This window comes from Hordeum vulgare, chromosome 1H (assembly GCF_904849725.1).
Source record: "Hordeum vulgare subsp. vulgare chromosome 1H, MorexV3_pseudomolecules_assembly, whole genome shotgun sequence".
NCBI lineage: Eukaryota > Viridiplantae > Streptophyta > Magnoliopsida > Poales > Poaceae > Hordeum > Hordeum vulgare.
In genome coordinates, this window is record NC_058518.1 from 416133619 (window position 1) to 416277797 (window position 144179).

The window sequence follows — 144179 nt, forward strand, 5'->3', positions numbered from 1 at the left end:
TGAGAAGCTTATTACCTTTGGTACTTAGTACCCTAGATATTGTTCTTCGTGGATGCTTTGGCATCCTAGAAGCTTGGTCGTGTCTCGGAGCTCAATCATTGTGGTGTAAAGCTCCGGGCAAGCGTCGGGGTCTCCAATTAGGTTGTGGAGATTGCCCCGAGCAATTTGTACGGGTATCGGTGACCGCCCCCAAGGTTTTCCATTTGTACAGGTTCGGTGACCGCCCTCAAGGGTCCCTTAGTGGAATCACGGCATCTTGCATTGTGCGAGAGCGTGAGGAGATTACGATGGCCTTAGTGGCATCTTGGGGAGCATTGTGCCTCCACAACGCTCCAACGGAGATTAGCATCCGCAAGGGTGTGAACTTCGGGATACATCATCGTCTCTGCGTGCCTCGGTTATCTCTTACTCGAACCCATTATTTATGCACTTTACTTTGTGATAGCCATATTGTTTATTGTCATATATCTTGCTATCACTTAGCTGCTTATCTTGCGTAGCATAATTTGTTGGTGCACATAGGTGAGCCTAGTTGTTGTAGGTTTTGTGCTTGACAAATTAAATGTTAGTTTTATTCCACATTTGTTCAAGCCTAAACCGTAATTATTTTAAAGTGCCTATTCACCCCCCTCTAGGCGACATCCACGTCCTTTCACCTGGCAACCCTTGAGATTTGTTCATCTCCAATAGCCTTGGAACGTCTTCAACATTGGGAGATCTCAAATACTCCAGGCCAAACACTTGCACAATTCCTACTGTGAAGCGCTTGACACACATGATGGCCTGACTCGCATCCATGGCCAAGTGGTCATCAACTAGATCAGCCACGATACAGTACGCCAACATATGATGTGATCCAGTTATCAAGTGACAACACTTGCATATATCCAGATAACCTTGACTATCATTGATCAACTGGCTAGCCAACTAGAGGCTGGCTAGGGACATTGTTTGGTCTATGTATCCACACATGTATCTATGTGTTCATTCAATACAATTATAGCATGGATAATAAACGATTATCTTTAAACATGAAATATAATAATAACTATTTATCATTGCCTCTAGGGCATATTTCCAGCATTTTCTTCTACGCTCATAGTTGTTTTGTTTCAATAACATGTCTATCTGTTCTGAGATATTTTCTTTTTTAGAACTATGTATGTTTAGTTTATTTTCCACCATTGTGTATTGAGAGATTTCAAGTTTTCGAAAGACATATTAAAGTGGCGACGATGTCCGGAGCGGAGAGGTAGTCGGGGAGGAGCTTTGTGATGGTAGTGGTTGTGTCGACAAGTCAAGGCGACATCGGAGCTAGGGTGGTGGGGGAGCTAGTGGAGGCGTGTGCACGCGAGGGAGAAGAGAGGAGATGAAAATGGCTTGTCAAGCAAGGTCGGAGTGGGTCTTACCTGTGAGATCTGACATGTAGAACGTTGTTAGGGCATAGTTTATGCCTAAGTAATTTTGGTGATTGATGACAGTATCGCAAAGGACTAATCGTTTGTGTTAAGATTTCAGATAACACATGTCAACGTCACAAGACGACTCGCCCCCTCTTTCCATGGAACAGAAGCACGGTGTACTCTACGATTCTCCTTCTTTGAGTCATAGGAACGCCGTACTATTAAGAGGGGACCCGTAGTGGAAAGGTTTGGGTGGAATCAATTTTGCACGCACGCACTTTATCTCCTTTCCCCTTACCAGCAACTTTGGAGTGGCTCCCGCCTTTGTTTTTATCTCATCTAAGCAAATGGTCCCTCAGCGGTAGTACCGATGTGCCTAGCGGTAGTACCGCTAGTGCTGGCGGTAGTATCACTAGTGGTCAGCGGTAGTACCGCTGTGCTGGCGGTAAAACCGCCCCTGGTCAGCGGTAGTACGGCTCCAGGAGCTTAGTACCGCCTTCCTAGCGGCTGTACTTCGACGGACCTTTTTGCGAAGACTTTCTTGGCGGTGGTTGGCCCGGTAGTGCTTATGCACTACCACGGGCCCACCGGTAGTACCGCTGCTGTCAGCGGTAGTACCGCTCGAGCGCCAGCGGTAGTACCGCTACAGCCAGCGGTAGTACCGCTCGAGCGCGAGCGGTAGTACCGCTACAGCCAACGGTAGTACCGCTAGGCTCGGGCTGTGAGTGGGAAAACGGTTGGATTTTCCCCCCACTATATAAGGGGTTCTTCTAGCTATGGAACCCTACCTTTGACCCTCCCAAGCTCCATTGATGCTCCCTAAGCTCAAAAGTGCCCGATCTCTCTCCCTAGCCAATCAAACTTGTTGATTCTTTAGGGATTGGTTGAGAAGGCCTAGATCTACACTTCCACCAAGAGAAAAGTTGATTCCCCCACCAATCCCTTGCGGATCTTATTACTCTTGGGTGTTTGAGCATCCTAGACGGTTGAGGTCACGTCGGAGCCACATTGCATTGTGGTGAAGCTTCGTGGTCTTGTTGGGAGCCTCCAAGCTTTGTGTGGAGTTTGCCCCAACCTTGTTTGTAAAGGTTCGGTCGCCGCCTTCAAGGGCAACTATAGTGGAATCACGGTACCTTGCATCGTGTGAGGGCTTGAGGAGAATACGGTGGCCCTAGTGGCTTATTGGGGAGCATTCTGCCTCCACACCGCTCCAACTGAGACGTACTTCCTCTCAAAGGGAAGGAACTTCGGTAACACATCCTCGTCTTCATTGGTTCTACTTGTGGTTATCTCTAACCTTTACTTCGTGTATGCTTATGTTGTTGTCTATCTCTTACTTGTCTTAGTAGTTCTTGTTGTTAGCTTCATGTAGGTTCACCCCGTTGTTGCTATTTTTGTGAACCCGTTTGTTGCTTACCCTAACTTGCTCAGATTAATTAAAAAAGTGGTCGTTGCCTATTCACCCCCCCCTCTAGTCAACCATATCGATCCTTTCAATTGGTATCAGAGCCACGTCTCTTTATTAAGGGTTTAACCACCCGAAGAGTATGGAAGATGATGAGGGAGTTCCCCATGCACAAACTGAGGGCATGGACTTGACTTTGTTCACAAGGGACGACTTGAATACGGCTATGGCCGCACTCAAGACGTCCATGACGAACGAGGTCAAGACCATGCTTAAAGAGTTAATTGAGGGAATTAAAAACTCTCCCGAACCGGCATTGGTGGTTAAACCCACCACCACGGATTCGGAGGCCAATTACATCAGGGAAACGACTAAAGGTATGCAACCTTCCCGTCCTCTCGAAAATGATGGGAATGGGACGTATGCATCTGTTCCACCACCCTTAGTCTATGGAGGACCGGTTCCCACACCGTTTCTTAATCCTGTTGGTCCTCCTCCTAAGCTTGTAAAAGGTGATTTTGCTAACTGGGTATTTTCTATTAAGTCTCATTTGAATCACAGCTCAACAAATTTGTGGAGAATCATCGAGCAAGGATATTATCCCCATGATCCAAGCAACCTCACTCTAAGAGAAGATGCGGACAATCAATATAATCACTCTGCTTTGTTCATTCTCCAGTCGGCAGTGCCACCTGAAGATCTTCCTCACTTGCGTCCCTTCACTTTGGCCAAGGACTGTTGGGAGCATATTATGGTGTTGTACAAGGGAAGCTCAAGCATTCAACGGTCCAACTATGAAGTGATACTTGATAAGGCCAATGAGTTTGTGATGAAGGAATACGAGGACCCTCGTGGTCTCTATCGGAGGGTGACTGCTATTGCTGTGGCACTCAAGGACCATGGGAGCAAGGATGTGGATGATACATGGGTCAAGCGCAAGTTTCTCAAAGCCATCATGCCTTTCAATAAAGCCATGTCATCTGTCATTCGTCAACGACCAGACTTTCACTCCTTGTCTTCCAGTGAGGTGTTGGATGGATTCATTGCAATGTCAATCATGAACGAAACAGCTGATAATGCACTTGCTCGTGTTCGCTCAAAGACAGCTTCACCCAACCTTGCGTTAAAGGCAAAAGCAACTTTTGAAGAAGAAGAAGAGGATGAGGAAGAGGAGAGCTGCCCTGAAGACACGAAGTATGCCTATCATGAGCACATGGCTCTTGCGTCAAGGCAATTCTGGGGCAACAAGAGGAACTCAAGACCCACCTTCACCAAGAACAACTCGAGTGGGTTCAAACCCACACTACTGGAATCAGAGATTTTGTCGTCTGCCTATTCTTTGCCGTCTGCTAGCTGACGGCAAAGACACTCTTTGCCATCAGCTTCAGCAAAACTGACGGCAAAGAACTGGCTGATGGCAAAGAAGGTCTTTGCCAGCAGTCAACTCTTTGCCGTCTGCCGCAGACGGCAAAGAAGGCGCCAGCAGACGGCAAAGAAGCTCATCTGGCCGGGGGAACCTTAGGTCAACCTACTCCCTTCTTTGCCGTCTGCTGGCGGACGACAAAGATGCCAGAGGCAGACGGCAAAGAGTATAGACCCCTTTGCCGTCCGCCAGTAGACGGCAAAGGTCCTGAATCTACTAACGGTTGTCCCGCCCCCACCGCGGCCCTCTCTCTCCCTCTCAAACGGCACCTCCCTCTCTCTCTCCTCCACCGACGCCCAACGCCGCCACCACTGTCGCCCGGCCACCCCCGGCGCCGCCCCGGTGCCCCTGGTGCCGCCCCCGAAGCCCCACAACCCCCCCGGCGCCCCCTGGTGCCGCCCCTGAAGCCCCACCGCCGGCGCCCCGTGGTGCCCCTGGTGCGCCCCCGCTGCCCCACCCCCGGCGCCCCTGGTGCCGCCCCCGCAGCCCCACCGCCGGCGCCGCCGGCCCAGCCACTGCCCCGCAGGCCTCGGCGCCGCCCCCGCAGCCCCACTGCCGGTAAGCCCATCCATCCCCGCCCCCTTGTTCTTTATTTTTTGATTTTTTATTGTTTGGTATTTAGTTTTTTCGAATTAGATTATAACTACCGGCATGATTTTTTATTGTTGTTGTAGTAGTTGTTCTTGTTATTGTAGTAGTTGTTGTTATTGTAGTTGTTGTGGCATATATAGTTTAGTTGGTAGGTTAGTTAATTAGTAGTTTTAGTGGTAGTTTAGTTAGTTGGTAGATTTAGTTAGTTAATTAGTAGATTTAGTAGGTAGTTTAGTGGTAGATTTTATTTTGTTATTTAGTGGTAGCTAGATTATTTTTTAGTTACTTAGTGGTAGATTCTGTTTTTGTTAATTTTTTTGCTGTTCAGTGCTATCTAGGTTTAGCGATAGGTTTAGTTAGCTTCGTTAGTTAGGTTAGTTAGTTAGTTAGCTTAATAGAAAGAATAGGAAGAAGAAGAAGAGGAGGCGGAGGAGAAGAGGAGAAGAGGAGGAGGAGAAGAAGAAGAAGAAGAAGAAGAGGAGGAGGAGGAGAAGACAAAAATAAGAAGCAGAAGAAGAAAAGAAGAAGAGATGAAGAAGAGAAGAAGAGAAGAAGAATACCTTCTCCTCCTTCTCCTTCTTCTCCTCATTCTTCTCCTCCTCCTCCTTCTCCTTCTTCTTGATTTCTTCTCCTTCTTCTCCTCCTCCTCTTTCTTCTCCTCTATCTTATTCTCCTTACCTTATTTTCCCCAACAATGAGATAATTAGCCCATTTAGCTAAAAAATGGCCATTCTTCTCCTCTTTCATATTATCCTTGCTTTAATTAACCCAACAATTACATAATTAGCCCATTTAGCTCCAAAATACCATAATAAGCTCAAAATGGCATAAGAACCTTGGTTAGCTCATTAATATTATATACTTAGCTTGTTTTCCTCTAAAATGGGATAATTAGCCCATTTAGCTCAAAAAAGACATAATTAGGTAATTTAGCTCCAACAAGAGGAGAAGAGGAGAAGAAATAGGCAAAATGAAAAGAAAGAAGAAGAAGAAGAAGAAGAAGAAGGAGAAGGAGGAGGAGGAGGAGGAGGAGGAGGAGGAGGAGAAGGCCAAGGACCTTCTATCCTTCTCCTCCTCCGATCCTTCTCCTCCTCCTCCTCCTTCTTCTTGATTTCTTTTTCTTCTCCTCCTCCTCCTATTTCTTCTCCTCTTTCATATTATCCTTTCTTTAATTAACCCAACAATGACATAATTAGCCCATTTAGCTCCAAAATACCATAATAAGCTCAAAATGGCATAAGAACCTTGGTTAGCTCATTAATATTATATACTTAGCTTGTTTTCCTCTAAAATGGGACAATTAGCCCATTTAGCTCAAAAAAGACATAATTAGGTAATTTAGCTCCAACAAGAGGAGAAGAGGAGAAGAAATAGGCAAAATGAAAAGAAAGAAAGAAGAATAAGAAGAAGAAGAAGAAGAAGAAGAAGAGAAGAAGGAGAAGGAGGAGGAGGAGGAGGAGGAGGAGGAGAAGGCCAAGGACCTTCTAGTCCTTCTCCTCCTCCTCCTTCTCCTCCTTCTCCTCCTTCTTCTTGATTTCTTCTTCTTCTCCTCCTCCTCCTCTTTCTTCTCCTCTTTCATATTATACTTGCTTTAATTTCCGCGACAATGACATAATTAGCCCATTTAGCTCCAAAATGCCATAATAACCTCAAAATGGCATAAGAACCTTGGTTAGCTCATGAATATTATATACTTAGCTTGTTTTCCTCTAAAATGACATAATTGGAATATTTGTGTTGATCGGGTGGATTTACATGTGATAGTTGTCTCGTCGCTGTGAGGTCTGCTGTGCGAAGACCTGCCCGTGCGTTGTACGAGCTCCGCCCCTGCATTCGTGGGTCAGTACAAATTTCATCTCCTCCCTGCCCCTTCATTTACTGTGGCTCGGTTTCCGGATGAAACTTTCTAGATTTGGGTAATTCAATTTATTTATCAGTATGCGTGACGAGTATGCGTCTCCCGTTCGAAAGGGCGACATCTATAAATATGCATGTCTGTGCATATTTATAACCGCCATCCTTTCGAATTGTCTAACATTATCCATGGACAACCCGAGTATGTGTAGATTGGGTTCGTTTTCCCGTATGCTGTGCTCTCGATCTGATGCGGAATTTCGTCAGTGCCTCCCTGTTGTTCTCCGGATGCACATGCTCTCTGTTTATTGCGGAGACGTGTATCAGGAGAACAGCGGGGAGGTGCTGCCGAAATTTTGCGTTGGATCAGGAGCAGAGCATGGGAAAACGAACCCAATCTACACATACTCGGGTGGGATTAGGACCTATCTTTACCTATTAGCGTGTAGGTTGCCTGGACGTAATAAAAATGGCGAACCTGATTAACCGATGAATGTAAATGCTAAATTATATATAAATATATTTCTTCTGTCTTTAGTAGCTACGCAAGATGAGTGATCGTGCGTGGATGTATACCGGTCACCCTAGTCAGAAAGAGATGACGAAAGAATGGTTTTTAAAAACAAAGGAATTTGTGAAAGCCGCATTCGCAAATGGCCAGGAAAGAAACTATTGCCCCTGTCCTGGATGCGACAACTATAAAAAGACGACAGAGGCTGTAATGATTAAACACCTGCAGAGGAGGGGTTTTAAGCCTAATTATACGGCGTGGACATTTCATGGTGAGTCTATACAACGCACAAGAGCTGAGGTGGTCCGTCGTCGCACGGACGAGCATGGTACCGGGATCGAAGACATGGTGCAAGACTTTGATGATGCTCGGGATTCGGAAGATGAGATGGAGGAATCTGCAAAGGCCTTTTATGAAATGTTGGAGTCTTCAAAACGTCCTCTCCATGAGCACACTGAGCTCTGTCAGCTGGATGCAATTGCACAAGTAATGGCTCTGAAGGCTCAGTTCAACTTGGGAAGAGAATGCTACGACGCGATGATCACACTATTTGGACGTTTCCTACCCAAAGGCCATGTCATGCCTGCAAACCTGTACCAGTCGGACAAAATACTTCGTGTACTTAAGATGCCCTATGAGAAGATAGATGCATGTGAGAAAGGATGTGTCTTATTTTGGAAGGAGTATGCACACTTGGACTATTGTCCCAATTGCGAGTCTTGCAGGTATCTTGTGGTAGACAACGGTATGGGTGAGAAGAGGCAGACCAAAATCGCAGTTAGTGTTCTTCGGTATATGCCAATCGTACCAAAACTTCAACGTCTTTTCATGGTCGAAGAGACAGCCAGACAGATGACATGGCACAAATTGGGCAAAAGAACCGAACTAGATGCGGATGGGAATAAGATGATGGTACACACATCAGATGGGGAAGCGTGGAAACATTTCGATGGATTGCATCAGGATAAAGCGGCAGATCCAAGGAATCCTCGAGTCTATGCCGCCACGGATGGTTTTAATCCCTTCGGCATGACGGCAACCCAATACAGTTGTTGGCCTGTATTTGTCATTCCACTCAATCTCCCCCCCCCCGGGCAAATTATGCAAAGAAAGAACATATTTCTGTCGTTGATAATTCCAGGGCCCAATTATCTGGGGAAGAATATGAATGTGTACCTGCAACCGCTTAAGGATGAATTGGAAGAAGCTTGGGAAAATGGGGTCAAGACATACGATGCCGCTAGAAAAGAAAACTTCAAAATGCATGTGTGGTACATGTACTCTATGCATGACTTGCCAGCGTATGTGCTATTCTCTGGATGGTGTGTGCATGGAAGCTTCCCGTGCCCCCAATGCAAGGCAGCTCTTCAGCTTCATTGGTTGCAGGAGGGTCGTAAGTATTCTTGCTTTGACTTGCATAGACAGTTCCTGGATCCTGACCATCAGTTCAGAAAAGACAAGAAGAACTTTACCAAAGGTAAAGTTGTCAAAAACTTGGCACCACCTGCGTTCATAGGCCAACAGATCCTGGATCAGTTAAACGCCCTCGAGCCTGATCCAGAGCGTCCAGGGTATTTCAAGGGGTATAATTCAAAACACGCCTGGACTCACAAGCCATGCTTCCGGGATCTGCCTTACTTCAAGGACCTCCTTCTTCCACACAATATCAACATGATGCACACTGAAAAGAATATCGGAGAGGCTATTTTTGGTACATTGTTCGACATAGATGGGAAGACAAAGGATAATATTAAGGCTAGAGTCGATCAAGAGACACTATGTCATAGATCGTTACAAAACATGCGAGAAGGCAAAGGAAAGCAGAAGTGGTCGAAGCCAAAGGCATGGTTCAATCTTGGAAGGCCAGCTATGAGGGAAATTATCTTGTGGGTCAAAATGCACTTGATGTTCCCCGATGGGTATGCATCGAATCTAAAGAGGGGAGCGAGTCTTGAAAAATTAAAAATCTTTGGTCTCAAGAGTCATGATTGGCACATATGGCTAGAGCGGGTAATGCCGGTGATGTTACGTGGCTTTATTCCTGAGGATGAATGGCTAGTACTGGCGGAGCTGAGCTATTTCTTCCGTGTTCTTTGTGCGAAAGAATTGTCGCCTGGCGTGGTAGAAGACATGGAGGAGTTTGCACCGGAGTTGTTGTGCAAGTTAGAGAAGATCTTTCCACCGGGCTCCTTTAATCCAATGCAGCATTTGATTTTACATCTACCGACCGAGGCAAGATTGGGTGGGCCCGTTCAAGATCGTTGGTGCTATGCAACTGAGAGGATGCAGAAGACCCTTCGAGCTAAATGTAAAAATAAGCGTAGAATTGAAGCATCGATGGCTGAGGCATTCATTACTGAGGAGGTGGCAAACTTTGTGACAGCACACTACGAAGCCAAAAATCATCATTTGCATAATCCGAAGCCTCGGCACAATGATGGAGACCCTAAAAAAGGTGGGTCCAACCTCAGCCTATTCAAAGGAAAGCTCGCACCAGCCGGTGCTTCGAAACCAATAACGTTGGATATCAAAGAATGGTGGAACATTTCGTTGTATATCTTCAACAACCTAACAGAAGTGCGGCCGTACATCGAGTGAGTTATCGGCACATTTTCCCGTAACTTCTAATTCATTTGAACTGCTCTTATTCCCGGATATTTCAAACAGCCGTTACGTCGTCAAATTCTCGGATGGAGCGGTGATCGAAAATGATTCCGTCGAAGAGTATGAGCTTCTGTCAAAGACAGGAGGCGGCTATCCTGGTTTCATCTCTTGGTTCAAACAAACGGTAATCATCAATAATGGACCATTTCATTCTTGGTCTAACTTGCAGCTAATGCAACAACCGTTTCATATTAAACTTGTAGGCTAATTCAGAGTCTATCGACACCGAATTGAGACAAGTCGCTAATGGTTTTGACTATAAGGTCCGTTCATTTGAGAAATACAACATCAACGGGTATCTCTTTCATACCTTTGGCAAAGAGCTATCTATGCCCGACCGGAAATCTACAAATTGTGGTGTCTCTGCTATCGGCGAAGGTGTTATCGAGTATTATGGAAGAGTTTAAGCAATTTATGAACTTCAATTCTATGGTGAAGACCCACCGAACGTCGTAGTCTTCAAATGTTATTGGTTCCAGCCGAAAAAGACTAGAAGGACTCATGAACATATAGGACTAGTCGAAATCAATCCAAACACCCATTTAGATGTTCCCGATGTCTATATTACAGCTCAACAGGCGACCCAAGTTTTCTATCTACCGTGGGCATGCCAAATGGATAAGAATCTGGAAGGTTGGTATGTTGTTTATGAAGTGCCGCCACATGTCAGACCACCTCTCCCAAATGAACAGGATTATGAACCTCACATTGACCCAGACACATATGATGGAGAATTCTTCCAAGAAACACGTCTTTCCAAGAAACGTTTCAAGAACCGCCATGCTTCATCCAAGAACATGGAAGTAGACAGCGATAATGAATCCGACTCCAGCCCTGAGCCAGAACCAGAAGACCTGGAACTCATAGAGGTTACTGATGCAGATGACCTGTCAATGCTTCAACGATTAAAGGAAGGCCTTTCACAACTTCACGCCGTTGAACCCGATGAGCACTTCATTCATGAAGACATGCGTGATAGTGATGATGATGATGCATTTATTGATGATGATTATTAGTTTGTAAGATTCACAACTTAAATTATATATATTTTAATCTTTATTATTCATGTACATATTATTATTCATGTCAGTCATTCAATTTTTTTATGTTGTACTAATTTCTTTTAATCTTTATCATGGCAGGTGTTGAAAGATGGTGGGCGCGGGTCCAGAGCGCTCGACGGGTTCTTCCCAGGCGCTCTGCACGAGGGGTGGTACTTCCCTTCCACCCCTATCTCTCCATAGAGCCTTGGCAGACAGTCTTTCGACACCAGCCGGGGGTTCTTCTTCGTCGGCGGCATTGCCCACTGGGAGAGGTGCTGGTCGGGTAGGGAGGAAGGGGAAGGGTACAGGGAGAGGTGGTGGCCGCGGAAGATCCAGGAGGACTGTTGAGCCGTCCTTGCCACCACCACCAGCTCATTCACCCGAGCATAGGACTAGTATGGTCGACCCGTTTGCGGAGGAGGCTACGGGGACTCCGGTCCAGGAGCCTGGTGTTCACGGGCATTCGTCCCATGAGACTCCGGTCGAGGAGCAGCCTCGGGTCGAGGTGCATTCGGCCCAGGAGCAGCCGGAGGAGACTACGGTTCCGGAGGCTTCACCCGACGTGGAGAGGCCCGGATGGGAGCCTTGGCCGGATCGTACCGAGTTGCCGGATTGGACCGAGGGTCCGGGTGGCTCAGGGGGCGGGGATGAGCTTACGGATAGTGAGGGCGATGTGCAGGTGGACGGGGCCACCGTGTACAAGCGTGGTAGTACACGTCTCCCGGTCGCCCCGGCTACCCGCGAGCAGAGGCCGATGATTAAACCTGAAGGAGATAGGTAAGTACATTTACCCTTTTTTTAGATTTTGCCTTCAAGTTTGTTCAAATATCTAATGCGCTGACCTTATCATACTGCAGGGGGTGGGTACACCCTCTTGGAGTCCGCAGGCCGAACTCCGTCCTTAGTGTGCTTTGCTGGACAAATTTCCCGGGGTTTGTCACGTTGCCTGGTGAGGGTCAGGTTCCTACACTAGGATTTACCTGGGAGCACTACCAGGCTGCGCAGGCCCCGCCGGAGGAGATTATAGATGGTGTCTTGTGCCACACGAGGGACAAGATGGTGATCAACCGCTTTTGGGTAAATTATCCTTTTACAGAATCTAAAATTAACAATATACCTAATTATTGTACTAATCGGTGTTTTCACGTTTGATTGCAGACCTTCTATAGGTGTGAGGATGGATATGAGGAGGAGGCGGCCAGGGTTCTCGAGGTCGAGTGTAGGCGGTTACTACAGAACTTGCGCCACGAGGCTCGGCCGCAGGCTATTCGAAATTACTATGCCATGCGTGGTATTAAGAAGGAGAAGAAGGATTACCGCGGAAAGTTTCTAAAGAAGGAGCAATACATGAAGGTAATTACCTATTCTTAAGTCCTTCTACGTAGTTTTCTTGATTTCATTCATAGGCGTAGCGCTGAAAATTCTTTCTAATAACTTACAGGTGCCCCCGAGATGGTGTGCGGATAAGATGGATTGTTGGGAGGCGTTGGTTGATGAGTGGTGCACAGGCAGCTGGCGAGCCGTCCACGATAATGCGAAGGATCGGCGTAGCCAAATGGTTGGTGTGCCACACCATCAAGGCAGCGCCAACTTACTTCAGTTTGGACGAAACTGGGTATGTGATTTGCTTCATGATTCATGCAATTCATTCTTGATGCTAATATTTTGTTCCTCTCTTTTAGGCGCATCACAATAAGACTGAGATGCCACACTTGTATGACCTTTATGGCATGGCCCATACTGCCTCGTACAAGAAGGCGAAGGCATTCTCTGAGTCTGACCTGGATGATCCCAATAACTTCACCAACATATCATCCCACCAGAAGCTCGTGGCATACAGGGACGCGGGGAAGGCTACGAAAGGGGATGACTTTAACCCTAGCCAGGAACCTTTGGATCCAGAGCTGGTGATGATATCTGGTGGCGGGAGGCCCCATGGCTCAATAGCCATTGGAGATGGGATAATACGTTGTCCACTCACTCTTCCGGAGATCAAGGCGCGCCAGTCGAGCAGATGTCCTGAGATAACGTCTCGTCCACGGCCAGTCGAACTTGCCATCGAGGTTAGTTGTACGGACTAAGAACACTTTCATCCATTTCATTATGTGTGTCACCATAGATCATTACTGTGGTAACGAGGAATGGTGTTTCAGGCTGCTCTTCAGAAAGAGAGAGCGGCAAACCAAGTTGCTCTTGAGAAAGAGAGATTGGCAAGCCAGGCTGCTCTTCAGGCTGCTCTTGATGAGAGGGACCAGACCACGGCACGATTGCTTGAGGAGGAGAGGGCCCAGAATGAGGCGGGTCAACGGGCCCTTTACGAGCTTTTTGTGGTATGTTTTTTTTCACATTAGCCAAATCATGTGTGTAATGTCTGTTTCAATACTAACTAATACGACCCACTCTTCAGGGTCTGTGCGAGAAGAGCGGTCAAGTCCCTCCGCCGATGCCCGTCTTCTCTTTGATTGGCACGGTGAGTTTCATTATAAACTAGTATTAATAATTGAGTCTCATCATGCTAACTGAGACATTGCAAAATATCTTTTCTGTAGAATAACTCCCGAGCGGCATCGCATGACCCTTCTCCAGGGCAACCGTCTCCAAACAAAGCCGGCACGAGCAACCGTGGTGTTTCTCCTCCTTGATGACCACCATGGTAAGTTTCTCCTCCAAACTTAGCTTGTTTTCCTCTAAAATGAGATAATTAGCCCATTTAGCTCCAAGAAGACATAATTAGGTAATTTAGCTCCAACAAGAGGAGAAGAAATAGGAAAAATGAAAAGAAAGAAGAAGAAGAAGAAGAAGAAGAAGAGAAGAAGGAGAAGGAGGAGAAGGAGGAGGAGGAGGAGGAGGAGTAGGAGGAAAAGGCCAAGGACCTTCTAGTCCTTCTCCTCCTCCTCCTTCTCCTTGATTTCTTCTTCTTCTCCTCCTCCTCCTCTTTCTTCTCCTCTTTCATATTATCCTTGCTTTAATTTCCCCAACAATGACATCATTAATATTATATACTTAGTTAGTTTTGCTCTAAAATGGGATAATTAGCCCATTTAGCTCAAAAAAGACATAATTAGGTAATTTAGCTCCAACAAGAGGAGAAGAGGAGAAGAAATAGGCAAAATGAAAAGAAAAAAAAAGAAGAAGAAGAAGAAGAGAAGAAGGAGGAGGAGGAGGAGAAGGCCAAGGACCTTCTATCCTTCTCCTCCTCCTCCTTCTCCTCCTCCTCCTCCTTCTTCTTGATTTCTTCTTCTTCTCGTCCTCCTCCTCTTCCTTCTACTCTTTCATATTATCCTTGCTCTAATTTCCGCAACAATAACATAATTAGCCCATTTAGCTCCAAAATGCCATAATAAGCTCAAAATGGCATAAGAACCTTGGTTAGCTCAGTAATATTATATACTTAGCTAGTTTTCCTCTAAAATGGGATAATTAGCCCATTTAGCTCAAAAAAGACATAATTAGGTAATTTAGCTCCAACAAGAGGAGAAGAGGAGAAGAAATAGGCAAAATGAAAAGAAAGAAGAAGAAGAAGAAGAAGAAGAAGAAGAAGAGAAGAAGGAGAAGGAGGAGGAGGAGGAGGAGAAGGCCAAGGACCTTCTATCCTTCTCCTCCTCCTCCTTCTCCTCCTCCTCCTCCTTCTTCTTGATTTATTCTTCTCCTCCTCCTCCTCCTCTTTCTTCTCCTCTTTTATATTATCCTTGCTTTAATTAACCCAAAAATGACATAATTAGCCCATTTAGCTCCAAAATACCATAATAAGCTCAAAATGGCATAAGAACCTTGGTTAGCTCATTAATATTATATACTTAGCTTGTTTTCCTCTAAATTGGGATAATTAGCCCATTTAGCTCAAAAAAGACATAATTAGGTAATTTAGCGCCAACAAGAGGAGAAGAGGAGAAGAAATAGGCAAAATGAAAAGAAAGAAGAAGAAGAAGAAGAAGAAGAGAAGACGGACAACGAGGAGGAGGAGGAGGAGGCCAAGGACCTTCTATCCTTCTCCTCCTCCTCCTCCTCCTTCTTCTTGATTTCTTCTTCTTCTCCTCCTCCTCCTCTTTCTTATCCTCTTTCATATTATCCTTGCTTTAATTAACGCAACAATGACATAATTAGCCCATTTAGCTCCAAAATACCATAATAAGCTCAAAATGGCATAAGAACCTTGGTTAGCTCATTAATATTATATACTTAGCTTGTTTTCCTCTAAAATGGGATAATTAGCCCATTTATCTCAAAAAAGACATAATTAGGTAATTTAGCTCCAACAAGAGGAGAAGAGGAGAAGAAATAGGCAAAATGAAAAGAAAGAAGAAGAAGAAGAAGAAGAGAAGAAGGAGAAGGAGGAGGAGGAGGAGGAGAAGGCCAAGGACCTTCTATCCTTCCCCTCCTCCTCCTTCTCCTCCTCCTCCTCCTTCTTCTTGATTTCTTCTTCTTCTCCTCCTCCTCCTCTTTCTTCTCCTCTTTCATATTATCCTTGCTTTAATTAACCCAACAATGACATAATTAACCCATTTAGCTCCAAAATACCATAATAAGCTCAAAATGGCATAAGAACCTTGGTTAGCTCATTAATATTATATACTTAGCTTGTTTTCCTCTAAAATGGGATAATTAGCCCATTTAGCTCAAAAAAGACATAATTAGGTAATTTAGCTCCAACAAGAGGAGAAGAGGAGAGGAAATAGGCAAAATGAAAAGAAAGAAGAAGAAGAAGAAGAAGAAGAAGAAGAAGAAGAGAAGAAGGAGGAGGAGGAGGAGGAGAAGGCCAAGGACCTTCTATCCTTCTCCTCCTCTTCCTTCTCCTCCTCCTCCTCCTCCTTCTTCTTGATTTCTTCTTCTTCTCCTCCTGCTCCTCTTTCTTCTCCTCTTTCATATTATCCTTGCTTTAATTAACCCAACAATGACATAATTAGCCCATTTAGCTCGAAAATGCCATAATAAGCTCAAAATGGCATAAAAACATTGGTTAGCTCAGTAATATTATATACTTAGCTAGTTTTCCTCTAAAATGGAATAATTAGCCCATTTAGCTCAAAAAACACATAATTAGGTAATTTAGCTCCAACAAGAGGAGAAGAGGAGATGAAATAGGCAAAATGAAAAGAAAGAAGAAGAAGAAGAAGAAGAAGAAGAGAAGAAGGAGAAGGAGGAGGAGGAGGAGAAGGCCAAGGACCTTCTATCCTTCTCCTCCTCCTCCTCCTCCTCCTCCTTCTTCTTGATTTCTTCTTCTTCTCCTCCTCCTCCTCTTTCTTCTCCTCTTTAATATTATCCTTGCTTTAATTAACCCAAAAATGTCATAATTAGCCCATTTAGCTCCAAAATACCATAATAAGCTCAAAATGGCATAAGAACCTTCGTTAGCTCATTAATATTATATACTTAGCTTGTTTTCCTCTAAAATGGGATAATTAGCCCATTTAGCTCAAAAAAGACATAATTAGGTAATTTAGCTCCAACAAGAGGAGAAGAAATAGGCAAAATGAAAAGAAATAATAATAAGAAGAAGAAGAGAAGAAGGAGAAGGAGGAGGAGGAGGAGGAGAAGGCCAAGGACCTTCTATCCTTCTCCTCCTCCTCCTTCTCCTCCTCCTCCTCCTTCTTCTTGATTTCTTCTTCTTCTTCTCCTCCTCCTCTTTCTTCTCCTCTTTCATATTATCCTTGCGTTAATTAACCCAACAACGACATAATTAACCCATTTAGATCCAAAATACCATAATAAGCTCAAAATGGCATAAGAACCTTGGTTAGCTCATTAATATTATATACTTAGCTTGTTTTCCTCTAAAATGGGATAATTAGCCCATTTAGCTCAAAAAGACATAATTAGGTAATTTAGCTCCAACAAGAGGAGAAGAGGAGAAGAAATAGGCAAAATGAAAATAAAGAAGAAGAAGAAGAAGAAGAAGAAGAAGAGAAGAAGGAGAAGGAGGAGGAGGAGGAGGAGAAGGCCAAGGACCTTCTATCCTTCTCCTCCTCCTCCTTCTCCTCCTCCTCCTCCTTCTTCTTGATTTCTTCTTCTTCTCCTCCTCCTCCTCTTTCTTCTCCTCTTTCATATTATCCTTGCTTTAATTAACCCAACAATGACATAATTAGCCCATTTAGCTCGAAAATGCCATAATAAGCTCAAAATGGCATAAAAACCTTGGTTAGCTCAGTAATATTATATACTTAGCTAGTTTTCCTCTAAAATGGGATAATTAGCCCATTTAGCTCAAAAAAGACATAATTAGGTAATTTAGCTCCAACAAGAGGAGAAGAGGAGAAGAAAGAGGCAAAATGAAAAGAAAGAAGAAGAAGAAGAAGAAGAGAAGAAGGAGAAGGAGGAGGAGAAGGAGGAGGGGGAGGAGGAGAAGGCCAAGGACCTTCTATCCTTTTCCTCCTCCTCCTCCTTCTTCTTGATTTCTTCTTCTTCTCCTCCTCCTCCTCTTCTCCTCTTTAATATTATCCTTGCTTTAATTAACCCAACAATGACATAATTAGCCCATTTAGCTCCAAAATACCATAATATGCTCAAAATGGCATAAGAACCTTGGTTAGCTCATTAATATTATATACTTAGCTTGTTTTCCTCTAAAATGGGATAATTAGCCCATTTAGCTCAAAAAATACATAATTAGGTAATTTAGCTCCAACAAGAGGAGAAGAGGATAAGAAATAGGCAAAATGAAAAGAAAGAAGAAGAAGAAGAAGAAGAGAAGAAGGAGAAGGAGGAGGAGGAGGAGGAGGAGAAGGCCAAGGACCTTCTATCCTTCTCCTCCTCCTCCTCCTTTTTGATTTCTTCTTCTTCTCCTCCTCCTCCTCTTCCTTCTCCTCTTTCATATTATCCTTGCTTTAATTATCCCAACAATGACATAATTAGCCCATTTACCTCCAAAATGCCATAATAAGCTCAAAATGGCATAAGAACCTTGGTTAGCTCGGTAATATTATATACTTAGCTAGTTTTCCTCTAAATGGGATAATTAGCCCATTTAGCTCAAAAAAGACATAATTAGGTAATTTAGCTCCAACAAGAGGAGAAGAGGAGAAGAAATAGGCAAAATGAAAAGAAAGAAGAAGAAGAAGAAGAAGAGAAGAAGGAGAAGGAGGAGGAGAAGGAGGAGGAGGAGGAGGAGAAGGCCAAGGACCTTCTATCCTTCTCCTCCTCCTCCTCCTCCTCCTTCTTCTTGATTTCTTCTTCTTCTCCTCCTCCTCCTCTTTCTTATCCTCTTTCATATTATCCTTTCTTTAATTAACCCAACAATGACATAATTAGCCCATTTAGCTCCAAAATGCCATAATAAGCTCAAAATGGCATAAGAACCTTGGTTAGCTCATGAATATTATATACTTAGCTTGTTTTCCTCTAAAATGACATAATTAGCCCATTTAGCTCAAAAAGACATAATTAGGTAATTTAGCTCCAACAAATGATATATAGTTCACCACACATATACTTAGCTTGTTTTCCGCTAAAAATGACATAATTAGCTGAAAAACATCATATTTTGTTCTTCTTCTAACTTTCTTATTCACATTTTTGCAGATTGGATATACTACATGCATGGAAGCCGGCATTCATGGAGTTGAACAATGTCGATGGATGAACTTTATATGTATATCATCTAGTTTTCATTTGAGTTGATGAATAATGTCGAACTATATGTATATGTATATATGGATAAACAGTGCAATACTTGGTATGTTGGTTGTTTGGATATATGGGGATGTACATTGGTGAATCATATATGTGTGGTGAATTATATATATATATGTGTTGGCAAGTATATGTGTGGTGAACTATATATCATATATGTGTGGTGAATTATATAAATGTGCTGTCAAATATATATATATATATATATGTGCTGTGAAATAATATAAAACAAAAAAAACAGGAACTATATAGTCTCTTTGCCGTCTGCCAGCTGATGGCAAAGACCTGTGCCATCAGCGGGCAGACGGCAAAGGTGCCACATGGCACCCAGCTGTGCATTCTGGGGTGTCTATGTAGTCTCTTTGCCGTCAGCCTCCAGGGTGGGCAGACGGCAAAGAAGAGGGAACAGGGGAGGGGGAGGAAGAGGCAGACGGCAAAGAGTGGAGAGAGGGGGGAGGGGAGGAGCTGGCAGACGACAAAGATGGACGGGGAGGCAGACGGCAAAGATGGAGGGGGAGGGGAGGGGAAGAGAAGGCAGACGGCAAAGATGGACGGGGAGGCAAACGGCAAAGATGGACGGGGAGGCAGACGGCAAAGCCTCCGTTAACCCCTAACAGAGGCGACGCCTGTCGGCTGCCGTCTCGAGCACTTTGCCGACTGCTCCTAAGGAAAGCTGACGGCAAAGAGCTTTGCCGTCCGCTTTGGGGGGGCAGACGGCAAAGAAGGTCCTATGCCGTGTAGGCTGACGCAAAAATTTTGCCGGCCGTGAGAATCTTTGTCGTCTGTGATATTTTCTTTACCGTCCGGGATATTGTCTTTGCCGTCTCTGATGGCAGACGGCAAAGAAGCTGATTCCTATAGTGCCAAGCAACGAGTGAGGACATGCTATAACTGTGGTAACGTGAGTAACTTCGTGGCCGAATGTCCCTATGAGAAAAGGGAAGACAACGGGGGCAAGCTCATTCGCAAATACAAAACCAAGTCATTCCCAATCAAGAACAACTTTGTGAAGAAACCTCACCCAAAGGGCATGGTGGCCCTTGAAGAGTACCCTTCCGATGATGATGATGATGATGATACAGTGGCAACGACAACTGTTGCTATTGCCACTCCCTCTCCCAAGAAGGTGTCTCTCTTCAACGCCCCCAACAAGAACCACATCACCAAGTGCCTCATGGCAAAAGGTATCAATCAGGTAACCCCCATCATTAAGACCAACATCGCTACTGCTCCTTCATTGTTAAATTGTGTTGATGATAGTGATGTTGGGGAACTTAATGAGCATGATCTTGACAAGTTTCTGTGCACTATTAAGGGAGAATCCAAGAAGCACTTTGTTGCTCTCTTGGAACAACTGGGTGAGGCCAATGACCTCATCGAGTCTAATGAGGAGACCATCTCCGAGCTTCAGGGACACAGTCGTGACTATGCCGATGAAATTACTGAATTATCTATTGCTCTAGAAAAGGAGCGCACTCTTCGTTTGGATCTTGAGGAGTCATACAACGATGAATGCGCTAAAATTCAAAAGAAACTAGATCATGATACTGTTCTTACTCGTATGCTTAAGTCTGAGAAGTATGCTCTTGGGGTTGGCCATGACAGACTCAAAGAGGAGTTTGACACACTTGACAAGGCTCACAAGGTCTTGAAAGGTGTTCATTTCTCTCTGAAAGAGTCTCATGATCAACTCCAAGCAAAGTTTACCAAGGATATATCTACTTGTCCTCCCTTTGTGTTAATTGATAATGCTTGTACAACTAATCCTTGTTGTGAGCATGCACATCTTGTGGAGGAAAATGCCAAGTTAAAGGAGAAACTTGAGAAGGGCCTTGTGGCATGCATACAAGGTGAGAAGAGCCTGAACGACCTCTTGAGCAATCAAAAGGGTGTTGTAGGAAAGGAGGGACTTGGACTTACCTCCAAGTCAAAAGGAAAAAGGAGGAACAGGAACAAACGATCCCCTACCCTCATGGACATCTTTGTCAAAGAGGGCGAAGGGACTCAGGAGGTGAATAGGAACAAGGTGGACGATGGTAACGTCAACAAGGGCAAAACCATTCCTACTAACACAGACAGCAAACTCAATTCTTCCTATGTCTTATGTCGTGCTAGTGATGGGCATGTTTATGCCAGATTTGTTAGTTCTTACTATGAGTCCATTCAATGGGCTATCTGGGTTCCTAAGACCCTTGTCTCTAACATTAAAGGACCCATTAAAAATGGGTACCTAAAACCAAGCCTTAATCTATTGCAGGAGTTTGCTTCCGGGTGGGGTGTCATGGTTGCTCGATAGTGGAGCAACAAATCATATGACCGGAAGCAAGGACTTAGTGGTGGATGTGCATCCTTCTCCATCTGTGCCCACCCATGTCCAATTCGCTGATGCATCCTCGTCAAAGGTATTTGGATTTGGTAAGGTGGTCATCTCTCAAGAGTTATCTATTGAGAAGGTCATGCTTGTTGAGTCTCTTGCCTACAATTTACTTTCGGTTCGTCAACTTGCAATTATGGGTTTTTCCACATTCTTTAATCTTGATACTGTGGTCCTCCTGTGGAGCAAGACTCTTAAAGTAGCCTATGTTGGATATGTCGAAAATGGTCTTTATGTGGTGAACTTCTCAAAGCGACCCACTAAGACTGCGACGTGTTTAATGGCTAAAGTTGATGTGGGTTGGCTTTGGCATCGCCGACTAGCTCATGTCAATATGAGATCTTTGCAAAGTATTCTAAAAGGGGATCATATTCGTGGACTAACAAATGTGAGTTTTGCTAGAGATCGTGCTTGCAGTGCCTGCATTGAAGGAAAGATTCATGAAACTGCTCATCGTCCAACGACTCTCATTTACACTAAGAGGCCATTGGAGCTCCACCATATGGATCTTTTCGGCCCTCCATCATTTGATAGTCTTGGAGGCAGAAAGTACTTCTTGGTGATTGTTCATGACTACTCAAGATACACCTGGGTATATTTCTTCAAAAGGAAGAGTGAGACTCAACAAACTGTCATCAACTTTGCTAATGAAGCTCAACGTCAACATGAAGCAAAGATCTTGATGATTAGAAGCGACAACGGCACCGAGTTCAAGAACTACACCTTGGATGAGTTTCTAGGTGATGAGGGAATAAAACATCAATATTTAGCACCATATACCCCTCAACAAAATGGCGTGGCAGAAAGGAAGAACCGGACCTTGATGGATGCTGCAAGAACAATGATGGCGGAAGTCAAATCTCCATATAACTTTTGGGCAGAGGCCATCAATACAACATGTCATGCGTCCAATCGGCTCTATATCCGCAAAGGCTTGAACAAGACTCCATATGAGATTCTCACTGGAAACAAACCCAATCTCAAGTACTTCCGGGCATTCGGTTGTAAGTGTTTCATTCTCAAGAAAGGTGCACGTTTAGCTAAATTTGATTCTAGAGAACATGAGGGCATCTTTGTTGGTTATGCTACAAACTCTCATGCTTACCGTGTCCTCAACAAGTCCACCGGACTCATTGAGGAGACGTGTAACGTGGAGTTTGATGAAAATAATGGCTCCCAAGTGGAGCAAAGTGGTCTTTGTGATGTAGGTGATGAAATTCCTCCCCAAGCCATAAGAAGAATGGGGATTGGTCAAATACTCCCCATTGAGGAACCCCTTGTGGTGGAAGGAGAAGGACAATGCTCTACTCAAGTGGAGCCATCACCCCCACAAGCCCCACACGCTTCCGATGAACAAAGAGAAGACTCTCAACAAGATGAACAAGCTCAAGGTCAAGATCAATTGCCCAACAATGATGATGTGTCCCATGATATTCAAGCACTTACCCAAGGTTCAGAACCTGCTCATGATCAAGATCAAGTGCAACCACAAGATCTAGACCAAGTAGAAGCACAAGATCAAGATCAAGAGTAACCACAAGTACAAGGACAAACAAGTGAACCTCGGTGTGGAGAGGAAGTCAACTTCTGGAGGAGGCCAATTCCTTGGTCGCTCACTTGTAAGTTGGTCTTCAAAGAAGCAGAATTGTGTCTCACTATCATCCACCGAAGCTGAGTATGTGGCAGCTGCAAGTTGTTGTGCACAATTGCTATGGATGAGGCAAACTTTAAAGGATTACGGTTTCACTTGTGACAAAGTGCCTCTTCTATGTGACAATCAAAGTGCTATCAAGATTTCCCTCAACCCAGTGCAACATAGCAAGACCAAACATATTGATATTCGCCATCACTTCATTCGTGAACATATCAAGCTTGGTGATATTGAGGTTCAATTCATCCACACTGAAGAGCAACTTGCAGATATTTTCACTAAGCCCCTAGATGAAGCAAGGTTCCGAGAATTAAGGCATGAGCTAAATATCATTGATTCAAGTAATGTGGATTGAAGCTAGGCACTGTGCACCTCACTATGCATTCGATCTTGTTCTAGATGTAGGCATGGACATAGGGGGAGTGTTGTTCTCTCAATGAACTCTTCCTCCCCCCATTATGCATAAATTGATCTAGTCTTACACTTTAGTCATTACCAAATGGCACTTGTGCTTCAAAGACGAGCGTTGGTCATGAACCCAAGGATAACTCTTCGCGGTGTCATACCTTTGTCTCAAACATAGGTGGCCTCGGCCACCGCCCCCACCTTTCTCTCATATGGAAGAAAGGATACAAAATGACGAGTCAGTATATCTTGCTGGTGCTATCTTCTTATTACACTGACTTGTCGTTTGCCCACGTCTTTCTCATCTCCTATGTCTCGTTGTGCCATTTTCAGCGGTACTACCGCCAGGACCCCAGCGGTACTACCGCCAGGGGTAGCGGTACTACCTCCAGGACCCCAGCGGTACTACCGCTCGGGATAGCGGTACTACCGCTAGGACCCCAATCTACCACGACCTGACTAGGACTTTTTAGGGCTGTCTCAAGGGGGAGCGGTACTGCCGCCAGGGGGAGCGGTACTACCGCCAGGACCCCAACGGTACTACCGCTGCAGGCAGCGGTACTACCGCCAGGACCGCAGCGGTACTACCGCTGGCCCGTACCCCTTGGACTATATAAAGGAGGGGGAGCCCGTTTTTCCTGCCCTCTTTCTTCTTCCTCGTGGCTCTTCCCTCCCCAACACCGAACTCCCCCCTATTTGGATCTCTATCTGTGGAGCCCCTTCTCTCCGTTGAGTTGGAGGGTTTGCTCCACTCCTCCTTCCTCCACCAAGTGCCATGGACTCCGGTAAAGCTCCTCCCTTTATTCTCTTGGTTTGTGTTTTCTTGTTCTAGGGTTAGGAGCATTGGTGATTTGGATCCATGGCTATGGTTGTGCTTTGTTCTTAGATGGAACGAAGGAGATATTCTAGGGGAGTGTAGGTCCTATGATTCACTGCGTTTATATTGCCATTCTCTAGGTTCTTCATGTTTTAGATCAAGCACTTCTTCTCTTATTTTGGATTAGATCTAAACCTTCAATCCTCTTGACTAGGCATGTCTTTATCTAGATGATTCTTGAGATCCTCATGTGTTTAGGGCTATGGTGGTTTTTGTAGTGATTATATGCAGTACCCATGGCCCTCGTAAATCCAATCTAGTCGTTCCTATGAGCCTTTTTTATTCAGATCTGAAAGTCAACCCCCTAGCGGTACTACCCCCACGGGTAGCGATACTACCGCTAGGACCCCAGTGGTACTACCGCCAGGGGTAGCGGTACTACCGCTAGGACCCCAGCGGTACTACCGCCAGGGGCAGCGGTACTACCGCAAGGAGGATATTTTTCTTCTTTTCATTTTCTTGGCAATGTGAGTTTACTTTTATGCCTCTTTTTGATTCATTGCCTTGACTCCTTCTGTCGCTCTTTTTCGGTGTGTGTCTTGTGTGTCACAGGTGGTGCTCGCCACTCGAATCCCCCACGGGACACCCAGTCGAAACAGTATCGCAATCAAGAGGCTCCAGAGGGCTCCGCCACTTCCGGTCTGCCACCAAAAAAGAAGTCTTTCAAGAAGACAGCTCACAAGGACAAGGGGGTCAACGTTCGCACTATGCCCCCTAAGGATTTTCTGCGGTTCCGCACCAAAAATCACTACCTAGAAGAGAAGGCTCAGATCAAGGGCATCGAGCATGTTTGGTCATGGGATCACTGCAGGATCTATCGCGACATCATCAAGAACTTCAAGAAGATGTTTGTTCCAGTTCAGTGGATTGACTTGGCTCACCTTCAGCGGAACCAGGATTACTTTGGTGGGGCTCTCTCTTTGATTGACAAGCTTGGCCTTAAGGAGATCATTACCTTCAAGCACGACTTTGATCTAGACGTTGTCGCCCAATTCTATGTCACTGTTCACTTCTCGCCTCATGAAGAGTGCACCATGACTTGGATGAGTGGTACTAAGAAGATGACAGGTTCCTGGTCAGAATTCATGAAGCTTCTCAAGGTCGACTTTCAGGGAGCTAACAATCCTCTTGGGTCGTGTCCTCATGCTCCAGCTTCAACTACTAGGGCCCCAGCCAAGGACAGGCTGCAGCAACTTTATGTGAAGAAAGGTGTGCTCCCCAAGCATCTGGATATCATGCATCGGATCTTCCGCAACACTCTCTTTCCTCGCATTGGCAACTTTGACGAGGTGCATGGTTATCTAGCTGAGATGCTTCTGCTTTGTTAGGAGGCTATGACTAAGGAATTTGCCCCTCTCGATATTTCTGACGTGATGTTCAATGAGCTCTGGAACTGCATCATGAACCGCAAGGTTCCCATCTACGGACCCTACGTGTTTGCCTATATTCGCCAGAGGTGGCACGACACCTATTTGATTGAGGAGCTCCACCTTCAGGCTGATTACTTTGTGCACGATCCTATCAGGCTTCGCATCAAGGACAAATGGGCCAACCCATCCACTTCGTCTCAGCACATGGACACTGACACAGAGACTGCTGCTGAAAGAGGCACCGCTTCTCAGTCCCACTCTTCTGCTATGCCATCTTGGGTAGTGAAACTGAAGGATAAAATGAAGAGTATCTTCTGTATGCAGGCCAAGGGACAGTATCAGACTCATGTGGCCCAGAAGGAGAACCGTCAGAGGCACAAGCGTGTCCTGAGGACACTTGATGTTGAGATCTCCAGCGGCTCAGAGGACGACATCACTCCAGAGTCTGCTTGGATGCGGGCTCAAGGTTATCAGTGGTCTGATGCAGAGGAGGAGGCGTCTGAGGAGGACAATGAGGAGGAGCAGGACGATCCGGATGCCACGGACGAGTCTGGGGCTGATGAGGATGAGGAGTGACCACCTGTGTCATTAGGTGTGCCCCTTTTTGGTGTCTTGTGCCAAAGGGGGAGAGAGTCTAGGAGCTGGATTTGAGATTTGAGCTTTGCTTATCTTATCGTGTTTGCTTTGAACTTGGTTTGCTTTTATTTGCTATCTTTGCTTTGTGTGATGTGAGACTTGAACTAGTGTGAGATTTATTTCTATCATATGTTGTGAGTCATATGCTCCTTATTTTTCTATACCACTATCTTTATGTTCACATGCTATTCACTGTGCAAATCCGGTATTGTCATCAATCCACCAAAAAGGAGGAGATTGTTAGGGCATAGTTTATGCCTAAGTAATTTTGGTGATTGATGACACTACCGCAAAGGACTAATCATGTGTGTTAAGATTTCAGATAACACATGTCAACGGCACAAGACGACTCGCCCCCTCTTTCCATGGAACAGAAGCACGGTGTACTCTACGATTCTCCTTCTTTGAGTCATAGGAACGCCGTACTATTAAGAGGGGACCGTAGTGGAAAGGTTTGGGTGGATCAATTTTGCACGCACACACTTTATCTCCTTTCCCCTTACCAGCAACTTTGGAGTGGCTCCCGCCTCTGTTTTTATCTCATCTAAGCAAATGGTCCCTCAGCGGTAGTACCGATGTGCCTAGCGGTAGTACCGATGTGCCTAGCGGTCGTACCGCTCGGCCTAGTGGTAGTACCGCTAGTGCTGGCGGTAGTACCGCCCCTGGTCAGCGGTAGTACCGCTGTGCTGGCGGTAGTACCGCCCCTGGTCAGCGGTACTACCGTTGTGCTGGCGGTAGTACCGCCCCTGGTCAGCGGTAGTACCGCTCCAGGAGCTTAGTACCGCCTTCCTAGCGGTTGTACTTCGACGGACCTTTTTGCGAAGACTTTCTTGGCGGTGGTTGGCCCGGTAGTGCTTATGCACTACCATGGGCCCAGCGGTAGTACTGCTACAGCCAGCGGTAGTACCGGTGGAGTGCCAGCGGTAGTACCGCTAGGCTCGGGCTGTGAGTGGGAAAACGGTTGGATTCCCCCCCCCCCACTATATAAGGGGTTCTTCTAACTGTGTAACCCTACCTTTGACCCTCCCAAACTCCATTGTTGCTCCCTAAGCTCAAAAGTGTCCGATTTCTCTCCCTAGCCAATCAAACTTGTTGATTCTTTAGGGATTGGTTGAGAAGGCCTAGATCTACACTTCCACCAAGAGTAAAGTTGATTCCCCCACCAATCCCTTGCGGATCTTGTTACTCTTGGGTGTTTGAGCATCCTAGACGGTTGAGGTCACCTCGAAGCCACATTCCATTGTGGTGAAGCTTCGTGGTCTTGTTGGGAGCCTCCAAGCTTTGTGTCGAGTTTGCCCCAACCTTGTTTGTAAAGGTTCGGTCGTCGCCTTCAAGGGCACCTATAGTAGAATCACGGTACCTTGCATCGTTTGAGGGCGTGAGGAGAATACGGTGGCCCTAGTGGCTTATTGGGGAGCATTGTGCCTCCACACCGCTCCAACAGAGACGTACTTCCTGTCAAAGGGAAGGAACTTCGGTAACACATCCTCGTCTTCATTGGTTCCACTTGTGGTTATCTCTAACCTTTACTTCGTGTATGCTTATGTTGTTGTCTATCTCTTGTCTTAGTAGTTCTTGTTGTTAGCTTCATATAGGTTCACCCCGTTGTTGCTATTTTTGTGAACCCGTATGTTGCTTACCCTAACTTGCTAAGATTAATTAAAAAAGTGGTCGTTGCCTATTCACCCCCCCCCCCTCTAGTCAACCATATCGATCCTTTCAAACGTGCCAAAGCATGTGTGGGCATCCTCATATCCGTGATACGAGGGATGCTGGCCAGCCGGGACGTGTAAGGCCCGACTGAAGAACCCAGTCCGTCACATACCTAGTCGTCTGTCCGGGCGTATAAGGTTGTTGGAGGATAGCAAATGTATATGTTCTTAATGGTAACTTGCTTGTCCCTTAGAACTGATCATAGCTCACACAGTTAGGTTCCTTGTGGTGGAACCAACTCACTATGGTTCATGTCCTAGACTTGATATTGGTGGTCGTATTTTCTTAAATTTATTTCAGGTCTTCCGCCAATATGTGTTCAGTGAGGGAAAACGTTCCTGTCGACTACGAATACGTCTATGACGACTTGTTAATCTTAAGATGATGTGTGGGCTCAGTCTCTTGAAAGTGCTCATAGAGATAAGGTGTTCGTGCGTTCATAGAGGTGTGTGCATGTGTGTCTCCGTGTACCGTGTTTCATAGATATGAGTACATGTGCATATGTATTTTTATTGAAAAAAATTATTTTATAATTCCTCGTATAAGGACTCTGAAAATACCAGGTCCCCACCTACACAAGCAAATTATTGATAAAACTCTAAAATAGCCTTTTCATTTGACTCAATCCTCCTTTCTTCTTGGACACACTCACAAGTATCACATACATGGCACGAAGCAAGTTCATTGTGGAATTCTTTATGACAAACTTAGTTATCCGAGGATGACAATTTTAATTGTGAAGCATGACTTTGTTTGGATGACAAGTTTCATTCTTTTTATGATTTATTTTTACCGGATGACAATTTTACTTGTAAAAACGTCAGAACGGTGTTACTGTATTACTTCATGTACACTTATCATTGGGAAACACTTCCTACCAGTAGTGTGATGCAAAACATTAGTCAGACTATTCGTGAGCCATTGATCCTTGCTTTATCAGATGGACATGAAATCATAGGTTGACCTCTCGCGTCGTTGCTAACTGCTCGATTTTGATGGATGCTCGCATAAATCACTCGTCCCACCTGCCCCCAATTCCACGTTCCTCGGGTTCAAAAAAGAACTCCACGTTCCTCTCACCTGCCTGTCTACAGCCGACGCATCACACCTCCGAGTTTGCCTTGCACGACGCCTCCCCATGCCTTCTCTTGCATCACTAGCGGAATCGGTCTCATGTTCACCAGGATCCCAATTCAGCCCGCCATCCACCGAAGTTGGTAGGTCGGATCTGCCTCTTGATGCTATCCCCGGGCGACCTCCCCTGCAGGTTACATCTTGCGTTTGTCCCTTCTCCATAGCGACGAAATATCACGTGGCCAATAGTATGTAACCCCGTCTTATATCCTCCATCGTTGCAGATACCGATTTATCTTATTTCTTTTCAATTTCAAAGTTCAAAATATGTACAATAGAAATAATAGAAACTCTTATTTGGAATTACGATTTTGTCACCGGCATACTGCACTTTATTCGTTTAGGTGGATCTGGTTTGCAGATCACACCAAGATGTACTCACACCTAGGATGCAAGCATCGCTAATTTCTGGTTCAATTCTTCATGCTTTCGATACACATACTTATATTGAGATTGCATCCAGTCCATGCTTCATGTACATCTTGCTTTTGCGTCGTCCGTATGTACATTACCATGGTAACGCTTCGTCACCAAGTCCAGTTTGCTTCATACATATCAAACATTGTTTTCAATTTTGCTTCATCTCCATGCAACATACATGCTTGTAGGCATCATGTTTTTTTACTTAATAGACAATTAACTCAATCAATGGAGGAACCATGGTTAGTATTTTTATTTTCTCCATTGGGACATTTTCACTGTTTTATGCATTATATAGTTCTTGTCCAATGCTCTTTGATTTCATCGAATTATATAAACATGATTATGGCTCGGATTGCAGGAAGCACAGAAGAAGGTAGTAAGATGCAGCATATCTTTCCACATGGTGTTCATACTTTTCCTTGCAGTTCAAGTCACTGTTGTAGATGGTGTAGTGCTTTGCGTTCACCATGAAATCAAATTCTTTCTTTAAACCAGCCAAATGTTTCATTATTGTGGAAACATGTCCTAATATAGGTTAAAATGTGTATTTTTGATTTCGATGGAACCTAATCTTTGTTCGTATGAAAGCAATGTAGCATCATAATAATTTAAAAGCAAAATGTTTATGTTTGGAAGCACAACGTCGCCAGATCGATGCAAAACCTGATCATATGCATCACTGTTGTACAAAAGCAAATCCGCAATTTTTTAGATGTAAGTTCTGAATTCTTTGGAAGCAAATTCTCATTTATTGTATGCAAATAGAAAATTCTTTGGGAGCAAAGTTCCATTTTAATTTGAAGGATGCAAATACCTAATTCCATAATGTTGTTTGCATTGCGCCTAGAGCGCTAGCTAGACAGACACAACCTACCTTTGTAATCAATTCTGGTTATTGTTGTCGTATAAGCAATTTATATGACATGTTGACGCTATAAAATTCTAAATGGATCGAAACAATCTCTGGTTACAATGGAAGCAATATTCATAGATGACTAAAATAAACGATTTCTAACTAGATCAAAGTGAACAGCGGCTGCAACGGAAGCACTTTGTCCGATCGATCGAAGCACAAATTACAACTAGATAGAAGTAATCTCCTATTGCTTCGGAAGCAAATATAATCTTTAAAAGGAAGTGTTTAATGTAAAAAAAGAAATCTTGTCGACAAATCCTTTATGCTACAATCCAAATAATTTTCTAGTTGTTTGAAACATATTTTTGTGTGCTTGCATTGGACACAAATATGATCGAACTAGATCAAAGCAATCATCAGCTGCCGTGGAAGCAAAAAATTCTACGATCGAAGCAAACAATTTCTAACTCTAAGGAAGGAATCTTCTCTATTAAAAGATCAATTTCTAACCCGAAGGAAGGAATCTTCTCCATTATTTAGAAGACCAGGATGGAAGCAATCTGTATTTGCCATGAAAACAATTTTTGAAGCTGGCCCAAAAAAAAGAATACTTTTTTAGAGGCAGTTAAACTTACACTCGAAATGAGGAATGAAAATAAATTGTATGAAAGCAAATCGCATGCATGGAAGCATCTATCATGGCGCCTAATCAATTCGATATGCCCTGGTTTACTAGGGTGGTTGTTTGGAAACAAATTGATTGCAATTTGTGTGGAATCACGCATGCAAATAAATTAATGGACGCAGTTTTTAAGGAAGCAATCCAGCACACCTAGCACATGTAGGGCTGTACTGCCAAATCTGATGGCATCATGCCTTTCATCGTACGGTGAATGACTAGTCTGATAAAACATATCGAATCAGTAGTCTGATCCCTTACTCTTTCCCTTATCATTTGGATTTTAGCATGGAAAATAAACGTGCTTGTCCGGCTGCTTAAACGTGCTCGGACGCCAAAAAGGTCATCGGTTTTTGTGAACTCGCCACTTGCCTGTTCCGTCGAGTTATTTTCGACCTCTCCAAGGACAGAGATGGAGTGGAGTGAACGCAGCTTCAGTAACGTAACTACACTTGCATTTGAGTGTATTACATGTAGGCCAACCACCTGTTGATCCATCTGTCATACACCCAAAGGCAGGTGAAGTCACTGAAGCTCAGTCTGAATGAGGTGGCGTGGACACGGGCCACGCGCCACCACGGAAGTCCGTAAACGCACGATCAAGTCCCGAACGGACACGAATCCTTCCCCGTCGTGATGAAACTGTGCTCCTCGTGCCATCCGTACCATCAGAAACCGATGGATCGACGCCCAATAAACGTGCCTACCTTTGCATTTGTGTAACCAATCGTACCCGCATGTACACAACTGTAGCAAATCAACAAACTCTGAAACTCCCGTTAATGCCCGCGGGGAGGAGGGCGCGAGCCATCTCCCATAAGAGCCGCACCACTATCATGCAGCATAAAGGCATAGCTCGAGCTCAAGTTAGGCACCAGTTGGCAAGTTCGTAGTACCGCCTCCTTCTCATGGAGCAGGCGAGGAGGAAGAGTTCACGGCCATGGACGGCGGTCGTGGCTCTGCTATTCCTCTTTGCGGCCGTCGGCGTGGCCGCAGCGGGAGCGGGGGCGCCGAGCAGGATCCTGGTCGACACAGACATGGACACCGAGTACCTCTCCGCGCTGCTCTACATCCTCAAGCAGGACCTATCCAAGTTCGACGTCAAGGTAAGTTGCATACTATGTGTGTGCCATGCTACTCGTCGTCGCCGGCCACGCCACTCTAGCACTAATCGATCCATCGTTCACCGAAATTTCTTATATACTAAAAGGCTCGTGTGTTGCAACGAGAGAAAATAATTATAATCTTCAATGATGATGATTACATTATGTCGGATGCTGATCCTCAAAACCTAAGTTGAGAGACTATACGTATGCTATGGAGATTCGCAAGCGGTCATGTGCAACGGTGACGACGACGGTGCGTCCTCGGCTCATTCCGATGGATACAGCAGTTCAATGGCCCCTTAGAGACTTCGTAATAGTTATTTATCTTTCTGGAGAGATATTTTGTATCTTGTTGGATTTATTAATAGATTTTGTGGGCCTGTTCGCAAAAAAAAATTATAAATGATGTTACACAAAAAATAAAGGTGGGGTGATTTCTTTGTGTGCTCAAGGTGTTTCTAAAAATCTTTATGGACACAATTTTAAACAATATAAAAATCAAATTAAGCCATTTGTTCACATAAATGGCGAAGGAAATATGTACAATAGGCAACCTAAATGTAATCTCACAAACAAGCAACATGAAAGATAATAGCATATTTAAAATCTACATATTTTTCTGATGGATTTTTATATGTAATATGTTAGATTTAGAATTGATATTTGAATAGCATATTTAAAATCTACATATTTTTCTGATGGATTTTTATATGTAATAGATTTAGAATTGATATTTTAAATATATGAATATTTAAAAGGGTATTTTAATCTGCCGAAAAAATAAATAAAGAATTACTCGTCCAATACAGTCCTATGATTAGTAGAGAAAAGGGGGTAAAAAATTAGCTAAGGAAAAAATTGATGGTAGCTGGGATCAAACCACGCTCTTCTGTGCAGAAGAGAGAGGCGTTAGCCACCAAGCTGATAGTCTGCCTGTGACTTTCTATGGAATTTTCTTTTATATGAACCAAAGAGAATGGCTAATGTTTCAACCCGAATCGTTTTTCTACTTACCCGTGGCATGTTGGATAATTATTTACAACTTCGGAGACAATCTTATGACGGACAACAGAAGCAATAGTTGCTTTATTATTACTACTAAAAAAACCGTGCGTTACAACTAGAGAAAATAATAATATCCCATATCCTTAGCCAATAAGCATAACTCAAAAACCCACAAAACCCACAGATATGTGTCCTCTTTTTTTACACGGTACCCCGCCCATGTCGTCGCTTGTCCTCCTTTCCTCTCGTGCCAACAGTGACAGCGGTACTATTCCAGATAGACTGCACATAGAAATGGTCAAATTAGGCATACAAAAGTACAGAGAAACCTTGTCATAAAAGAACAATAATTGAGGGTGGATGATGTGGATTGCAGTTGTAGTTGCATCATGTACCGTGGAATCAAAAACTTAGAATGGAGTTGCATGAAGGACTCTATCAATAGCATTTGTAGCTGAAACAGTGTCACTATCAATAGCATTTGTTTTTTAAATCAGCAGCTAGCTAGTGGTTGTAGCTCAATACTTTAAATCGGGATGCTATGTTTATAATATAGGTCGCTTGGTCTCGCTTGAATTGAAAATATTGTTTTCTATATCAACTGAAATTAGAATCAATATTAAAATATTACATACAATAAATAAATAGAAGAGAAATTATGTTATATGCTGACTTGATGTTATTGTCCATGTAGGCAAATATACACTATATATATACAAAGAAGATTAGCAAGCCCAATCTTAATTTGTATAGGTTTGCAGAAATGTAGGAAAAAGCTGTGTACAATAGACTCAAAGTGGTCGGACCTTTCCCCGGACCCTGCGCAAGCGAGAGCTACATGCATCGGGCTGACCCTTTTTTTACAGTATCACTAAGAAAAAGATAATTCTACGGTTACTCAATGCCTACACTCACGCTTACAATAGTATGCACACACACACATAATGTAAATTCTGTAAGTACTGTAACTTATATTTTGGTTTCTTATGCCAATATGAACGGAACTATTTGTATATCAAACATAAATTTTTAATGAGACAACATAAGAAAACCTCTGGTGCAGAATAACTTATTATGCATCCTGAGTGATGAATAGCATTATATCCCCTTTCAAGGCACATGTCACAACATCCAGTAGGTAAAGCATGATATTACACCATTTCATAGTACATTTCAACAACATACCTTTTGCTAACTCCATAAAAGTCTGAAACAATGATATCATGGTAATATTTGGGAAGCTCAGGAACAATGGTGTAAGAAGGAAAATAGCTACAGGAAGACTGTGAATAATCAGAGATACATCACGTGGATAAAAGATCTGGACACAAGAATAAAGATGTTAGTTTAGTCCCAAGAAAATGAATGAATTTCATGCTACATATCCTTTAGTGATGCATATTGTAGCTACATTTTACAATGTAGGGAAAGTGATGAAATGAACTTGTTCAGAACATTGATATCATAATATCATAATCGTTCCAATTTGGAAGAATACAGTCAATATACCATGAACAAAGTCAAGTAATCAAAGAAGATAGCTCTCAGATCGTCGATTCCCTCATTAACAGCTTTATTGGATCTTTCACTCTCTTTTAGCAGCATCGGAGAATTTGTGAAAGCCTTTACGAGGTTGAATAAATTAGCACCACACGCTTGAATACTTCCAGGACTGAAACAGAAAAAGGATAAGTATATAGTAATAATTACTGTATTTCATATGGAAAGTTAAAATTTTCATCAGGCCAGGAGTTTAATAATACATACAGCAGGTTTTCCAGTGTATCATAAGAAGTATGATAAAAATAACCACCAAGAACAAAGATAATATCAAGTCCTGGGATTTTTGCTACGTCTTCAGCAAATATCCTATAATCTATATCACCTGGAATTATTCCAAACATATCCTGCATGTACGAAGCACAGTCCATTTCATAAAATACTCCCTCCATTCAAAAATATAAGATGTTCTGGATATTTCAATATAGAAAAAATATGGAATTCTGCTGAGCATGCATCTAATTGGGTGAGTGTTCATTGCAATGTAATAGTGGAGGGGTGCATTCCCCTCACCTTGTCCATCCTGATTATTTTCCTTATTGGTAGGGTTTTTCTTAACCCACTTATTTAAAATTACTTCAGCAAAGCTATATGAAGTGGGAGCTACAACAAACAATCAATGAAGGAACTTATGGTGTTGAATCTGACAAGTATATCACAGAAAGTAGAATCATAACCCTGACAATCGCATGCAAAGTTGATACTGCTAGCAGCCAAGCACCACCATAAGTGTCACGCCAAGGTAATTTGCCAATCTAATATATGTATTATGCATAAGAGATACCTAGAAAGAGGCCAAGAGAAGAGGAATTTGCTGACATGTCCAAAGAAGCTAGGTTTCTAAGATCTGGAGAAGCACCCAGGCTATGGCGCTCGACAGCCCATGGGGGAATTGATGACAATGTGAAGTAAAGAAGGGCGGAATTCATGGTCCAGCTCAAGGGGACAAAGAGAGAGCTGCCATCGATGGTGGATATGGCGTTTGAACAACACTCAGTTGAACATGAGGAAAAAATAATAATAATCAGGACGGATTGGAACGCGAGCCCATACCGAACCCCGGAGTAAAAATAATAATCATCCAAGACCGATGATGTCATCTGGTAAATCAACTTAGAGCACAAATGCTCAAGTGCAATATAACCTTTGAACACTAATGTATACTCCGTCTTTAGAATGTGAGTAAGTAAGTTTTTCAGAGCATAAAGATGGAATTTCTGCACGCAATTGGATAACATCACGAAAGACCAACCAAATTGAGCTAAGCACCCGTGTCATTCGGATCAAGGAGCACCGTCTAATCAAGTAGGAAAACAAAATGCTAGGGTGCTAATCCCATTCCCTAATTGGCATGAGAATTGAGCAGATTTAATACAAGCAGATCTTACTATTGCTAAGAAGCTCCTCCTCCTCCGCAGGGGCTCCATCTGTGCAGGTTGTCGCGGCTCACGGTGGCACATACGAGTTGTCGTTGGACGTTCTTCCAAGTGGCCGTCCTCTTCCTCGCCGCCCGGATTCCGGCCCTCCTCGTTGTCGCCTTGGCCTTGGCCACCAGGGCCCGATACTGGAGCACCCTCCACGCACGGACACAGACGGTCGGATCACGAGATGCGCCACCTCGCGCCGCGAGAACCGCCACCACCCCCAAGAGCACGAACGGCAAGTGCGGAGGAGTGTCGTGTCGCCGCCGCACGAGCCACCGCTCGCAGTCGAGCTGCTCCAGCGCGGTAGAGGCCCTGTCGCTGCTGGATCCAAACGGGCGACGACGAGGGGAGGAGGATAAGGGAGGGGCGGGGGTGCTACGCAGGCGAGATGCGCCGCCGCCCGGGTCGCCCTCAGGGTAATTGCGTCGGGGAGAGCTGGGAGTGGATAAGAGGAAGGGGATGACCACGGGTTGGATCGAAACGTTTTTTCCAGATCCACTTACACAGGGACTACGGGTTTAATACCCAAAAGTGGAGGAACTTTTGTATAAAAATGCCGACACGACATAAGCGATACGTGCTTTATTATTAGGAAGAGACGTGTGAAATTGTTTAAAAAATTGACAGTTCAAATGGTTTTCTAAAAATTTTGAAAAAGAAATTATGTCTCACAAAGTCACAAGAGCCTAGCTAGGCCCCAAAAGCATTTCGGGTTAGACTCTTGGAAAATAAACCAATGAGAACGTACGGTGTAGGCCATTACCATCAACGCGAACGCATGGATTGACGCCGGGCACGGCGTGAACCAGCTGTACGACATCCTGTACATGATGGGCCGCGACGACATTGCCGTCGGAGTCGGCGGCGATGGAGGCATATCGGACGCCGGCGAGATACACCCCGACGTGGGCGGCTACCTCCCCCTGCTAGACCAGGTACTAACAACACGAGAAATACACTACTCGTTACCATTTACCAACGTGTAAAAATACGTACGTACGCGCACCACAGGGCATGTCAACGGCGGGCGGCTGCCGGTACCGGCAGGCCATCCCCCCGGGGCGCCACGACGGGCGCCTGGACACCGACACCAACTCCGGCGTCCGGAGGGGCTTCCTCCCTCGGGGCCCTCGGCAGTACGAGCCGTTCCGGCAGCCCACAGCGCAGCAGGTGACGGTGGACACGGTGTCGGCGGGCCCCACCACGCTGCTCCTCTTAGGGACCCTGACCAACGCCGCGCTCCTCCTCATGGCGCACCCGCACCTGAGGCACAACGTCGAGCGCGTCTACGTCTCCGGCGGCGGCGTGCGGGTGCCGGGGAACCTCTTCACCGTCAATGACACCAACCCGTTCGCGGAGTTCAACATGTTCTGCGACCCCTTCGCGGCCTACCAGGTGCTCCACTCCGGCGTCCCCGTCACGCTCGTCCCACTCGACGCCACCAACACCGTCCCGGTCACCGAGGAGTCACTAGTGGGGACAGGGCCTATAGCCCCGGCCCGTAAGGGGCTTTAGTCTCGTTTTACCAACCGGGACTAAAGGGGCGGGACTAAAGGCCTAACCTTTAGTCCCGACCCTGTTCTAAGCCGGGATCAAAGGTGCTCCACGTGGGCGCCTCGGAGCGTCCTCAGGGGCAGGCCCTTTAGTCCCGGGTATTAACACGGACCGGGACTAAAGAGTTTCTGCAGATTTTGTTTATTTTTGGGTTTTAGAGTTTTAAGGTTTAGGTGTTCGGGAGATTAACGTGATGCCTCGTTTGGTGTTCGGGAATTAGTTTTCATATAATTCTAAATAGAAATAATTATGCATATATATATAAGATTAACTTATCTTACAAGCGAGCATATATATACAATTATATGAAGATCTGAATTATCGGGACTAGATCCGTCTATTCGATTACATGGACCAACATCAGTAATGGCCCCTAGCTACACTAAATCGTCCTTTGTCATCTATAGCTTCCGTCCTCAGAAAGGTCACAAGCTCCTCTGCAACAGCAATCGCACGTTGCTCTGATAGGGACTTCTCCCTCATGGCCGTCACTAGTGGGGACAGGGCCTATAGCCCCGGCCCGTAAGGGGCTTTAGTCCCGGTTCACCAACCGGGACTAAAGGGGCGGGACTAAAGGCCTAACCTTTCGTCCCGGCCCTCTTACAAGCCGAGACTAAAGGTGCTCCACGTGGGCGCCTCGTAGCGCCCCAGGGGCAGGCCCTTTAGTCCCGGTTCGTTACACGGACCGGGACTAAATATTTTCAGATTTTGCTGGTTTTTGGGTTTTTTGAATGAAATTATTTTTGGGTTTTAGGGTTTTAGGGTTTAGGTGTTCGGGAGATTAACGTGATGCCTCGTTTGGTGTTCGGGAATTAGTTTTCATATAATTTAAATAGAAATAATTATGCATATATATATATATAAGATTAACTTATCTTACAAGCGAGCATATATATACAATTATATGAAGATCTGAATTATCGGGACTAGAGTCCGTCTATTCGATTACATGGACGAACATCTGTAATGGCCCTTAGCTACACTAAATCGTCCTTTGAGCTCTATAACTTTCGTCCTCAGAAATCCCGCAAGCTCCTCTGCAACAGCAATCGCGCGTTGCTCTGGTAGGACCTTCGTCCTCATGGCCGTGTGCTATATAAGAAGAGGAGATGAATATGAATATCAATCATGATAACAAAGAATGACGGGTAAAAATAGAGGTGTGAATGTTCATTGCTTACGTTGAATCTGTGATCCTTGAGCTCAGAGGTAAACGTGCGAATGGTCTCGCAAACATAGTACCCGCATAGATGCGTTCCCCGTGGCTGCTGGTCGCACTTTACGAGAATAGAATATATATAATCAAAATAATAATCTAGCATCATAAATGTATTGAAAATTAATAGAAGTATATCATACTACTACTTACCTGAGCCGCTGTAAAGGTCAGCTTCTCAGGAAAGTTACCGGGAGTCACGCACTTGAACCGCTTCCAAACCCTGCCCGACAAGGATAATGATTTGCTAAGTTTTTCATTAATTGATATATCAGAAAATCATCGAAAGAGACCGATACAGCGCAAGAATGATTAAAATTACCCTTGGAGCATGTCCTGCAGGCTTTGGAACTGTTCCAAGGGTCTCGATAATGGGTCGAAGGTATCAACTCTTCCCTTATCAATTTGAATGTCCAACAGAATCCAATGGAAGCTGCACACACACACACACACACACACACACACACACACACATATATGTGTGTGTGTGTGTGTGTGTGTGTGTGTAACTTATCAATTACACTTATAAGTGAATGGGCACAACAGAGTAAAGACCCTCACCTGAAGTTGTATAGAAACAGTATGTGGTCACGAAAATTTTGATCTATTAGAAACCTTAGAAGGTTTTCCTCCGTCTCCTTGGGTTTATCAGTTAGCGTCGCTATATGTATTTTATCTGGGTCAATAAACCCAATATTTAGGATGCTCTTACTTTTACAATCCAGAATCTTCATTCTGCATAATAGAGTACAAGTTATATATAGACAATGAATTGAAATAACTAAACAAGTTATATGTAGACAACGAATTGAAAAACTTACAGACAATAGCAAATCATAAGCGATTTGTCGAGGGCGTCGCCATTGTACATCTAGAAGAGTTCATCAAAGTCGATATGGATTTCTTCGGAGCGGCCGTAGTACTCCCGTGGGACACTCAGCATGATCATCGTTCTCCCATTCTTTGATTCACTTAAGTACCATTTATGCAAGTAACACATATTTGTTGGGAGATCATCTTTGCTGACCAAAGGCTCTCCCATGAAAAACTGTGGCTTAGGGGCTACCACAGCCTTGGGTATCCTGTCGTCTTGGGAAGCCAGCAAATCTTCAACCGAGATACCACGTTCAGCCGCCAACTCCTTTGCTCTTTCAAACGCTTGCCCCTGCACCGGAGGGGGAACATTCTCGGTTAACACCTTGAGGGGTGGGATCGACTGTTTGGCCTGTTGTCCAAGCTGAGGAACGTCTGATTTTTTCTTGCTTGTAGTTGAACTTGATTTGCTCCCACTTGCACTTGCACGTGAGCTGCTCTTTTTCACTTCCTTCTGCAATGTGCGTGTATAGTCATCAGGCTTATAGCGTAAGTCATACTGTGATGGAAGGGTTATGAAGTCTTTTGCCCATGTTATTTGCTTCTCGGTGTATTCCAGGCGGGTCTCGGGTTCCTTCTTTTTCATCTGCGCATCATGATGTTCCTTTGCTATCCTGGCGTTTTCCTCGGGGGTACGATCATAAGGTCTGATAGGAAGATTAGCATGAGGTACCTTTGGGAGGGGCGACAGTTTGCGCTTTGGGGAGCTCCATCGCTTAGAAATCGTCGACGGAGCGTTCTTGCTCGCACGCTTCCGCTTAGTATCATGTGCGGGCGGCGGCGGAGACGGACTCGTGTTGTGCTGGCTGACATCATGTGGAGGGCTTGGAGGTAATGGAGGTGTAGGTGACCTGCGACGACTCGGAGGCGGTGTTGTCCTTGGGGCCGAGCCTCAAAGCTTGATGTAGTTCTTGTCCCATAGGATGACTCCACCCAGTACTTCTCCGAGTGTCCTCTCATCTTCGGGTCCAGCTATGTCGAGCTCCATATCATTAAACCCCGTCATGATTTCATCCACCCCGACTTTAGCAAAGCCAGCTGGAATTTCACGGCCATGCCAGCGTGCATCAGGGCCAGAAGGTAAAGCTTGTCCGACGGCCACCTTCATGGATATGTTCTTGAATTTCTGATGGAGTTCACATGATGTGACTCCTTGATTCCATCCACGGGGTAGCCGGGACCGCCCTCTATCATTCTTCGTGCATCGTCGGGCGGGGCCTCATATTTAGCCACGCTGCTTTTCCGCTTAGATGGGGCGCCGGTAATATCAAGTGCAGGATCTTCCTGGCGCGGTACTCCTCTAAGCTCATCAATCTGCTTTTGTTGCTCGTTAATCCTGGCAAGCAACTGGTTGAACTTGTCATTCTCCTCATCCTGCTGCCGCTTCTTTGCTCTCTCTCGGCTTCTGTAAGTGTCTTGGTCTCTAGCAAACCCAAGCCACCATGGGTAAGAAGGACCGAAGCCTCGCGTTCGTCCTCCATGTTCGTCATTGTCGAGGACCAGTGTGAGCAAATCTTTATCTCTATCTGCAGTGAACTTTCTTTTTCCCTCCTTAATTTCTTTCACTATCCTTTTCCAATTCTCCCTGGGTATCCTAAGACCGTCATTGCAGATCAGGTCCCCTGTTGTTTCGTCGTACGACCCACCATGCGCAAGGAACCAATTTCTTGCTCTCAATTCCCACTCATCACGGAGTGGTTCAGGTACGATGCCTTTATCTATCAGATCTTGCTCTTTCTTATCCCACTTTGGGATGGCAGTCTCATAGCCCCTGTCCCCAGCTTGTGGTGATATTTCTTCTTGTCGGCATTTATCTTGTTCTTTTCTGATAATGCCTGGGCATCTTCTGACTCCTTCTACTCTTGAAATGCCTTCCAGTGATTCGCCTGCTTGGCTAGATACCCCTCGAATACTGGCACTTTCTTTGTCTTTAGATAGTTTTTCCATATCTTCTTCTTCCAGCTACGGAACAGTTCGGCCATCTTCTTCAAAGTCCACTGCTTGACTTTGGCCCTCAGTTTGTCTGCGGCGTCTTCATTCTCACATTCTGGCAGGTTGAAATGTGACATGAGATCATTCCAAAGATTATCTTTGTACCTTTCGGCGACATAGTCACTATCGGCTGCCCCTTTGCGCTTGTTCCACTCCTGAATGCTGATCGGGACGTGATCCCTAACGAGAACTCCGCGTTGCTTCTTGAATGTGTCGGCAGCATTCTTAGGAAGCTTGGGTTCCCCCGTAGGCAATATCACCTCAAAGGTGTAATGCGTCCGTGCATCCAACTTTCTAGTCGGGCCTTGTTTCGTAGTTTTGCTCGATGTGGAGGCCTAAGAGGGAGAAACATTCGTCAAATGAATGTATATGTATACAATATAGAGCTATCTCCAATATTTTTCACATATTACAAGTGATTGTCGAACTTCATATGTATACCTCGCCGGACTTTATTATTAATTCACCGGCTTCTCCATTAGTGGAGCTATCACCTTCTCCGTCATTGGACCTATCTCCTGCCCCATCGGCTTCATCTTCGTGTCGCTCGACCTCCATTCCAACGTCCTGGTTTAGATATGACGGCGGAGATTCAGCTGGTTCAATGTCGGGGCCGTCTTTGATTATATCTTCGAGAAGTTCTTCCTCTTCGAGGTTCCTGATATGTGGATCCATAGTTCTGCAAAAAACGGTTTCTCTTAACCTTTGTACCAAAAAAGAATTATTCTATCAGGAACTCCGTTCCAAAACAACTTAAGTCCCGGGTCGTGGCTCCACCCGGGACTCCTAGATTTCTGCATAGTATTCAAAGTAGGAGTACTTTTCCAATTTGAGCATTCAATAAGCAAAACCAAATCGTAAAATAAAGTAGTATTCAAATTAGCATGCATTCAATTATAAGCTAATACATCATCACTTTTGTCCGTACATCGTCGAATATTATCAATAATACTCCTCGAATACTATCATACATATAGCATCACTGATACATCTAGAACCGTAGCGCCCGACGGGTATCGGCGCGGGCGGTGGACACCCAAAGAGAAGGAACCATCACAGGATCATAGCTCCAGTGAGATCCCCGAAGAACCTGCCAGGTATGCTCGAACCTGCCCTCCAACGCAACCATGTAGCGACGGACGTGCTCATCCTCCTCGCTGACACGGTGACGTACCACCTCCGCGGTGTCCGGAAGCCTCGGCACCCTCACTGGCCCACGCGACCGCCACCAAACAAGGATCGGGTCAACGACGGGCTGGCTCCTCACCAACCTACGCCCCCCGGAAGGTAGCACCTCCCAATACCAGCCGGGCGGAGCCCAGTCCCGGACAGGGCCCCTCTGATCAAGCAGGTGTCCTCCGCCGAGTCGACGACGAGGATGCGGGATAGGCATCGTAAAATGAACTAAAAAAATAAAGTAGTTATATTAATTTTCTTGCTAAAAATAAACTATTAACACTTAAGGATATACAATAGCAAAATTAAACTATTAACACTTAAGCATATACAATAGCAAAATTAAGCAATAATCTAAGAAACACTATTAACACTTAAGCATATACACTATACAATAGCAAAATTAAATGACAAAAAAAATATTTCTTCTTCTTGTAACCCTAAACTAATTTCTCCTCCTCTTCTTCTCCTTTTTCTTCTTTTATTCTCCTCCTCTTCTTATTTTCATTTTTCCTAATCTTATTTTCTTATTTTTGTTCATATTTTTTCTTCTTGTAACCCTAACCTAATTCTAAATATTACTAACCCTAATAATCTAGCACAAACCTAATAACAATAGGAATTAAATGACAAAAAAATCTTTTTCTTTTTCTTGTTTTCTTCTCCTTTTTCTTCTTTTCTTCTCCTTTTTCTTCCTTTCTTCTCCTTTTTCTTCTTCTCTTCTCCTTTTTCTTCTTTTCTTCTACTGGCCGGAGTGTTGGGGAGGAGGGGGCGGGGGGCTTACCGGCCGGAGGTGTCGACGGCGCGCGGCGAGGAGGGCGGCGCGCGGCGAGGAGGACGACGGCGACGGCGAGGAGGACGGCAGGCGGCGGCGAGCAGGACGTCGGGAAGCCTGACAGCGTCGTCGGGTTCGTCGTTGTGCCGCGCCGGGCAGGAGAACGAGAGGAAGAAGAAGAGAAATGGACGATTTGGGTTGGAATTTTTCGAAGTCCCGCTTATATAGGTGGATCTTTAGTCCCGGTGCGTGGCTCGAACCGGGACTAAAGACCCCCTTTAGTCCCGGGTGGAGCCACGGCCCGAGACTAACGCCCCTCGTTTCCCGCCTCCTCGCCTGCCGAAAAGGGGTCTTTAGTCCCGGGGCGTGGCTCCAACCGGGACTAAAGGGGGTCTATAGTCCCGGGGCGTGGCTCCACCCGGGACTAAAGCCCCTCCTCGGCTATACGATAAGTTTAGTCCCACCTCGCCCAGCGAGGGGGACTAACACTTGTTTATAAGCCCCGTCGCAGCTTCTCCATCGAGCTCCTCTCTAAAGCACGCTTACGGGCCTAAACTCACTGAAAATTGAAACTATATTAGAAATTATAGGGAAAATTCAATCTAAATTCCAATGAGAATTTAGATTGAATTTTCTCTATGATTTCGAATATAGTTTCAATTTTTTTCTATTTTCATAATTAATAATTTTGACTATCCAAACTACTATCTATTTTGTTATTTTCAATTAAAAACTATGTTTATTAAAAATTCTTTTTGCATATTTGAGAATTTGACAAAACTATGATAATGAAAAGTGTTTCAAATTGAATAAATAATGCAAAACTATTTTTTATTTTCATAATTAATAATTTTGACTATCCAAACTATTATCTATTTTGTTATTTTCAATTAAAAACTATGTTTATTAAAAATTCTTTTTGCATATTTGAGAATTTGACAAAACTATGATAATGAAAAGTGTTTCAAATTGAATAAATAATGCAAAACTATTTTTTATTTTCATAATTAATAATTTTGACTATCCAAACTATTATCTATTTTGTTATTTTCATAATTAATAATTTTGACTATCCAAACTATTATCTATTTTTTATTTTCGAAGTAGCAGCGTTTCGAACGAGAACTCATCTCTTACAAAGGGATTTCATTTTTTGAACTTATTTGAACTCCATACTTTTTGTGTGTTCAAAATGCACCATTCAAAGGCACATCAAAAAATTTCAACAATTTCTGACTTCATTTGGTATTCTTCGTGTATTTACTTTTTTTTTGAGCTAGTTGACCCTGAAATTGAAAAGCACTACAAATGAACTCTGAAAATGTTGAAAGTTGGAATGCTATCATCATTTCACCCACATAGCATGTGTTAAAAAGTTGAGAGGGCTACGACAAAAACTGGATGCAGTTCGTGTACAAAACAGACAATCTCTCTCGAAGTAGCAGCGTTTCAAATGAGAACTCATCTCTTACAAAGGGATTTCATTTTTTTGAACTTATTTGAACTCCATACTTTTTGTGTGTTCAAAATGCACCATTCAAAGGGACATCACAAAATTTGAACAATTTCTGACTTCATTTGGTATTCTTCGTGCATTTACTTATTTTTTTGAGCTAGTTGACCCTGAAATTGAAAAGCACTACAAATGAACTCTGAAAATGTTGAAACTTGGCATCCTATCATCATTTAACCCACATAGCATGTGTTAAAAAGTTGAGAGGGCTACGACAAAAACTGGATGCAGTTCGTGTACAAAACGGACAATCTCTCTCGAAGTAGCAGCGTTTCGAACGAGAACTCATCTCTTACAAAGGGATTTCATTTTTTTGAACTTATTTGAACTCCATACTTTTTGTGTGTTCAAAATGCACCATTCAAAGGCACATCACAAAATTTCAACAATTTCTGACTTCATTTGGTATTCTTCGTGCATTTACTTATTTTTTTGAGCTAGGTGACCCTGAAATTGAAAAGCACTACAAATGAACTCTGAAAATGTTGAAAGTTGGCATGCTATCATTATTTCACCCACATAGCATGTGTTAAAAAAGTTGAGAGGGCTACGACAAAAACTTGATGCAGTTCGTGTACAAAACGGACAATCTCTCTCGAAGTAGGAGGGTTTCGAACGAGAACTCATCTCTTACAAAGGGATTTCATTTTTTTGAACTTATTTGAACTCCATAATTTTTGTGTGTTCAAAATGTACCATTCAAAGGCACATCACAAAATTTCAACAATTTCTGACTTCATTTAGTATTCTTCGTGCATTTACTTATTTTTTTTGAGCTAGTTGACCCTGAAATTGAAAAGCACTACAAATGAACTCTGAAAATGTTGAAAGTTGGCATGCTATCATCATTTCACCCACATAGAATGTGTTAAAAAGTTGAGAGGGCTACGACAAAAACTGGATGCAGTTCGTGTACAAACGGACAATCTCTCTCGAAGTAGCAGGGTTTCGAACGAGAACTCATCTCTTACAAAGGGATTTCATTTTTTTTAACTTATTTGAACTCCATACTTTTTGTGTGTTCAAAATGCACCATTCAAAGGCACATCACAAAATGGACAATCTCTCTCGAAGTAGAAGCGACCCCCACAATAAGAGACGACATTTTACTTCTCTCATATATGGTGGACACTAGCTCACCTGATTTTTCAACCGTCGATGATGGTCGCTACTCCTACTTCCCCTAGTGCATAACCAATATCTAGCACAAGGAGAAGAAGGAGAAGCGACCCCCACAACAAAAGTGGTTCCGCAGCACGCCACGTGGTTCCGCTGCATGCCACGTGGTTCCGCTGCACGCCATGTGGGACTAATGGTCTTTCATTTTTAAATGACTGTTTTAATCAAAAACAGATCTGTTACAAAAGGGATTTCATTTTTTGAACTTATTTGAACTGAAGACTTTTTGTATATATAGGTGGTCGAAATGCATGATACCATGAAGTTAGAAAGGGCTAAACCATTCAAAAGTAGCAAATGAAGTTAGAAAGGGCTAAACCATTCAAATTTGGAAACTATAATGGCACAAACAGAAACTAGACACATATAAATTGGTCCAAGCAGTACATGATACTAGTCCAAACAGTACATAATAATAGCTACCATAGATATATATACAAGTGTTCGACGTTGAGAACACTACTCGTCTGAATCGTCTGAATCAGAATGTCCACCTTCCTCTAGGTGACGCTGGCCATAGTTGACGACTCGAATCTTGTGGTACAACTCGTATGAAACGTATGCATCTTTTGCTGCATACTCAATGTTGATAGGATCAAGTGGGCCCTTCTCCCAAAGTTTGTGCTGAAACTTTGGGAAAGTGGTCTTCATATCACCATATCCCTCATCGATCAAGGCAACTGCCATATGAGCCATCGAAGTCATGTCATGTCGAAGCCTGAATACCGTTTGGAGATCAACGAGGCAACCAGTTGGTATCTCAATACCGAAGCTGTGCCTCATCTTCAGCTTGTCGATCCTTATGTCAACGGAAGCAAAAGTGATGCCGCTGCGAAGGAAGTCCATGAGTTCTGGACAATCCTTGTCACTCCTGTAACAGAAACAAATTAAAATGGAACAACTGTTACATACTGCTGCAATAAGGAAACATGTTTCACTACAACTAAAGAGAAAATTATCTTTAGGATTCAAATAGAACATATGCAATGGAACCTAGAGAGATCACTATAGCTATCCAATGGAACCTAGAGAGATCACTAGCTATATGCAATTTTCATGACTATGACATATCATATTGCTATCCAATGGAACCTAGAGAGATCACTAGCTATATTCAATTTTCATAACCTTGGATCAAAGAACACCGCATAAAATTGTATCACTACAACTATGATTTCAATGGAACATATTGAACCAATCAGATTTTTCAGATTGTGGAACACTATTCCAATCAGATTGTGTTCCCTTCAACTAATCAAAATTGTTTCACTACAACTATTTGAAGCGAACCAACTATGATTCCAATGGAACATATTAAACACTAGTTGATTCTAATACGATTTTTCAGATTATGGAACACTATTCCAATCAGATTGTGTCCCCCTTCAACTAATCAAAATTGTTTCACTACAACTATTTGAAGGGAACCAACTATGATTCCAATGGAACATATTAAACACTAGTTGATTCTAATATGATTTTTCAGATTATGGAACACTATTCCAATTAGATTGTGTTCCCCTTCAACTAATAAAAATTGTTTCACTACAACTATTTGAAGGGAACCCACTATGATTGAAACAAATAAACTTACAATGTCATTATCTTGGATCAAAGAAAGCCTCAAAACTTACCTCGCCCATTGGAAGATCAAGACATGGCGTGCGAAGCATAGTTGGATGACGGCAACACCGCGTTGATCGGCCGTGTACTCCAGATCAAGCCCCAAGAACTTCTCATGATCCACTACGTTGTCAAACCATTTTTCCTTCAACTGTTGAAGAAAAAACGGCACCTCCCTGCTCAGGTTCGTGTACACGACATCGAGCATGGTCGTGCCATGTGCGAGCACCTTATGAAAGCTAGTTGGCATGGTGGAAGAAGAGAAGGGAAGAAGAGAGGAGAAGAACAGAGAGGGAGGGCGAGAGAGAAGAAGAAACAGAGAAATGGCGACTGTACGCTTTGGTTCGTGCTTTTCATCGCCCGAAACGACGCGGGATGCAAACCGTTTGGGTCTTTAGTCCCGGGTTGAGCCACCAACCGGGACTAAAGAGGTATACCAACGGTTGCCACCACTACGGCAGGCCACGTGTTAGGCCTTTAGTCCCGGGTTGAGCCACCAACTGGGACTAAAGGGGGATACGAACGGTCGCCACCACCACTGCCCACCGCGTAGCCCTTTAGTCCCGGTTTGGGACACGAACCGGGACTAAACGCTCCTTACGGGCCGGGACTAAAGCCTCGAGGGAGGCATTGAGAATTGGAGCGACGTGGCCGGGCCTTTAGTCCCGGCCCAGAGGCAGGCCGGGACTAAATGGTCCCGGCCAAAGGCCCGTTTTCCACTAGTGCGTGTACTATATAAGAAGAGGAGATGAATATGAATATCAATCATGATAACAAAGAATGACGGGTAAAAATAGAGGTGTGAATGTTCATTGCTTACGTCGTATCTGTGATCCTTGTGCTCAGAGGTAAACGTGCGAATGGTCTCGCAAACATAGTATCCGCATAGATGCGTCCCCCGTGGTTGCTGGTCGCACTTTACGAGAATAGAATATATATAATCAAAATAATAATCTAGCATCATAAATGTATTGAAAATAGAAGTATATCATACTACTACTTACCTGAGCCGCTCTAAAGGTCAGCTTCTCAGGCTCGATACCGGGAGTCACGCACTTGAACCGCTTCCAAACCCTGCCCGACAAGGAAAATGATTTGCTAAGCTTTTCATTAATTGATATATCATAAAATCATCAAAAGAGACCGATAGAGCGCAAGAATGATTGAAATTACCCTTGGAGCATGTCATGCAGGCTTTGGAACTGTTCCAAGGGTCTTGATAATGGGTCGAAGGCATCAACTATTCCCTTATCAATTTAAATGTCCAACAGAATCCAATGGAAGCTGCACATGTATATATATATATATATATATATATATATATATATATATATATATATATATATATATATATATGACAAATTTTATCTACCACCGGTGGTAGTTACCACCACTTGCGTTTTGTATGTTGTATGGAGTATGTATCAAATTGGAGAGTATGTATGCATAGTATGTAGTATATAATCATGTTTAGGTAGTATATATACTGTTTTTTTGGTAGTATGTATCATATTTTGTGTATGCTCTTTTTTACATACAAATATATATGTATTTCACAAATATAATAAAAACTATGGGTCAACTTGTAATTTTTTCATGTAACTCACTTTGAAAAATCTTGTATACAGTATATAAACATAATTAAAAGATAAATTAGTATATATACTCCCGCATGGTAGTATATTGAACATGTGGGGTAACTACCCCTGGGTGGTAGGATGTATTTTTCCTATATATATATATGTGTGTGTGTGTGTCAGTAACTTATCAATTACACTTATAAGTGCATGGACACAACAGAGTAAAGACCCTCACCTGAAGGTGTATGGAAATAGTATGTGGTCACAGAAATATTGATCTGTTAGAAACCTTAGAAGGTTTTCCTCCGTCTCCTTGGGTTTATCAGTTAGCGTCGCTATATGTATTTTATCTGGGTCAATAAACCCAATAGTTAGGATGTTCCCATTTTTACAATCCAGAATCTTCATTCTACATAATAGAGTACAAGTTATATGTAGACAATGAATTGAAATAACTAAACAAGTTATATGTAGACAACGAATTGAAAAACTTACAGACAATAGCAACTCATAAGCGATTTGTCGAGGGCGTCGGCATTTTACATCTGGAAGAGTTCATCAAAGTCGATACGGATTTCTTTGGGGCGGCCGTAGTACTCCCGTGGGACACTCACCACGATCATCGTTCTCCTATTCTTTGATTCACTTAAGTACCATGTATGCAAGTAACGCATATTTGTTGGGAGATCATCTTTGCTAACCAAAGGCGCTCCCATGACAAACTGTGGCTTAGGGGCTACCACAACCTTGGGTAACCTGTCGTCTTGGGAAGCCAGAACGTCTTCAACCGGGATACCCCATTCATCCGCCCACTTCTTTGCTAATTCCAAATCTTGCCCCTGCACCAGAGGAGGGACATTCTCGGGTAACACCCTGAGGGGTGGGATCGACTGTTTGGCCTGTTGTCCAAGCTGAGGAACGTCTGATCTTTTTTTTGCTTGTAGTTGAACTTGATTTGCTCCCACTTGCACTTGCACGTGATCTGCTCTTTTTCACTCACTTCTGCAATGTGCGTGTATAGTTATCAGGCTTATGGTGTAAGTCATACTGTGATGGAAGGTTCGTGAAGTATTTGGCAAATACTATTTGCTTCTCAGTGTATTGCGGGCGGGGCTCAGGTTCCTTCTTTTTCATCTGCGCATCATGATGTTCCTTTGCTATCCTGGCGTTTTCCTCGGCGGTACGATCATAAGGTCTGATAGGAAGATTTGCATGAGGTACCTTTGGGAGGGGCGACAGTTTGCGCTTTGGGGAGCTCCGTCGCTTAGAAATCATCGGCGGAGTGTTCTTGCTGGCACGCTTCCGCTTAGTATCCGGAGCGGGCGGCGGCGGAGACGGACGACCCAAGTCCGGCGGCGGTGATCGAGATGGACTCGTGTTGTGCTGGCCGTCTTCATGTGGAGGGCTTGGAGGTGATGGAGGTGTAGGTGACCTGCGACGACTCGGAGGCGGTGTTGTCCTTGGGGCCGAGCCTGGAAGCTTGATGTAGTTCTTGTCCCATAGGATGACTCCACCCAGTACTTCTCCGAGTGTCCTCTCATCTTCGGGTCCAGCTATGTCGAGCTCCATATCATGAAACCCCGCCATGATTTCATCCACCCCGACTTTAGCAAAGCCCGCTGGAATTTCACGGCCATGCCAGCGTGCATCAGGGCCAGAAGGTAAAGCTTGTCCGACGGCCACCTTCATGGATATGTTCTTGAATTTCTGATGGAGTTCACATGATGTTGACTCCTTGATTCCATCCACGGGGTAGCCGGGACCGCCCTCTATCATTCTTCGTGCATCGTCGGGCGGGGCCTCAGATTCAGCCACGCTGCTTTTCTGCTTAGATGGGGCGCCGGTAATATCGAGTGCAGGATCTTCCTGGCACGCTACTCCTCTAAGCTCATCAATCTGCTTATGTTGCTCGTTAATCCTAGCAAGCAACTGGTTGAACTTGTCATTCTCCTCATCCTGATGTCGCTTCTTTGCTCTCGCTCGGCTTCTGTAAGTGTCTTGGTCTCTGGCAAACCCAAGCCACCACGGGTAAGAAGGACTGAAGCCTCGCGTTCGTCCTCCATGTTCGTCATTGCCGAGGACGAGTGTGAGCAAATCTTTCTCTCTATCTGCAGTGAACTGTCTTTTTCCCTCCTTAATTTCTTTCACTATCTTTTTCCAATTCTCCCTGGGTATCCTAAGACCGTCACTGCAGATGAGGTCCCCTGTTTCTTCGTTGTACGAACCACCATGCGCAAGGAACCAATTTCTTGCTCTCAATTCCCACTCATCACGGAGTGGTTCAGGTATGATGCCTTTAGCTAGCAGATCTTGCTCTTTCTTATCCCACTTTGGGATGGCAGTCTTATAGCCCCCTGGCCCCAGCTTGTGGTGATATTTCTTCTTGTCGGCATTTTTCTTGGTCTTTTCTGATAATGCCTGGGCATCTTCTGACTCCTTGTACTCTTGAAATGCATTCCAGTGATTCGCCTGCTTGGCTAGATACCCCTCGAATACTGGCACTTTCTTTGTCTTCAGATAGTTTTTCCATAGCTTCTTCTTCCAGCTACGGAACAGTTCGGCCATCTTCTTTAGAGTCCACTGCTTGACTTTGGCCTTAGTTTTTTTGCGGTGTCTTCATTCTCACATTCTGGCAGGTTGAAATGTGACATGAGATCATTCCAAAGATTATCTTTGTACCTTTCGGCGACATAGTCACTATCGGCTGCCCCTTTGCGCTTGTTCCACTCCTGAATGCTGATCGGGACGTGATCCCTAACGAGAACTCCGCGTTGCTTCTTGAATGTGTCGGCAGCATTCTTAGGAAGCTTGGGTTCCCCCGTAGGCAATATCACCTCAAAGGTGTAATGCGTCCGTGCATCCAACTTTCTAGTCGGGCCTCGTTTCGTAGCTTTGCTCGATGTGGAGGCCTAAGAGGGAGAAACATTCGTCAAATGAATGTATATGTATACAATATAGAGCTCTCTCCAATAGTTTTCACATATTACAAGTGATTGTCGAACTTCATATGTATACCTCGCCGGACTTTATTATTTCTCCATCGGCTTCTCCATCAGTGGAGCTATCACCTTCTCCGTCATTGGACCTATCTCCTGCCCCATCGGCTTCATATTCGTGTCGGTCGACCTTCATTCCATATCCGGAGGGGTTTAGATATGACGACGGAGATTCAGCTGGTTCAACGTCGGGGCCGTCTTTGATTATATCTTCGAGAAGTTCTTCCTCTTCGAGGTTCCTGATATGTGGATCCATAGTTCTGCAAAAAACGGACATTTGATTAACTAATAAACTAACAAACTATATAAGAGGGGTTGGAAACTTCGAAGTGTCGTTTTATATAGGAGGACCTTTAGTCCCGGGTCTTGGCTAGAACCTAAACTCTAAAATATGTCTAACGGATTCTCTTAACCTTTAAGGATTTAACAAAATGGCGACATTCTAGATGTGTAGAAAATGATCCTATTTTTCCTGATCTCATCTACCCTTCTATATGTCACATTGTCTAGTGTCAAAGGACTTTGTTGAACTTTGTACCAAAAAATAATTATTCTATCAGGAACTCCGTTCCAAAACAACTTAAGTCCCGGGTCGTGGCTCCACCCGGGACTCCTAGATTTATGCATAGTATTCAAAGTAGGAGTACTTTTCCAATTTGAGCATTCAATAAGAAAAACCAAATCGTAAAATAAAGTAGTATTCAAATTAGCATGCATTCAATTATAAGAAAAACTACATCATCTCTTTTGTCCGTACACCGTCGAATATTATCACTAATACTCCTCGAATACTATCATACATATAGCATCACTGATACAGCTAGAACCGTAGCGCCCGACGGGTATCGTCGCGGGCGGTGGACACCCAAAGAGAAGGAACCATCACAGGATCATAGCTCCAGTGAGATCCCTGAAGAACCTGCCAGGTATGCTCGAACCTGCCCTCCAACGCAACCTTGTAGAGACGGACGTGCTCATCCTCCTCGCTGACACGGTAACGTACCACCTCCGCGGTGTCCGGAAGCCTCGGCACCGTCACTGGCCCACGCGACCGCCACCAAACAAGGATCGGGTGAACAACGGGCTGGCTCCTCACCAACCTACGCCCACCGGAAGGTAGCACCTCTCAATACCAGCCGGGCGGAGCCCAGTCCCGGACATGGCCCCTCTGATCAAGCAGGTGTCCTCCGCCGAGTCGACGACGAGGATACGGGATAGGCATCGTAAAATGAACTAAAAAAATAAACTAGTTCTATTAATTTTCTTGCTAAAAATAAACTAATTGTATATATAGTAAAATAAACTATTAACACTTAAGCATATACAATAGGAAAATTAAGCAATAATCTAAGAAACACTAATTAAGCATCTATATACGTAGAAATGTCTTCTTCTTCTTCTTCTTCTTTCTTATTTTCTTCTCCGCTTCTTCTTCAACTTCTCTTCTTCTACTTCTCGTCTTCTTCTATTTTTCCTCTTCTTCTCCTCTCCTCCTCTTCTTATTCTCCTTTTTCTTCTTTTCTTCTCCTCCTCTTCTTATTTTCCTTTTTCCTAATCTTATTTTCTTATTTTTGTTCATCTTTCTTCTTCTTGTAACCCTAACCTAAATCTAAATATTACTAACCCTAATAATCTAGGACAAACGTAATAACAATAGGAATTAAATGACAAAAAAAATCTTTTCTTCTCCTTTTTCTTCTTTTCTTCTCCTTTTTCTTCTTTTCTTCTCCTTTTCTTCTTTTATTCTCATTTTTCTTCTTTTCTTCTCCTTTTTCTTCTTTTCTTCTCCTTTTTCTTCGTTTCTCCTTTTTCTTCTTTTCTTCCCTTTTTCTTATTTTCTTCCCTTTTTCTTCTTTTCTTCTCCTTTTTCTTCTTTTCTTCTACCGGCCGGAGTGTTGGGGAGGAGGGGGCGGGGGGCTTACCGGCCAAAGTGGGAGGGGAGGGCGTCAACGACGGCGAGGAGGACGGCAGGCGGCGGCGAGGAGGACGGCGGCGGCGAGGAGGACGACGACGACGGCGAGGAGGACGGCAGGCGGCGGCGAGGAGGATGGTGGGTAGCCTGGCGGCGTCGAGTTCGTCGGTGCCGCGCCGGGCAGGAGAGTCCGAGGAAGAAGAACGAAATGGCGATTTGGGTTGGAAATTTCCAACTCCCGCTTATATAGTAGGATCTTTGGTCCCGGTTCGGGGCTCGAACCGGGACTAAAGACACCCGTTAGTTCGGGTGGAGCCACGACCCGGGATGAAAGGCCCTTTTTCGGCAGACCAAAAGGCGGGAAGCAGGGGCCTTTAGTCCCGGGTCGGGGCTCGAGCCGAGACCAAAGACACCCTTTAGTCCCGGGTGGAGCCACGACCCGGGACTAAAGGCCCGTGCTCGGCAGGCGGCAGGCGAGGGGCTTTAGTCCCGGGTCGTGGCTCCACCCGGGACTAAAGCCCGTCCGCTGGTTGCACTATAAGTTTAGTCCCACCTCGCCCAGCGAGGGGGACTAACACTAGTTTATAAGCCCCATCGTAGCATCTCCATCGAGCTCCTCTCTAAAGCAGGCTTACGGGCCTAAACTGACTGTAAATTTAAAAATTGAAACTATATTTGAAATTATGGAGAAAATTAAATCTAAATTCAAAGTGAGGTCACTTTGAATTTAGGTTTAATTTTCTCTATAAATTCTCATATAGTTTCATTTTTTTCTATTTTCAAAATTAACTATTTTGTTATTTTCAATTAAAACTATGTTTATTAAAATTCTTTTTGCATATTTGAGAATTTGACAAAACTATGATAATGAAAAGTGTTTGAAATTGAATAAGTAATTCAAAACTATTTTATATTTTCAAAATTAATTATTTTGATTATCCAAACTATTAACTACTTTGTTATTTTCAATTAAAAACTATGTTTATTAAAATTCTTTTTGCATATTTGAGAATTTGACAAAACTATGATAACGAAAAGTGTTTGAAATTGAATAAATAATTCAAAATTATTTTCTATTTTCAAAATTAATTATTTTGACTATCCAAACTACTAACTTTTTTGTTATTTTCAATTAAAAACTATGTTTATTAAAATTCTTTTTGCATATTTGAGAATTTGACAAAACTATGATAATGAAAAGTGTTTGAAATTGAATAAATAATTCAAAACTATTTTGTTTTTTTGAAATTAATTATTTTGACTATCCAAACTATTAACTATTTTTTATTTTCAATTAAAAACTATGTTTATTAAAATTCCTTTTGCATATTTGAGAATTTGACAAAACTATGATAATGAAAAGTGTTTGAAATTGAATAAATAATTCAAAACTATTTTCTATTTTCAAAATTAATTATTTTGACTATCCAAACTATTAACTATTTTGTTATTTTCAATTAAAAACTATGTTTATTAAAATTCTTTTTGCATATTTGAGAATTTGACAAAACTATGATAATGAACTCCATACTTTTTGTGTGTTCAAAATGCACCATTCAAAGGCACATCACAAAATTTCAACAATTTCTGACTTCATTTGGTATTCTTCGTGCATTTACTTATTTTTTTGAGCTAGTTGACCCTGAAATTGAAAAGCACTACAAATGAACTCTGAAAATGTTGAAAGTTGGCATGCTATCATCATTCCACCCACATAACATGTGTTAAAAATTTGAGAGGGCTACGACAAAAAATGGATGCACTTCGTGTACAAAACGGACAATCTCTCTCGAAGTATGAGGGTTTCGAACGAGAACTCATCTCTTACAAAGGGATTTCATTTTTTTGAACTTATTTTAACTCCATAGTTTTTGTGTGTTCAAAATGCACCATTCAAAGGTACATCACAAAATTTCAACAATTTGTGACTTCATTTGGTATATTTCGTGCATTTACTTTTTTTTGAGCTAGTTGACCCTGAAATTGAAAAGCACTACAAATGAACTCTAAAAATGTTGAAAGTTGGCATGCTATCATCATTTCACCCACATAGCATGTGTTAAAAAGTTGAGAGGGCTATGACAAAAATTGGATGCACTTCGTGTACAAAACGGACAATCTCTCTCGAAGTATGAGGGTTTCGAACGAGAACTCATCTCTTACAAAGGGATTTCATTTTTTTGAACTTATTTGAACTCCATACTTTTTGTGTGTTCAAAATTCACCATTCAAAGGCACATCACAAAATTGCAACAATTTGTGACTTCATTTGGTATTCTTCGTGCATTTACTTTTTTTGAGCTAGTTGACCGTAAAATTGAAAAGCACTACATATGAACTCTGAAAATGTTGAAAGTTGGCATGCTATCATCATTTCACCCACATAGCATGTGTTAAAAAGTTGAGAGGGATACGACAAAAACTGGATGCACTTCGTGTACAAAACGGACAATCTCTCTTGAAGTATTAGGGTTTCGAACGAGAACTCATCTCTTACAAAGGGATTTCATTTTTTTGAACTTATTTGAACTCTATACTTTTTGTGTGTTCAAAATGCACCATTCAAAGGCACATCACAAAATTTCAACAATTTCTGACTTCATTTGGTATTCTTCGTGCATTTACTTATTTTTTTGAGCTAGTTGACCCTGAAATTGAAAAGCACTACAAATGAACTCTAAAAATGTTGAAAGTTGGCATGATATCATCATTTCACCCACATAGCATGTGTTAAAAAGTAGAGAGGGCTACGACAAAAACTGGATGCACTTCGTGTACAAAACGGACAATCTCTCTCGAAGTATCAGGGTTTCGAACGAGAACTCATCTCTTACAAAGGGATTTCATTTTTTTGAACTTATTTGAACTCCATACTTTTTGTGTGTTCAAAATGCACCATTCGAAGGCACATCACAAAATTTCAACAATTTCTGACTTCATTTGGTATTTTTCGTGCATTTACTTATTTATTTTTTTGAGCTAGTTGACCCTCAAATTGAAAAGCACTACAAATGAACTCTCGAAATGTTGAAAGTTGGCATGCTATCATCATTTCACCCACATAGCATGTGTTAAAAAGTTGAGAGGGCTACGACATTATTACATTATTGCACCAATATTCCTATCTATTATTTCTGTTTTCTTCTGGGTCGTAGCCATGGAGAATCTTCATCATTCAGTAGGATGCTTGGGTCAGTTTTCACTTTGAAGGACGGAATTTCATGAAACTTATTATAATCTACTAACATGTCTGTCTGGTCATCTACTCCCACGATGTTTCTTTTCCCTGAAAGAACTATGTGGCGTTTTGGCTCATCGGACGATATTTTCTTTTGCTGATTTCTTTTTCTCGTTTTTGTAGACATGTCCTTCACATAGAAAACCTGAGCGACATCATTGGCTAGGACAAATGGTTCGTCCATGTACGCAAGATTGTTGAGATCCACTGTTGTCATGCCGTACTTTTGGTCTACAACTACCCCGCCTCCTGTCAGCTTCACCCATTTGCACCGAAACAAAGGGATCTTAAAAGTAGGTCCATAGTCAAGTTCCCATATCTCCTCTATGTACCCGTAATATGTTTCCTAACAGTGCCCATTCTCGTCTGTTGCATCAAAGCGGACACCACTATTTTCATTGGTGCTCTTTTTATCTTGGGCAACCGTGTAAAATGTATTCCCATTTATCTCATACCCTTGGAAAGTACATATAGTCGAAGATGGTGGCCTAGCCAAACAGTAAGCTGATCTCCAACGGTGTCGCCATTCATGAGATGTGTCTGCAACCAATTGTCGAAAGTCTTCTCGTGTTCCCCTTTAATCCAAGAGTCAGCCTTCCCCGGGTTTCGGAGCGTAGAATATTCTTGTGTCTCACGATATACGGAGCCACCACGGTGGAATTGTGTAGAACTGTGTAGTGTGCTTGAGAGAAAGAATGCCCATCCATACATACTTTTGCTTTCCTTCCTAGTGTGCCTTTTCCTGTCAGCCTACCCTCATACCGAGATTCAGGAACACCAATCGGCTTAAGGTCAGGAAGGAAGTCCACACAAAACTCAATGACCTCCTCTGTTCCATAGCCCTTGGAGATGCTTCCTTCTGGCCTAGCACGGTGACGAACATATTTCTTTAAGACTCCCATGAACCTCTCGAAGGGGAACATATTGTGTAGAAACACAGGGCCAAGAATTCTAATCTCTTCGACTAGGTGAACTAGGACGTGTGTCATTATATTGAAGAAGGATGGCGGGAACAACAACTCAAAGCTGACCAGACATTGGACCACATCAATCTGTAACCCTGATAGACTTTCTCGATCAATTACCTTCTGAGAAATTGCATTGAGGAATGCACATACCTTCACAATTGCCAGGCGAACATTTTCCGGTAGAATTCCCCTCAATGCAACCGGAAGCAATTGCGTCATAAGCACGTGGCAGTCATGAGACTGTAGGTTTTGGAATTTTTTGTCTTTCATATTTACGATTCCCTTTATATTCGATGAGAAGCCAGTCGGGACCTTGATACTGAAAAGGACTTCAAAGAACATTTCCTTCTCTTCCTTAGTAAGAGTGTAGCTGGCACGCCCTTGAAACTGCCCTGGATGCATGCCATCTCTTCCTTTATGACGTTCCTGGTCCTCCCGTGCTTCCGGTGTACCTTTTGACTTCCCATACAAGCCCAGGAAGCCTAGAATATTCACGTAGAGATTCTTCGTCAGGTGCATCACGTCGATTGCCGAGCGGACCTCATGGACTTCCCAGTAGGGTAGCTCCCAAAATATAGATTTCTTCTTCCACATGGGTACGCGCTTATCAGGGCCGTTAGGAACAGGTTGGCTTCCAGGACCCTTTCCAAAGATTACTTTTAAATCTTTGACCATATCAAATACTTCAGCATCAGTACGGATGACAGGCTTCCCCCGGGGTTCAGCCTTGCCATTGAAATGCTTGCCTTTTTTCTTTAAGGGATGCTTGGGCGGAAGAAAACGATGATTGTATGGGTACACATGTTAGGGAACGTCGCATGGGAAACAAAAAATTTCCTACGCGCACGAAGACCTATCATGGTGATGTCCATCTACGAGAGGGGATTTCCGATCTACGTACCCTTGTAGATCGCACAGCAGAAGAGTTATTGAACGCGGTTGATGTAGTGGAACGTCCTCACGTCCCTCGATCCGCCCCGTGAACCGTCCCACGATCCGTCCCACGATCTAGTGATGAACGGACAGCACCTCCGCGTTCAGCACACGTACAGCTCGACGATGATCTCGGCCTTCTTGATCCAGCAAGAGAGACGGAGAGGTAGATGAGTTCTCCGACAGTGTGACGGCGCTCCGGAGGTTGGTGATGATCTAATCTCGGCAGGGCTCCGCCCGAGCTCCGCAGAGACGCGATCTAGAGGTAAAACCGTAGAGTTATGTGGTCGGGCTGCCTTGGAAAAGTTGTCTCAAATCAGCCCTAATTGCTCCATATATATAGGAGGAGGGAGGGGAGGCTTGCCTTGAGGCCCAAGGAGCCCCAAGGGCTGCGCCACCAAGGGAGGAGGAGTCCTCCTTCAATAGTAGTCCAACTAGGATTGGAAAGTGGAGTCCTTCTCTCCTTTCCCACCTCCTTTTTTTTCTTTCTCTTTGATTTTCTATCCTTGGCGCATAGGACCTTATTGGGCTGTCCCACCAGCCCACCAAGGGATGGTGCGCCACCCCCAAGGCCAATGGGCTTCCCCGGGGTGGGTTGCCCCCCCCCTGGTGAACACCCGGAACCCATTCGTCATTCCCGGTACATTCGCGGTAACTCCGAAAACCTTCCGGTAATCAAATGAGGTCATCCTATATATCAATCTTCGTTTCTGGACCATTCCGGAAACCCTTGTGACGTCCGTGATCTCATCCGGGACTCTGAACAACATTCGGTAACCAACCATATAACTCAAATACGCATAAAACAACGTCGAACCTTAAGTGTGCAGACCCTGCGGGTTCGAGAACTATGTAGACTTGACCTGAGTGACTCCTCGGTCAATATCCAATAGCGAGACCTGGATGCCCATATTGGATCCCACATATTCTATGAAGATCTTATCGTTTGAACCTCAGTGCCAAGGATTCATATAATCCCGTTTGTCATTCCCTTTGTCCTTCGGTATGTTACTTGCCCGAGATTCGATCGTTAGTATCCACATACCTATTTCAATCTCGTTTACCGGCAAGTCTCTTTACTTGTACTGTAATACAAGATCCCGCAACTTACATTAAGTCACATTGCTTGCAAGGCTTGTGTGTGATGTTGTATTACCGAGTGGGCCCCGAGATACCTCTCCGTCACACGGAGTGACAAATCCCAGTCTCGATCCATACTAACTCAACGAACACCTTCGGAGATACCTGTAGAGCATCTTTATTGTCACCCAGTTACGTTGCGACGTTTGATACACACAAAGCATTCCTCCGGTGTCAGTGAGTTATATGATCTCATGGTCATAGGAACAAATACTTGAAACACAGAAAACAGTAGCAACAAAATAACACGATCAACATGCTACGTCTATTAGTTCGGGTCTAGTCCATCACGTGATTCTCCTAATGACGTGATCCAGTTATCAAGCAACAACACCTTGTATATAATCAGAAGACCCTGACTATCTTTGATCAACTGGCTAACCAACTAGAGGCTTGCTAGGGACAGTGTTTTGTCTATGTATCCACACATGTATATAAGTCTTCATTCAATACAATTATAGCATGGATAATAAACGATTATCTTGATACAGGAATTATAATAACAACTGTATTTATTATTGCCTCTAGGGCATAATTCCAACAACACATTCTTCCTACATTTGTCCGGATATATACTTTCTGTCTGATCCAAACAGTGCGTGCATGCATTGTATCCCTTGTTTGACTGTCCTGAAATGTTACTAAGAGCAGGCCAATTATTGATGGTTATGAAAAGCAACGCTCGAAGGTCAAATTCCTCTTGTTTGTGCTCATCCCACACACGTACACCTGGTTCGGCCCACAGCTGTAAAAGTTCATCAACTAATGGCCTTAGGTACACATCAATATCGTTGCTGGATTGCTTTGGACCTTGGATAAGCACTGGCATCATAATGAACTTCCGCTTCATGCACAACCAAGGAGGAAGGTTGTAGATACATAGAGTAACGGGCCAGGTGCTGTGACTGCAACTCTGCTCCCCAAAAGGATTCATGCCATCTGTACTCAGACCTAACCATAAGTTCCTTGCATCAGCTGCAAATCTTGGGAACTCTCTCTCGATTTTTCTCCACTGCCGACCATCAGCGGTGTGCCTCAACTTATCGTCTTTCATACGATCTTCCATGTGCCATCGCAACAACTTCGATTGATCTTTATTTCTGAACAGACGTTTCAACCGTGGTATTATAGGAGCATACCACATCACCTTGGCAGGAACCCTCTTCCTGGGTGGCTCGCCCTCAATATCACCAGGGTCATCTTTTCTGATCTTATACCGCAATGCAGTGCATACCGGGCATTTATCCATATTCTCGTACTTCTCACCGCGATAGAGGATGCAGTCATTAGGGCATGCATGTATCTTCTGCACATCTAATCCTAGAGGGAAGACAAGCTTCTTTGCTTCGTACGTGCTGGCGGGCAATTCGTTCTTTCTTGGAAGCATCTTCTTCATCAGTACCAGCAACTTTTCGAATGACGAGTCAGTCACACCGGTCTCTGCCTTCCACTTCAGCAATTCCAGTGTGCTACCCAGCTTCTTCTGGCCATCTTCACAAGTTGGGTACAACAATTTGTTGTGGTCCTGTAACATCTGCTCGAACTGCAACCTCTCCTTTTCTATGTCGCAACCTTGCCGTGCATCAGAAATGACCCGGCCAAGATCATCAGCGGGCTCATCTGGTTCCCGTTCTTCATCCTGATCTTCTTCTTCATTGTCTTCCATTGCGGTATCAGCATACTCAGGGAACATAGATCGGTAGTTGTCATCATCGTTCTCTTCTTCTTCATCGTCGTCTTCCATCATAACCCCTCTTTCTCCGTGCTTGGTAACCAACCATATAACTCAAATACGCATAAAACAACGTCGAACCTTAAGTGTGCAGACCCTGCGGGTTCGAGAACTATGTAGACATGACCCGAGTGACTCCTCGGTCAATATCCAATAGTGGGACCTGGATGCCCATATTGGATCCCACATATTCTACGAAGATCTTATCGTTTGAACCTCAGTGCCAAGGATTCATATAATCCCGTATGTCATTCCCTTTGTCCTTCGGTATGTTACTTGCCCGAGATTCGATCGTTAGTATCCACATACCTATTTCAATCTCGTTTACCGGCAAGTCTCTTTACTCGTACCGTAATACAAGATCCCGCAACTTACATTAAGTCACATTGCTTGCAAGGCTTGTGTGTGATGTTGCATTACCGAGTGGGCCCTCAGATACCTCTCCGTCACACGGAGTGACAAATCCCAGTCTCGATCCATACTAACTCAACGAACACCTTCGGAGATAGCTGTAGAGCATTTTACAATCACCCAATTACGTTGCGACGTTTGATACACACAAAGCATTCCTCCGGTGTTAGTGAGTTATATGATCTCATGGTCATAGGAACAAATACTTGACACGCAGAAAACTGTAGCAACAAAATGACACGATCAACATGCTACGTCTATTAGTTTGGGTCCAGTCCATCACGTGATTCTCCTAATGACGTGATCCAGTTATCAAGCAACAACACCTTGTATATAATTAGAAGACCCTCACTATCTTTGATCAACTACCTAGCCAACTAGAGGCTTGCTAGGGACATTGTTTTGTCTATGTATCCACACATGTATATAAGTCTTCATTCAATACAATTATAGCATGGATAATAAACGATTATCTTGATACAGGAATTATAATAAAAACTATATTTATTATTGCCTCTAGGGCATAATTCCAACAGTCTCCCACTTGCACTAGAGTCATTAATCTAGCCCTCACATCATCATGCGAATTACATTGTAATAAATCTAACACCCATACAGTTCTCGTGTTGATCATGCTTTGCCCGCGGAAGAGGTTTAGTCAGTGGGTTTGCTACATTCAGATCCGTGTGCACTTTGCATATATTTGCGTCCTCCCCTTCGACATAGTCGCGGATGAGGTTGAAGCGTCGTTTGATGTGTCTGGTCTTCTTGTGAAACCGTGGTTCCTTTGCTAAGGCAATGGCACCCGTGTTGTCACAGAACAAGGTTATTGGATTCAGTGCGCTTGGCACCACTCCAAGATCCGTCATGAACTGCTTCATCCAGACACCCTCCTTAGCTGCCTCCGAGGCAGCCATGTACTCCGCTTCACATGTAGAATCTGCTATGACGCTTTGCTTGGAACTGCACCAGCTTACCGCACCCCCATTAAGAATAAATACGTATATGGTCTGCGACTTAGAGTCGTCCGGATCTGTGTCAAAGCTTGCATCGACGTAACCCTTTACGGCGAGCTTTTCGTCACCTCCATACACGAGAAACATCTCCTTAGTCCTTTTCAGGTACTTCAGGATATTCTTGACCGCCGTCCAGTGATCCACTCCTGGATTACTCTGGAACCTGCCTGCCATACTTATGGCCAGGCTAACATCCGGTTTAGTGCACAACATTGCATACATGATAGAGCCTATGGCTGAAGCATAAGGGACGGAGCGCATATGCTCTCTATCCTCATCAGTTGCTGGGAAGTGAGTCTTACTCAATCTCGTACCTTGTAAAACTGGCAAGAACCCCTTCTTGGACTGTTCCATTTTGAACCTCTTCAAAACTTTATCAAGGTATGTGCTTTGCGAAAGTCCTATCAGGCGTTTTGATCTATCCCTATAGATCCTAATGCCTAGAATGTAAGCAGCTTCTCCTACGTCCTTCATAGAGAAACTTTTATTCAAGTAATCCTTTATGCTCTCCAAAAACTCTACGTTGTTTCCAATCAACAATATGTCATCCACATATAATATTAGAAACGCCACAGAGCTCTCACTCACTTTCTTGTAAATACAAGATTCTCCAACCACTTGTATAAACCCAAATGCTTTGATCACCTCATCAAAGCGTTTGTTCCAACTCCGAGATGCTTGCACCAGTCCATAAATGGATCGCTGGAGCTTGCACACCTTGTTAGCATTCTTAGGATCGACAAAACCTTCGGGTTGCATCATATACAAGTCTTCCTTAAGGAAACCGTTAAGGAACGCCGTTTTGACATCCATCTGCCAGATTTCATAATCAAAAAATGCAGCTATTGCTAACATGATTCTGACGGACTTAAGCATCGCTACGGGTGAGAATGTCTCATCGTAGTCAACTCCTTGAACTTGTGAAAAACCCTTTGCCACAAGTCGAGCTTTATAAACGGTCACATTGCCGTCAGCGTCCGTCTTTTTCTTAAAGATCCATTTGTTCCGAATAGCCTTGCGGCCCTCAGGTAGTACATCCAAAGTCCACACTTTGTTTTCATACATGGATCCTATCTCGGACTTCATGGCCTCCAGCCATTTGTTGGAATCTGGGCCCAACATTGCTTCTTCATAATTTGCAGTTTCATTGTTGTCTAACAACATGATTGACAAAACGGGATTATCGTACCACTCTGGAGCAGCACGTGGTCTCGTCGACCTGCGTGGTTCGATAGGAACTTGAACCGGAGTTTCATGATCATCATCATCAACTTCCTCCTCAGCCGGCGTAGCAACGACAGGGGTATCCCCTTGACCTGTGCCACCATCCAGAGAGATGAGAGGTTCGACAACCTCATCAAGTTCTATCTTCCTCCCACTCAATTCTCTCGAGAGAAACTCCTTCTCGAGAAAAGCTCCGTTTTTAGCAACAAACACTTTGCCCTCGGATTTGAGATAGAAGGTGTACCCAACTGTCTCTTTTGGGTAAACTATGAATACACACTTTTCCGCTTTGGGTTCCAGCTTTTCAGGCTGAAGCTTTTTGACATAAGCGTCACATCCGCAAACTTTAAGAAATGACAACTTTGGCCTTTTGCCATACCACAGTTCCTATGGTGTCGTCTCAACGGATTTTGATGGTGCCCTATTTAAAGTGAATGCAGCTGTATCTAATGCATAACCCCAAAGCGATAACGGCAAATCGGTAAGAGACATCATAGATCGCACCATCTCTAATAAAGTACGATTACGACGTTCGGACACACCATTACGCTGTGGTGTTCCAGGCGGTGTCAACTGTGAAACAATTCCACATTGTCTTAAGTGAGCACCAAACTCGAAACTCAGATATTCACCCCCACGATCAGACCGTAGGAACTTGATCTTCTTGTTACGATGATTTTCAACTTCACTCTGAAATTGCTTGAACTTTTCAAATGTTTCAGACTTGTGCTTCATTAAGAAGACATAACCATATCTGCTCAAATCGTCAGTGAAGGTGAGAAAATAACGATATCCGCCGCGTGCCTCCATGCTCATCGGACCGCACACATCGGTATGTATGATTTCCAACAAGTCACTGGCACGCTCCATTGTTCCGGAGAATGGATTTTTAGTCATCTTGCCCATGAGGCATGGTTCGCACGTGTCAAGTGAATCAAAGTCAAGTGACTCCAAAAGTCCATCGGTATGGAGTTTCTTCATGCGCTTTACACCAATATGACCTAAGCGGCAGTGCCATAAAAACATGGCGCTATCATTGTTAACTCTAAATCTTTTGGTCTCAATGTTATGTATATGTGTATCATCACTATCAAGATTCAATATGAACAATCCTCTCACATTGGGTGCATGACCATAAAAGATGTTACTCATAGAAATAGAACAACCTTTATTCTCTGACTTAAAAGAGTAACCGTCTCGCAACAAACAAGATCCAGATATAATGTTCATGCTCAACGCAGGCACTAAATAACAATTATTCAAGTTCATAACTAATCCCGATGGTAACTGAAGTGAAACTGTGCCGACGGCGATTGCATCAACCTTGGAACCATTTCCTACGCGCATCGTCACTTCATCTTTCGCCAGCCTTCGCCTATTCCGTAGTTCCTGTTTCGAGTTGCAAATATGAGCAACAGAACCGGTATCGAATACCCAGGCACTACTACGAGAGCTGGTTAAGTACACATCAATAACGTGTATATCAAATATACCTGATTTTTCTTTGGCCGCCTTCTTATCAGCCAGATACTTGGGGCAGTTGCGCTTCCAGTGACCCATACCCTTGCAATAGTAGCACTCTGTTTCAGGCTTAGGTCCAGCTTTGGGTTTCTTCATCGGATTGGCAACAGGCTTGCCGCTCTTCTTTGAATTACCCTTCTTGCCTTTGTCGTTTCTCTTGAAACTAGTGGTCTTATTCACCATCAACACTTGATGCTCTTTACGGAGTTCAGACTCTGCGACTTTCAGCATCGCAAACAACTCGTCGGGTGACTTGTTCATCCCTTGCATGTTGTAGTTCAACACAAATCCCTTATAGCTTGGCGGCAGTGATTGAAGAATTCTGTCAGTGATAGCCTCTTGCGGGAGTTCAATCCCCAGCTCAGCTAGACAGTTTGAGTACCCAGACATTTATAGCACATGTTCACTGACAGACGAATTCTCCTCCATCTTGCAAGCATAGAATTTCTCGGAGGTCTCATACCTCTCGATCCGGGCGTTCTTCTGAAAGATAAACTTCAACTCCTGGAACATCTCATATGCTCCATGACGCTCAAAGCAACGTTGAAGTCCCGGTTCTAAGCCATACAAGACTGCACATTGAACTACTGAGTAGTCCTCCTTACGTGTTAACCAAGCGTTCTTAACATCCTGGTCAGCCGTAGCGGGTGGTTCATCTCCTAGCGCAGCATTAAGGACATAATCCTTCTTCCCAGCTTGTAGGATCAACTTAAGATTACGAGCCCAGTCTACAAAGTTGCTTCCATCATCTTTCAACTTAGCTTTCTCTAGGAACGTATTAAAATTCAGGGTGACTGTCGCGTGAGCCATGATCTACAACACAAATATATTCAAAGTGGACTTAGACTATGTTCAAGATAATTAGAGTTTAACTTAATCAAATTACTTGCTAAACTCCCACTCAAAAAGTACATCTCTCTAGTCATTTGAGTGGTTCATGACCCACTTACACTAGCTCAAGTCCGATCATCACGTGAGTTGAGTATAGTTTCAGTGAAAAGCATCCCTATGCTAATCGTATCAACTATATGATTCATGATCGACCTTTCGGTCTCATGTGTTCCGAGGCCATGTCTGCACATGCTAGGCTCGTCAAGCTTAACCCAAGTGTTCCGCGTGTGCAACTGTTTTGCACCCGTTGTATGTGAACGTTGAGTCTATCACACCAGATCATCATGTGGTGTCTCGAAACGATGAACTGTAGCAATGGTGCACAGTCGGGGAGAACACAATTTCGTCTTGAAATTTTAGTGAGAGATCACCTCATAATGCTACCGTCGTTCTAAGCAAAATAAGGTGCATAAAAGGATTAACATCACATGCAATTCATAAGTGACATGATATGGCCATCATTGCGTGCTCCTTGATCTCCATCACCAAAGCACCGGCACGATCTTCTTGTCACCGGCGCCACACCATGATCTCCATCAATGTGTCGCCATCGGGGTTGTCGTGCTACTCATGCTATTACTACTAAAGCTACATCCTAGCAAAATAGTAAACGCATCTGCAAGCACAAACGTTAGTTTAAAGACAACCCTATGGCTCCTGCCGGTTGCCGTACCATCGACGTGCAAGTCGATATTATCTATTACAACATGATCATCTCATACATCCAATATATCACATCACATCGTTGGCCATATCACATCACAAGCATACCCTGCAAAAACAAGTTAGACGTCCTCTAATTTTGTTGTTGCATGTTTTACGTGGTGACCATGGGTATCTAGTAGGATCGCATCTTACTTACGCAAACACCACAACGGAGATATATGAATTGCTATTTAACCTTATCCAAGGACCTCCTCGGTCAAATCCGATTCAACTAAAGTTGGAGAAACCGACACTTGCCAGTCATCTTTGAGCAACGGGGTTACTAGTGGCGATGAAACCAGTCTCTCGTAAGCGTACGAGTAATGTCGGTCCAAGCCGCTTCAATCCAACAATACCGCGGAATCAAGAAAAAACTAAGGAGGGCAGCAAAACACACATCACCGTCCACAAAAAATTTGTGTTCTACTCGAGAAGACATCTACGCATGAACCTAGCTCATGATGCCACTGTTGGGGAACGTCGCATGGGAAACAAAAAATTTCCTCCGCGAATGAAGACCTATCATGGTGATGTCCATCTACGAGAGGGGATTTCCAATCTACGTACCCTTGTAGATCGCACAGCAGAAGCGTTAGTGAACGCGGTTGATGTAGTGGAACGTCCTCACGTCCCTCGATCCGCCCCGCGAACTGTCCCACGAACCGTCCCGCGATCCGTCCCACGATCTAGTGCCGAACGGGCAGCACCTCCGCGTTCAGCACACGTACAGCTCGACGATGATCTCGGCCTTCTTGATCCAGCAAGAGAGACGGAGAGGTACATGAGTTCTCTGGCAGCGTGACGGCGCTCCGGAGGTTGGTGATGATCTAATCTCGGCAGGGCTCCGCCCGAGCTCCACAGAGACGCGATCTAGAGGTAAAACCGTGGAGTTATGTGGTCGGGATGCCTTGGAAAAGTTGTCTCAAATCAGCCCTAATTGCTCCATATATATAGGAGGATGGAGGGGAGGCTTGCCTTGAGGCTCAAGGAGCCCCAAGGGCTGCGCCACCAAGGGAGGAGTCCTCCTCCTCCAATCCTAGTCCAACTAGGATTGGAAAGTGGAGTCCTTCTCTCCTTTCCCACCTCCTTTTTTTTTCTTTCTCTTTGATTTTCTATCCTTGGCGCATAGGACCTTCTTGGGCTGTCCCACCGGCCCACCAAGGGCTGGTGCGCCACCCCCAAGGCCTATGGGCTTCTCCGGGGTGGGTTGCACCCCCCCTCCCCCCCGGTGAACACCGGGAACCCATTCGTCATTCCCGGTAACTCCGAAAACCTTCCGGTAATCAAATGAGGTCATCCTATATATCAATCTTCGTTTCCGGACCATTCCGGAAACCCTCGTGACGTCCATGATCTCATCCGGGACTCCGAACAACATTCGGTAACCAACCATATAACTCAAATACGCATAAAACAACGTCGAACCTTAAGTGTGCAGACCCTGCGGGTTCGAGAACTATGTAGACTTGACCTGAGTGACTCCTCGGTCAATATCCAATAGCGAGACCTGGATGCCCATATTGGATCCCACATATTCTATGAAGATCTTATCGTTTGAACCTCAGTGCCAAGGATTCATATAATCCCGTTTGTCATTCCCTTTGTCCTTCGGTATGTTACTTGCCCGAGATTCGATCGTTAGTATCCACATACCTATTTCAATCTCGTTTACCGGCAAGTCTCTTTACTTGTACTGTAATACAAGATCCCGCAACTTACATTAAGTCACATTGCTTGCAAGGCTTGTGTGTGATGTTGTATTACCGAGTGGGCCCCGAGATACCTCTCCGTCACACGGAGTGACAAATCCCAGTCTCGATCCATACTAACTCAACGAACACCTTCGGAGATACCTGTAGAGCATCTTTATTGTCACCCAGTTACGTTGCGACGTTTGATACACACAAAGCATTCCTCCGGTGTCAGTGAGTTATATGATCTCATGGTCATAGGAACAAATACTTGAAACACAGAAAACAGTAGCAACAAAATAACACGATCAACATGCTACGTCTATTAGTTCGGGTCTAGTCCATCACGTGATTCTCCTAATGACGTGATCCAGTTATCAAGCAACAACACCTTGTATATAATCAGAAGACCCTGACTATCTTTGATCAACTGGCTAACCAACTAGAGGCTTGCTAGGGACAGTGTTTTGTCTATGTATCCACACATGTATATAAGTCTTCATTCAATACAATTATAGCATGGATAATAAACGATTATCTTGATACAGGAATTATAATAACAACTGTATTTATTATTGCCTCTAGGGCATAATTCCAACAACACATTCTTCCTACATTTGTCCGGATATATACTTTCTGTCTGATCCAAACAGTGCGTGCATGCATTGTATCCCTTGTTTGACTGTCCTGAAATGTTACTAAGAGCAGGCCAATTATTGATGGTTATGAAAAGCAACGCTCGAAGGTCAAATTCCTCTTGTTTGTGCTCATCCCACACACGTACACCTGGTTCGGCCCACAGCTGTAAAAGTTCATCAACTAATGGCCTTAGGTACACATCAATATCGTTGCTGGATTGCTTTGGACCTTGGATAAGCACTGGCATCATAATGAACTTCCGCTTCATGCACAACCAAGGAGGAAGGTTGTAGATACATAGAGTAACGGGCCAGGTGCTGTGACTGCAACTCTGCTCCCCAAAAGGATTCATGCCATCTGTACTCAGACCTAACCATAAGTTCCTTGCATCAGCTGCAAATCTCGGGAACTCTCTCTCGATTTTTCTCCACTGCCGACCATCAGCGGTGTGCCTCAACTTATCGTCTTTCATACGATCTTCCATGTGCCATCGCAACAACTTCGATTGATCTTTATTTCTGAACAGACGTTTCAACCGTGGTATTATAGGAGCATACCACATCACCTTGGCAGGAACCCTCTTCCTGGGTGGCTCGCCCTCAATATCACCAGGGTCATCTTTTCTGATCTTATACCGCAATGCAGTGCATACCGGGCATTTATCCATATTCTCGTACTTCTCACCGCGATAGAGGATGCAGTCATTAGGGCATGCATGTATCTTCTGCACATCTAATCCTAGAGGGAAGACAAGCTTCTTTGCTTCGTACGTGCTGGCGGGCAATTCGTTCTTTCTTGGAAGCATCTTCTTCATCAGTACCAGCAACTTTTCGAATGACGAGTCAGTCACACCGGTCTCTGCCTTCCACTTCAGCAATTCCAGTGTGCTACCCAGCTTCTTCTGGCCATCTTCACAAGTTGGGTACAACAATTTGTTGTGGTCCTGTAACATCTGCTCGAACTGCAACCTCTCCTTTTCTATGTCGCAACCTTGCCGTGCATCAGAAATGACCCGGCCAAGATCATCAGCGGGCTCATCTGGTTCCCGTTCTTCATCCTGATCTTCTTCTTCATTGTCTTCCATTGCGGTATCAGCATACTCAGGGAACATAGATCGGTAGTTGTCATCATCGTTCTCTTCTTCTTCATCGTCGTCTTCCATCATAACCCCTCTTTCTCCGTGCTTGGTCCAAACATTATAGCCCGACATAAAACCGGACCGAAGTAGGTGGCTCTAAATGACTCTTGAGGAAGTGTAATCCTTCTCATTCCGACATACAACACATGGAAAAAACATATAGCCACCACCATGCTTGTTCGCATCGGCTGCATCTCGAAAATAATGCACGCCTTCTCTGTAAGCGGATGTGCGTCGATCACCGTACATCCATGGATGGCTCATCTGCGTTATACGACAGTATATCAAATACAATCACGATCCTAAAAATTAGTACCGCACGGTCTAAACGAGGAAATATAGTTGCTAACCTTTTAGAATAAGTAGAAATAAAGAGGAAGAGGTTTAAGCGTGGCTCGGGCATCTCATATCGTAGTTGTGTTCGGTGAACTGAAGCGGCATCGCTCTAACACACATTTCAACAAACACCTCTAGTGCATAAAAAAATGGAGAGCTAGCACACACCCACACACTTCCATCCAAGAAAAATGCAAGTAAGAGGGGAGAGGGGGGCTGTGCTATATATATGCAGAGGACTTTAGTCCCAGTTTGAGACACAAACCGGTACTAAAGGTAGCGCACATGCGGGCTGCACACCGCGTAGCCCTTTAGTCCCGATTTGAGACACAAACCGGGACTAAAGGCTCCTTACGGGCCGGGACCAAAGCCTCCTGGGCGGCATTGCGATTTGGGGTGACGTGGCCGGGCCTTTAGTCCCGGCCCAGAGGGGGGCCGAGACTAAAGGGTCCAGGCCAAAGGCCCGTTTTCCACTAGTGAGTTCTTCGCCGAGTTCGGCCGGCGGTGGCAGACCACGCCCGAGGCGAGCTACTGCTTTCGTTCGCTGGACCAGGTCCTGAGGAGACGCAGAAGGCCCGCGCCCGGCCTCCATGGCAGCACGGCAAGCTCTCGATTCAATCAAACCCTTCCATTTTCTTCATCCTTAATTACAAAGATTTTAACTGAAGGGCTTGCTTGTATCTGTAGGGCTTTTACCTGTGGGATTCCTTTACCGCCGGCGTGGCGATCTCTAGCATGGCCAACTGCGAGGTCAATGGCAAAAATGACTTTGCCGAGCTAGAGTATATGAACGTCACCGTGATCACTTCCAACAAACCGTACGGTGCGCGCGACGGCTCGAACCCGTTTTTCGACGGCATTGGGGCACCTAAGTTTAGTCTGAAAGAGGGTGGAGTTCACAGTGGCCATGTCTAGACTGGGATCAGAGATAGCTTCTGTCTGGTGCCGGGAAGCAACACAGAAAGATGACAGGTTGCCCCCCTGGTTTTCCTTTCAAAATGAGGGTTGACCCCCCTGCCTCTGCATCGATAGATGCACACGACAATCAATGAATTATTGCAAAGTTTACAAGCATCCAAAAAGCTACAAAAAGGAAAAAATAAAAGGGACATTAACTTGCATTTCTCCTTGTGTATAGGACGAGTAAAAGGTGCTGGAGGTCTGAGAACTTGCGTGGCGGTTGCACATAAGTCCCACTACTTGTAAACCGAAAAAACCCAACATAGAACTTGAGTTTCGGGCTTATTTAGGTCATAACCGCCGTTTGGACCGGTGGGCTGCCCGGTTTTCTTCGTTCGAGGTCACGCGAGGCCCACGTGTGGGGTGATTTTTGCACGAAAGACCCTGATGATTATATATGAGGTGCGCATTCCACATTTTAAATTGGATAAATCAGTTTTTTCCTTTCTCTGTTTGGTAGTTCCCAAATCAGAAATCCCCTTCGAGATCCGAAATCGTCGCCGGCGAGATGGGAGGCAGCGTGGGTGGCGTCAGCGAGGACAGCGTGCAAGTCCCCGCCTTTGTCGGAGGTGGTGGCAGCGCGGCAACTTCAGGGAGTTCGTCCGCGTCTCGCATCCCGGACTCGCGGATCTTCCCCCAAGAGGTGTGGCAGCGCGGTGACCCAGAGATGCGGCCCGAGCGTGGCCGCGTTCTCATTGCTCGCCCTTCTGGCATGGCGGAGCTCGAGACCGCGTTCCTCGGGCGTGCATTGTATGCCATCATCATTGGCCAGCCACGGAGCAAGGTGACGCCGGAGGCACTCGCCGCGGCGCTAGAGTATGAATGTGGCATCCTGCCGTCGGAGATGAAAGTGGAGGTAACCGGGCCACCATTCCACTTTTTTCTTCGGTTCCATTCAATGGAGGATTGCACTCGTGTGGTGCACGCATCGGAACATCTGCACTGCGTCGGTAGTACAATTTCTTTTCAAAGGTGGTCAAGATGGTCGCGTGGCAATTCGTCAAAGCTGCCTGACAAGACGACACTTAGTTTGGAGGGGCTACCGGAAGAGGCGTGGGATGAAGACACCGCCAACCTGATGCTCACAGGTGTTGACGGCGAGCTCATCAACATGCTCCCTTCTGCAGACAAGTGGTTTCTGCATTGCACGGCGTGGCTACGCAATCCTAGTGCAGTGTCGAAGGTACTTACAGTGTCAGTGCCTGCACCTCCTCTGCAACCTTGGAAGCCAGACTCCGATGACGAGAATGCTCATTCACCGCCGCGTCCGCTCTCTCCAACTGATCGTGGATGCATTGATTTTACCGTGATCATGCATGTGAAGGAGGTCATTGACCGTAGGCCATTGCTAATCGAAGGGTTGGCTAATGAATTCCTCCGAGATGAAGGTGTTGATCTAACACGCAGGCACACATTTCCAACTTGGCGAGGCAAGATAGATGGCACTGGCCCTGGGCCAAATGGCAAAGCTTAAGAGCAGAAGTTTGGATGGGAACTTCCTAGTTGTGGTTTGGTTGTTAAATCTGTAGTAGCTACAATATGTTGTGAGGTTGTGTGTTTGTAATAGCACTGTAATAGCTATCTTGTTTGTTTCATGACAGACCTTGTTAAATTATGTTTAGAAATGTTTGTTGCATCCAAACTAATATTCCAGTTTGTGTGATTGTTATATTATGTTCATTTGTTCATGATCTGCTGCAACAAATAGAGATGACAGTTGAGAATAGTTCCACATCATATTCTGCTGCAACAAACAAATACTTGATAACAACATAGTACTCATAATAGTTCCATTAGTGAGCTTGGTTCCACATTTGAAAGATACAAACTTAGTACATAATACAGATGAGTACTCAATAAACAACAGTTCCACATTTTAGTTCTTTCACATCCCGTACTTTCTCACAATTATGCTCTCCAACAAATGTTTTTACAAGGAAAGATTGTGTCATGTTATCTACCACAGCTACAAGTTTCCAAGGCCAACCATCCATACATATTGCCTCAAACCTTTGTTTATTATTTCTTTTTTTCTTGATCTACACTATGTTCTTGACTGCATAATGTGCTACTGCCTTTCTCAACAACTCCACTGAATAAAAAACCATACCTAGTTTGAATTGAGGATTTTCCATCTCCACTAGTGGGTTAAATGTTTTGAACCTGTATATGGGTTTCTCTTTCTTTTTCTTCTTCTGGTAATCCTCATCATGAGAGTCACTCTTATGCATCTTCTCAAAATCATCTTCTTCTGGTAGCTTCAGTTCCTCTTCAATGACATCATCTGTGCCTGCAACATGTCTGTACTCAGCTCCTACTTTCTTCCCCTTCTCAAACAATGCATCCTGCACAGCATCATCTACATTTTTATCATACAACTCATCATCTTCATCCACTGCATAATCACTATCATACCATGTTGGATCAGTCTCTGAATCACATTCCCATTCCTCTTCTGCATCTGATGACTTGTCAGAATTATCTGTATCCTCATTTTCAACACTCTCTGCACTAGCTTTCTTGCTATCTGGTTTCATAGGCCTCATTTTATCCTTGCTAATAGGGCTAAGTATTACTGCAGGTAATTCAGGCACAACCCTATAAGCAATGTCATCTTCCTCCTCCTCCTGTTTTTTAATCTCTCTTGTTTTCACATGCTTGACAAACAAAACAAGCATCTTTGAAATAATAGAAGCTTCTGCCATCTTCAAACAATCCACTTCAAAAACAATTGCCACCATTTCTAAAATTGTTTTACCAGGTGGGCACCAGAAAACAATATCCAAATCACCAGGTGGATAATTCAACTGACCTAACATATAGTCAATCATATCATTGCAGAACGTGTTCCTATCAAGGTTATCAAACCATGTGAAAGTGCATGATATGCCCTTAATCGTCTTTTGGTGTTAATGACAACACATACATAGGAAACTAATCATATTTGTTGAGTGTATCTCAGGACGGCAAGTACTTTAAGTAGACTGAGATTTATGTGCCAAAGGCTGTCTGAAAAGATTGGTGATTTATATTTCGAGAAGGCTCGGGATTAAGAAGAGATGATGTAGAGTAGTCTTTTGAGTTTACTGATATTGAGTATAGGGATCCCGCACTATTAAGAGGGGATCACAGGCTTTGCGATAAACTTGCTCATACCACATCTCTACTATCATACCAAACACCACATACCATCCACTCCTTCAAATCAATACATGTCCAATTTCCTCGGACGTCCGGAGGGCCGGACGTCCGGCTGGCTTCGGAAATCCGCAGCCAGGCACCAGAAGTTTGTGAGGCTTATAACTCGGAAATCCGGCTCCCTCCGGACGTCCGAGGGCCGGACGTCCCGCCAAGCTCCGGAAATCCGGAAGTCTACACCAGTAGAATGTGTGCTCTATATCTCGGAAATCCGGCTCCCTCCGGACGTCCGACCCCCATCGGAAATCCGGAAGCCACCACCAGTAGAAATTGTGCTGTATAATACGGATTTCTGGGCCACTCCGGACGTCCGTACGCTGATGAATTCAAATATGTTCAGGCGCATCTACAGGCCTCGGACGACCGACCCCTGTCAGACGTCCGGTCGCTGATGAATTCAGAAGAGTTCCAGTCGTGCCTACAGGTCTTGGACGACCGACCCCTGTCGGACGTCCGGCCCCTCACGGACGCCCGGACTTCCGGCAAGTGTCGGACGTCCGGACCGTGTGTGACTTATTGCACCTCCAACGGCTGGATTTCACTCCACACTATAAATACTCTTCTCCCACCTCGTGAAAGGGTGTTCAACACAGCTAAGATACACCCAAGAACACCTTTCCTCTCACTCACTCTTGTCTACACCAAATCCTAGATCCCAAGAGCATTTGTGAGTCCTTTTGAGTGTTGTTCCAATCAAAAGATAGATCGTCTCCCTCTCCTCCTTCCCACCAAAGTGATTTGTGATTTGAGCAAGTTTTGAGCAATCCCCGTGATCTTTTTACTCTTGGAGGTTGGAGACTCCTAGGCGGTAGGAGTCTTCGGAGAGGAATCAAACCATTGTGATATCCCCCGGAAAGTTTGTGAAGGTTTGGAAGCCACCTCAAGGCTTACCACTAGTGGTTGAGAAACACCTTCGTGGAGTTATCTCAAAGGGAGAATAGGGTGAGCCTTCGTGGCGTTGGTGTGCCTTCGTGGTAACATCCGCCCCTCTAACGGTGACGTAGCTTCCCTCCAAGGAAGTGAACATCGGGATACATCCTTGTCTCTCTCGGAGTTTCGGTTATTCCTAACCCTAACTCTCTACTTGTGTTAATCCTTATTACATACTTGTATTTGATTATTGTTTACCGCTTTCCTTGCTTCACCCCTAATAGCTTACTCTTTTCATAGCAATTATTAGGCTTACACTCATATTCTGCACTTTAGCCTAAAATTGCTAAGTAATTATTAAAATTTGGATTTGTGCCTATTCACCCCCCCCTCTAGGTCCATCTCGATCCTTTTCAATTGGTATCAGAGCCTCGTGCTCTATTTGTGTGGCTTAACCGCCCTAGAGCGAGATGGACGTGGATCCAGCTACGGTAGCTCGAGTGCAGAGGGACGGGACTTCCCCGGAAGTCAAGTCTTTCACCTCTGAGGACCTGGAACGGGCCCTTGCCAAGCAAAAAGAGGAGCATGATGCTTCTCTTGAGGCCATAATTCAAATGAGACTAGCATCACTAACCACGGGGACAACCACGTCCCCAAGGGCCTCAGGGCCCCACGTGTACGGTACCTCATTTGGCCAACCTCCTCCGGAGAGGAACCAAACCAGTTTCCATGGCTCTATACTAGATCTCAAATTGAGAAACCTAAGTACAATCCTGGAGGAAAACCTCCCTTGCTTGATGACAATTCTGATTTTGCTTTGTGGAGAGTTGGTATGCAGGATCATCTTAGGTACGCCAATGATGAGATGCTGGACATCCTCGAGCATGGGTACAATCCTGTTGATCCAAGATGCCTCACGCCCAGAGAAACTTATGACAAGCATCTCAATGACACTGCGATCATGTGCATAAGAAAAGGAATGAATGACAAGCAACGAAGACCTTACATTCACATCACAAGTGCCAAGGAATTGTGGGACAGCATCATAAGAACCAAGACCGGTACCTCCACTCTTCGGCTTGCTCAATATGAAATTGCCAAGGGGCAATTACATAATTTCTGTATGGAAAAGGGTGAATCTCCCAAGCATCTACTAGAACGGCTCATGACTCTCGCCACAGACATTGTGTCATGTGACTGTGACAAGACGCAAGATGGTTTCAATCTGACCAAGAGCTTTCTTGTGGACAAGTTACTTCACGCTCTTGCTCCGTATCACCATCAAATGGTATGGGACATGAGGCAGCATCATGCTTTCAAAGAAATGACTCCGGATGACATCATATCCACCTTTCAATTAATTGAAGAGTCAAAGGCAAATGCAACAAAGCACCTAGCCATGCATGGTACTTCAACATCAAAGATCAATCTTGCTTTGAAAGCCAAGCATGAGTGTGACGAAGAAGAAAGTGAAGAAGAAGAGGGTGATGATGACTGCCAAGATGGTGATGACGTTGACTCTGATGAAAGCCCATCTTTTGAGGACATTGCTCTCTTTGTGAAGAAGTTTAGTGCAGGGAAGTTCAAGGGAAGATTCCCAAAGAAGAAGGTAAGGAAATGCTATAACTGTGAGGAAACCAACCACTTCTCCAATGACTGCCCTTATGAGAAGAGAGAAGACAAACCAAGGTTTCCAAAGACCTTTGTAAAGAAGAAGTTGCCAAACCCTATGAACTCCAAGTCCAAGAGGACAGATGGAAGAGCAATGGTTGCACAAGAAGAATCAGATCCAGAAGATGTTGGTGGAGTTGCCGGAGTAGCTCAAGATACACAGAGTACCTTGAGGCTAGTCAACAAAAGTGGTGATGTTGTTCACTACAACTATATGAAGGACTACAAGGGCAACGCTCACAAGTGCTTGATGGCAAAGACTGCCATGGGAGATGGGGAAGACCAAAGCTCCCATGATAAGGTTAAGGTAACCCCACGGTTAAACTCTTTCAGTCTAGTTTCTACCCCTTCTGATGAGTATCTTGATGCGGAAGATCACTATGAGGATAATGATTTAGATCATCCCATGTTTGCTAAAATGAACAAATTTAGGTGCTCTCTTAAAGGAAAGAAGCTCACTATGTTTCGCATACTTATGGAAATGGTGAGTAAGCACACCAATACCATCAAGGAACTCGAAACCCTCGTCACTGAGGAGAAGGAGAGAAATGAACTCCTTGAGCAGAAAGTCCTGTATGAGGAAGCACAAAATGATGCATTATGTTCAAAAGTAGGTGAAAACCTTGATAAACATGCTAATGATCTTGCCTCCTTGAAAAAGGCTGAAAATGTGTGCAGAGAATTACTAAATGATAAAGACCGACTTGTGAACTCTCATACTTCTCTTTCTAAGGACTGTGAGCGTCTATCCTTGTCTCTCAAAGACAAGGAAGAGAAACTCACTGTTCTTACAAAGAGCTTTGAGGCACTTAAGGTCACTTATCTTGACACTCTAGCTAAGGCCTACTCCTCACCTATTATCAATGTTGATACCTGCACTACTAATCCTAGTAGTGAACTGACATCTATCCTTGAGGAAAACTGTTTGTTAAAGGCACAGCTAGATAGAGGTCTCATGACATGTGCACAAGGACAAAAGACTCTCAATGAGATCTTAAGTCGACACAATGGAGGTTTCGCCAAGGAAGGGCTTGGGTTCAACCCAAGCACTGCCAAGAAAAGTGCATCTCCTCTCAAGTGTACCACTCCTCTTAAGGAAATATTTGTACCAGAGGGACACACGGAGAAAGGTAAGGATGTGAGTGGGTCGGCCACTAGGGGTTCGTCTACTCACAACAAGACAACCGAATTCATGCCGCCATCCTATGTACTACGCAAATCAAAGGAAGGAGAGATCTATGCTAAATTCGTTGGTCCCCGTAATGCATTTCGATTCTATGCTATTTGGGTCCCTAAGACACTTGTAACTAATGTGAAAGGCCCCATGACAAAATGGGTACCTCAAACCAAGTCTTAATTCGTTACAAGTTGTTTTCTCCGGTGGAGCCAAATGGGTGATCGATAGTGGATGCACCAATCATATGACCGGAGATAGTAACTTGCTCTATGACTTCATGCAAGCCATTCGACCATATATGAGCATTGTATTTGGTGGAGGGTCGAAAGGGCAGGTAATTGGGTTGGGCAAGGTGGCAATCACTAATGACATGTCTATTGCAAATGTCATGCTTGTCCAATCTCTTCAATATCATTTACTTTCAGTTCGCCAATTGGCTTCCGTCGGTTATGACACACTATTTGGACTAACGGATGTGAAAGTCTTTAAGAGAGACACTCTTGAAGTGGCTTTTGTTGGAGAGTTGGATGGCAACCTTTACATGGTTGATTTCTCGAAAGAGAGCACTTTCCATACAACTTGTCTAATGGCCAGGGCCGACATGGGATGGATGTAGCATCGCCGGCTCGCCCATGTTGGCATGAAAAATCTTCAAAATATCTTAAACAACAATCACATTCTTGGACTAACAAATGTATCTTTTAAGAAAGATCGTGTGTGCAGTGCATGCATAGCTGGGAAACAACATCAATCAAGACATCCACCCAAGAACATTGTATCCACTTCGAGGCCGTTAGAGCTCCTTCATGTGGATCTGTTTGGGCCTCCTTCATGGGCAAGTCTTGGAGGGAAAAAGTATGGCCTAGTCATTGTTGATGATTACTCAAGATATACATGGGTGTTCTTTCTCAAGTCCAAGGACGAGACGAAGGTCACTTTCATTGACTTTGCCAAACAAGCCAGCGGAAGTTTGACAAGGACATCAAGGCAGTAAGAAGTGATAATGGCTCTGAGTTCAAGAACTACACCCTAGAAGAATTTCTTAGTGATGAGGGGATTGAACATCAGTACTCCGCACCTTACACCCCTCAACAAAATGGTGTGGCAGAGAGGAAGAACCGGACACTTGTGGAAATGGCAAGGTCCATGTTAGATGAATACAAGTCACCACATAGTTTTTGGGCTGAGGCCGTCAACACAGCATGTCATGCATCAAACCGGCTCTTCCTCCGATCAATATTGGAGAAAACTCCATATGAGCTCCTAACTGGGAACAAGCCCAATGTTAAGTACTTTCGTGTGTTTGGATGCAAATGCTTCATCCTCAACAAACGGGAACGGTTAGGGAAATTTCAATCCAAAACAACTGAAGGGATTTTTGTTGGCTATGGGCCAAACTCTCACGCCTACAGAGTCTACAACAAATCCACTGGATGTGTTATAGAAACCTGTGACGTGACGTTTGATGAATTTAACCGCTCCCATGGGGAGCAAGTTGATCTAAATGATGCAGGCGAAGAAGACTCCCCACAAGATATCTTAAACATGGGTGTAGGTGCACTTCTGCCTATGGAACAAAGACCCCATGATGATGATGAAGATGATGAGAATATCTCGCATCCTCAAGACAGTTCACTGCCCGTACCTCCACAAGATATTAGCACACACATCATGCCGGTTGTTGAGGATCAAGTGGGAGAGCATGTCTCTCACCCTGATGACACTCAAGAACAAGTTGATCTTCAAGAGGTAGACCAAAGTATGGGTATGCTTGATGATGAACCTCAACAGGTGCAACGCGAAGAGGAATATCTTCCTCCGCATATAAATGATCCATATGTTGAGGACGTTGATGATGGAAACGAAGTGGAACCTCGTGAAACCTTGACCTCCATCATGCCATGTGTGGCCGGTCGTGTTGATATTGATCAAATCCTCACAGGCGTGTCGGAAGGTAGAGTGACTCGTAAACAATTAACAAACTTTTGTGCTCACTTTTCGTTTGTCTCTAGTACCATGCCACACAGGGTTCAGGATGCATTATGTGACAATGACTGGCTACTTTCTATGCAAGAGGAGCTAAACAGTTTTACACGCAACGAAGTATGGTCATTGGTAGAACGACCAACTGAGGAACCTAATGTCATTGGAACTAAATGGATTTTCAAGAACAAGGAAGATGAGAACGGGACTGTCCTACGCAACAAGGCAAGGTTAGTAGCACAGGGGTACTCCCAAGTTGAAGGTTTGGACTTTGGTTAAACTTTCGCCCCTGTTGCTCGTCTTGAGTCCATTCGCATTTTATTGGCCTATGCTGCTTTCAATGGTTTTACTTTGCATCAAATGGATGTGAAAAGTGCTTTTCTTAACGGTCCTCTACAAGAAGAGGCATATGTATCACAACCACCTGGGTTTGTTGACCCTCATCACAAAGACCATGTATATAAATTTCACAAGGCACTTTATGGTCTTAAACAAGCACCCCGTGCTTGGTACGATCATCTTAAGAAGTTCCTACTCGATGATGGCTTTGTGGTGGGGGTGATCGATCCCACTCTTTTTACTAAGAGGGAAAATGGTGATTTGATATTATGCCAAATCTATGTAGATGACATCATTTTTGGTTCTCCTAACATTCATTTGTGCAAGAAGTTTGCGGCCTCCATGACCAAGACCTTTGAGATGTCACTCAACACGGACTTGAAGTTCTTTCTTGGTTTTCAAATACAACAATTTCAAGAAGGGATTTTCTTGTCTCAAACTAAGTACCTCAAGGACATTCTTGAGAAATTTGATATGACAAATGCTAAACCAATGAAGACACCCATGGCCACCGATGTAGTTCTAAATGAAGACTCAAACGGTATTCCTTTTGACCCATCTACTTACCGCTCCATGATTGGTTCGCTGCTTTATCTTTGCGCATCTAGACCGGACATCATGTTAAGTGTAGGAATATGTGCTAGATTTGAAGCTTCCCCTATGGAAAGCCATCACACGGCGGTTAAGCATATTCTTAGATACCTTGTTCACACCCCAAAGTTAGGCTTATGGTACCCTAAGGATGCAAAGTTTGATCTTATTGGTATTCTGATGCGGATTGGGCCGGTGATAAAGTGGGACGGAAACCCACTTCCGGTGCATGTCATTTTCTTGGACGCTCGTTGGTAAGTTGGTCCTCGAAGAAGAAGAACTGTGTTTCTCTCTCCACGGCCGAGGCAGAATATATTGCAGCCGCAAGCTGTGCTACTCAATTGCTATGGATGAGGCAAACACTAAAGGATTATGGTATCACGTATCGACACATTCCTCTTCTCTGTGATAATGAAAGTGCCATAAAGATCTCCGTGAACCCCATTGATCACCCTCGCACAAAACATATTGATATTAGGTATCATTTCTTGAGAGACCATGTGCAAAAGGGTGACATTGATATTACCCATGTGGGTACCGACATGCAGTTAGCCGACATTTTCACCAAGCCACTTAGCGTAGCTAGGTTCTGTCAACTTAGGCGTGAACTTGGTATCTTGGAGCTTGACAACATATCTTGAAATCTTGCACACATACATACACTCACATTATGGTTGTGTCTTGATGTGCGCATATATTTAGGGGGAGTGAGTCGTAAGTCTATGTGTTTTTAAGCTTACAATGTACGCACAGGTCATTTCATGCATGTAATGCTTCTAGGAAAACAGTGTCCGTATTTTGTTTAAGATACCATGCAAGTCATCATCATCAAAACAAAAAATTACCAGAACTGGCCTCTCCCTTCTCCTCTTTTCTCGGACGTCCGGCTAATATCGGACGTCCGGCGGCAAAAACTCCTCCGGTCGTCCGACGCCAGAACAACCTACGGACGTCCGACACCTCTCGGACGTCCGACGCCTCGGGGCCCCTATATAAAGCTGGGCGCGGGGCTGGGCTTTTGCCCTAACCCCCAGCGCCCCTTTTTTCCCCAGCCGCCGCCGCCAGCTCGAGGAGCTCCTGCCCAGCGCCGCCATCCTCGAGATCGGTCCGATCTCCTCCGCGGATCCCCCACTTCTTCCTCCGTATTCTTTGCGGGATCCATTCTCAGGTCGCTCCTCCGTCTCCTTTCGCGATTGGATTTGATTCTCTCTCCCATGTATCTCCATGTTCGTTCCTCATTTGGGGATTTTCATCCGCGTAGGTGTTGAGCTTCATGGGCAAGACCAAGCACACCGCTCGGAAGACCGTGGCCGGCTCATCCTCTCGCACCCCTATGCACACGTGGTCGGACTCGGATGAGCCAATCCGTCCCTTCAAACAGACTGCCCGGCGTTCGCCGTCTCCGTCGTCGTCTGATGGTGCTGACCCTGACTTCGAGGAGGAGCTTGCCGCCGAGGAACTTCCTGAGCACGTCGCTCGACGGTCCAAGTCCAAGCCCGGGACTCGCAGGGCGTCCTACATGCCGCCACCGCCTCCTGCCTAGCCTGCAGGTGAAGCTCGCCGCATCTCACTAGAGCCTCCTGCCACCTTAGGTCGTGATATCACAAATTTCACCACACTTGACGCAGCTTCCTATCTCACTTTCCGCCGCGACATAGATCAATACGAGGTCGTTCGTGATTCTACGGATTCACGTTTCCGCACAAACGTCCAAGCGGACATCTTTACCACAGTCATAGTTCCTAAGGGGTTATCTAATCATCTTTTTATTGATGTTGAGCATATTCGCATGCACCCGGCGAAATATCCGGGTGCCATTGAGCTTATTGAGGCATAGGGGCTTGCCGCCCCGTTTGTTTTTCATTGCGACAATAGTGCTGCTGCCATTCACCAGTTCTATGCCACATGTTATTTTGGCTCCGACAACACTGTCAGCTGGATCACCTATGACGTTCGCTTCAAAGCCTCTTATGCTACTTTTGTTGCCGCACTGGGTTTCCCTAATTCCGGCTACAAAATACATAAGGATGATCCTAACCATGCGCCTAAGACTATTGACGTGTGTGGACATCTTCTCAAGCCACTACTTGAGCTTGATGCAGATGAGCGCCTGAAGGACCTTAACCAGGTATCCATCTGGCGCTCCCCTTACTTCATTATTTTTCAGTGTCTCATCCGCACCATCTATCCCAAGATGGGTGATAAGGGCTCTTGCAGTGGCTATTGTATCGACATCATGTATCACTTGTTCGAGAACCCCAAGAGAAAAATCAATGTGCCCCATTTCCTATGGCATGAGATTCGGCTTGCTAGCTTTCAGTACAAGCGAGCCTTTCCTCACGCTCCTTTCATCCAGACACTTATTAACCACGTTGCTGATTTCTCTGTGGCTGCCACTCACACCCATCGCAAGTGGGTCATTCCCGCTCACATGGCGGATGACTTTGCTCCCAAGAAAGCCCCTTCTTCCTCCACATCCACTCGCCGCACTGCTGCACGGGCCGCCACCCCCTCATCTAGCTCCGCTCCTCTCGGTCGCATTGCCAAGTTCCTTGGCAAAGCTCATTCTGCTTTGATGAAGGTTGTCTCCTTTCAGTGTGGTCAAACCCATGATGTGGTTTCCCGCCTAGTTTCCTCCAAGAATGCCCTCAAGGCTCGTCTGAGAGCCTCGGGCGCTCTTGATGTGAGTGATGATGAGGCCCCTCCTGCTGCTCCTCCTACTGATTTTGGCTTCCCGTTTGGTCCTGAGTTGTCTGAGTTCTTTGACGAGGCTGGGGGCAGTGGCTTGGCTGATGATGCTGATGATGGTGGTGATGAACTTTGAGTTTGATTGGTGCTGTTGACGGCTCCCTTTTTGGTACTTGGTGCCAAAGGGGGAGTAATGTATCGTAGTTAAATTTTTATTATCGTCATTTTTAGTCTTTGAAGATTTAATGTAATGGATAAAACTCATGTATGGCTACTTATGAATGGTTATGACTCGCTATGATATCATCATAGACTATTATGTCTTGCTTCCTTATTTCTATGATGATTTATTATCCTTCCATGTTGATCCATTGGAGCTTCAATTTCTTTATCATGCATATCTTAAGGGGGAGCTCCGTACTAAATATCTCCTAGACTATAATGTATGTTTAATCTTTTTGAGACCTATGTATATGTTGTCATCAACTACCAAAAAGGGGGAGATTGAAAGTGCATGATATGCCCTTAATCGTCTTTTGGTGTTAATGACAACACATACATAGGAAACTAATCATATTTGTTGAGTGTATCTCAGGACGGCAAGTACTTTAAGTAGACTGAGATTTATGTGCCAAAGGCTGTCTGAAAAGATTGGTGATTTATATTTCGAGAAGGCTCGGGATTAAGAAGAGATGATGTAGAGTAGTCTTTTGAGTTTACTGATATTGAGTATAGGGATCCCGCACTATTAAGAGGGGATCACAGGCTTTGCGATAAACTTGCTCATACCACATCTCTACTATCATACCAAACACCACATACCATCCACTCCTTCAAATCAATACATGTCCAATTTCCTCGGACATCCGGCTCCCTCCGGACGTCCGAGGGCCGGACGTCCGGCTGGCTTCGGAAATCCGCACCCAGGCACCAGAAGTTTGTGAGGCTTATAACTCGGAAATCCGGCTCCCTCCGGACGTCCGAGGGCCGGACGTCCGGCCAAGCTCCGGAAATCCGGAAGTCTACACCAGTAGAATGTGTGCTCTATATCTCGGAAATCCGGCTCCCTCCGGACGTCCGACCCCCATCGAAAATCCGGAAGCCACCACCAGTAGAAATTGTGCTGTATAATACGGATTTCCGGGCCACTCCGGACGTCCGTACGCTGATGAATTCAAATATGTTCAGGCGCATCTACAGGCCTCGGACGACCGACCCCTATCAGACGTCCGGTCGCTGATGAATTCAGAAGAGTTCCAGTCGTGCCTACAGGTCTCGAACGACCGACCCCTGTCGGACGTCCGGCCCCTCACGGACGCCCGGACTTCCGGCAAGTGTCGGACGTCCGGACCCTGTGTGACTTATTGCACCTCCAACGGCTGGATTTCACTCCACACTATAAATACTCTTCTCCCACCTCGTGAAAGGGTGTTCAACACAGCTAAGATACACCCAAGAACACCTTTCCTCTCACTCACTCTTGTCTACACCAAATCCTAGATCCCAAGAGCATTTGTGAGTCCTTTTGAGTGTTGTTCCAATCAAAAGATAGATCGTCTCCCTCTCCTCCTTCCCACCAAAGTGATTTGTGATTTGAGCAAGTTTTAGCAATCCCCGTGATCTTGTTACTCTTGGAGGTTGGAGACTCCTAGGCGGTAGGAGTCTTCGGAGAGGAATCAAACCATTGTGATATCCCCCGGAAAGTTTGTGAAGGTTTGGAAGCCACCTCAAGGCTTACCACTAGTGGTTGAGAAACACCTTCATGGAGTTATCTCAAAGGGAGAATAGGGTGAGCCTTCGTGGCGTTGGTGTGCCTTCGTGGTAACATCCGCCCCTCTAACGGTGACGTAGCTTCCCTCCAAGGAAGTGAACATCGGGATACATCCTTGTCTCTCTCGGAGTTTCGGTTATTCCTAACCCTAACTCTCTACTTGTGTTAATCCTTATTACATACTTGTATTTGATTATTGTTTACCGCTTGCCTTGCTTCACCCCTAATAGCTTACTCTTTGTCATAGCAATTATTAGGTTTACACTCATATTCCGCACTTTAGCCTAAAATTGCTAAGTAATTATTAAAATTTGGATTTGTACCTATTCACCCCCCCCTCTAGGTCCATCTCGATCCTTTTCACCATGCTACTTTTTCATCCAAATATGCCAAATTAATTCCTTTTCCAATGAAAAACCCACCACGATGCATCTCTATACTGAATTTACTGAATCGGAACCTACATTGCGAAAAACATGGTATATTAAGCATAAATCGGCAGGTGAGGGGGAGGACATCTAACCATACGGGAGGGGAGGGACTCAAGGGAGGGGGAGGAGAACGAGAAACTAACCATAGATCGGTTGACCGCATTCTTCTGTCCTCAACTTCGACAGCATCCCCATCACCTCCGGTAGACTAGCGGCCGACGATCTCGACGCACCCGCAGCGCCGCCGCCACTAGCCTCCAGCATCGGGAAAAGGTCAACGAAGGCAGGCAGGGACGTCCACAACTGATTAGCACACGGAGCAGGGTCTTTCGTGCAAAAATCACCCCACACGTGCGCCTCGCGTGACCTCGAACGGAGAAAATCGGGCAGCCGGCCGGTCCAAACGTCGGTTGTGACCTAGATAAGCCCGAAACTCAAGTTCTGTGACGGGTTTTTTCGGTTTGCAAGTAGTGGGACTTATGTGCACCCGCAAGACAAGTTCTCAGACCCCCAACGCCTTTTACTCGTATAGGACGGATACACCAAGGAAGTGGCTGGTTCAGAAGGAGTCCGCATTCGAGTTGGCACGAGCGCAAAGCCAAACACGGATAACAATAGCACGCTTGATAGGGAATTTTTCAAGAGCTTCCTGGAGGTGAGCACTATATAAGCAGTATATATCCATGATTGGCAATTGGCATGGAGTTGGCATGCTAACTTAGTATCTAAAAGATTGCAGCATTTAAATTAAATTTAAAAGTTTGAACGCGCATCGACACTTCAAACAAACAAGCATCCAATTTCTTGCATTGATCATTGCCTAACTAAGTTTCACTCTGTGTATGAGGAATCATATGTATAAATTTTAACTTCTGCCCCCTAAGGCCCTAACTGAACTATTTCTGCAGGTCCTAAATCTCCCTAAACAAGCTGGTCGTTTTAACATCAGTACACAGTTCCCATTTTACAGAGAAGTCCTTTATAAGCCAGATTTCATGAACGTTAGCAGGGGAAAGCCAGTTATTTTTGACATGGACATGAGCCCTGGAGATTACGTTTCCCTTATATATCTCTTGAAGGCACCAAGAGAAGTTATAGATGTAAAGGTGAGGGAAAATATTACTACCTTAATTCAAAATCTGTTTAAGGTACCTAGCAAAAAAAATGTTGAAGGAACATTATGCAACAGCACAAGTTTACTAACATATTCTAGGGGGTTTTGGTCAATGGCAATGGCTGGGCGAACATCGCAAGCATCGATATCGTTTATGACATTCTACATATGATGGGCCGCGACGACATTCCAATAGGACTTGGCAATACCACTGCAATGGGTAATCCAACCCTTGGTTGCAACAATGCTTATGCTATTCCCTTGGGCAGTGGTGGATTTATTGACTCCGATACATTGTATGGACTTGCTCGATTATTGCCAATAAGTCCTAGAAGGTAAAGGAAAAACATTCTTACTGATGTATTACATTGTATGGTCTTTGTGAATAATTAAAAAAATGGTTGCATGCATAAGGTGCAGAGGCCAGGGGTATATCCCCCTTTTCCAAAAAAAATTCACTTCATTTGAACAAAATGTGACCATGGCACGGAATATTTACACGGGTATCGGTTGCATGATCAGGTACACTCCTGAAAGCTCAGATGATCCAGAACATCGGCAGTCACTGGCTTCTGAAGTTTGGCAGTCTGTCAAGAGGCAACTTGGTCCAGGTGATAAGATCACTCTTCTTACCAGTGGACCTCTCACCAATTTGGCCAACATTTCACTCTCTGATAGTGATGCAAGCTCTGTGATAGAGGTCAGTATGCTACCTATCTCCAGACATATAGTTTTGGTCTGATGTCTGCGCAATACTGATCCTACTAAACACATTTTCGCTATGTACAGAGAGTTTATGTTGTTGGAGGGCTCATCACAGATGAAGGCCATGAGAAGGGGAATGTGTTCACTGTTCCATCCAACAAATATGCAGAGTTCAACATGTTTCTTGATCCATTGGCTGCAAAAACTGTCCTGGAATCCAACCTGAATATCACACTTGTTCCCCTTACAGCGCAACGAAAAGCTGCTTCATTTGAGTCTGTCCTGGAGGCCTTGGAACAAACCCAGCAAACTCCTGAATCAGTGTTTGTCCAAGAGTTATTCTCATTATTGAAGGAACTTCGGAGCAAAGAGAAGCTCTATCACCATGTGGTAACTGACTGCAAATCATCTTATTTTTCTGCGCACATACCGCCACTTTTAAAAATTGTTCTCTGTACAAATATAGTTTTATTTCATATTTTATTTAAGAATTATCTGAAAATTTTCATGTTTTCAGGATATATTTTTGGGAGAAGTTCTTGGTGCAGTTTACATGGTTCAAAGATCTGACCTGAAATCCACAGTAATGCTGAAGGGAATAAGCGTTGTTGCCAACACAATGAAAAGCACAGATGGGCAGATTGTGATCAGCAATCAGAGTACAAAGCTGGTGCATGTGTTAAGTGATTTCAATGGTGAAATATATTATGAACTATTGGCAAATTCTTTAGCAAACAAGAAGCAATCCGCCATTATTGCGAGCTTCGAAGAACAAAAGGCAATTTGGAGCAGGCCGCCAGATAATTCGGGGCCTAAACATACCAAATTCTTATAGTAGTACCGCTAAAAAGGATTGATCAAATACCAAAAGCTCGCTAAAAAGGATTGATCAAATACCAAAAGCTCCACATGTAGCACGGAATATTTAATCGTCTTAGCAAAATAAAAAAGGATAGGTTCCGCTGCTTCTGCCACTTGAGAGAATTTTCTTGTTTTGCTTCTGAATTCAAATTGTGAGGGTTGTATGTTTATAAGCAACAACATAAATTTAAGAGGGGAAGAAGCATGGCCTTTAAATTGAAAAATGTTGCATCTGTATTAATATGTAAAGGTTGTAGCTTACAGACAATCTGTGCCTTTACATTGACCACAACAAGAGTTTTTAAAAACTATATTTCCGAAACCTGCAATGATAGCAGACGACTTCTACAGATCTTAAATACACCAAATACAAAATATATTAATCACAAATGCCAGTAAAATCTGGCTCACAGTTAATCATGGAAAGATTTATAATTTAGGACTCTAATGGTGACTGCGGGTAATTAGACTCTCAAAGATAGTGTACAAGTCACTGTTTTCAGGGCCAAAGATCGCATCAGCCTTTCTTAGTGTATCCTGCAGAAGTCACAAAAGCTTTAGTGAGCACCAGAAAAATATCTGAAGGACATGATAATACTTGATTGATAAATTGCAGAGAAACAGTAAATTTGATTCATATCCACGTGTACCTCTCTGGTCTGCTTGTGTGCATTCAGTTCCTTCACGTTGGCTAGGAATGCGCTGAACTGCTCATAAGACAAGCGGTTTCTGCATGGTTGTAGAGTATAGGTCAAGAGGGCAGTGGAGGTGTTACTGCTTCTGGTAATGAAGCACCAAGATAGACATAAACATTTTACGTCCTCCGAAAGGAAAAGCACTCAAAATCTTGTACTCCCTCCAGAAAGAAATATTCCCTCCGTCCCAAAATAAGTGTCGCAGTTTTTGTACTCCCTCTATAAACTAATATAAGAGCATTTAGATCACTATTTTAGTGATCTAAAGGATCTTATATTAATTTACGGATGGAGTACTAAATTAGTACAAATTTTGTACTAGCTCAACGACACTTATTTTGGGACAGAGGGAGTACAAGATAGTGATCTAAATGCTCTCATATTTCTTTATGGAGGGAGTACATAAAAGCGGAGACCCAACAATGATTCATAAGTACCCGTCCCACGATATAAAACGTCTTATATTATGAGACGGAGGGAGTAGTATATTAGAAAAGGAAGGTAAACATAACAAATGGTGTATCCATTTCTTTTCTAATAACAATACTGAAATACTGTTTGTTCTAGAGTCGAGCTCATTTACACACACATATATATACCTGACTTGGCGAAAGAACTCTTTTCCATCAACTCGTGTTCGTCCTGAAACAAATGCACAAATAATTAAGCAGAGTAAATAATTGATGATTTACGAACCAGCATTTTGCCCTTAAGAATCACGCTGTATTCATTCATTACAAATTTCTAGTGCAAAATAACAGACCCAGGTGTTCATATTTTACAGATAACATAAACTAACTACCCAAGCTATCAAAGCTAACCTGTTTGACTTGGTGTGTCAAATGGAGATGTCATGGAGCTATGGTTACTGGAAAAGACCGAAGACTTGTCATCGAGCCTGTTCATTGACGCAATCGAGATTGAATGTCTCCTTGGTGGTGAGAGTGGTGCATAACCCCTTGGAGGTGAGTCTGGGGGAGTAAGCTTTGGTGTGCTGTTGTACGATGGCATATATACATGCGAGCGGGGTGGCCTGGCCACTGTGAGTATAAAAGGGTGTTATCTGTTGAATATTAGTGAAAAAGAGTTCACGTTCAATAGTGTGAACCAACTGAGAAATGAGTGTACCATCTGGCTCAGCATGGCTACTTTCCTCTGAAGCAGAACTTGCAGTTTCAAACAACTGTGATGATTTAGAAGTTGGAAATGCTGAATCGTCATCTGATAAAGTCCACAAGTGAGGTTAATTCTTGTGGTCTAAATATTATCTCGTGCAGTGCACCTAGCAAAAGAACCATGAAAATTCTGCAGTACCTCCAACAGATGGTGCAGGGGAAAAACTCGAAGCTTCGGTGAGCTTTGCCTTGGGAGCAATGTTCTACAGAAGAGCTCGTATTATAACTAGCAAAAATCACTTGCTATGCAGATGAAATTTAAGAGAAATCAGGAGAAGAATTCTAGAGTCGTTGTTGTGCTCTTGCAGTAACTAGACCATTATATAACATGTAAATACAGGCCACTTACGGGTTTGTCATCGTCCTCCTGAAGTGACTGCATAAGCGTCTTCTTGAAAACTTCCAACTGGGTAACCAAGCACAGAAACAAAGCACACAATCTTTAGGGCCTGAATCATAAAGAACAAAATCTCTCTACACGGAAGTTGTAACATTTTCATGCTAATGAGTTGGTTCAGTTGCATATATTATACTTCCTCCGTTCCTAAATATAATTCTTTTTTAGAGATTTCACTAGGAACTACATACGGATGTATATAGACATAATTTAGAGTATAGATTTACTCGTTTTGTTTTGTATGTAGTCCGCAGTGAAATCTCTAGAAAAACTTATGTTTAGGAACGGAGGGAGTAATTTGCAATCATGTTACCTTGGCGACATCTCTGTTGAGCTTGCTGACCGTGTTTGACAGCGTCGCCTTCTCTTTCAGCAGTGTCTCCTGCAACCAAAAGGGCAGAGAAACATCAAATTGACAATTTTTGCAATGAATCGCTGATCAAACAGCTACGATACTACGAGAGGCAACACTACATATGAAGAAAGCCGAATTGGTTGACAAGCGAGACCGGAAGCTGTGGCCTGGACCCACTTATCGGCAAAAGCCGGGCTCACGAAGCCACCGGCACTGGCTGATTCCACTAGCACAGCAATTAGTTGGAGACAAACTTTCATTACCTTGTCGTCCTCGGCGCGGCTGAGGCGGTCGGTGGCGAGCGCGAGCGCGGACTCGAGCTGCTCGACGCGCTCGCGGAGGTCCTCGGCGGCGTCGTCGCGCTGGGCGAGCTGCGCGCGGAGCCCCGCGGCCTCCGCCTCGAGGCGGCCGACGCGGGACGCGAGCGCGATGGAGGTGATCTTGCGGGCCACGTCGAGCTGCTCGAACGGGTCCGCCGGCAGCACGGCCGCCAGCTCCTCGGGCAGCCCGAACCCCGCCGCCACGGCCGCCACGGGCGCGTCCTCCCCTTCGTCCGACATCCCTTGGCTCGGCTCCGGCTCCGGCTCCGGCACCTCCGTGCCGTGCTACTTCCGCCGCCTGATGATCCTCCCTCTCCCTCCCTCTGCTTCCCTCGTCGTCTCGCCCCGGTGCATGGTGGAAGTGTTATCTAGGAGAAGGTAAGCCGCGGGGGATTAGGATCACGGGAGGGAGGGAGCGCGGGGTTTCTGTGGTGGTGGTGGCTGCGACCGGGAGGCCATGGGCTTTGGGTCGGGCTTTGGAGGCTTCCTCCCTCGTCGCTCTCGACGCCGATGCGTGCGTGATGTGCAGCCACAGCCAGGGCGGACGCGTGCGTGCATGCCCGCGTCTGGGGTCGCCTCGGTCGTGGATAGATAATAAGGCTCCCCGCGTTTCGGCGAGGCAGCGTGTGGATCCGGGCGGGCGACGCCTCTCCGTTACTCCGGCGCCGGTGCATGGATTGCTGGAGCTGTATTTTAGTAATTCCGACGGCTTTTCGGCACGTTTGGTAATGCAGGGCTCATCTGATGCTGATTCATCATGCACAGCACATCGCGTTAAAGGCAACTCCAACCGGTCGATTCAAAAGACGGTAATTTTATTCGTTTTTTATCTGTTTCGGTCGGTCCGACGGATACGGACATCCGTTTTCGCGTTTGGATCGGCGCATGCGTGCAATAATGACCCGATTCATTTCAACGACATGCGAAAAAAAATGCAAACCATTTTTAAAAATAAAAACAAACAATAATTAAATATTAAAGCCGGCCACCGGCCACGAAGACCGGTGAGGGTACATGCGTTCCCATTACATTAATTAAACATTAAAAACGCTGCCCTAGGCGTCCTCGTCGTCGGTGTCGGGATCGGTGAGGTCGGTCAGCGTCGACGCAGGACCGGCCCAGGGGAACGTCCTGTTCCAGACGACGTTAATGTCGAGGACGGGCTGTGTCGGCACGGGCAGTGCTGGTGGCGGCGGGTAGCGCAGCACGGGGGTGCTCCTGCTCCTCCATCTCTAGTCATTCCTCCTTCGCTTCCCGTTCCAGCTTCATATGTCGAAGCAGCGGCTCAACCCTGCTTCGGCCTCAGCTGCCGCTGCCGACGACTCACCTCCTCCGCGTGCATCCGCACCGACCGAGGCACGGCCGACACCGAGATCCTCTCCGGATCCAGATGCCAGTGGTGCGGGAGGGTCACGCCCGGGTATGACAGCGGGATGCGGTGCTCCTAGTGCCACCGCGCTTGGTGCACGGGGACGCTAACACGTTCGCGAGGCCGGCGGGAAGATCGCGAGGGGGTAGGCGGGGGACTTGCCCTTGATTTGGGAGGAGCCGGTCATGGCTGTTGGCTAGGGTTTGGTCGCTGATGAAGGAGCAAAGAGGTGGCGAGATGGGGATGGAAGGTTCTGGAAGCAGATGAGGCTGAACCCCACCGCACGCTCGGATTAAAAAAGGCCGACCGCGGTCGCTGACGCGTGGGCCCGTGAAGGGTGGCCGTCATTAATTAACTTGATTGCGGGTAGCTGGACGACCCGCGGGTGTGGATGGGATGGATAACGAGAGGGCGCGCGGGCGTCCGCTTCGCGTCCGGATCGATGCATTCCAGTCCCAAATTTGGATCGAAAATGTGTCGACGCGGACGCATTTTGGCAATGAGGCCGCGCGTTGAGCCATCACTTTATTCCGCACGGATCCAAACGGACCTCCGAATGACTGCGGACGAAATGGGTCGTCTCGTTAGAGTTGTTCCTAAATATGTGGGATTACTACTTACTGTATTTATTTTAGATTTATCTAGACTAGTCAAATGTCCGTGCGTTGCAGCGGTCCAAAACAATTAACAAAGACAATAAAGCTACCTAAATTCTAATTAGTGCAGTTGTGCCGGTTTGTTGTCTCGGACGCACAGTCTCCGCACCGTTCGATTAGTATCGTACCATCTTCGCGTAGCGGCGCACGGTTGGCCAGGGTCTTCGGTGGCCGCGCCAGGTGTCCCCTGGTCGGGTCCCTCCACCCTCATCCATTTTCATTCCGCCAGGTGTCTCCTATCGTAAAATCCCGAGCCCCTTTGTCAACCAAATCCAAATCCCCCAAACCAAGAGCGAGGCGGTGGTGTGGCGGCGATTCGTGGCCTTTTGTGCTGCCGGATGTGCATCTGGAGGCGACCAACTGCGTGCGGTGACGGAGGAGAAGAGGAATGGGCCGCCGCAGCAACAACCGCACCAGCAACAACAGTATCGCGAGAGAGGAGGAACTGGTCGCGCGTACGCCGTCCCTGACTTCCATTGCGGCAACGAGGGGAGGTGCGACCACCCCAGCAAACACCACCGCGCCGTTGTTGTGGAAGTAGGAGTCGGCGGCGGAACATTAGCAGTACCGGAGACACGGCAGAGAAGAACAACAACCGAGGACTTCGTCGGAGGGTACATTCGCTGCAAGCTCCCCTTGGTGAGTTTATCGACTCTGTTTCAGATCTGCTTTGTTCTCTGTTTTTGGCACATGTACTGCTATCCTAGGGGTCCTTCTAGTGCATGTGTACTGCTATCCTAGGGGTCCTTCTAGTGCATGTGTACTTCTATCCTAGGGGTCCTTCTAGTGCATTCAGGGTTCCGGCAAGTCGGCCGTGCTGAACAGCCTCATCGGCCTTCCCGTGCTGATGAGATTTTAGTCTAGCACGTCAGCTCTCCCCACTCCTTCCATGTATCTCCCTTGGCGTTGTTTGTTAATCGGATTGGATTGGATTGGATTGGGTGGCGTTGTGTGGTGCAGCCGACGGGGAAGAACGGGGCGACCAGGGCAAAGAGGTTGTTTGTATGATGGATTATGTGCAGGACAAAGAGGAGACCGATTTTTTTGTACCACCTAGCTTCTTCTCCAAGGGATTTGCGTTCAGTTTATGCTTGGTCATTGGGGTGTTAGATGAGGCCCACGCGTAGGTGACCGATGCTCCCTCGGATCCATGGAACGGTAATAACTATCTCATTCACAAGGGATGGAGTTGTGGAAGGAGGGTCGGTGAGGTTGACCAGGCCGGTCCTCGGAATTCGGGGGCCCGGGGCGAATTTAGAATCCAAGGCAAGCAATACGACACGACGTCGCGCGTTCAAGCAAGCACGTGGTGACCATGTAACATAGTGTCTGATATCTATACATGATATATTACAATTAACACTTTTATAAAGTGCATGAGAAAAAATATTCATATAAAATAGAAACATACCTTGTATAATCACTTCGTCGTTGTGGTCGGTGGGTAAAGTATATACAGTCAGCTCTTCGCGACTCAGCCACTCGATGTGGCAGCAAGCGGGGCGACACTGGAAAATTTCACAGCCGCATGGCAGCACAGACATGCATAGTGGATCTCGCAGGTTGGTTAAAAAAATCCTGAAAAAAATGGTCAAGATTTGATTGCTACCAATCAACAAGTGTAATTCGATATTCCATACCAAGGAAAACATGCAATTATACCTTAGCCTGTTATACAACTTCGTCAATGAATTTCAGAAAGAAACAAATACTGCTGCTTCCTGCCCATCCTTTCTTTGATTTTGCTTCTGCTCTACATATTTCTTTCCTGCAATTTCATCATCAGCACCATGTGAGCCATGAGAGTAAAAGTGATGTGGTTAATCTTTTCCATCGAACACATCATGATTATACAGATAACACATAGATCGCAGAGGTAGACAGAATTAGGTATGGGTGGGTAAGGGGGAAAGCGGGATGGAAGGATCGCTATGGAAGAATTGCATGAACCTATTGATGACGGCGATGACGAACCAATACATCATCGTTCCGACGGCGCATGCCAGGAGCTAGGGCTTCCCAACCATATGACTTTCGCTAGAATAGAACGACACCAGCCTCGCGTATGGGTCGCTAGCGCTGCTCTACCACTTCGGCCTTTGACTTTTGCATGAAGCGTAAAGGTCCTTGGAGGGCCCCTAGACATTGGGGGGCGGGGCGGCCGCGCCTGCTGCCCCCCTCAGGGCCGGAGGGAACGTCTGAGGAGGAAGCGGAGAAGAAGGAGATGGGGTGGACAATAGAGCCGGCGATGGGAGGTTGCGCCGGCAAGGAGAAGGGCATTGAGAAGAGGAGGATCCATACCGCGGATGAAGGGGTTGGTTGAGGGAGGTCCATCATCAGACGGAGGGCGAACATCAGACGGAGCGTGCGCTCTCCATAGATGAAGTTGAGTACGGTAGCTCGCCCGCCCATGCTCTCCGATGAATCCTCGAAGGGGAATGGGTAACTCTGCACCGGGGCCGGCGATGAACAGCGTGTTGTGCGGGATGGTGATGAAGGTGGCAGTGGAGGCGACACACGGGACATTAGGGATTTGGGGGCGTGGAAGCAGAGAGGAGGAGGCACCTCTCAGTTGTTTTCCTAACCGCCTACAGTATCTTCAGAAGGGATGACAAGTCATGCGTTTTGGACAGTCGCGATCTTTTACGAGAGTGCCACCGCGGGCGAGAGAGAGAGTTGGGAGACCGGGCATGGGACGTGCGTGGTACGCAGTTCTAGTCCTTTGTTTACGCTCGGTTCTTTTTGCAGCGGGGATCGCACGAGGCGGGGGGGGGGGGGGGGGGGGGATAGTAGATATGTATCTAATTTTAATTTGAGATGAAGGGAGTACTTCCAGACCTTAATCGCGTCTGTCCAAAATCCTGACCAAATACTTTCCCGGCAGCGACATGCACAAACGTGGTCATCTTCTTGTTTTGGGTTGACGACAGAGGTCGAGCGAACTTCCCTTCCCCAGTGAAGATAGAGAAAACTTGCTCCATAACATAGATGATTACCTCGTTAATTAATTACTTCCTCCTTTTCATAATATAAAAATATTTTTTACACTAAAGTATCTTTCATTAGTTTTATAACTTGCAGTTCAACTCTAAACTTGATCTATAAAGCTGAGTTTGGTTAGTCACTAGGCGGACTGTAGTCAAATGGTTCAAATAATTGGGTCGTCTATAGTTTCCTAGAAACATCTGCAGTTTAAGTATATTTAATAGAAAACTATCACATTCCATCGAACTGTCCCCGAGAATTACCACTCTACAAAACTAGCACTTTTGCATTAATTTTTTGCTAAAAACTATCATCTCCAAAATAGTTGACAATTTGGTTTGTTTAAATCAGTTTATGACAACGATGGACCGCATGGAAATGCTGATGTGGCATAGTAGTCAAACAGTGTTAGATTGACCATTATGTTGACTGTTATGACATGTGAGCCCACATGTCAGAGTCAATAAATTTCAGACTTTTAAACTCTTTATAAATTTAATCATGAGAATGAAGTGTAGCTCAGTTGGCAAGGCACGAGAGTTTACAATCAGCCCACGAGTGTTCGATCCTCGGCTCTAGCACTTGGTGCCCACAGAGCTCTCTTATATAAAAAAATTGACAACAAGCTAGTCTAGTGTAATGCCCCAAGTGTAACCTTGCCATATTTGGAAACCTTTCATGTTTGGATCCATGTGGTCATGTTATATGAGAGTTGTCATTTCATGTGGGAATTTCATGTCTTCTCCTTTGCATCATACCATTCATTGCATTCATGCCACTTCTTGTGTTGTTGTTGTTGTTGTTGATCAATATGTGTGGTGTGATGAGTGCATATGCTATATGGTGTGATGTGGTGTTTGCAAGCTTGGGTTTCAAACTATGTTAGTTTTCAAACTAGATTCCAAAAGGCCCCTTCTTCTTTATTCTTTTGAGCTCATGTTTTACTTGCTCCAATCTTGATTTAAAAATGTAGATTATTTAGTGCCTTTTCTTGTTGATGTGGAGATGTGACTAGGAATTTTCAAAACTTTGCTTAAATGGGATTTTATTTACAAAACAAATTAAATTAATTCTGTTTTCTAATTATTTTATTTTCTCCAAAAATCATCTTTGTATTTTATTTAAGTGGGTCATAATTCCCTTATGACCAGGGTTATTTTATTTTTTGGAGCCCTAGATTTCCCTAGGTGATTTGTTGTGCTGTGTTTTTTGTTTGGTTTTTCTCTGGTTATTTGGCGCCACTGGATGGGCTTCCTCTCTTCCTCTGGCCCATCTTCATTTCCCCTCGCGCAGTAGCCCATCTCCCGCATCCCTCTATTCTTCCTGACGGCGTCTTCTTCTTTCTCTGCTTTCCGTCAGTTCCGAGAGAGAGAGCGCGCGCGCCGTCCCCCTCACGGACGTCGGGGCCGTCCCATCGGCCCTATTTAGTGCCTCCCCTTCGCCAGTGTACCTAGGGTTCCTCCTAGCCGCCGCCACCTCTCGTTCCCATCTCTCTCCCTCTCCCTCGACAGGTAAGACCAGTGGGTTTCAGAGATTTGGAGTGTCGCCGCCGTCGATCCCGCGCCCCCCTCGTCGCCGGCAGCCTCTACCCGTGGCGTCCGCGATGCTGGGGGTCCTTCCCCCGTTCCATTTCCGACGCTAGATGGGCCGCTCCTCCTTCCTGGCGTATCCTCCGCATCGTCGTCGCCGGAGCAAGATGCGGGTCGTTGTGAAGGTTGCTTCCTCTTCTTCCTCTACGCGGTAGCGAGCCTTCCCCGAGCACGCCAGGGTGAGAAGCTCATCCCCTCCTTCCTCTTCCCCTCGCACGTAGCGTCTCCAGATGTCCTTCTGTCGCCGTCGCCGTCGTGATGAGGCGCATAGGTGCGCCGCTGTAGCGGGCCTCCTCCTGCTGCGGTTGGCACAATAATGAATTCCCGGGAGACTCCTCTTCCTCCCCGCTAGAGCCGCGGTGCCAATTTGGCCCGTAGCAACGACGTTGTGGTTCCCCTGTTCCGGTCGCCATCGATCTGTAGAAGGAACAGAGGGTGATGCTCAAAAGAGCAACACCCCTGTAACGACTAAGATGCGGTCCATTCCGATCTAGGAACGAGGCCCCAAAATGGAAAGAAGTGCATCTAAGCGTTTCGCAAGCACGATAACATAGCACATACATAATAAATAGAATGACAAATAGGGATTCATCTGCCATCTCATAGAATATATCAGAGTTACAGCACGCATTTATTCAGACAAGGTAGTTCCGCTACGGACTACATAACATGAGAAAAGGCTATGCTACCCTGCATGCTTGCCCACGATCACGAGCACGCCTCAGTCTTCCGGATAGTTCACATACATACGGTCGTTCTCCTCACCGTACTGCCACGCCAGCTGCGTGCCATCGGGATCACCTGTGTCGGGCGTACAGATGTCTACTACGCAACCTTCTCCTTGTAGACTTTGTTGGGCCTCCAAGTGCAGAGGTTTGTAGGACAGTAGCAATTTCCCCTCAAGTGGGTGACCTAAGGTTTATCAATCCGTGGGAGGCGTAGGATGAAGATGGTCTCTCTCAAGCAACCCTGCAACCAAATAACAAAGAGTCTCTTGTGTCCCCAACACACCCAATACAATGGTAAATTGTATAGGTGCACTAGTTCAGCGAAGAGATGGTGATACAAGTGCAATATGGATGGTAGATATAGGTTTTTGTAATCTGAAATTACAAAAACAGCAAGGTAAATAGTAACAAAAGTGAGCACGAACGGTATTGCGATGCGTGGAAACAAGGCCTAGGGTTCATACTTTCACTACTAAAGTTCTCTCAACAATAATAACATAATTGGATGATATAACTAGCCCTCAACATGCAACAAAGATTCACTCCAAAGTCGCTAATAGCGGAGAACAAACGAAGAGATTTTTGTCGGGTACGAAACCACCACAAAGTTATTCTTTCTGATCGATCTATTCAAGAGTCCTTAGTAAAATAACACGAAGCTATTCTTTCCGTTCGATCCATCATAGAGTTCGTACTAGAATAACACCTCAAGAGACATATCAACCAAGACCCTAATGTCACCTAGATACTCCATTGTCAACTCAAGTATCTGTGGGCATGATTATACGATATGCATCACACAATCTCAGAATCATCTATTCAACCAACACATAGAACTTCAAAGAGTGCCCCGAAGTTTCTACCGGAGAGTCAAAACGTGTGCCAACCCCTATGCATAGGTTCCCAATGTCACAAACCCGCAAGTTGATCACCAAAACATACATCGAGTACTCACATGAATCCACATGTGCCAACCCATATGCATAGGTTCCCAATTTGTCACAAACCCGCAAGTTGATCACAGCAGATAGACACGTGCAAGACATACATCAAGTGTTCTCAAAGACTCAACCCGATAAGAATACTTCAAGGGGGAAACTCAATTCATTACAAGAAGGGAGAGGGGGGAAGAACATCATAAGATCCAACTATAGTAGCAAAGGCCACGGTACATCGAGATCAAGACATCTCAAGAACACGAGAGAGAGAGATCAAACACATAGCTACTGGTACATACCCTGAGCCCCGAGGGAGAACTACTCCCTCCTCGTCATGGAGATCGTTGGGATGATGAAGATGGCCACCGGAGATGGATTCCCCCTCCAGCAGGGTGCTGGAACGGGCCCCAGATTGGTTTTTGGTGGCTACACAGGCTTGCAGCGGCGAAACTCCGGATCTAGGTTTCTTTCTGGAGGTTTATGGATTTATAGGACCTCATGGCGGTGGAGTTGCGTCAAGTGGGCCCCTGAGGAGCCCACAAGTTTGGTAGGTGCGGCCTGGGGGGGGGGGGTGGCCGCGCCTACAGGGCTTGTGGCTTCCTCGGGACCCCTATCCGGTATCTTTTTCTTCCGGTATTTTTGATATTTTCCATAAAAAATCATCGTGAAAGAATTATTCCGTTTGGACTCCGCCTGAAAAAGGGTCAAAAACACGGAAAGAACAGGAACTGGCACTTGGCACTGAATTAATAGGTTAGTCCCAAAAAAGATATAAAAGACATATAAAACATCCAAAGTTTGACAAGATAACATCATGAAACCATCAAAAATTATAGATAAGTTGGAGACGTATCAAGCATCCCCAAGCTTAACTCCTGCTCGTCCTCGAGTAGGGAAGTGGTAAAGAATGAATTTTTGATGCTTTCATGCTACCTAGCATAGATGTCCTTTGTAACTCCTCTTATGTGTCATGAATGTTCAGATCCGTTAGATTCAAAACAATAGTTTGCTATTGATGTGGAGACAATAATACTTCAAGCAAACTAGCAAGGTAATCATGAACTTTCAAAATAACAAGGCCAAAAGAAAGTTATCCCTACAAAATCATATAGTCTAGCTATGCTCTATCATCCTTGCACAACGAATTTAAATCATGCACAACCTCGGTATTGGCCAAGTAATTGTTTTCACACCTTTACTTTCTCAAACTTTTTCAACTCTCACGCAATACATGAGCGTGAGCCATGGTTATAGCACTATAGGTGGAATGGAGTGATGGAGGTTGTGAGACAAAAAAAAAAGATGGTCACATTGACTAGGCATATCAATGAGCTATGGAGATGCTTATCAATAGATATCAATGTGAATGAGTAGGGATTGCCATGCAAGAGATGCACTAGAGCTATGAGTATGTGAAAGCTCTTAAGGAAAACTAGTGGGTGTGCATCCAACTTGCTTGCTCACGAAGACCTAGGGCAATTTTGAGGAAGCCCATCATAGGAATATACAAGCCAAGTTATATAATGAAAATTTCCCACTAGATATATGGTGGTGAAAAAACGAGAGACTCTCAATCATGAAGATCATGGTGCTTAATAAGAAGCACAAGTGTGGAAAGGAGATAGTAGCATTGTCCCTTCTCTCTTTTTCTCTCATTTTTTTGGTGGCCTCTTTGGCCTCTTTTTTTCTTCTTTTTTTTGGTGGGCATCTTTGGCCTCCTTTTTTCCTCACATGGGACAATGCTCAATCAATGATGATCATCACACTTACAACTCAAAACTTAGAGCAATGATGACTCTATATGAAATGCCTTCGATAGTGTACTGTGACAATGATCTAGCATGGCATAGACATCAATGAAAACATCATGCTAGCTATCTTATGATCATGCAATGGCAATGTAGAAGTGGTGGCACATGTCATGGTGGTAGTTGCATGGTAATATATCTCAGAATGGCTTTGAAAATGCCATAGTAGGTAGGTATGGTGGCTGTTTTGAGGGAGGCTATATGGTAGGTTTATGCACCGGCGAAAGTTGCACGGTACTAAAGAAGATAGTGATGGTGGAAGGTGAAAGTGCATCTAAACCATGGACTCAACATTAGTCAAGAATAACTCATATACTTGTTGCAAAAGTTTTATTAGTAATCGAAACAAAGCATTCAACGCATACTCCTAGGGGAAGTGTTGGTAGGTATAAACCATCGCGCGACCCCGACCGCTACACAAAGGATGACAATCAATAAACTAATCATGCTCAAACTTCATCACATAGCGGTTCACCATACGTGCATGCTACGGGAATCACTAACTTCAACACAAGTATCTCTAGATTCACAACACCATACTAACATAACTAAAATATTACCACAACCACATCTCAAAACTAATTGAGAGGAATCAAGCTTCTCTTTCTACTCAATGCACATGAATATGGAAGTTTTCGTAACCCGTTGGGTAACTACCACTTTTGGGACTACTTTCATAGCATAAGCCAACTACCAAGCCACGCACCGCTGTGCTCTAAAAGATATAAGTGAAGCACATGGAGCAAAATCAACTAGCTCTAAAGGTATAAGTGAAACACATGTGAGCTGAATTGCCTAACTCAAAGGATATAAGTGAAGCTCGACAAAATCACGGTGAGTGCATGTCTATATCTCTAGGTGTGCAGCAAGGAAGATTGTGACACAACAAAAATAAAAGACTCCTACGATACAAGATGCTCCAAGAAAAACACATATCATGTGGTGAATAAAAATATAGCTCCAAGTAACATTACCGATGGATTGAAGACGAAAGAGGGGATGCCTTCCCGGGGCATCCCCAAGCTTAGGCTTTTTCGTCATCCTTGAATCAACTTGGGGTGCATTGGGCATCCCCAAGCTTGAGCTCTTGTCACTCTTTATCTCTTTGTCCATAAGAACTTCACCCAGAACTTGAAAACTTCACAACACAAAACTTAAAGAGAAACTCGTGATATCATTAGTATAAGGAAGCAAATCACCACTTCCTTAGGTACTGTAGCAAACTGAAATTTTACTTATTTTGGTGTTGGGTTGCTGTATTTTCACTTTTCCATGGCCAATACCCTCCGATACTATCCATAGTTTCATCAAAATAAGCAACCAACTCAACAGAAACAGAATCTGTTAACAGCAGACCAGTCTGTAGCAATTTGTACACTTCGTATACTTCTGGTACTTCAAAATATCTGACAAATTACGGCAGTCTGAAGAAATTGCATAGAAATCAGCATAAAAAAGAATCAACTCAAAATCTCGTACATAATAAAAATGAAAATTCTTTTCGTGAGCAGAAAGTTTCTGTCTTTTTCCAGCATGATCAAACAATCATCACCAAGACTAATCATAACGGTTTTGCGTGGCACAAACACAAAAATAAACACGAAAGACACAATCATAACAGAATTATGATGGTTTGGAGAAAACAAAAAGGAAGAAAAAAGCAAAGAAAAATTTATTCATTGGGTTGCCTCCCAACAAGCGCTATCGTTTAACGCCCTTAGCTAGGCATTGATTTCAATGATGCTCACATAAAAGGTAAGGATTGAAACACAACGAGAGAATCATGGAGCAAATGGCTAGCACATTTAAGTCTAACCCACTTCCTATGCATAGGGATTTTGTGATCAAACAATTTATTGGAGCAAGAATCAACTAGCATAGGAAGGCAAAACAAGCATAGCTTCAAAATTTCAACATATGGAGAGGAAGCTTGATACTATTGCAATAAGTAGAAGCATATGATCCTCTCTCATAGTAATTTTCAGTAGCATAATGAATTAATTCAACAATATAACCAGAACCTAAGGCTTTCTTTTCATGATCTACAAGCATAGGAATTTTACTACCCTCCACATAAGGAAATCTATTCTCAAGAATAGTAGTGGGAGTATCGTAAAGGACTTGAATGCTACAAATAGTTTCCACATTGAAAAAGCAAGGTTTGGCAAAGGGGTACTCAAGAGTATGACAAGTTTTATCATCCCTCTTCTTTATAGCATAAGTATCCTCACAAGAATCATCATAGATAGGAGGCATGAAATAGTCATAGTAAATTTGATCACTCAAAGTGGGGGGACTAAAAGGATCATCTTCACATAACGAAGCATCCCCAAGCTTGGGACAAATTTTAATTGTAGAAAATATATGCTCAAACATGGCATCCCCAAGCTTGTGCTTTTGCAAATCATAGACATAATCACTCTCATCATTAATAGCATGAATAGCACCAAGAATATAGCAATTATTATCATCCTCCACATTTATACCATTTGGGAGAGATACCTCTTTACCTTTACGTTTTCTTCTTTTCTTCTTCTTCACCCCATGTGAAGATTTACTTAATTATTCCAAGCTTCCTTTTGGAGAGGTTGGTTGAATGGAAAGCTCCTCCTCGTTACCTGATTCATCATAAGAAATAATAGGAGGGTATTGGGAAACCTCTTCCCCTTCGTTAGTATTATCTTTATCTTCCAATTGTTTTCTTGCCTTTAAGTAATTGGCAATATAAGGATTCTCAATGCAATTCACCGCACAATATAAATAAATTTCTTCTAGATCATAATCAAGCATTTTCATGACAGCCCAATTTGGAAGGTGCTTAGTTATACGTTTCATTTCTTCATATCTCAGAAGAAAACTAAGTTCATTGTGATACGCAAGGGAAATCAAGTCATCACAATTTTTGGACACGATTTGATCATGAAACAATTTGCATTGCAGATTTAAATGACTATGTTCATTGCAAAGTTCATAAGGACGGCTATCAATATTAAATATTTCAGCACAATCATCTAGCCTCACATGCAACGACTTAGTTTCTAAATACTTATGCGTCTTGCAAAATCTATCTTCTCTTTTTGGTATATATTTGCAAACTCTACGTATACCACAGGAATCAACATGCTTATAGGAGACATTTTCATCATGAATAGTGCAATCGCAATTAGCATCATGGATATTCAAAGTATTCATGCTAAGGACATTGCAATCATGCTCATCGTTCACATATTCTATGCCAAGCATTCTATGTAATTCTTCTTTCAGCACTTGAGCACAATTTTCCTTCCCATCATGCTCACGAAAGACATTGAAAAGATGGAGCATATGAGGCATCCTCAATTCCATTTTTTTGTAATTTTCAGCGAAAGAACAAGAAACAAAAATATTCGATTGCAAGATATAAAGATATACCTTCAAGTGCTAACCTCCCCGGCAACGGCGCCAGAAAAGAGCTTGATGTCTACTACGCAACCTTCTCCTTGTAGACGTTGTTGGGCCTCCAAGTGCAGAGGTTTGTAGGACAGTAGCAATTTTCCCTCAAGTAGGTGACCTAAGGTTTATCAATCCGTGGGAGGCGTAGGATGAAGATGGTCTCTCTCAAGCAACCCTGCAACCAAATAACAAAGAGTCTCTTGTGTCCCCAACACACCCAATACAATGGTAAATTGTATAGGTGCACTAGTTCAGCGAAGAGATGGTGATACAAGTGCAATATGGATGGTAGATATAGGTTTTTGTAATCTGAAATTACAAAAACAGCAAGGTAAATAGTAACAAAAGTGAGCACGAACGGTATTGCGATGCGTGGAAACAAGGCCTAGGGTTCATACTTTCACTACTAAAGTTCTCTCAACAATAATAACATAATTGGATGATATAACTAGCCCTCAACATGCAACAAAGATTCACTCCAAAGTCGCTAATAGCGGAGAACAAACGAAGAGATTTTTGTCGGGTACGAAACCACCACAAAGTTATTCTTTCTGATCGATCTATTCAAGAGTCCTTAGTAAAATAACACGAAGCTATTCTTTCCGTTCGATCCATCATAGAGTTCGTACTAGAATAACACCTCAAGAGACATATCAACCAAGACCCTAATGTCACCTAGATACTCCATTGTCAACTCAAGTATCTGTGGGCATGATTATACGATATGCATCACACAATCTCAGAATCATCTATTCAACCAACACATAGAACTTCAAAGAGTGCCCCGAAGTTTCTACCGGAGAGTCAAAACGTGTGCCAACCCCTATGCATAGGTTCCCAATGTCACAAACCCGCAAGTTGATCACCAAAACATACATCGAGTACTCACATGAATCCACATGTGCCAACCCATATGCATAGGTTCCCAATTGTCACAAACCCGCAAGTTGATCACAGCAGATAGACACGTGCAAGACATACATCAAGTGTTCTCAAAGACTCAATCCGATAAGAATACTTCAAAGGGGAAACTCAATTCATTACAAGAAGGGAGAGGGGGGAAGAACATCATAAGATCCAACTATAGTAGCAAAGGCCACGGTACATCGAGATCAAGACATCTCAAGAACACGAGAGAGAGAGATCAAACACATAGCTACTGGTACATACCCTCAGCCCCGAGGGAGAACTACTCCCTCATCATCATGGAGATCGCCGGGATGATGAAGATTGCCACCGGAGATAGATTCCCCCTCCAGCAGGGTGCCGGAACGGGCTCCAGATTGGTTTTTGGGTGGCTACAGAGCCTTGCGGCGGCGGAACTCCCGATCTAGGTTTATTTTTGGAGGTTTCTGGATTTATAGGACCAGATGGCGGTGGAGTTGCATCAAGTGGCCCCCTGAGGATCCCACAAGCTTGGTAGGTGCGGCCTGGGGGGGGGGGGTGGCCGCGCCTACAGGGCTTGTGGCTTCTTCGGGACCCCTCTCCGTTATCTTTTTCTTCCGGTATTTTTGATATTTTCCATAAAAAATCATCGCAAAGAATTTTTCCGTTTGACTCCACTTGAAAAAGGATCAAAAACACAGAAAGAACAGGAACGGGCACTTGGCACTGAATTAATAGGTTAGTCCGAAAAAAGATATAAAAGGCATATAAAACATCCAAAGTTTGACAAGATAACAACATGAAACCATCAAAAATTATAGATACGTTGGAGACGTATCACGTACCTGTACCTGTTGGTGTTGAAGTAATCTGTGAGCCACGGGGACTCAGCAATCTATGACCTCGTTACCAGAACTAGTCAAGTTATTAGGTAAGGAATGTTCAGTGTTTAGGTTGCAGCATCCTAAGCATTTATGGTGGCTATCTTACGTAGAACCAGTATTGATGGTGGTCTATACTAGCGATCGATGACTAACTGATCAATAAGTGATCCTGAACACCTACTTACGTCAATCATAACCCCACCGTGTTCCCAGTCAAAGAGAGGTCTTCGAAGGGGGCAGTCACGGTTACACACACAGTTGGCAATTTTATTAGATTAGGTTCAAGTTATCTATAACCGGATGTTAACAAATATTAGAAGTTGCCACATAACCGCGGGCACGGCTTTCTGAAAGATTAAACCCTGCAGGGGTGCTCCAACTAGTCCATCACAAATGGTCACGGGCCGCAAAGTAGTCCTCTATCACGAATCTCGTGATCTCGTCGGATTCCTTAGAGGAAAACCTCAACTCTGGGGAGAACCAAAGCTTCACCGGGATTCCTATACGCAAGATATATCGCTAAGGTAAGACAAGACTAGCAGGACCTCCCGGTGTGTCGACGACCCTAATAAGATCCGCGTATCTCAGTCTCAGGACAACACCATCTAGCATAGTGGACAATGACCAATGCCTCAAGTTTCACCGAGGTGGTATTGCCGACTGCTAGATGGGTGGACCAACACTCATGAGGAGCACTGGCCCAGATTGTTGATTAATTCCTCGGGGTAGCTATTCCCTATGCAGATTATTATTAAGTGATTAGCAAATTAAAACCAATGTTGGGTCCTACCGGACAAGTCTTAACACTACACGATTTATCAAGGGGGTTCCCATAACAACCCCGAACATGTTAGGAGCGATCAGCTATGGAATCAAACACCGGTAGTCGGAAACTATGGCGGCAATAAGGAACAAAACACCCGGCAAAAGGCTAGGCCTTCTGCAACTAGCAACGCTAACATTAGTTGCTGAGCAAGCCTACTTAGCCATTCAATATTTGCTAGGAAGGGATGAGTGTTTGGGTTTCATGGAAATATCAGGAGGAAATTATTTCAGTGATAGGCAGCGAGCATAAGATGAAAGAAACGTGAAACTAGCATAACTAGTCTAGAGATGGAATCAAGGTCATATCATCTTGCCTGTGATGTCCTCAGCTTGGAACCGCTCTTGATCGTCCTGCACGTACTCTCCCGGATCCACGTACTCGCTCTCCAATCCCGGTGCTACCCAACATAAGAATAGCATCCAATGAACAACAGCACAATAAGATGCAACAAGCACATGATGCATGAGATGAAAATGAACATGCATCTCTATTCTAGTCACATGCACATGCATGAGAAGAAAATACAAGCTTCTGGACAGAACTGCACTCTAAGCTATCTTGACATGCATGAGGATGACATGAACAGATGCGTCACGCGAAAACGATGCAAAATCATATAAAGAACGTTACGAACGGAGCTACGGATCAACCGGAAACAACGAAACAAGAAATGGAGTCCTACGGATCAAATCCATCACCACACACTCCAATGGCATACTTCTGGTATTCCCGGGTTGCCAAATCACAAAACAAATAAGTAGGGATGGGGTGGTGCAAGGAATATCACCACACCATCAACTATGCACTCACAAGCATCAAAACATCAAAACTATACAATATGTCATAAACATCATCATAGCAGTTTGAGGGCTACATGCAAAGCACCTACAGCCACCCAAATGTGCCAAATAAGATATGTGGCAGAAGCTATTCAAAATCTCTACAATCATGAGCAAAAATATAATACAAAGGAGTTTCACACAGAAAGTTCTACAACTGCTAACTTGGACAAAAATATCAGTTCAGGGACTTAGTTAAAATCTCAGATTCTCACTAGCTGTTTGTGCTCTGAAGCATTTTGAAAGCGCCCAAAACAATATCTACAGGAAGCCAAATGGAATGAAAATTGACAGAGAGCTAGACAAACACAAAAGCTACAACTTCTCAGTTGATATCAAGGGTTGATTCCCAACACATGAACTTCTACAAGTACAACTACAAGGGAAGAAAATAACAGCAGTTTCTCTAAACTGGAATTTTCAGCCACATGCCTACTTTGACTAGGCACAACTTGCACATATGAACTCCTAAGCATGAAACAGAACCAACATGCTATAGAGGGGATCACCCTCTACTGCCACAACAAGGAATCAACCTCTTGGGCTCATCACATCACATGGAACCAAGCTCTAAACATGGAACAAAACAGAAATATGAAAATCCCAGAAAGTGTTCCAAAGTGGAATCTGAACCCACCATTGGATTCATGGGATGATTCTACCCCAAAAACATATATAATACATAGGCACTTTCATAGAACAAAAGAGCACAAAGCTAAGAAGAAAGTAACATGGAATCACATAGAGGTGAATAGTGCATCATCACACGTGCTTCTCACTAGAACACCACCTACACATGCACTTGCACACTCTCACAAATCCAATGGTGACATGAGGGTGTAGACCTGATTCATGTGTGCCATAGCACATCACCATTCACACACACATCCTCAAGAATTTACATAATAACACCTACACATGCTAGTCATCACATACACACTAGCTTACACTCACATAAGCATCTCTACGCCTACACATACTAACTTGCACATGAGCTCATCAAGGCACTCCATGCCTTGGGCATGTGTGAGACACACACACACAAGCACACACAACAACACATGAGCACCTACACACACAAGTATGTGGGGAGGGGGGAGAACCAACACACACTCACATACACACACTTGCACTAACTATGCTCAAGAACATCACTCAAGCACACAAGTAACACACTCACACATACATGGATGGAGACATACATCTTCACATACAAACCTAGTGCATGCACACACATAAACATGATCTAGCTCACAATTACACTACATATACAAATACCTACACATGCAAGCAAGATTCCAGGGACAACCTACTGGTTGTGAGGTAATAAAATACCACATGAGTGGATCTAGCATGCCCCAACAACTAAGCAAGCAACCAAGTACAAAACAAAAAAGAAATGGCAAAAGAAAATAAAAGAAATGGGGTGAGTTTCGAACCCAAGACCCCCTGATCACCACCTGCATCTAATACCACTTCGCTATGGAACAGGCACTTGACAGATCAGGGAAGTCAAGCAGGTTAAGCCATCCCTCTGCGCTACTATGCCGAAAAAATTCACAAAAAGGGGGTGGCGCCGCGGGGACTCGAACCCACGACCGCGTGATCAACAACCACGCTGCAAACCACTACACTGCGCTACGGGACTCGACAGAATAGGGGGATCTACCAAGATAACCTACACCAGAGCATAGATCGCCCTGCTCTGCTCTGCACAGAGGGATGATGGCAGCAACGCCACCGGAGCGGTCTCCTCCTACTGCTGCTGCGCGCGGGGATCATCTACCCTACCACTACTGCTATGTGCAACGGCACGAGCCCAGGCACACACGCACAACACACACACACATCTACTGCCGTGCTCTTCTCCGAACAGAGACACACGACAACAATCTCCTATGTTGTAACTAACGAGGGGGAAGGGAGGAAGGGAGCAGGCTCACCGAGAGAAAGGAGTGGAGAGTGCCGATCGGAGGAAGGAGCCGAAGGCGAGCGAAGACGATCTGAAGAAGTTGTAGCTGAACTGATGCAGAACCGAAGCAGGGATCGGGGCTGCCGGGAACACGCCGGAGAGGAGGAGCTGCCCGTCGGTGTGGTCGCTCCCCAGCCTCACTGACGATGGGAATGGAACGTGGGGGCTTCCCCCGAGCTCCCGGACATGCTGGCCGGCGCCGGAGGCGAGGGACGCACGGTGGACGACGGCGGCGCACTACTGCTCTCTCTGCTAGCCCGATCTACAGCAAACCTACCTAGGGAAGGAAGAAGGAGATGGAGGGAAGTGGCGGCGCTAGGAGGGGGAAACACGGAACCCTAGGTACTAGGCACGCACGCCGAGGCTATATGGGGGCCGCAGATGGGATGACGCCATCAAACTCTCTCGCTCTCTCTCTGCAGTCTCTGACGGAAAGCAAGCACACGGGGTCGACGCCATCTGAAGAAAGGAGAAGGTGCGCGCTTGGGCTGCCGCTAGGAGAGCAGGGATGAGAGATGGGCCTCGGGAGGGAGAAGTAATCCCATGTTGGCGACAGGCAAGAGAAAAGAAACCCACTGGGGTTTCTTATCTAACCCAACACCAGACAAAGAAATAAATACACAGGCTAATCTGAAAATGCTAAAAATAAAGCAAAAATACCCCTGGTCATAAGGAATTATGACCTATTTGAATAAAATATAAAAGGAATATTTGGAGCAACTAAATATTTACAAAATAGAATATAATCCTCTGTTTTGTGAATATTTGCACCTCTCAAACAAAGTTTCAAAACAGCAAATACATATCTTCACATCCACCACAAAACATACTAAATCATGGGAATTTTTGAATCGGGAATGGAGCAAGTGAATATTGGGTTTGAGATAAATGAGAGGAAGAAGGTTTTGAATCCTATAAGCAACCAACATAGTGCTCTCTACTTTCAAATGCACTACTCCACAACATATCACATAGCATCACCTATCAACACACATCACCACATCGCATACCACTACTACACATGGATCACAAAGGCACAAACACAAAGACATGTATGAATGGAATGGATGCATGCATGCAAAGGAAAGCAATACAAGGTGACATCACATGAAATATCATATGCATTGAGATCTCATGGCAATGACAGGATGGACCCACATAGAGAAGGTTCCAAATATGGCAAGTTACACTCTTGGGGCATTACAACCCCTCTCTGTTAAGTTCCGGAGCGTAGCAGAGTGGTGTATAGGTGGTTTTGGCGCATGTTGGTCGTGGGTTCGAGTCCCAGAGGCGCCCCCTTTTTATTTTGTGTTTTCGTGGCACAGTAGATCCACAGGTAGGTTTGCTTGACCCCTTCCCCTACTCTGTCGAGCCCGAGGGCAGTAGACCAGTGGCGGTGTGGTTTGCTGCATACCAGGGGGTCCTCGGTTTGAATCCATGTAACCCCATTTATTTTTGCCTTGGTCATTTTAATTTTCCTATTGCATTGTCTTGGGCAACAAGTTGTTTGTGTTTACATCACAAACCAGTGGGTTTTAACCCCTTTTTATGTAGCTTGTGTATGTGTGTGTGTGTGTGTGCAAGTGCTTGTGCATGTACTAGTGTGTGTAGTTTGTGTGTGTGTGCACTTTGGAAGAGGTGCACATATGTGAGTGTGTGTATGCATGTGGTGGCACATACATATGTGCAAGAGGGCATCCCCTCTTGATGCACCTCTTGTTGGTGTGTGTGTGTGAGCACACATGATGATGTGTAGGTGTGTAGATGTTCATGCATGTGTGTGTGTGGGCATGAGTGCACCTATGCACTTGTGCATGAGGGCTAACCCCTCATGCTTGCCACTATGGTGTGATGTGGTGATACATGGGCTTGTGTGTGTGTGCATGTGTAGGTGTAGGAGTTGCTACATATGATTTCTACACATGTGATGATGTCTTATATAAGCATGTTGATATCTATGTTGTTTTTCGAGCTAGCCTTGTGCCTACATGTTCCATGCAAGTACCCATGTATTATATATGGATTTGGGTTAGAATCATCCCAGGAATCCACTGATGGAATCAGATTTCACTTTAGAGCAACTTCATAAACTGTCATTTTTTCTGTCTTGACGCCATGTTTAGATCTTAGTGTCATGTGATGTGTTGGCCCTATGAGGATGAATCCTTGATGTGGCAGTAGTGGGTGAACCCCTCTACAACATGGAGTCTTTGTTTTATACATAGGAGTTTGTATGCACTTGTGGTGCCTTGTCAAAGTTGACACTTGGCTGAAATTGTCAGCTTTGTGAAAATCTGTGATTTTCACGAAGTCTGGGAATCTGCTGTTATTTTCTTCCCTTGTTGTTTTGTTTGCACAAGCTCATGTGTTGGGAATCAGCCCATGCAACAAACTAAGGTTTATGAGATTTTGTGTTTTTCTAGATCTCTGTTAAATTTCATGCTCTTTCACTTCGTGTAAATATCATTTTGGAGGCTGCCAAAATGCTTCAGAGCATAAGCAGCTGGTGAAAATCTAAGATTTTCACTAAGTCCCAGAATCTGTTATTTTTGTCCAAGTTTGTGTCCATAGATCTTCTCATGTGTGACTCCTTTGTATAAACTTCTTGCTCAGGCTTGTATAGCTTTTGAATGGCTTCTGCCACATATCTTGTTTAGCTCATTTGGGTGGGTGTAGGTACTTTGAATGTTGTACACAAACTGCTATGATGCTGGTTAGGACAAATCGCATGTTTTAGTTGTTTTTGAAGCTTGTGTGAGCATTGTTGATGGTGTGGTGTGTTTATTTGCACCACCCCACTTATATTTGTTTGTTTGATCATGTGGCAACCTGGTAATACCAGAAGAGTGCCATTGGAGTGTGCTTGTGGTGGATTTGAACCGTAGGACCCCATATCTTATTTCATAGTTTCCGGTTGATCCGTAGCTCCGTTCTCTACGTTCTTTATATGTTTTTGCATCGTTTTCTCGTGATGCATCTGTTCATGCCATCCTCATGCATGTCAAGGTAGCTTAGTTTGAAGTTCTGTCTAGAAGTTTATCTTCTCATCTCATGCACAAGGAAGTGACTAGAATAGTGATGCATTCTTCCTTCTCATCTCATGCATCATATTGTTTGTTGCATCATGTTGTGTTGGTGTTCATTGGCTGTTATTTTATCTTGGGTAGCACCGGGATCAGAGAGCGAGTACGTGGATTCTGGAGAGTACGTGCAGGACGATCAAGAGCAGTTCCAAGCTGAAGACATCACAGGGAAGATGACTGTGACCTTGATACCGTATCTAGCTTTGTTATGCTTAGAATCACGTTTCCTTCGATATATGCTCGCTGCCTACCACTTGATAAAAATGTCACATGTCATTGCCATGAAACCCAAACACCTTCCCCTCCTAGCTAATGTTGTTTGGCTAAGTAGCCTGCTCAACATCTAATGTATAGCTTTGCTAGTTGCAGGTGCCAGCTATCTCATGTGATAACATGAGTATTTTTGATATCATTATGTTTAAACTACTATTTAATTAATGCACCTACATACTTGGTAAATGACGGAAGGCCTAGCCTTTTGCCGGGTGATTTGTTCCGTTGTTGCCGCCTTAGTTTCGGCTACCGGTGTTTGATTCCATAATTGATCGCTCCTAACACGTTCGGGGTTGTTATGGGGACCCCCTTGATAAATCGTGTAGTGTTAAGGCTCATCTGGCAGGACCCAACATTGGTTTTAATTTGGTAATCACCTAATCATAATCTGCATAGGGAATAGCTACCCCGAGGAATTAATCAACAACCTGGGCCAGTGCTCCTCATGAGTGTTGGTCCAAACTAGAGTCGTGTGCGGGGCCAACCCGGGGCAACTCGGGAGATTTCTATCTGGCCACTATACGCTGCGCTCATCCGACCGTGTCGTGAGAACGAGATACGCGGCTCCTATCGGGTTCGTCGACACGTCGGGAGGTCTTGCCAGATTTGTCTTACCTTAGCGATATATCTTGCGTATAGGAATCCCGGTGAAACTTTGGGTCTCCTCAAAGTTGAGATTTTCCTCTAAGGAATTCAACGAGATCACGAGATTCGTGATAGAGGATTACTTTGCGGCCCGTGACCATTTGTGATGGACTAGTTGGAGCACCCTTGCAGGGTTTAATCTTTCGGAAAGCCGTGCCCGCAATTATGTGGCAACTTGGAATATTTGTTAACATCCGGTTCTAGATAACACGATGGGGTTATGTTTGACGTAAGTAGGTGTTCAGGATCACTTAGTTATAACCTAGTCTTCGACCGCTCGCGTAGACCACCATATCAAATACTCTGATCCCGTAAGTTAGCCACCATATATGCTTAGGATGCTGCAACCTATACACTGAACCTTTCTCACCTAATAACTTGACTAGTTTCGGTACCAAGGTCATCCGATTGCTGAGTCTCCATGGCTCACAGTTTACTACAACACCCAAACAGGTACAGGTATGCCCGACGCAGGAGATCCAGATGGCACGCAGCTGGCGTGGCAGTACGATGAGGAGAACGACCGACTGTACGTGAACTATTCGGAGGACTGAGGCCGTGGTCGTGATCATGGACCAGCATGCGGGATATCATAGTCTTTTCCTTGTTTCATGTAGTCCGTAGCAGGATTAACTTGTCTGAATAATTGTGTGGATGAAAACCTTATATTATCTATGTCAGATGGCAAATGTATGCCCTATTTGTCATTCTTCGATTATGTATTGCTATGATTATCTTGCTTGCGAAACGCTTAGATGTGCCTCTTTCCCTTTTGGGGCATCTCCCCCAAAATAGGAAAGGGTCGCATCTTAGTCGTTACAAGTTGGTAATCAGAGCCTTACGACCATAGGATCCTTTGTGTGATCGAACTTGGCCGAGTCGAGTCTAGTAAAATGTTTTGCGTCTTAGTTATATCGGAGAGTAGGTTTCTTTTTCTCCTCTTCTATGCTCTGGTGAGGTTCTCGACTTAGGAAATCTTAACTCTACTCCTCTTCTCGCTCAAAAATAATTTTAGGATCACGTGGGTATTTTGAAATCTATATGATATCGATGTGACGGAGTTCTGTCTTGGTGCCTCCTGTCTGACTTGATTTCTTCCGAGGAGTTGAGCTCCACGGGATTGTTGTGCACATCGCCGTCATTCATATTTCTTAGTATCCCAGGACGAAGGATGTTCGTAATTGCTTCAATACCAGTAGTGGGGAGATAACCCCGATGTCCCCAGTACTGGTGCAGATTGTTCGGGAGTACTGCCATACTTTGTATCGTTGTGATTACGAGGGTCTGTAGTAGATGAATGTCCGAGATTCTGGTTATGTGTTGACGGATGTGATACACTGGACGGGTTAGTATAGGAGTTGTGTGAAATATTACTCCTTGTATCCTTATACCAGATTGCATGACCAGATATTTCGGGAATTCATAGGTGGGATATCAAGTAGTGACTTATAGGGCAATCTTCCTATAGATGCATGATGTGAGGTTGGGATTCCACATTTAGTGGGTACGTTTGTTCACGGTCGTCTTACAGCGGTTCTCGTTGTGTCTTAAAGAGTCACTAGTGGGGATGGGGCCTTTAGCCCCGGCCCGTAAGGGGCTTTAGTCCCGGTTCACCAACCGGGACTAAAGGGGCGGGACTAAAGGCCTAACCTTTTCGTCCTGGCCCTCTTACAAGCCGGGACTAAAGGTGCTCCACGTGGGCGCCTCGTAGCGCCCCACGGGCAGGCCCTTTAGTCCCGGTTCGTTACACGGACCGGGACTAAAGATTTTCATATTTTGCTGGTTTTTGGGGTTTTTTTGAATGAAATTATTTTTGGGTTTTAGGGTTTTAGGGTTTAGGTGTTCGGGAGATTAACGTGATGCCTCGTTTGGTGTTCGGGAATTAGTTGTCATATAATTTAAATAGAAATAATTATGCATATATATATATAAGTTTAACTTATCTTACAAGCGATCATATATATACAATTGTATGGAGATCTGAATTATCGGGACTAGAGCCCGTCTATTCGAATACATGGACGAACATCAGTAATGGCCCTTAGCTACACTAAATCGTCCTTTGTCTTCTATAGCTTCCGTCCTCAGAAATCCCGCAAGCTCCTCTGCAACAGCAATCGCGCGTTGCTCTGGTAGGACCTTCGTCCTCATGGCCGTGTGCTATATAAGAAGAGGAGATGAATATGAATATCAATCATGATAACAAAGAATGACGGGTAAAAATAGAGGTGTGAATGTTCATTGCTTACGTCGAATCTGTGATCCTTGAACTCAGAGGTAAACGTGTGAACGGTCTCGCAAACATAGTATCCGCATAGATGCGTTCCCCGTGGCTGCTGGTCGCACTTTACGAGAATAGAATATATATAATCAAAATAATAATCTAGCATCATAAATGTATTGAAAATTAATAGAAGTATATCATACTACTACTTACCTGAGCCGCTCTAAAGGTCAGCTTCTCAGGAAAGTTACCGGGATTCACGCACTTGAACCGCTTCCAAACCCTGCTCGACAAGGATAATGATTTGCTAAGTTTTTCATTAATTGATATATCAGAAAATCATCGAAAGAGACCGATAGAGCGCAAGAATGATTAAAATTACCCTTGGAGCATGTCCTGCAGGCTTTGGAACTGTTCCAAGGGTCTCGATAATGGGTCGAAGGCATCAACTCTTCCCTTATCAATTTGAATGTCCAACAGAATCCAATGGAAGCTGCACATGTGTATATATATATATATATATATATATATATATATATATATATATATATATCTGTGTGTGTGTGTGTGTGTCAGTAACTTATCAATTACACTTATAAGTGAATGGACACAACAGAGTAAAGACCCTCACCTGAAGTTGTATGGAAACAGTATGTGGTCACAGAAATTTTGATCTCTTAGAAACCTTAGAAGGTTTTCCTCCGTCTCCTTGGGTTTGTCAGTTAGCGTCGCTAGATGTATTTTATCTGGGTCAATAAACCCAATATTTAGGATGCTCTTACTTTTACACTCCAGAATCTTCATTCTGCATAACAGAGTACAAGTTATTTATAGACAATGAATTGAAATAACTAAACAAGTTATATGTAGATAATGAATTGAAAAACTTACAGACAATAGCAACTCATAAGCGATTTGTCGAGGGCGTCGCCATTGTACATCTAGAATAGTTCATCAAAGTCGATATGGATTTCTTCAGAGCGGCCGTAGTACTCCCGTGGGACACTCAACACGATCATCGTTCTCCCATTCTTTGATTCACTTAAGTACCATTTATGCAAGTAACACATATTTGTTGGGAGATCATCTTTGCTGACCAAAGGCTCTCCCATGACAAACTGTGTCTTAGGGGCTATCACAGCCTTGGGTATCCTGTCGTCTTGGGAAGCCAGCAAATCTTCAACCGCGATACCACATTCATCCGCCAAGTCCTTTGCTCTTTCAAAAGCTTTCCCCTGCACCGGAGGGGGAACATTCTCGGTTAACACCTTGAGGGTGGGATCGACTGTTTGGCCTGTTTTCCAAGCTGAGGAACGTCTGATTTTTTCTTGCTTGTAGTTGAACTTGATTTGCTCCCACTTGCACTTGCACGTGAGCTGCTCTTTTTCACTTTCTTCTGCAATGTGCGTGTATAGTCATCAGGCTTATAGTGTAATTCATACTGTGATGGAAGGGTTATGAAGTCTTTTGCCCATGCTATATGCTTCTCGGTGTATTCCGGGCGGGGCTCGGGTTCCTTCGTTTTCATCTGCGCCTCATGCTGTTCCTTTGTTATCCTAGCGTTTTCCTCGGGGGTACGATCATAAGGTCTGATAGGAAGATTAGCATGAGGTACCTTTGGGAGGGGCGACAGTTTGCGCTTTGGGGAGCTCCGTCGCTTAGAAATCATCGACGGAGCGTTCTTGCTGGCACGCTTCCGCTTAGTATCATGTGCGGGCGGCGGCGGAGACGGACGACCCAAGTCCGGCGGCGGTGATCGAGATGGACTCGTGTTGTGCTGGCCGACGTCATGTGGAGGGCTTGGAGGTAATGGAGGTGTAGGTGACCTGCGACGACTCGGAGGCGGTGTTTTCCTTGGGGCCGAGCCTGGAAGCTTGATGTAGTTCTTGTCCCATAGGATGACTCCACCCAGTACTTCTCCGAGTGTCCTCTCATCTTCGGGTCCAGCTATGTCGAGCTCCATATCATTAAACCCCGTCATGATTTCATCCACCCCGACTTTAGCAAAGCCAGCTGGAATCTCACGGCCATGCCAGAGTGCATCAGGGCCAGAAGGTAAAGCTTGTCCGACGGCCACCTTCATGGATATGTTCTTGAATTTCTGATGGAGTTCACATGATGTTGACTCCTTGATTCCATCCATGGGGTAGCCGGGACCGCCCTCTATCATTCTTCGTTCATCGTCGGGCGGGGCCTCAGATTCAGCCACGCTGCTTTTCCGCTTAGATGGGGCGCCGGTAATATCAAGTGCAGGATCTTCCTGGCGCGGTACTCCTCTAAGCTCATCAATCTGCTTCTGTTGCTCGTTAATCCTGGCAAGCAACTGGTTGAACTTGTCATTCTCCTCATCCTGCTGCCGCTTCTTTGCTCTCTCTCGGCTTCTGTAAGTGTCTTGGTCTCTGGCAAACCCAAGCCACCACGGGTAAGAAGGACGAAGCCTCGCATTCGTCCTCCATGTTCGTCATTGCCGAGGACCAGTGTGAGAAAATCTTTATCTCTATCTGTAGTGAACTTTCTTTGTCCCTCCTTAATTTCTTTCACTATCCTTTTCCAATTCTCCCTGGGTATCCTAAGATCGTCATTGCAGATGAGGTCCCCTGTTGTTTCGTTGTACGACCCACCATGCGCAAGGAACCAATTTCTTGCTCTCAATTCCCACTCATCACGGAGTGGTTCAGGTACGATGCCTTTATCTATCAGATCTTGCTCTTTCTTATCCCACTTTGGGATGGCAGTCTCATAGCCCCCTAGCCCCAGCTTGTGGTGATATTTCTTCTTGTCGGCATTTATCTTGTCCTTTTCTAATAATGCATGGGCATCTTCTGACTCCTTGTACTCTTGAAATGCCTTCCAGTGATTCGCCTGCTTGGCTAGATACCCCTCGAATACTGGCACTTTCTGTGTCTTCAGATAGTTTTTCCATAGCTTCTTCTTCCAGCTACGGAACAGTTCGGCCATCTTCCTCAGAGTCCACTGCTTGACTTTGGCCCTCAGTTTGTCCGCGGCGTCTTCATTCTCACATTCTGGCAGGTTGAAATGTGACATGAGATCATTCCAAAGATTATCTCTGTACCTTTCGGCGACATAGTCACTATCGGCTGCCCCTTTGCGCTTGTTCCACTCCCGAACGCTGATCGGGACGTGATCCCTAACGAGAACTCCGCATTGCTTCTTGAATGTGTCAGCAACATTCTTAGGAAGCTTGGGTTCGCCCGTAGGAAATATCACCTCAAATGTGTAATGCGTCCGTGCATCCAACTTCCTAGTCGGGCCTCGTTTCGTAGTTTTACTCGATGTGGAGGCCTAAGAGGGAGAAACATTCGTCAAATGAATGTATATGTATACAATATAGAGCTATCTCCAATATTTTTCACATATTACAAGTGATTGTCGAACTTCATATGTATACCTCGCCGGACTTCTCCTCTTCACCGGGTTCTCCATCAGTGGAGCTATCACCTTCTCCGTCATTGGACCTATCTCCTGCCCCATCGGCTTCATCTTCGTGTCGCTCAACCTCCATTCCAACGTCCTGGTTTAGATATGACGACGGAGATTCAGCTGGTTCAACATCGGGGCCGTCTTTGATCATATCTTCGAGAAGTTCTTCCTCTTCGAGGTTCCTGATATGTGGATCCATAGTTCTGCAAAAAACGGATTCTCTTAACCTTTGTACCAAAAAAGAATTATTCTATCAGGAACTCCGTTCCAAAACAACTTAAGTCCCGGGTCGTGGCTCCAGCCGGGACTCCTAGATTTCTGCATAGTATTCAAAGTAGGAGCATTCAATAAGCAAAACCAAATCGTAAAATAAAGTAGTATTCAAATTAGCATGCATTCAATTATAAGCTAATACATCATCACTTTTGTCCGTACATCGTCGAATATTATCACTAATACTCCTCGAATACTATCATACATATAGCATCACTAATACATCTAGAACCGTAGCGCCCGACGGGTATCGGCGCGAGCGGTGGACACCCAAAGAGAAGGAACCATCACAGGATCATAGCTCCAGTGAGATCCCCGAACAACCTGCCAGGTATGCTCGAACCTGCCCTCCAACGCAACCATGTAGCGACGGACGTGCTCATCCTCCTCGCTGACACGGTGACGTACCACCTCCGCGGTGTCCGGAAGCCTCGGCACCCTCACTGGCCCACGCGACCGCCACCAAACAAGGATCGGGTCAACGACGGGCTGGCTCCTCACCAACCTACGCCCCCCGGAAGGTAGCACCTCCCAATACCAGCCGGGCGGAGCCCAGTCCCGGACAGGGCCCCTCTGATCAAGCAGGTGTCCTCCGCCGAGTCGACGACGAGGATGCGGGATAGGCATCGTAAAATGAACTAAAAAAATAAACTAGTTATATTAATTTTCTTGCTAAAAATAAACTATTAACACTTAAGCATATACAATAGAAAAATTAAACTATTAACACTTAAGCATATACAATAGCAAAATTAAGCAATAATCTAAGAAACACTATTAAAACTTAAGCATATACACTATACAATAGCAAAATTCCTCCTCTTCTTATTTTCATTTTTCTTCTCCTCCTCTTCTTTTCTTCTCTTCTCCTCCTCTTCTTTTCTTCTTTTCTTATACACTATACACTGTATACACTATAGCAAAATTCCTCCTCTTCTTATACACTATACACTATATACACTATACACTTAAGCATATACACTATACAATATACACTTTTTCTTCTTTTCTTCTCCTCCTCTTCTTATTTTCATTTTTCCTAATCTTATTTTCTTATTTTTGTTCATATTTCTTCTTCTTGTAACCCTAACCTAATTCTAAATATTACTAACCCTAATAATCTAGCACAAACCTAATAACAATAGGAATTAAATGACAAAAAAAATCTTTTTCTTTTTCTTCTTTTCTTCTCCTTTTTCTTCTTTTCTTCTCCTTTTTCTTCCTTTCTTCTCCTTTTTCTTCTTCTCTTCTCCTTTTTCTTCTTTTCTTCTATACTGGCCGGAGTGTTGGGGAGGAGGGGGCGGGGGGCTTACCGGCCGGAGGTGTCGACGGCGCGCGGCGAGGAGGACGGCGTGGAGGACGGCGCGGCGGCGAGGAGGACGGCGCGGCGGCGAGGAGGACGGCTGGCAGCCTGACGACGTCGGTTAGTTCGTCGCTGTGCCGCGCCGGGCAAGAGAACGAGAGGAAGAAGAAGAGAAATGGACGAATTGGGTTGGAAATTTTCGAAGTCCCGCTTAAATAGGTGGATCTATAGTCCCGGTGCGTGGCTCGAGCCGGGACTAAAGACCCCCTTTAGTCCCGGGTGGAGCCACGCCCCGGGACTAAAGGCCTCTTTTCGGGCAAACCAAGAGGCGGGAAGCAGGTGGTCTTTAGTCCCGGTGTTTGGCTCCAGCCGGGACTAAAGGGTGTCTTTAGTCCCGGTTCGTGGCTCCACCCGGGACTAAAGCCCCTCCTCGGCTGCACGATAAGTTTAGTCCCACCTCGCCCAGCGAGGGGGACTAACACTTGTTTATAAGCCCCGTCGCAGCTTCTCCATCGAGCTCCTCTCTAAAGCAGGCTTACGGGCCTAAACTTACTGAAAATTGAAACTATGTTCGAAATTGTGGATAAAATTCAATCTGAATTCAAAGTGAATTCAGGTTGAATTTTGTCTATGATTTCTCATATAGTTTCAATTTTTTTCTATTTTCAAAATTAATTATTTGGACTATCCAAACTATTAACTTATTTTGTTATTTTCAATTAAAAACTATGTTTATTAATTTTTTTTGCATATTTGAGAATTTGACAAAACTATGATAATGAAAAGTGTTTCAAATTGAATAAATAATGCAAAACTATTTTTTATTTTCATAATTAATAATTTTGACTATCCAAACTATTAACTTATTTTGTTATTTTCAATTAAAAACTATGTTTATTAAAAATTCTTTTTGCATATTTGAGAATTTGACAAAACTATGATAATGAAAAGTGTTTCAAATTGAATAAATAATGCAAAACTATTTTTTATTTTCATAATTAATAATTTTGACTATCCAAACTATTATCTATTTTGTTATTTTCAATTAAAAACTATGTTTATTAAAAATTCTTTTTTGCATATTTGAGAATTTGACAAAACTATGATAATGAAAAGTGTTTAAAATTGAGAAAATAATGCAAAACTATTTTTTATTTTCATAATTAATAATTTTGACTATCCAAACTATTATCTATTTTGTTATTTTCAATTAAAAACTATGTTTATTAAAAATTCTTTTTGCATATTTGAGAATTTGACAAAACTATGATAATGAAAAGTGTTTAAAATTGAGAAAATAATGCAAAACTATTTTTTATTTTCATAATTAATAATTTTGACTATCCAAACTATTATCTATTTTGTTATTTTCAATTAAAAACTATGTTTATTAAAAATTCTTTTTGCATATTTGAGAATTTGACAAAACTATGATAATGAAAAGTGTTTCAAATTGAATAAATAATGCAAAACTATTTTTTATTTTCATAATTAATAATTTTGACTATCCAAACTATTATCTCTCAAAGTAGGAGCGTTTCGAACGAGAACTCATCTCTTACAAAGGGATTTCATTTTTTTGAACTTATTTGAACTCCATACTTTTTGTGTGTTCAAAATGCACCATTCTAAGGCACATCACAAAATTTCAACAATTTCTGACTTCAATTGGAATATTTTGTGCATTTACTTATTTTTTTTGAGCTAGTTGACCCTGAAATTGAAAAGCACTACAAATGAACTCTGAAAATGTTGAAAGTTGGCATGCTATCATCATTTCACCCACATAGCATGTGTTAAAAAGTTGAGAGGGCTACGACAAAAACTGCATGTAGTTCGTGTACAAAACGGACAATCTCTCTCGAAGTAGCAGCGTTTCGAACGAGAACTCATCTCTTACAAAGGGATTTCATTTTTTGAACTTATTTGAACTCCATACTTTTTGTGTGTTCAAAATGCACCATTCTAAGGCACATCACAAAATTTCAACAATTTCTGACTTCAATTGGTATATTTTGTGCATTTACTTATTTTTTTTGAGGTAGTTGACCCTGAAATTGAAAAGCACTACAAATGAACTCTGAAAATGTTGAAAGTTGGCATGCTATCATCATTTCACCCACATAGCATGTGTTAAAAAGTTGAGAGGGCTACGACAAAAAGTGCATGCAGTTCCTGTACAAAACGGATAATCTCTCTCGAAGTAGGAGCGTTTCGAACGAGAACTCATCTCTTACAAAGGGATTTCATTTTTTTGAAATTATTTGAACTCCATACTTTTTTTGTGTTCAAAATGCACCATTCTAAGGCACATCACAAAATTTCAACAATTTCTGACTTCAATTGGTATATTTCATGCATTTACTTTTTTTTTGAGCTAGTTGACCCTGAAATTGAAAAGCACTACAAATGAACTCTGAAAATGTTGACAGTTGGCATGCTATCATAATTTCACCCACATAGCATGTGTTAAAAAATTGAGAGGGCTACGACAAAAACTGCATGCAGTTCGTGTACAAAACGGACAATCTCTCTCGAAGTAGGAGCGTTTCGAACGAGAACTCATCTCTTACAAAGGGATTTCATTTTTTTGAACTTATTTGAACATCCATACTTTTTGTGTGTTCAAAATGCACCATTCTAAGGCACATCACAAAATTTCAACAATTTCTGACTTCATTTGGTATATTTCGTGCATTTACTTATTTTTTTGAGCTGGTTGACCCTGAAATTGAAAAGCACTACAAATGAACTCTGAAAATGTTGAAAGTTGGCATGCTATCATGATTTCACCCACATAGCATGTGTTAAAAAGTTGAGAGGGCTACGACAAAAACTGCATGCAGTTCGTGTACAAAACGGACAATCTCTCTCGAAGTAGCAGGGTTTCGAAGAAGGAGAAGCGACCCCCACAACAAAAGTGGTCCCGCTGCACGCCACGTGGTTCCGCTACACGCCATGTGGGACTAATGGTCTTTCATTTTTAAATGACTGTTTTAATCAAAAACAGATCTGTTACAAAAGGGATTTCATTTTTTGAACTTATTTGAACTGAAGACTTTTTGTATATATATGTGGTCGAAATGCATGATACCATGAAGTTAGAAAGGGCTAAGCCATTCAAAAGTAGCAAATGAAGTTAGAAAGGGCTAAACCATTCAAATTTGGAAACTATAATGGCACAAACAGAAACTAGACATATATAAATTGGTCCAAGAAGTACATGATACTAGTCCAAACAGTACATAATAATAGCTACCATAGATATATATATAAAAGTGTTCGACGTTCAGAACACTACTCGTCTGAATCATCTAAATCAGAATGTCCACCTTCCTCGAGGTGACGCTGGCCATAGTGGACGACTCGAATCTTGCGGTACAACTCGTATGAAACGTATGCATCTTTTGCTGCATACTCAATGTTGATATCATCAAGTGGGCCCTTCTCCCAAAGTTTGTGCTGAGACTTTGGGAAACTGGTCTTCATATCAGCATATGAATCGTCGATCAAGGCAAGTGCCATATGAGCCATCGAAGTCCTGTCATGTCGAAGCCTGAATATCGTTTGGAGATCAACGAGGCAACCAGCTGGTATCTCAATACCGAAGCTGTGCCTCATCTTCAGCTTGTCGTTCCTTATGTCAACGGAAGCAAAAGTGATGCCGCTGCGAAGGAACTCCATGAGTTCTGGACAATGCTTGTCACTCCTGCAACAGAAACAAATTAAAATGGAACAAATGTTACATACTGCTGCAATAAGGATACATGTTTCACTACAACTAAAGAGAAAATTATCTTTAGGATTCAAATAGAACATATGTAATGGAACCTAGAGAGATCAATATAGCTATCCAGTGGAACCTAGAGAGATCACTAGCTATATGCAATTTTCATGACTATGACATATCATATTGCTATCCAATGGAACCTAGAGAGATCACTAGCTATATTCAATTTTCATAACCTTGGATCAAAGAACGCCACATAAAATTGTATCACTACAACTATGATTTCAATGAAACATATTGAACCAATCAGATTTTTCAGATTGTGGAACACTATTCCAATCAGATTGTGTTCCCTTCAACTAATCAAAATTGTTTCACTACAACTATTTGAAGCGAACCAACTATGATTCCAATGGGACATATTAAACACTAGTTGATTCTAATACGATTTTTCAGATTATGGAACACTATTCCAATCAGATTGTGTTCCCCTTCAACTAATCAAAATTGTTTCACTACAACTATTTGAAGGGAACCAACTATGATTCCAATGGAACATATTAAACACTAGTTGATTCTAATACGATTTTTTCAGATTATGGAACAGTATTCCAATTAGATTGTGCTCCCCTTCGACTAATCAAAATTGTTTCACTACAACTATTTGAAGGGAACCAACTATGATTCCAATGGAACATATTAAACACTAGTTGATTCTAATACGATTTTTCAGATTATGGAACACTATTCCAATTTGATTGTGCTCCCCTTCAACTAACAAAATTGTTTCACTAAAACTATTTGAAGGGAACCAACTATGATTGAAACAAATAAACTTACAATGTCATTATCTTGGATCAAAGAAAGCCTCAAAACTTACCTCGCCCATTGGAAGATCAAGACATGGCGTGCGAAGCATAGTTGGATGACGGCAACACCACGTTGATCGGCCGTGTACTCCAGATCAAGCCCCAAGAACTTCTCATGATCCGCTGCGTGGTCAAACCATCGTTCCTTCAACTGTTGAAGAAAGAACGGCACCTCCCTGCTCAGGTTCGTGTACACGACACGGAGCTTGGTCGTGCCATGTGCGAGCACCTCATGAAAGCTAGTTGGCATGGTGGAAGAAGAGAAGGGAAGAAGAGAGGAGAAGAACAGAGAGGGCGACGCGAGAGAGAAGAAGAAACAGAGAAATGGCGACTGTACGCTTCGGTTCGTGCTTTTCATCGCCCGAAACGACGCGAGATGCAAACCGTTTGGGCCTTTAGTCCCGGGTTGAGCCACCAACCGGGACTAAAGAGGTATACCAACCGTCGCCACCACTACGGCAGGCCACGTGTTAGTCCTTTAGTCCCGGGTGGAGCCACCAACCGGGACTAAAGGGGGATACGAACGGTTGCCACCACCACTGCCCACCGCGTAGCCCTTTAGTCCCGGTTTGGGACACGAACCGGGACTAAAGGCTCCTTACGGGCCGGGACTAAAGCCTTGAGGGCGGCATTGAGAATTGGGGCGACGTGGCCGGGCCTTTATTCCCGGCCCAGAGGCAGGCCGGGACTAAATGGTCCCGGGCAAAGGCCCGTTTTCCACTAGTGAGTCCTTGTAGCTTGCTACGACTCGGGGATGCTTCGTAAGTCGTGTGCATTGCCTTGCACAGGATGGCTACTGTAAATTCGAGCCCGTGCAATCTTATCCACGAAGATATCGGATGGAATCTCGATCATACGTTTGTTCTGAGAAGTTCTAGCTCATACTTGGTTTGCAAGTGGTCTTAATCAGAATTTTGTTGACAGTCACTTTGAGGAAGCATTCTTACTATTTTGTTCGAGTGCAATTGCTAATATTCCTGTTTAGATATTCCTGCCTTTTGATTCAGCTTTACCTTCAATATTATTCTCTGGGCTAATGTGTTGTCCGTCTTCACGATGGCTCCACCAACTCGTCAGAATCTGGGTCGTGAGGGTGCTTAGATGCCGCCACCACCCCCTCCACCACCTCCTCTGCCGCCACCTCCTCCTGTAGAGGCTTGGCAAGCGGTGATGGTTGCAACAAATGCTAACACTCAGATGTTGATCCAGCTGTTGCAAGAGAGGACTAATCAGCAGCAGGGCAATTTCAACCATGGTGGTAATCAGTTTGCATCTCTGAGTAAATTCATGGCAAACCAGCCGAAGACCTTCACGTCGCGTGATTAGCCGTTTGACGTTGAGGACTGGATTCGGTACACGAACAAACACTTTGAGTGCAGCAATGTCCGTCTAGAGGACTTCGTCAAGTTTGCAACATTCCAGCTCAAGGGGCAGAAAACAGTTGAAGCACTCCACGGGTGCGAGAGTGATTACTTGGGATGAGTTCTGCAGAGATTTCAGGTCCCACTATATCCCATCTAGCTTTGTGGAGGAAATGCGTGAGAAGTTCAGGCGCTTGAAGCAAGGTGGTTCCTCCATGTACAAGTACAACATTGAGTTCCACGAGCTAGCCCAATATGCCTTGGAGGACATTCCAGATCAGAAGAGCAAGATCTATCAGTTCAGAGGTGGTTTGAAAGAGGATTTGCAACCAGCCCTCGTCTTGCACGATCCTGATGAGTTTGATAAGTTCTACAACTTGGCTCTCAGGGCTGAGGCAGCTTTACTCAGGGTGGAGAATTCGAAGAAGCGTTTCAGAGATTCCAGCTCGTCTTCCTCAACTCAGGTGGTTCAGAAGCAACAGAAATACTGGGTGTCTCTTCCTCCTCCTCGGCACACACATCAGTTCAAGCAAGAAGGTGGTCGTGGTTCTTCCCACCCACCCAACCCAGCTTTCCAGCAGAGGTTTCAGCAGCAGAAGCAAGGGAATCCTCAGACGCAGTTCCGTCAGCCGGCGGATGTTACTTGTCACAAGTGTGGGCAGAAGGGTCACTATGCCAACAAGTGCACCTCTCAGATGCGTCTTTCGCCTCCTCCTCCAGGCAAACCTCCAAGCAATGCTATAGTGAAGTTCAACCCCAGGTCTGCTAGAGTCAATATGGTGAATGCAGCTGAAGCAGACAACTCCTCAGATGTGATTATGGGTAATCTCCTCGTTAATGATTCTCCTGCAAAAGTCTTGTTTGATTCTCGTGCTTCGCATTGCTTTATGTCAAAGTCATTTTTCGTCAAGCATGAGTTTGATTATCAAGATTTGTCGAAGCCAATGTCGGTGGTCTCTCCTGGTTTGATTTTGAATTCTAGTCGCATAGTTCCTGATGTCTCTGTCAAGATGGGTAATTATGCTTTTCTAGCGTCTCCTATTGTCCTTGGAAACTCCGACATTGATTTGATCCTTGGGATGGATTGGTTGGCTATGAACAAGGCGTCTATCGATTGTGAAGCTAAAGAAGGGAAGCTAACTCATTCTTCGGAGGACGTGATTATGTTCGCAGCGCGTGATGACACGGCCCGTCTGTTTTCTTTGAATGAGAAGGGTGAGATCTCTGCAATTTCGCAAGTCCGAGTGGTCTGCGAATATGAAGATGTTTTTCCGAAAGAACTGCTAGGAATGCCTCCACACCGAGCAGTTGAGTTCGTAATTGAGCTTGAACCGGGTACTCAGCCTGTGTGCAAACGGCCGTACAAACTGGGTCCAGAAGAGCTGAAGGAGCTGAAAAAACAACTTGATGAGCAAGAGCGTCTGGGTCTGATCAGGCCAAGCTCATCTCCTTGGGGTTGTGGAGTTCTTTTTGTCAAGAAGAAGCATGGCACGGACCGATTGTGTGTCGATTACCGTCCATTGAATAAGAAGACAATCAGAAACAAGTATCCACTTCCTAACATCAATGAGTTGTTCGAGCAATTGAAAGGGGCTAAGATCTTCTCAAAGCTTGATCTCAGGATGAGTTATCATCAGATTCGCATTCGCGAAGAGGACATTCCGAAGACTGCTTTCAGGACAAGATTTGGCTCGTATGAGTATACAATGATGTCTTCTGGTCTGGCCAATGCTCCACCGACCTTCTGTCGAATGATGAATTATATCTTCTCCCCATTCAAGAATGAATTTGTCTTGTTGTATCTTGATGATATTCTGGTCTTTTCAAAAACTGAGGAAGAGCATGAAGAACATCTCGGGCTGGTGCTTGATAAGCTAAGAGAGCATAAGTTCTATGCTAAGTTTTCCAAATGTGAGTTCTGGTTGAAAGAAGTTGTCTACCTTGGGCACATCATCTCTGCCGAGGGCATCAAAGTTGATCCGTCGAAGGTGTAGGTCATTGTTGAGTGGGAGACTCCGCAAAATGTGAAGCAGCTTCAAAGCTTTCTCGGGCTTGCAAGCTATTGTATAAGATTCGTTGAGAATTTCTCCAAGATTGCTAAGCCTCTCCCAAGTCTTCTTCAAAAGAGTGTGAAGTATGTCTGGTCTCCAGAATGTCAGTTGGCTTTCGACACACTCAAAGAGAAGCTCACTTCTACTCTAGTCTTGGTTCCTCCTGATGACTCCAAACCTTATCAGGTGTTCTGCGATGCCTCTCTTCAAGGTCTTGGTGCAGTGTTGATGCAAGACAAGAAAGTGGTAGCTTATACCTCGAGGCAGTTGAAGCCAAGTGAGAAGAATTACCCCACTCATGATCTTGAGTTGCGGTAGTGGTACATGCTCCGATGACTTGGAGACACCTCTTGTTGGAACATAAGGTTGAAGTGTTCACCGATCACAAGAGTCTCAAGTACATCTTTGTGATAGCCTGGCTTATTAGGGATGATAGACTACTCATATCAATAAGGAATTCCTTCTTTTCCGGGAGCCCATTCGAACAGCACTCCCAGGTTAAGCGTGCTCGGCTTGGAGTAGTTCTAGGATGGGTGATCGACCGGGAAGTTGATCCCGGGTGCGCATGAGTGAGGAAAAAGTGCGCAAAAAACTAGTATTGATATGTGGGGCCAGTCTAGATCCTGCCAGGAGTAACGACCGCCGGCGGGTGTGTCCGGGGCGTTACAATCTTCACCCAGCCTAACCTCAATCTTCGGCGAACTCGTTGGATGGAAATTCTCCAAGATTTTAATCCGAGCGTTGAGTACACTCCAGGCAAAGCTAATGTCATGGCAGATGCTTTGAGCAGGAAGGCTTACTGCAACAGTCTCATTCTGAAGCCTTCCCAGCCTGACCTTTGTGAATCTTTCAGAAAGCTCAACCTTTAGTTAGTACCTCAGGGATTTCTTGCAAATCGTCAGATCTCTCCTACCTTGGAAGACCATGTCCGACAAGCTCAACTTCTTGATGCAATGGTGAAGAAAGCTAAGATTGGCTTGGCAAAGGGAGTTCCCAAATATAAGTGCTTCAATGTTGATGCCAGAGATACATTGTTCTTTGAGGATCGTCTTGTCGTTCCAAAAGGGGATCTCATAAAGGTTATCATGGAAGAAGCTCATAACTCTCTTCTCTCCATACATCCAGGAAGTTCCAAGATGTATCAGGACTTGAAACAGACCTTCTGGTGGACTCGCATGAAGCGTGAAATTGCTCAGTTCGTAAATGAATGTGATGTATGTCGAAGGGTGAAAGCAGAGCATCAACATCCAGCAGGTCTTTTGCATCCATTGCCCATTCCCGAGTGGAAGTTCGACCATATTGAGATGGATTTCGTCACCGGGTTTCCGAAGTCCAAGAAGGGTAACGATGCCATCTTCGTTGTTACCGACAAGTTGAGCAAAGTAGCTCATTTCCTTCCAGTCAAGGAGTCAATCTCGGCAGCTCAGCTTGCAGAGCTGTACACTTCGAGAATAGTCTCTTTGCACGGCGTGCCGATGCTGATTTCTTCGGATCGCGGAAGTATCTTCACTTCCAAGTTCTGGGACTCTTTTCAGTCTGCGATGGGAACGAAGATACGATTCAGCACAACCTTTCATCCTCAGACTAGTGGGTAAGTTGAGAGAGTCAATTAGGTCCTCGAGGATATGCTAAGAGCCTGTGTCATTTCCATTGGCATGAAGTGGGAAGACTGCTGATACGTCTCCAACGTATCTATAATTTTTGATGGTTCCATGCTATTATCTTGTCAAACTTTGGATGTTTTGTATGCCTTTTATATCTTTTTGGGGACTAACTTATTAACTCAGTGTCAAGTGCGAGTTCCTGTTTTTTCCGTGTTTTTGACCCTTTTTCAGAGGAGGATTTTAAACGGTGTCCAAACGGAATAAAACTTCCAAAAAGATTTTTTCCGGAACAGAAGATACACATGGGACGTGAGAACCAAGGCAGAAGCCACCAAGGGACGCCACAAGCCCCAAGGCGCGGCTAGGGGGGCCCGCGCCGAGCAGGCTTGTGGTCCCCCTATGGCTCGTTTTCCCTACCTCTTCTGCCTATAAATTCTTGAAAATCCAAAACTGCACGAAAGATCCACGAAAATACTTTTCCGCCGCCGCAAGTTTCTGTCTCCGTAAGATCCCATCTGGGGCACGTTCTGGTGCCCTGCCGGAGGGGGGATTCGGATACGGAGGGTTTCTTCATCAACACCATGACCTCTCTGATGATGCGTGAGTAGTTCACCATAGACCTTCGGGTCCATAGCTAGTAGCTAGATGGCTTCTTCTCTATCTTGGATCTTCAATACAAAGTTCTCCATGATCTTCATGGAGATCTATCTCATGTAATCTTCTTTTGCGATGTGTTTGTCGAAATCCGATGAATTGTGGATTTATGATCAGATTATCTATGAATCTTATTTGAGTTTCTTCTGATCTCTTATATGCATGATTTCATATCCTTGTAATTCTCTTCGAGTTGTGGGTTTTGTTTTGCCAACTTGATCTATGATTCTTGCAATGGGAGAAGTGCTTGGTTTTGGGTTCATACCGTGCGGTGACCTCACCCAATGATAGAAGGGGTAGCAAGGCATGCATCGTGTTGTTGCCATCAAGGGTAAAAAGATGGGGTTTACATCATTGGTTTGAGTTTATCCCTCTACATCATGTCATCTTGCTTAAGGTGTTACTCTGTTCGTCATGAACTCAATACACTAGATGCATGCTGGATAGCGGTTCATGTGTGGAGTAATAGTAGTAGATGCAGACATTATCGGTCTACTTGTCTCGGACGTGATGCCTATATGTATGATCATTGCCTTAGATATCGTCATGACTTTGTGCGGTTCTATCAATTCCTCGACAGTAATTTGTTCACCCACCATAATATTTGCTATTTTGAGAGAAGCCTCTAGTGAACACTATGGCCCCCGGGTCTACTTCACATCATATTTTCAGCCTTTCACTTTTACTTCGTTGCACTTTTCGCCCTTAGATCTCACTTTGCAATCAATCTTGATGGGATTGACAACCCCTTTGTAGCGTTGGGTGCAAGCTCGTTGTGTTTGTGCAGGTACTCTGGGCACTTGGCTTGATTCTCAAACTGAGGGAAATACTTACTGCTCCTGTGCTGCATCACCCTTTCCTCTTCAAGGGAAAACCATCACAAGCTCAAGAGGCAGCCGGGGATTTCTGGCGCCATATCAGAAGGATTTCTGGCACCGTTAGCGGGGAGGATCAAGTAGTGGGTGAAGCTCATCCAAGTAAGTGTCGCAAACTCATCTCTTGAATTTAGTTTTTTTGCCTCTCGTTTTCCTCTCCCCCACTTTTGAAAAACAAAAATTTACAAAAATATTTGCCTTTTTCGTTCGCCCTTTTCTCTCGCTTGCTTTCTGTTCGCTTGTGTGCTTGTTTGCTTGCCGAAGTCACCATGACTGAAAACACCAAACTTTGTGACTTCTCGAATAGTAATAATAATGATTTTATTAGTACTCTGATTGCTCTCGCCACTAGTGCGGAATCATACGAAATCAATGCTGCCTTGCTGAATCTTGTTATGAAAGAGCAATTCTCCGGCCTTCCTAGTGAAGATGTCGCATCCCATCTTAATACCTTCATTGAGATTTGCGATATGCAAAAGAAGAAAGATGTGGATAATGATGTGATTAAATTGAAGCATTTTCCTTTCTCGTAGCGAGATCGAGCAAAAACTTGGTTTTCATCTTTGCCCAAAAATAGTATTGATTCTTGAATTATATCCAAGTATTTTCCGCCGGCTAATATTATCTCTCTCCGTAATGATATCATGAATTTTAAGCAACTTGATCATGAACATGTTGCACAATCTTGGGAGAGAATGAAATTGATGATTAGAAATTGGCCCGCTCATGGCTTGAGTCTTTGGATGATTATACAAATCTTCTATGCTGGTTTGAATTTCGCTTCTAGAAATATCTTGGACTCCGCCTCAGGTGGAACGTTCATGGAAATCACATTATGATAAGCCACAAAAATCCTAGACAATATCATGATAAACTACTCTCAGTGGCACACTAAAAGGTCACCTACTAGTAAAAAGGTACACGCTATAGAAGAAATTAACTCGTTGAGTGCTAAGATGGATGAGTTAATGAATTTGGTTGCTAGTAGAAGTGCTCCTTTAGATCCTAATGATATGCCCTTGTCTATCTTGATTGAGAGTAGCAATGCGAGCTTGGACATTAATTTTGTTGGTAGGAATAATTTTGGCAACAACAATGCTTTTAGAGGAAACTATGTTCCTAGGCCTTTTCCTAGTAACCCCTCTAATAACTTTGGCAACTCCTACAACAATACTCATGGAAACTACAATAAATTACCCTCTGATCTAGAGAGTAATATCAAAGAGTTTATCAACTCGCAAAAGATTTTCAATGCGTCCATAGAGAAAAAACTACTCAAAATTGATGATTTGGCTAGGAGCGTTGATAGAATGTCTAGTGATATTGATGCTTTGAAAGTTAGATGTGCTCCTCCCAAGATCAATATGGATGAAACTTTGAAAGCTATGCGTGTTTCCATGAGTGTGAGCAAAGAAAGAACCGCCCAAATTCGTGCTAGACATGAATGGCTTAAAAAGGCGTGTTCTCGTGATAAGAATCACGAAGATATTAAAGTGCTTGGTGTGACTCCCATTGAATCTTTGTTTTATTGTGCCAAACCTAATGGTGATGGGGCTTGATATGAATCCACTTTGGTTGAAAAACGCACCAATGATTCGGAGTCCATCTATCTTGATGCTAAAAGCATTGAAAGTGGAATAGAAGATATCAAAACTTTGAGTAGTAATGAAACTACTACTATGGATTTCAAGGAATTCAATTATGATAGTTGCTCTTTGATTGAATGCATTTCCTTGATGCAATCCATGCTAAACTCTCCACACGCTTATAGCCAAAACAAGGCCTTTACCGATCATATCGTCAATGTTATGATAAAATCTCTTGAGGAAAAGTTTAGTTGAAAATTTCTATTCCTAGAAAGCTTCATGATGAGTGGGAACCTACTATCAAAATCAAAATAAAAAACTATGAATGCAATACTTTGTGTGATTTGGGTGCTAGTGTTTCCGTGATTCCAAAGTCTTTATGTGATGTTCTAGGCTTTAATGAGATTGAGGAATGCTCTCTTAATTTGCATCTTGCGGATTATACTGTCAAGAAACCCATGGGAAGGATCAATGATGTTCTTCTTATTGCAAATAGGAACTATGTACCCGTGGATTTCATCGTGCTTGATATTGATTGCAATCCTACATGCCCTATCATTCTTGGTAGACCTTTCCTAAGGACTATTGGTGCTATCATCGATATGAAGGAGGGGAATATTAGGTTTTAATTTCCTTTAAGAAGGGCATGGAGCATTTTCCTAGAAAGAAAATAAGATTGCCTTATGAATCCATGATGAGGGCTACTTATGGTTTGAGCACCAAAGAGGATGATACGTGATTCTATCACCTTATGCCTAGCTAAGGGCGTTAAACAATAGCGCTTATTGGGAGGCAACCCAATGAATTTATCTTTTTTCTTTCTGTTTTTTTGCGTCCACACCATCATAATTCTGTTACGATTGTGTTTTTGTGTTTCTTTTTGCTTTTGAGCCAAGCAAAACCTTTATGATTAGTTTGGTGTTGGTTGTTTGATCCTGCTGGAAATAGACAGAAACTTTTCGCTCACGAAATTATTTTTCATTTTTATTCAGAAAAAATTTCTGAGTTGATTCTTTTCGCTGCTGGTTGATATGCCTTTTTCCCAGGCTTTCGTAAGTGTTCCGAAGTTTTCAGGTACCAGAAGTATACAAAGTATACAGATTGCTACAAACTGGTCTGTTTTTGACAGATTCTGTTTTTGTTGTGTTGGTTGCTTGTTTTGATGAAACTACGGATAGTATCGGGGGGTACTAGCCATGGAAAAGTGAGAATACAGTAATCTAACACCAATATAAATAGAAATCAAGATTGTTACAGTACCTAAAGAGGTGGTAGTTTGTTTTCTTGTGCTAATGTTATCACAAGTTTCTCTTTAAGTTTTGTGTTGTGAAGTTTTCAAGTTTTGGGTGATGTTCTCATGGACAAAGGGATAAAGAGTGGAAAGAGATCAAGCTTGGGGATGCCCAAGGCATCCCAAGCCAAATTCAAGGACACCAAAAAGCCTAAGCTTGGGGATGCCCCAGGAAGGCATCCCCTCTTTCGTCTTCAATCCATCGGTAACATTACTTCGAGGTATATTTTTATTCACCACATGATATGTGTTTTTCTTGGAGCGTCTTGTATCATAGGAGTTTTTTTTGTGTCACAGTCATCCTTGATGCACACCTTTTGAGAGAGACATGCACTGATCAAGAATTTGCTAGAATACTCTTTGTGCTTCACTTATATCTTTTGAGCTAGACAATGTTGCTCTATCTGCTTCACTTAGATCTTTTAGAGCACGGCGGTGCGTAACTTGGTAGTTGGCTTGTGCTATGAAAGTATTCCCAAAGATGATAGGTACCCAAAGAGGATACAATAAAACTTCCACCTTCATGTGCATTTAGTAGAAGAGAAGTTTTATTCCTCTCAATTAGTTTGGGACGTGGATTTGGTAATATTAAGAGTTATGTTAGTAGGGTGTTGTGAATCTAGAAATACTTGTGTTGAAGTTAGTGATTCCCGTAACATGCACGTATGGTGAACCGCTATGTTAAGAAGTCGGAGCATAATTGATCTATTGATTGTCAACCTTTGTGTTGCGGTCGGGATCGCGCGATGGTTAATACCTACCAACCCTTCCCCTAGGAGTATGCGTTTAGCACTTTGTTTCGATTACTAATAAAAACATTCGCAATAAGTATGTGAGTTCTTCATGACTAATGTGAGTCCATGGTATAGATGCACTTTCACCTTCCACCATTGCTAGCCTCTCTAGTACCACGCAATTTTCGCCGGTGCACAAACCCACCATATGCCTTCCTCAAAACAGCCACCATACCTACCTACTATGGCATTTTCATAGCCACTCCGAGATATATTGCCATGCAACTACCACCGTTCCGTCTCATGACTTGTGCCGCCACTCTCATATTTCCGTTGCATGATCGTAAGATAGCTAGCGAGATGTTTCAACGTCATATGCCAAGCTAAATCGTTGCACATCCCGGTACACTGCCGGAGGCATTTACTATAGAGTCATCATCCTTCTAAGCTTTGAGATGTGAGTAAATAAAAGTGAGATGATCATCATTATTAGAGCATTGTCCCATGTGAGGAAATAAAAAAAAGAGGCCAAATTTGCCCACAAAAAAAAGATATGGAAAGAGGCCAAAGAGCCCAAACAAAAAAAAAGAGAGATCAAAAGAGAGAAGGGACAATCTACTAAGTATTTCCACACTTGTGCTTCATATTAGCACCATGTTCTTCATGATTGAGAGCCTCTCATTTTGTCACACCATATACTAGTGGGAATCTTTATTATATAACTTGGCTTGTATATTCCAATGATGGGCTTCCTCAAAATTTCCCTAGGTCTTCGTGAGCAAGCAAGTTGGATGCACACCCAGTAGTTCTCCTTTTGAGCTTTCACATACTTATAGCTCTAGTGCATCCGTTGTATGGCAATCCCTACTCATTCACATTGATACCTATTAATGGGCATCTCCATAGTCCTTTGATACGCCGAGTCAATGTGACGATATCCTCCTTTTTGTCTCACAACTTCTACCACACTCTATTCCACCTATAGTGCTATATCCATGGCTCACGCTCATGTATTACGTGAGAGTTGAAAAAGGTTTGAGAAAGTAAGAGTGCAAAAACAATTACTTGGCAAATACCGGGGTTGTGCATGATTTAAATTAGTTGTGTGGGGATGATGGAGCAGAGCCACACTATATGATTTTGTAGGGATAACTTTCTTTGGCCTTGTTATTTTGAAAGTTCATAATTACCTTGCTAGTTTGCTTGAAGTCTTATTGTTTTCATGTCAATAGCAAACTATTGTTTTGAATCTTACGGATCTGAACATTCATGTCACATGAAAGAAGTTACAAAGGACAACTATGCTAAGTAGCATTCCACATCAAAAATTCAGTCTTTATCACTTCCCTACTCGAGGACGAGCAGGAGTTAAGCTTGGGGATGCTTGATACGTCTCCAACGTATCTATAATTTTTTATGGTTCCATGCTATTATCTTGTCAAATTTGGATGTTTTGTATGCCTTTTATATCTTTTTTGGGACTAACTTATTAACTCAGTGCCAAGTGTCAGTTCCTGTTTTTTCCGTGTGTTTTGACCCTTTTCAGAGGAGGATTTTAAACGGTGTCCAAACGGAATAAAACTTCCGAAAAGATTTTTTTCCGGAACAGAAGATACGCACGGGACGTGAGAACCAAGGCAGAAGCCACCAGGGGAAGCAACAAGCCCCCTAGGTGCGGCCAGGGGGGTCCCGCGCCTAGCAGGCTTGTGGGCCCCGTGTGGCTCGTCTGCCCTACCTCTTCCGCCTCTGAATTCCTGAAAAATCCAAAACTGCGAGAGAGATCCACAAAAATATTTTTCCACCGCCGCAAGCTTCTGTCTCCGCAAGATCCCATCTGGGGCACATTCTGGTGCCCTACCGGAGGGGGGATTCGGATACGGAGGGCTTCTTCATCAACACCATGACCTCTCCGATGATGCGTGAGTAGTTCACCATAGACCTTTGGGTCCATAGCTAGTAGCTAGATGGCTCCTTCTCTCTCTTGGATCTTCAATACAAAGTTCTCCATGAACTTCATGGAGATCTATCCGATGTAATCTTCTTTTGCGGTGTGTTTGTCGAGATCCGATGAATTGTGGATTTACATCATGTTGTTGCCATCAAGGTTAAAAAGAGGGGGTTTACATCATTGGTTTGAGTTTATCCCTCTACATCATGTCATCTTGCTTAAGGCGTTACTCTGTTCGTCATGAACTCAATACACTAGATGCATGCTAGATAGCGATCGATGTGTGGAGTAATAGTAGTAGATGCAGACAGTATCGGTCTACTTGTCTCTGGCGTGATGCCTATATGTATGATCATTGCCTTAGATATCGTCATGACTTTGCGTGGTTCTATCAATTGCTCGACAGTAATTTGTTCACCCACAGTAATATTTGCTATTTTGAGAGAAGCCTCTAGTGAACACTATGGCCCCCGGGTCTACTTCACATCATACTTTCAGCCTTTCACTTTTACTTCGTTGCACTTTCCGCCTTCATATCTCACTTTGCAATCAATCTTAAAGGGATTGACAACCCCTTTATAGCGTTGGGTGCAAGCTCGTTGTGTTTGCACAGGTACTCTGGACACTTCGCTTGATTCCCCTACTGGATTGATACCTTGGTTCTCAAACTGAGGGAAATACTTACTGCTCCTGTGATGCATCACCCTTTCCTCTTCAAGGGAAAACCAACACCGGCTCAAGAGGCAGCCGGGGATTTCTGGCGTCGTAGCAACTGCCTACCTTTTGCTGAGTTCTCTTATAACAACAACTATCAGGCAAGTTCAAGCAAAGCTCCGTTTGAGATTCTCTATGGCAGGAAGTGTCGTACCCTGCTCAACTGGTCCGAGACCGGCGAGCGCCAGATTCTTGGGAATGACTTGATCGAAGAAGCAGAAGAAATGTGTCGGGTCATTCGGGGTAATCTCAGAGCAGTGCAGTCCCGTCAGAAGAGCTACTATGATAGCAAGCATCGTGACATGTCTTATGAGCTCGATGACTTCGTCTATCTCAAAGTGTCTCCTATGAAGGGCACTCAGCATTTTGGCATCAAAGGCAAGCTTGCTCCTTGTTTCGTTGGTCCTTTCAGAGTTGTTGGTAAGAGAGGCAACCTTGCTTATCAACTTGAGCTCCCTTCAAACTTCGCAAATGTGCATGACGTGTTCCATGTCTCTCAGCTCCGGAGATGCTTCAAGACTCCCGAGCGCACAGTTGATCTTCAGGATATCGACCTTCAACCTGACCTATCCTATCGTGAGCATCCAGTTGCAGTTCTCGAGACGACTGAGTGCAAGACCTGCAATAAGTCAATCAAGTTTCTCAAGGTGCGGTGGTCACATCATTCCGATAAAGAGGCCACTTGGGAGCGCGAGGATCACCTCCGTTCCGAATTTCCAGAGTTCTTTCAGTCCTAGATCTCGGGACGAGATCTTCTTCTAGTGTGGGAGAGTTTGTAATGGCCCAAGTGTAACCTTGCCATATTTGGAAACCTTTCATGTTTGGATTCATGTGGTCATGTTATATGAGAGTTTTCATTTCATGTGGGAATTTCATGTCTTCTCCTTTGGATCATACCATTCATTGCATTCATGCCACTTCTTGTGTTGTTGTTGTTGTTGTTGATAAATATGTGTGGTGTGATGAGTGCATATGCTATATGGTGTGATGTGGTGTTTGCAAGCTTGGGTTTGAAACTATGTTAGTTTTCAAACTAGATTCCAAAAGGCCCCTTCTTCTTTATTCTTTTGAGCTCATGTTTTACTTGCTCCAATCTTGATTTAAAAATGTAGATTATTTAGTGCCTTTTCTTGTGGATGTGGAGATGTGACTAGGAATTTTCAAAACTTTGCTTAAATGGGGTTTTATTCACAAAACAGATTAAATCAATTCTGTTTTGTAATTATTTTATTTGCTCCAAAAATTATCTTTTTATTTTATTTAAGTGGGTCATAATTCCCTTATTACCAGGGTTATTTTATGTTATTTTTTGGAGCCCTAGATTTCCCTAGGTGATTTGTTGTGTTGTGGTTTTTGTTTTAATAGAAAAACCCTTTGGGCTTTTCTCTGGTTATTTGGCGCCACTGGATGGGCTTCCTCTCTTCCTCTGGCCCATATTCATTTCCCCTCGCGCAGCAGCCCATCTCCCGCGTCCCTCTCTTCTTCCTAACGGGTCTTCTTCTTTCTCTTCTTTCCGTTAGTTCCGAGAAGAGAGAGCGCGCGCCGTCCCCCTCACGGACGTCGAGGCCGTCCCATCCGCCCTATTTAGTGCCTCCCCCTTCGCGACTGTGTCTAGGGTTCCTCCTAGCCGCCGCCACCTCTCGTTCCCATCTCTCTCCCTCTCCCTCGACACGTAAGACCAGTGGGTTTCAGAGATTCAGAGTGTCGCCGCCGTCGATCCCGTGTCCCCCTCGTCGTCGGCAGCCTCTCCCCGCGACGTCCGAGGCGTCTGCGAGGATTGGGGTCTTCCCCCGTCAGGGATAGAAGCGCATCTCGTCGTGTCGCAAGAATGGATATCGTTACAAGTACATGTACTGAAAAAAAAGATATATAATAGAATTGGCTTACACTCGCCACAAGCTACATCAGTACAATACATAATCATCAAGAAGAAGAGCATGGTCCGACTACGTACGAAAACAAACGAGAAAATAAGAACGACGTCCATCCTTGCTATCCCAGGCTGCCGGCCTGGAACCCATCCTAGATCGATGAAGAAGAAGAAGAAGAAGCAACTCCAAATGAACAATCAACGCGCTCATGTCGAGTAACCTTTAGCTGTACCTGCAAGTGATGTTGTAGTAATCTGTGAGCCACAGGGGACTCAGCAATCTCATTTCCAAAGGTATCAAGACTAGCATATCTTAATGGGTGAGGTATGGTTAAGTGGTGAGGTTGCAGCAGCGGCTAAGCATATATGAGGTGGCTAAAACTTACGAGTACAAGAAATAAGAGGGGGGAAGATCTACGCATAGCGGACGTGAACTACGGATGATCAAATGAATGATCCTGAACACCTACCTATGTCAGACATAACCCCACCGTGTGCTCGATCGGAGAAGGAACTCACGAAAGAGACAGTCATGGTTACGCACATAGTTGGCAAGTTTTAATTAAATTAACTTCAAGTTATCTAGAACTAGTGTTAAACAAAGTTTCCACGTTGCCACATAACCGCGGGCACGGCTTTCCAAAAGATTTAACCCTGCAGGGGTGCTCCAACTAGTCCATCACAAATTACCACAAGCCGCATAGAAATCCTCAATCACGAAGCTCGCGATCTCGTCGGATTCCCTAGTGGAAAATCTCAATTCTCAGATTACCTAAAGTATCACCGGAATCCCGATGCACAAGATATCTCGTCAAAGGTAAAACTAATCCAGCAAGGCCGCCCGACGTGTCGACGATCCCGATAGGAGCCGCGTATTTCGTTATCAGGACACGACGGATGGAACTAGCTATGAGTGCCAAACCTCGAGTTTCCTCGCGTTGGCCCCGGAGGCAGACCGTTTGGGACCAACACCATCAGCACTGGCCCCCCTGTTTATGTAAAATTACTCCTCGGGTTCATGACGCCCTATGCATTTCAGTGTTAACAAAATTATTATGTTGGGAAAATGTAGAGCCAATGCTGGGCCTTGCCAGACCAGCTTTAATCTAAAACAAATTATCAAGGGGGTCCCCATAACAACCCCAATCGTGTTAGGAGTGCTCAATTATGGAACATAACACCGGTAGCCGAAACTAAGGGGGCAAAGGTGGAACAAAACACCAGGCTAGAAAGGCCGAGCCTTCCACCTTTTACCAAGTATATAGGTGCATTAAAATTAAATAGCAATTAATAGGGTGATAAAACAAGGAACCCATGTAATCACATGGAAGCAACTGCACCTGCAACTAGCAATGCTAACACATGGTCAAGCAATCAGTAACATAGCCAATCAGTGGTTTGCTAGGTCCAACAGGTTGAAGGTTATCATGGCATTGTTGAGAGGCTAAAATTTAACATGTGGTAGGCAACGAGACATAAACGATAGAAGCGCATCTCGTCGTGTCGCAAGAATGGATATCGTTACAAGTACATGTACTGAAAAAAAAAGATATATAATAGAATTGGCTTACACTCGCCACAAGCTACATCAGTACAATACATAATCATCAAGAAGAAGAGCAGGGTCCGACTACGGACGAAAACAAACGAGAAAATAAGAACGACGTCCATCCTTGCTATCCCAGGATGCCGGCCTGGAACCCATCCTAGATCGATGATGAAGAAGAAGAAGA

At 44.2% G+C, this 144179-nt stretch overlaps 3 protein-coding genes and 1 pseudogene across 4 annotated transcripts; 1 reads left to right on the forward strand and 3 right to left on the reverse strand.

Moving 5' to 3' along the window:
• Positions 1-31546: 31546 nt before the first annotated feature.
• Positions 31547-90191, forward strand: LOC123441474 (annotated as a pseudogene).
• On the reverse strand, positions 32681-36218 carry LOC123441496 (putative endoplasmic reticulum metallopeptidase 1-B). Of its 2 annotated transcripts, XM_045117911.1 has the most exons (5): positions 35698-36218; positions 34517-34656; positions 34259-34421; positions 33935-34070; positions 32681-33031 (listed from the first exon to the last, which is right to left on the reverse strand). In XM_045117911.1, exons 1-5 carry the CDS (start codon positions 35767-35769, stop codon positions 33018-33020), a joined length of 525 nt encoding a protein of 174 aa, XP_044973846.1. In that variant the 5' UTR covers positions 35770-36218; the 3' UTR covers positions 32681-33017. The 2 variants fall into 2 exon arrangements, 1 of the variants encoding a protein (XP_044973846.1); XR_006630446.1 differs by lacking the exon at positions 34517-34656 and having other exon boundaries at positions 32681-34421.
• Positions 34743-35704, reverse strand: LOC123441511. The gene has a single exon (XM_045117916.1). It carries the CDS (start codon positions 35545-35547, stop codon positions 35077-35079), a length of 471 nt encoding a protein of 156 aa, XP_044973851.1. The 5' UTR covers positions 35548-35704; the 3' UTR covers positions 34743-35076.
• An 83-nt stretch (positions 90192-90274) lies between the features above and the next one.
• On the reverse strand, positions 90275-93479 carry LOC123441485 (uncharacterized protein At4g15545). The gene is made up of 9 exons (XM_045117901.1): positions 92950-93479; positions 92645-92713; positions 92284-92340; positions 92074-92137; positions 91888-91980; positions 91581-91799; positions 91359-91401; positions 90715-90793; positions 90275-90601 (listed from the first exon to the last, which is right to left on the reverse strand). Exons 1-9 carry the CDS (start codon positions 93244-93246, stop codon positions 90509-90511), a joined length of 1014 nt encoding a protein of 337 aa, XP_044973836.1. The 5' UTR covers positions 93247-93479; the 3' UTR covers positions 90275-90508.
• Between the last annotated feature and the right edge of the window lie 50700 nt (positions 93480-144179).

Excerpts from the sequence above, each read along its gene's own strand:
- LOC123441511 (XM_045117916.1), bottom strand. The coding sequence starts at position 35,547 with ATGTTATCCAATTGCGTGCAGAAATTCCATCTTTATGCTCTGAAAAAC.
- LOC123441496 (XM_045117911.1), bottom strand. The coding sequence starts at position 35,769 with ATGTGCCACCGTGAGCCGCGACAACCTGCACAGATGGAGCCCCTGCGG. Across the intron at positions 34,422-34,516 it reads GATACACTGGAAAACCTGCT|TCCTGGAAGTATTCAAGCGT; the intron begins GTATGTATTATT and ends TTTCTGTTTCAG. Across the intron at positions 34,071-34,258 it reads ATTACTTGACTTTGTTCATG|ATCTTTTATCCACGTGATGT; the intron begins GTATATTGACTG and ends TCTTGTGTCCAG.
- LOC123441485 (XM_045117901.1), bottom strand. The coding sequence starts at position 93,246 with ATGTCGGACGAAGGGGAGGACGCGCCCGTGGCGGCCGTGGCGGCGGGG. Across the intron at positions 91,800-91,887 it reads TAGCCATGCTGAGCCAGATG|TGGCCAGGCCACCCCGCTCG; the intron begins GTACACTCATTT and ends TTATACTCACAG. Across the intron at positions 90,602-90,714 it reads CACACAAGCAGACCAGAGAG|GATACACTAAGAAAGGCTGA; the intron begins GTACACGTGGAT and ends TGACTTCTGCAG.